We start from the raw sequence: 114081 nt of genomic DNA on the forward strand, positions 1-114081 counted from the left end.
GTGGGTTGACCCGCCAACCCACCATAAAATGGGGTGGATTTATTTTTCCAACCCATATTTTTTGACGCATCAACCCGCCCCACCCCATTTTTGACGGGTTGGTGGCGGAGCGGGTCAACCCAAATTGCCACCCCTAATCAATTGAACTACCAAGCTGGGTGGCGAATGAGAAGTATTATTTTAAAATATTGAAATTTAAGTGAAGCCTTTTTCAATCAATTTCAGTGCCATTTAAAAGTATAACGTAAGTTTTTTTTTTATGTAAGATTTTCTAAAATTAATATAGTTATTTTAAATAAATTTTTAAAACAATGAATAGCAACATATTTCACTATACCTAAAATCCTTAAAAGATTGAAATAACGCAAATACTAGACTACTTGAGTGAGTATCAAGTATCAACTGAGGAACAGTGACCGTACTGCCACATTTGGCAAATTTTTTTACCATAATGCCACGCCAACAGTACACTTTGCCAAAATGCCACGTGGACTATTTCGCTACACAGTGTAGCGAAATATGTGTGCAAATATTCCGCTACAGGGAGTAGCAAAATATACCACGTCAGAATGCCCTATCACCAAGAATGATACGTGTCAATCAGGGAGTATTTCGCTACTCTGTGTAGCAAAATATGTGGTCAAAGAGTCAGTCATGTCAAGTCCATGTCAGGACACGTGTCAAGCAGAGAGTATTTCACTACACAGTGTAGCGAAATACGTGGTCAAAGAGTCAGTCATGTCAAGTCTGTTAGGCCACGTGTCAATACCCCAATTAATTCGCTAGGGTACATAGCGAATTATTTCCGGATTTGGCAATGACACATAGCGAAATATGGACTTTTCTGACACGCCAAAGCCAAGTGTCATCTCTCCACTAATTCGCTGGGGGGCCTAGCGAATTATGTCATAATTTGCTAGTTCACCTAGTGAATTATGTACTATAAATCACACGGCCATTCCATTTTTGGTATGAACCACCAAGTGCGAAAAACAGCCATTATATACACCTTTTTACTACTTTTGTGTTATTTGCTTGAATGTTTGTTTTTCTTTCTTCTTTTGTACAATGAGTGAGAGTAGGAATAACTTAATCGCCACCGTTTATTATAATGGGAGAAAATATATGGGAGCAAACAGTCAAGTTTTTGAAGGTGATGCAAAAATATTTCGCATGACCCCCACGTGCAATCTTCATGAGTTGAAGAAAATAATATACAAGAAGTTGAGATTACAACGCGGTGAAACTTTAGCTCGATTGACTGCTAGATGTGTGTCGGGTAACCCCGTGCAGTGGGTTGGTGTGGAAATTGTTGAAGATGAAGATGTAGCGTTAGTGATAGATGCAAGCACTTTCGAATCTGGGCGGTCAAGGTTGATTGAACTATATGCAGAAGTCAACTACAGTGGACAATCAAGCAATCAAATTCTGCACCATCCACTGATTCCATCGGAACAAACATGGAGCCAGTGGTCAATCCGGAAGATGTGGATGCGTCACCCCTGCTTGCACCACCAACTCAGCAAATTTGTGATGAAATCGTGCCGGCCCACGACATGTGGGATCAATCGTGGCGTACGAATAGTTCCGAAGAAGAGGTTGACGAAGGTCTAGTTCCTGACAACGAATCATCAGATACGGATGTCGATGGTGATTTTGATCATTGTCCGTCTACTGCAGTTGGTCAACCAATTCCATCTCCAGGCATTGTCGAAACGCATGGCCCGCCAGTTGCTGGTACGTATGTATTAATGCTATATTATTGTTGTTGAAAATTATATTAAACTACACAAGAAGGGTGAATGTTATGTTATTATGCAGGATCTGAAAATGTACCCTTTGGGGCGGGAATACCCCATTTCACAAATGTTAATTGGGAATACCCAGATCAAGAGTTGGATGACATGCAGGGAGCACAAATACCGAACTGGGAGATGGGCCACGAGCTATATAAGGATCAAATGTTTGACACTAAGCAAGATGTACAGATGGCAATCAAACATTATTGTACGGCTAAGCATCGCACAACAGTTGTAGACAAAAGTGATACGAAAAGATTGATAATGGTTTGTGAAAATCATAACGCCAGTTGTCCATGGAGAATGAGGGCATACTAAAAAAAGGGTGGCAGTGAATATGTTATAGGCATCTGGAACAACGAACACACATGTGTTAGTCAGAGTCTTACCCAAGATCACAAACAGTTGAGCTCAAATCTCATATGTTCATTGATCTTAGGTGCGTATAATTGTATCAGCCTGTCGTTTTTAATATTTTTTTCCACTATGTACTAATACTAATATTGTTTGACCACATACAGAAATGATAAGAGAGGAGCCCAGTGTCAAAATTGGGCTAATCCAAGAAAGGATAGCAGCCACTTGTGGCTACCATATATCTTATAGGAAGGCTTGGAAGGCAAAGCAAAAGGCTATTGTACAAGTCTTTGGTGATTAGGATGAGTCATATGCGTTCCTACCTAGATGGTTGGATTACATGTTGCATTTTTCTCCAGGATCTGCCTATAAGTTGGATTTGCGTGACCATTTCATTGATGGATGCCTAGACCAAGGTCACAAGGTGTTCAAAAGGGTTTTTTGGACATTTAAACAATGTTGTGATGCTTTCAATTATTGCAAGCCAATCCTCCTAATCAAGGTACCCACTTATATGGCAAATATCGGGGTACCCTCATGATTGCTATAACAGTTGATGGAAACAATTACGTTCTTCCAATTGCTTTCACTATTTGTTCTGGGTAAAATACTGACAACTGGTCGTGGTTCTTATCACTTATTCAAACACATGTCACGCAGAAAAATGGAATTTGTCTAATTTCTGATCGTCATCCGGGCATTTTGTCTGCAGTGAACAATGTTGATGTTGGTTGGGCTCCACCACAGGCATACCACGTCCATGGCGTCCCGACACAACCTCGCCCTCTGTGGGTAATCCTAGTAGATGATGAACATCCTCTAGGGTGATGGTGACCTCACCCATAGTCATATGGAATGTCCGTGTCTCAGGGCGCCATCGCTCCACAAGCGCTGACACAAGGTGATGGTCGATCTGTAGTCATAAAATTAATATTCATGTAAGAAATAGAAAGACATTATTATCACAAAACTCATTTACAAGGTGATACAAAAAATGCGTACTAACCTCATGATTGCGCAAGCGCGCAACATGGTAGAACCCTGCCTGCATAAGCCATGGCCTAATGTCCTCCGGGATGTCATCGTGATTATGTGTCGCAGCATGTCGCACATTCAGCACACAATCCTTAGCATTTGGATTCTCACATGTATTCCACACATGTGTCGACACAAGCTTATCCTGTAAAGTCAAAAGACTCTTGTCTTCCGGCCCAGGGTCAATCACGCTACGTGGAGACCCCGGTCGATGTGCATCATCGTGGTCCATAGATCTATGTATCTGGATAAGTAATTAATATTAGCGAATGTTCTAAAAACTAAGATAGCATAAATAATTTAATAAATGCAAATTACATATCAATTAATAATTTACAAATTTTCGCATTACTTAATACTAATTAATTTCGTACCATAAAATATAAAATTATTAACCCTACACAATATTAGTAGCAAATGACATACAATGAGACTAACCAATTATGCATGAATTAAAATTAATACATTAACTAACCTAATGTTTCAAATATCAACATTAAATAAATTAACACATTTAAGCGTTAAATAATTTTATAACTAACCTAAGGTTTCAGTACTAAACGTTAAATAATTTTCAAATATAATTAAAGCATAAATAAAAATTAAGTTATAAATGAATTAGAACTAACCTTTTATGTAAGAAATAAATTTATATCACCCCTAACTTGATGTATCAATTACTAACATTAAATAATATTATAAAATTATTAAGGCATAATAAAATATTACATTAATAGACCTACTACACATTTAAGCGTCAAAAAATATAACAATTTTACTAACCTAAGGTTTCAATTATCAACATTAAATAATATTACAAATATTTTAAACTATAAGTCACAAATTACATACAATACAACCAACTAATTATGCATTAATTAAAATTAATACATTAACTAACCTAATGTTTCAAATATTAACATTAAATAACCTAATGTTAAAAATATTAACATTATTATTATCAAAAAAAATATTAACATTAAATAAAATAACACATTAACTAACCTAATGTTTCAAATATTACCATTAAATAAAATAACACATTAAATAAAGCATAAAATAACAAATTAACTAACTTAATAAAGCAACATAAATTAAATAAAAAAAAACGAACCTTGAAGAGAGAGAAGTCACTTAGAGAGAGAGGGAGTGAGGGAGAGTGGTGGGGGAGGGGAGAGGGAAGGAGAGTGGTGGGGGAGGGGATAGGGAACGAGGAGTTTTTATAGGCAGGGAAATGCACTAAATTCGCTACACAGTGCAGCGAATTTGTGCATGCATGACACGTGTCCATCATGCTCAGAGGAGCAGGTTCTCGTTACACGTATTTCGCTACAAAGTGTAACGAAATATTGTCTGCGCGGCACGTGTCCGTCATGGTTAGAGGAGCAGGTGACCGTTGACTTTTATTTCGCTACACAGTGTAGCGAAATACTCCCTGATTGACACGTGTGCAGTTCCTTCTGACGTGACGTATTTCGCTACACCTCTCAGTGAAATATTTGCACACGTATTTAGCTACGCTCTATAGCAAAATAGTACACGTGGCATTTTGCCAAAATATACTGTTGACGTGACATTGTGGTAATATTTTTTTTCCAGATGTGACAGTACGGTCACTTACCCATCAATTGAGGTACGTTGGGGGAAGGTAAATTTTTAGGAAAAAGTGTGTATCCATTTAAACGATATGTCATTTCACTTTCATAGAGGAGTGAAACTCACACTTTTATTTTATTTTTTGTCCACTCTCTTTCTTTCATAATTTATATTTTTCTTTCACTTAAAATGACATAATTTTATATCCTTTGAAATTATACACATTTTCCTCAAATTTTCATTAAGAATTGAAGTTTAGTGGAAACTATTTTTTTAATCAATTTCAATGCTAATTAAAAGAACATCGTAAGTTTTTTTTGTGTGGGTGTAAAAAAATATCAAAAGTTAATATAATGATTTCAAAGAAATTTTAGAAAAACTATTACTCTTTTTCACCGTTAGATCACAATAAAGCAGAGAAAAATGATGAAAGCATTGTGATCTAACTGGAGAAAAATAAATTATATAAATATGAAAAAGAAATTAAACATAATAATATATCCCGCGTCTATAAATAAATAAAAAATTATAAGGTTAATAGAGGGAGATAGGGTTTTTCTGACTGACTATATAAACTGTCTTCCTATCCCTTGTATCGTCGCAGCGAAAAGGGAGACATCTTTCTTACGGCGTCGTATGGTAGGTCTCAACCGTTGATGAGGAGCACAGTTTCTGCACCTTGTTCGACCTCAGGGTAAAATAACCCCCCATTTGTGCTTGATCTCATTCTTTTGTAAATTTCTCTTGCCTAAACTATTTCTTCGATTACATTTTGAAAAATGATAGTTATACCTTTCTTTCTTCTTCTTTGTTTTATATGAATATTGATTTACTGAAGCCAATGATGATTGATTCTTAGCAAGTGCCGTCTGAAAGCAAATTGTTTGTACGGCGTGTGATGTACATTTTTCGCATAACCTAACTGAGGCTTCATTCTTTCTTTTTTCGAAAATCTATTTCCAAAATTTTTATTTTCAAACCAAATCTTTGTTCAACCTCTTCAATTTGCTTTCTTAACTTCAATGTAGTTGTAATGCTGTTAGAATTAAATTCAATGAGTCTAATCTTTTTTTAAATATTCCATCGTTGGAATATATTGTGATTATTATCTCAAACTCAGTCAATAAGATTAAACCAATTTGCTAACTGTAGACCAGAAGTGAGGAGGAAAAAAAAACGAATACTCTGGGATGTTAATTTGGGTGATTGTGAACGAATAATCGTATTTGTTGATTATAAATTGCCCCTTTTACCCTTGTTTCTTTATCTTAGGACAAAATTACATACAGATTACTTCAATTGATTATGGTGCGTTAATCAAGGATTAACCTTCGTAACCATATCAATTGCCAAAAATATGTCTCCGTGAGCCTAGATCTCTAAACCAGAATGTGCAATTCTTTTTTTTTGTTTTTTTATTATAATTTTTTAACTATCATTGGCGAGAAGAAGGTTAAGATCTGCAAAATAAAGATTGCAGTCCCTGCAAAATACTTCACAAAGATGCGCTGAATCACTGTTAGGCTATTGTGATCGAACAATTTATATACAGTAGAGAGTGACCAGCTGTGATAGTAGTAATGTTTAGGTTTGTTTCTAATAAAGGGGAATTCTTAGAAGGTCCATGTTGGTAGATCGTAAAAATCACTGTAACTGAAAGCAATACCACTGCACTTCCTGTAGTTTTGAAAAATGATACTTGCAAGATGACAATATAAAAGCAACTAAATCACAACAAAACTAAATTAGGAGTTTAGGGTACAGAACATTGTACAATTGGTTATTGAAGGAGATGAAAGAAAAAGTAGAAAGAGGTAAAGGCAATGTAGGGCGTAATATTAATTAATATTATTTAGAAGGATCTTGCATGAGTTCCATACATGATTGATGTGCCTAATACAGTATGTAGCTCCAATGGAACAAAGTTCATTACTGCGACATTCCAATGGTAAAAAGCACATTATTATCATTATAGCATGATAACAACAAACACAAACACATAGTCAAATGGTTATCATAACATAACATTCCTCTGAGTAATTTCTGAAGTTACAGGACTACAATAGGACTGGTTACTCCGTGCTTCCCATCTGTCCAAGACAAGTTCCCAAATATTGGAAAACCATAACTAGGCACACCCGTTGCTTGCAGAATAACATGAAAGGTCTTCTTTTCTCCAATTGTCTTAAAAGTCAATGAACTAGGTTGAACCAGAACCTTAAATCCTTCAATTACGTGAGTTTTCACAACATATGTACTTGGAGGCCCAACGTTTGTAACTGTACGAGTTACATTGATAGGATTTATCCCGCGATTAGTTACTGTTATTGAAGGATAATTGAGATCTTCAATGTTGTAGGACTTAGGACAAGTGTAAGAGAATTTCAACTTGAGTAAAGCTTGAGTAGAACCAGAAGCACATAAAAAGTTCAAGTAATCAGTTGTGCTTAAATCATAAACAAGTCCAGGATCCATTGCAAGGTTAGGCTGAATATGTCCTGCGCCGTATTCGAATGGAGTTGCTATTCGATCAAATGCGTCCCGAATAGGCCGATTCGTGTTATCTAGTGTTGTAGCTGGAATTATGACCACAGTTTTTAATAAGTCACCAATGCTTTTCCTAAATATATGTGGCATATGAACATTTTATATATATAGGACAAAGCATCTTGTTAAACATGCATGTGAACATATTGCTTTGGTTTTTGAATTTCGGGTAGATGTTACTACTAAAATAAGACTGAAGATATATACTTGTAGTGACTACCTTCATTATCTTGTTTTTTCTTTTAATGTCTTTTAATACTATTACTGCATATTGTGCATATATATGTTGCTTTGTATTGTAATTTTGGCAACATACCAGTAGTCATAATGGCTGATTTGATAGCTGCTGGACTCCAATCAGGATGAAGTGTTTTGAGAAGACCAGCCACCCCAGCAACATGAGGGCAAGACATAGAAGTTCCCTGTTGCACATTGAAAGGAACCCTGCGTGTATCTGATGGCAGATTAGATGGACCTGTGGCTAGTGAATAAGCAGCTAGTATGTTCACACCAGGACCAGTTATGTCAGGCTGAAACAAAAAACAAAAGCACTGTAAACGAAAAATGGATGGAGGAGTACTCATTGAATGTAAGATTGAAAAAATCTCAATTTTCACATGATAATGAAACAAAGCATTGACCTTGAGTATCAATGGTTGCACGGCACTGGGACCCCTGGATGAGAATCCAGCCACAGTTGGAGCTGGCTTTATTCCTATATATGTTCTTGCTGCAGGCATGAAAGCTGCAAGTTTCCTGCAGTATATTTATGAATATTGAAGTTCTAAGTCTTTCTCTAATGTAACATTTGAAGGGACCAATGATCTATGATTACCTGCTATTGTTTTTGTCGGAACCTCCTTTTCTTAACCATTCACCTTCATCAGCATTTTCATCCTGATAGACATCCAAACTTGCACCGGGTATAATATGAGGCTCAGCTGGGAGTGTATTTCCACTTTGCTCATCATTGATCACAAATACTCCCACTGCGCCTGCACGAGCAGCTTCTTGGCCCTCAGCAACTGATGATGTTTTGTCACCTCGAATGCAGATTAATATTTGTCCCTTTACTTTGGTAGGATCAAGTGTTCCAGGCTTGCAAATACGACTGCAGTAACACATATAAATGTATATAAAAACAAAAACACAGTAAATATTTGAAGCAAGTTTGGTGAATTTGTGCTTACGCATCTTGAATTGTGGCATTAGGAAGTTTAGCATCGACAGAATGAATCAATGGATAAGATTTCCGTGATGGTAAGCCTCTATTAAGACTAGCTCCCTGGTATATATATATATATATACATACATGCAGTCCAATTAAATAAGTTGATATAAAAATTAATTTTCTAGTTATAAAAGAAACACGATATACATACCTTTAGGTAATGCTTGTTACCAAAAGAAATGTTGGTGAGAAAATCCCTGTCTATTGTACTAGCAGCAACAGTGAAGGACCAAGGTGCAACATTTAAGACAGTTCTAGGTGCTGGCCCATCATTCCCAGCTGAGCAAACAACCACTATATTTCTAGCAACTGCATGGAATGCCCCAATGGAAATGCCATCTGTGAACAAAGCTTCAGCATAGGGAGTAGAACCACCCACAGAGGCTGAGATGACATCAACACCATCATAAATGGCATAATCAAATGCTTGTAAAATGTCAGCTTCATGACAGCCACCAGCATCAAGTGTAGACCAGCAAACTTTGTAGGTTGCAACACGAGCTCTTGGGGATCCACCCTTTGCAGTGCCATTTCCATTACCGAAGATAGTAGCACCAGGAGCAAAATTACCAGCAGCAGTTGACAGGGTATGGGTACCATGGCCAACAAAGTCACGTGCAGTAAGGTTCAATGGATCAAGTTTGCCAAATTGTGCCTCGTAATTTTTGCTGAAGATTCTTGCTCCAATCAGCTTCCTAAAATTATTTGTTCATGTTGGTTCACGATTTTCAAAACTCAAATTTCCCAAAATTATGAACTATGCCTACAATTTTCATGATTATATATATATATATATATATATATATATATATATATATATATGGGTTTATCATCTATCATTTAACATGACCACAAAAAGTTTCCTACACACACAACATTTTGTGGGACCCACAGCAAAAAAAAAAAAAAACTTCGGCACGCAAAACGAATCTCTATAACATAACACAATCACTTTTCCTACAACATAATTCTTATAAAACCCTATATATATATATATATATATAAAAGGAAGATGTGAGTGAGACTCACATGCATAAAAAACACAAGTAGCTAGCTCATAGATCCTGTGAATTTTTAAACGAACTGCACCATGTGCTGTTTATCATTTTATAATTAATAATTTTATTGAACAAATTTAATTTTAATATTTTATCATAAAAATAATTATTATTTTCCAAGATTCCAATAGTTTGAAGTAACCATAAAGAATCATAAACCGTGTAAAGTGAAAACATCATCGGGGAGAAATTTCAATTCTTTTCATATTTTTTGAGTAATGATATGATCATAGAGATGTCTGAATTTATAAACTTTTACTAATTACACAAACTCATATTATTTTATTACGTGTTAAATAAACAATTGGAACTCCTTTTCTCTCTCTCTTTTTTTTTTCTTGCTAATGTACATACAAGCATCCCATTTTTATTTTTATTTTTATTTTTGCATTAACTTTTCTATTAATATTTAAAAATTGCATAAAAATAATTAAAAATTTATATATCTCTAAAATCTATTTCATTTAACGTTCCTTTAAAAAAAAAAAACCATTTGTTATAAATTGGAATAGGTTACAGAATTTACTAAGTGAAATTACACAGAAAAATGACCTGTTACAGAAATTTTTGTTTGAACCATTAAATTGGTCAATCTCACAGACCCCATTCCCATTCCACCTCGATGGAACGGGCCCGTATCCATAGTCGTTGAAACTCATGTGTTCGGGCCAAACGCCTGTTCAAGAAGTAACCAGTCAGTGGTTTATATATTCTATACAAAATGAAAATTATTGTACATAAGTATATGAAGAAATTGCATAAGATTTTGTAAAATTTTAGTTTAAAGTTCCGTTATCCAAATTCTTTGTATTAATAGCAAATAGAGGATTTTGTATGATAATATGAAGCATACCTGTATCTATATTAGCCACGATTGTATTTACGCCAAATGCTGCCTTCTGCCAAGCAGAGTTTGGAGGAATTCCACCATATTTTTCCAGTCCAAGAAAGTCCCATGACCTGGTAGTGTGCAATTTATGCTCTTTGCTCAAGAAAACTGAAACCACATTTGGGTTTTCTGCACCAATAGAAACATATAAATATGGTATCAATTTGTGGCTTCAAAATGACTAGAAAATCATGGACATGGCAAAAAAATTTGCTCACTTGCAATCTCTGATGCCTCTTCCTCTTCAAGCAGTGCAGCAAAGCCATTTATGTGTTTATTGTAGGAGTACATAACTGCTTCCTTGGCCTTCTCATGACTGCTAAAAAACCACACCTACTTAAGTCGTCAATTTCTAGTGTCCCATACTATGTTAACAGAAATTCATAGATTTTATACCTTCCCAAGACTGAAGCCAGTAAATCATAATGGGAATTTGTGGCTGACTCAAGATCACTAGGCAAAGGATTTGGACCATGAGTATGTCCTCCCAGGTACACAATGTAGGTCTGTAACAGAACAGAGAAATAAAAGCAAACAATTAGTGAAATATTGTATATCCAACAACAACAACAACAAAAAATGAATTTGGAAACTCTCAAAGTTGTGAAAGACAGTGGCAACTATATCAGATACTTGAATGCAAACTCGTAATGAGATGAGTAAGAAGGAATTGGAAACATGCTTGCCTTTCTAAGGGCATGAGTGTGTTCCTTCAAGAAAGTGCAAAGAATGATTGTTGATAGAAAAACTTTGAAGATGGATGATGCCATTATATTTCTTCAACTGGTGTTCTAGAGCTACTGATAACGAGCTCTACTTCTGCTTTTATATTTCTATTCATTGCTTTTTGGAGGCAAAGGGTGTGCATGACATATGCACGAAATTATTTTATTTTATTTTTTTGGAAAAGAGATATATTTAATAACATAATTTATTTTTATTTTCGTAAAATATGTATTTATAAATAATATGTATTTAATTATAATAATACATTCTATTATCTATGCATTTTGATAAATAGTGAGTCATGAAACAAAAATAAAATAAAAATTATTATTTATTTCTATCAAGTTGTGTTTCTGTGCTACCATTCATTTTCTGTAATTAAAAAAAATTAATTTTATCAAATATTATTTTTAATCATTTCTATTTCCCAAATTAAAAAAACCATATTTGGAAACATTGTCATGCATACCTAAGTATGATTCTTATGTCATTTCCCCCCATAAATTTTGTTTTAATGAGATATGCATGAATTATATTATAAATTTTAAAATTCAATAGGATGAATTTATAAGATAGTCACTTACAATTGGAAATCATCTTATAAAACAACATACACATAATTTACAAAATATATTTCAAATTTTCGAGTTAAAGCGTAAAAAGATTAAGTGGAGAATATTGGGAGTGTCTATTGCATTTTTACTGAACCATTAACATTCTTTTTCATCGATTTTTTTTATCATGTTCTTAAATTTTTCAAATAAATAATTGAATTAAACTAATGACCTTTTTATAACGTAAGAAACATTTTTAGTGTTCAGTACAAGGATCAAGGGTTTATTACTTCTCATAGGAGATAAATTTATCTCTTATACATACATAAAAAAGTGTGAAAGGATTTGGATAGCCATGATAAATTGTAGTAGGTTATGTATTCAATTTTCACTTATATTCACACAAAAAAAATATATAAAATTTATATTTGTTTTCTCTCTTTTCTTCTCATGTGGCTTCATACTTTTATGTAAATATCAGACATATTTATTTTCTTCAACATACTTTTAACGCTATATTTAAACAACGTAAGATAACCACTTTAAGACAAAAATATAATAATAATAATTCAAGAAAATAATAATCCACAGGCAACAAGCCAAGAGTTATAATGGTATATATGATGTATTTAAATTCTCTCATATGTAAAAATAATTATATGATCATGTTATTTTATCATAATTATTAATTTAAAAATCATGCATTTTTCTTTCTCTTATCCCATCACTAATAAGTAATTGTGATCAAATAACACGATCAACAACCCGTCCCAAAAGTTTTGCAAATTTTTAAAATGAAAAATATGTAATTATGTCATTAAAAACTTTATTAGATGTACATGTGCATATTTTTTAATAGTATCATCACTTTTAAAGGTTAACTTTTGTTTAATTATTTTCTATTATAATCACGCGCAGTAATTTTAGTATTTCTTTAGTTTTAAGGAAGGAAGAAATGAATTTTAAAAAATCCTTTTAAAATAACTATTTTTAAAGGGAAAAATGTCTATCATTTAAAAGGATGATTTTTTTTTTTTGGAAATATTCCATCAGTTCATCGCTTCGCGATTAGTTCTACTGGGAAGATTCGAACACATGCCCTCACCCCCACCTGCTCAGCTCCCATGCGCCAACTGAGCTACCACCATTGGGATGATTCTTTTAGATGAATGTAGTGCATTTTTTTAAATTTGAAATTATAAATTTTTTCCTCTACTCTGTCTTCCATAATTTATTTCTTTATCTCTCTTAAAAGGATATAAATAGGGGTGTTCATCAACCGATCCAAATCGATTCAAACTGCGGTGACCGAACCGAAAAAGCGATAACCGAATAAACCAAAAACCGAAAAATCGAAAATCGATTAAAAATCGTAAATTTTAATTGGATTGGATCGGTTTTTGGATGGGTTGATGAAAACCGATCCAATCCAAACCGATCAAATATATTAATTTCTCTCTACCTACTTGGGTATTTCCCTAATCATAGCCTAAAAATTTCTAAACCCAAGATTCATTAACCCATCAACTAAACCCAAGAAAAAATCTAGTCATATCTCATCAACAAAATTTTATCTTTGTAGAACTTCATATCTCATTGCCAAAATTAAAAATATTATATTATAGTTTACTAATGCTTTTGTATTTAAAAAAAATAAATTACAAAGCCAATATATACAAAATATGTTATTTGCATAATAATCATGAAATAAATTTTAGGATTTTCAAAAAACCGAAAACCGATCTAATCCAAACCGAAAAAAATTGGATTGGATCGGATCGGATTTGAAAAAAAATTAAAACCGAATGGATGATTATATGATCAAACCGAAGGGATTGGATCGGATAATTTTTGCTTCCAAAATCGATCCAATCCAGACCGCGAACAACCTTAGATATAAATGTGTGTCCTTTAAAAGGACACACACTTTTCCCATTTTTAAAATATATAAATAATGATGTTTTACTATTAATTTGAAACGAATTATAATTTCAAAAACGAAATATTTCATAAACTTAATCTATTTTAGTTTAAACGCCAATATACTTTTTCACCTTAAAAAAATAACTATGCAGAATTTATGATAGGATTTTCCGTGCCATTATTACATTCCTCTTTTTTTGCTGAAAAGGCTTTATTAGAATGCTGAATCCTGCGTCCTTTTTCCTGAATTCTTGCGTCGGATGTCACATGGAGCCAAAGTACTTGGTCAGCAGGCAACTTACGCATATTAAATTTGCAAAATGCTCCTTAGACAAAAGGTTATTATGTGAAATACTATTTGCAAATAAATCCCTCAAATCTTCAATGATAATTCTGAATTAAAACGGTGTTAAATTCATTCAAAAAAATATAAATCTTCTTTAATTTTTTATTTATTTTTTTAAATTTTGCATCAATGGCCATCATTCCCCATTCATGTACAATAAATCTTGTCTCGTTATAAAATGTTACCTCGTAACGTACCTATATGATTTTAAACATCACAGTTGAAACTCTTTTTCAAATAACTAACTTCTAGTTTGAAGTTCCGAAATACCTACCTAAGCTTATTTGAAAACTCAGTTGTAATCAACTCAAAATCAATATTAGCATCTTTTTCTGCTTTGTGAACTGAATTTAGTTCAAGACAATGTTTTCCCCCACCTAGAATCAAGGAAATAATTAAACCATTGACGTTCTTCGTACATGATAATTAAATATAACATAAATAAAGCATCAGAATTCATTAATTTCCATTTAGTTGGGAACCCAAGAGTGGGGTTCCTGTTTGGGACTTCTTTTCCAATTTGAGACTTGCCCACCTGCCACTGCCAATGACATTTCCTAAATTCTTGCATTATATGCCACATGGAGCCAAACTACCTGTTAAATTCCATGAATCTGCTTCGCCAAAATCAAAATTTCCATAAACCCATTGTATGTACTTGCGTCACGTGGCTCTGTATGAATATCAATAGATTTGCATTCTTTTTAAGTAGATCTTAAAAGTTGGTATTTTGTTATTTAAATAGATACAAATATTTGTTCATAAATAACATGTGTGGGTGGGGCCATTATGAAATGGATTAACTCTTCTCGCTGTAAAGTTGAGCCTGTATAACATTTGTCCAACTACCACAGAATAAATAACTCTTCTCCCTGAATTGTTAGATTTTAACCTTGGATGCAATGTCATTGCTATTTTAAGGAACGTTAGTGGTACTTATTTCTAATAGGGTTTTTTTTTCATTAGATATAATTTTATATTAATTTTATTAAATAACCTTAATTTACTTCTGTTGATAAAATGAATATAAAAGTTTATCTGATAATAAAAATGTGTTAAAAAATATAAAATAATGTTAGTACATTTTTCATTATATATGTGGTTCAGTTCCCTATTTGTCCATTAAACCTATGTTCAGGACTGAACCACAGATATAATACAAAATGCTACTAACATGTTTTTTTTTTATAATTGAAGTATTTGTATTTTCCATATAAATAGCTAAAGGCAGCCTGAATTTGTTAACGGAAAAGCAACCAAATGATTCTTCAACGTAAATCATGGTTTCTGTTTTAAAAAAAAAATATTTCAATACAAAATTTTAAGCAATTAGGCGAGGTTACACTAAAAATTTTATATTTCTTTAACACGTTTTTTCTTTGGGTGATGTTATACAAATAATTTTATATTTCTTTAACATGTCTCCTCATATAAGAGTTTACTGAACTTGAAGGATAAATAATATACAGATACAAAATAGGGAAAATGAGGATAACTCTTGACTACTTAATTACGTTAGCTCTGATGTCATATAAAATATCATTTCAATTCAAAATTTTAAGTTGTTAAATGAAATCACATTATTAATTTTATATTTTTCAATAGTTTTAAATAAAAAAATAACATTAACAATTTTCAAATGTGGATTTATTCATATTTCTCATATTAAATGACATAAATTATCTGGTGTAATTAAAAAAAAGGTGGAAAATACTAAAAAAAGAGAAAAAAAAGAAAAAGTGAATGTACTTATTCTTGTTTGTGTGTTATACGAAACAATTTAAGAAAATTTCCCTTGTTGAATATGGGTTTGAATATTGAAAAAAAAAGCACAAAGATGTTACACGTATGTCTTATTCAGTGAACAACAAAGTTTGGGGGGTTGTAAGGGTGGTGTTGAACATAACTCTCGTTCATTGATAGGAAAGTTAGGTGAGAACAAGCGAAGAAGACTTAATGAACGGAACTTCTCGTACCACTGAGGGAATTTGGGACCAATAATGACCATCAATGTCGTCGAAAGATTTAGCTGTCCTGATTCTTTATAAGGAAAATTGCTTGCAGGCGACTCGCCTTTTATGCCTTCCTCACTGAAGAAACCACATTTAACTCTGATGGGACTTAAGGTAGAATATCATTAGTAGTATTGTACAAAACGGGCTCGGCTGTTCAACTCGCCTAATCCGCAAAACGGAGCGGGGTGGACTGAGTTTTTCAACCCATCTCAAAAGCGGGATGGAGCGGAGCTGGTTCATTTTTTGGCGGGTTGATGATGGGCATAGGCGGGCCGAAGCGGGTCAGTGTAAAATAGGTTCAGGCTGACGGGCCAACCCGGCCAACCCGCCAAACAGAACGAGGCGGACTGACTCATTTTTTGACGGGTTGATGGCAGGGTGGGGCGGCGCCGCCTTCTTTGCCACCTCTCCCCATCATAGTACTACTTCCACTGAATAAATATAATGAAATTGCTTGCTGGCGACCCCATTTTTATGAGTGTATTTTCAGTACAATAATTGTAGGTACTTTTTTATTAAAAAAAGAAAAAAATATGAATATGAAAAAAAATAATTATTAAGATAAGAATAATATAATTTTTTTTTTTCATATTTAATAAAGGGTTATATAATTATTATGCAATGTTATAAAAATCGAACTGACCAAGTCGATCGACTCGAAAACTGATAAACCGATTATATAATTGGTACAATTTTCATATTATCGGCTATGCATTGAAACTAGTGTGAAACTGCAAACCGGTGAAACCCTGTTGGTTTTGATGAAAATCGATACTTGACCCAGTTCATAATTTTTTTTTTCCAAAAATAAAATCAAAATAGACATATTTGAATGATCTGTTGCTTATTAACTTATATAGGTTATGTACCTACAACGCTAAAATTATCTCAGTTATGCACTAGGTAGGAAATTATGATTTGATTTATAACTAGGGATGTCGTTTACTAAACTCGAAGCACCAGTATCACAAGCATTATATGTTTATTTGATCCTTTATTAGACAATAATGTGTTATTTATTATTTTTATATTAAAATATTTGGAATCTTTTTTAAGTATTTGAGTGTGTTTATAATTTTTTTAATAAAATTATAAGTTTGTGTATAATCATCGGATCATATGATTGAACTAATGACCTAATAACTCATTATTTCAATCGGGTCAATCACCCAGGCGAGTTTAATAACATTGTTATTATGTCAGATGAGGAAACCAAAATTTTCTGCATACATAGATTTTGAATGAGGTTCACTTATTTATTTAATTTTCTCTTTGTTGCTTTCACTTTCTCTTTCTCATATGCTTGTATTTGTTGGACATAAGTATAGAAAATGTACCAAATAATTGGTACATCTTTAATAAAGCTCTTTGACTAATTTAGAGTTTTTACCCCTCTGATATTTGAATCACGGTAATTATCAATGACAGTTATTTAATGTCGTAGGGGGACCCAGCGGCACTGAGTGCCACGATCCTTCTCTGCGTCCTCACATATTTTTTTTTTCAATTGAGTGCCTCACCCCCCTCCTCCGGCACTCACAGGATCGTGTCAAGTGGCACAATCTTGTTAGTCCCGTTATCATAAAATTTTAAAAGGCAATAACTTTTGACTCGGGTATCCAAATCAGATAATTTTTTTTTTCACATAATTTTTTTAGATCTACGCAATGAAATTTCATTTGACATATTTTATCTCTCATAAAAATAATTCAAATTTATAAAAACGTGAAACTATTATTGTCTTCACAAAAAAAATAATCGGTACATCCATACACTACAACAAAAAGCGCAATTTAAGGCGGTTAGTTTTAGGTACAAAGGCGGTTTAATCGGACGCCAAAATATACTATGGCAGTTGCAAAACATACGTTAAAAATGGCGCCACTAGATAATTCTCTGGCGATTTTGGTCAACCGACGGAATGACCGCCAGCGATCTCAAATTATAATAGGAGCGGTTTTAAACCGCCGCTAGATTTAGGAAAAATTTAAAAAAAAAATATAATAAACAATTACATCGGGAATAAGAGAATCATGTCGGTCCAATAACAGAATCAAAGATTGCACTAAATACAAAGAGAACAAAATCATTTAGTTCAAGGACATACATCGAATAGATCATACTCACCATGCAATCCAATTAATAAAGTACCTAAATAATTACCAAATGCCAATAAAACCACAAAATAATTGAAATTAAATTCACTATCTTGACAAACCTCAGCAAAACAAACATCACTATCTTTTCATACGATCCTGAAACCAAATATCAAAATGGAGAATAATTTTAAAAAAACTCATAATAAAATTTTAACTGTGAATAATTTCAAAGACAAAAATTATTCTAAACACAAATTTACCTTGATTCATAATAAAAAGAATTCAAATATGAGAAAAATCGGGTATTTTCTATAAACGGTAACAATCAGACAATTCACCTGAGATATATGCAATGTACATATACATTAGCTTAACCATAATGAGGAAGAAGGTGCCAAGAGCCTGTTGCCCCGTGCCATGGTGGAGCTTCTTCAAGTATAATAGAATAAAAAATCTCCAATTACAATGCAATAAAAAAAATTAAATAATTAAAGTAGGGTTGAATAGTTACAGTGCATGAGAAGGGGAATTGTCTTGTGTGTCCCAATATTGGGAAGAAATAAATGTCACACTAAATTCTATTTATTAGTATGTTATATGGGAAAAACTTTAACCACGCCTTTCTGGCAAGCCATAGGTCTATAATCCATCCGGTTGTTTTGATTGAAAAACTAAAAGACAATTAACACTAGTTTTCATCTGCAATAAATAATAATAATAATAATGGAGACATATCAATAACCTATAAGATAAATCATCATTTGTATCCTAAACCAAAAAGTTGAATCAGATACTATAATATGTAGGTTTATATCAAAATAACACAATTTGTTCGAATTTATAATTTATCGTCAATTTATCTTATAAGGACGCATACATACATTTATATTATATATCTTTTATTATTTATTTAGTAGCATTAAAAAATAATGTAATGCTTTTTAATTTTTACTTTTTAGAAAAAGTAGCAAAATAGATGGCACATACTTGCGCCCAAAGAATGAATGCATGTAAGAGACAAACTGCAAAATTAACAGCATACTCAACTTTTCTTGTTTTCTGTATTTCTTTGTGTCAACTTTAAAATTATAAGGTCCAAATTACAACTTTAAAATTAAGAATGATAAAAAAATAGGCTTACCGTTTTCCCTGGTTCAAGAACATTTGCAATGCGCCTCTTCATGATTCCAATATCTTTAGAAGAAAGGTCTTCGACCTCCTCCTCCTCATTTGTTGCTACAGAGCTTAATGCAGAATATCTTGGATCAACTTCAACATTATCAAGCCACGTATCCTGCAAGAGTAGTCCTTAATAATTTATTAATAGAATCAAGAAATAGTCACAAATCACAAATGAAATCCTTGGAGCAATTATCACAATTTTTTAATTATCAAAGTTTCCAAAATCATTGTAGGAGCAATAGACATAATAAATAAGGATTCTATCTTGGAAACACTCCAGAGTTCAATCTTTCTAATATCAAATTATAGTAGTAATATATTAAAAAATTCAAAATAAACACCTTACAGAAATAAAAACAATTGCAAATCCTTTCTTTGAGTTATTCACTAAAAGTATGAGTTTTACAAATATAATTTAATAAAAAGAAAAATAGACATCAACATCCAAGTTTAATGCACCAAGTCGAGTTGGGTAAACAGGGTCGATATGGTGTTTGAAAAAAATACAAAACAATATATATATATATATATATATATATATATATATATATATATATATATATATATAAAGTCTCGTTAATTGCCTGATATAAGCCATGGTTAATCAATTCTAAATTATTTGCCTTTTTTTTAGGGTTCCTGACACTAAAGAAGGACAACCCAACTCCATTCATTACCAAAATGATCTGCATGGCCAAACTCAAAGTCAGTAGATCCATTGCTTGCAACATTTTTATCATCCATGGGTCATCAACCATAAGGTCTCTTCTAAGACTTGAAAAGCCTTATCTCATGTTGAAATGACTGTGAACTATTAGGAGTTAGGACTATTAAAATTCTTTTGAATAAATAACCACAAAAAATGATACGAAAGCTCACCCTCATTTGATATTGCTTTTAGCAGTATGAGAATCAAGTTGTATGATCACATATGGATCAATTGTTCCTGGAAATCACATTAAAAAAAATTGGAAAGCAATAATAGAAATAGATTTGAAAACTATTCAGTACATCAGATTTATATAAGAGAACCAACCAATGGATCCATGGCAGGGAAATTGGATCCTTTTTCCTAATTTATAGAGTTGACCATCATAAGTTTCATGAACAAATTCCTACCCAAATGAGCCCTCCAGAGACTGAGAATAATGCACACTCGTCTCCAAAATCCTCCGCGAGTTTGACCATAGACCAAAAAAATTGCCACTCTAATAAGTTAGAGGTTAGAGATGTGCAGGAGACAGTTAGGCTACAATTATTTATGTATTTTTACATGAACTTCTATTTTGGCGCAAGTTTCAGAGAGAGGAAACCAAAATTATCATATAGTATAAACAGAGATATTAGGAACCTTTGCTAAATGACATCACAATGCTCTTCTCTTTGGCTTCCATCAACCAACTCTCCAACCTGAATATATATAAATATACAGGATACATACCTTTGGTACAAGGACATCCATAGCAGTCACTATTCTTGAGTCATCATTGAGCCGCACAAGGATATTATATGAATTTATTACCCAGTCAGGTGAAATACCAGTCAATGGCTAAAACTTTAATCTTAAAAGTAATGATGTGTCGCACAGAACTAACTTCAGAAAAAACTGCCAAAGAGGGGGGAAACCACAATTAAAACATGTCATTATTTGTAACTATAGTAAAAAGAACTTACGCAACTCATCCAAGGAGGTTTTATCAACACTCTCTCCACTCTTTATGAGGCGAATTTTCCCTGAAGTGGAGAGCAACTTTTTGAACATACATATAATGCCTATATGCATGGAGACTAGTGCATCTGATGTATGAGACAATAGAAATGTATGGTTTAGTATCTACTTCAACAAATAACTTTGAAATATACTACTGAACCAATCCATAATTGTTTCCAAACATTACAGGTAAAATACATGTCAAAACCTTTCATAGATATATAATGACCATACACGGAATGAAGCAGGGGATCAATGAACCTATAAAAGTGAGAATAAGACTATAAGATGAATATCTACTTTAGAATATTAACTAATGAAGCAATCTATAGTTGTTTTTGAAGTACATGTAAAGGCACTTGTCAAATTTCTTCCATAAAAATGTATCAGTGATTAATGTCTTCCTTCTAATGACACAAACAAAATATGAACATTGCAGAGAACTCAAGTCTTATGGGACACCGTAGCAAGTATCTTAAATTCTTAATAGCTCTCAGGTAGAGCATTTGTCAAAAATTTCTCAGCAAAAATGAAAACCTAATCTAAACAAGGGGAAAACATGAATCAATTTACCTTGGCGGTGGTAACGTTTATTTTAGGGGGGAAATGATGAGCATTGCATGCCTAAGTATGATGGATTGCTTGGAGGCAATGGCTCTAGAGAATGGAATGGTGGACAGAGATCTTCGTTGACGAACGATGAAAGAAGACAATGGCGGAAATGTGAGGAAAATAAAGAACTTTTTTTGTTTAAGGAAACCTTTGGGGCTGAGAAGATGGACGAGAAAGATGAGAGTGAGATGCATAGATGTAATCGGGATTAATTAAAACGTAGAACGAGAGGTGAAGCTGTAATCAGAGTTTAATTGATCAATCTGAGGCGGTTTAATTGAACCACCATTATTAAACCGACGTGAAAAACCGGTTTTTTTGTAGTGGTAATATTAAAAATTTGAGTAAACACCCTTTTTAGTCCCTGACAATAAAAAAGGACCAAATTGATCCCTAAAATTACAAAAAAAAGGGTCATGTTAGTCCTTATGTCAACTCCCAAATATGTAGAGTGGCCCTTTTCTTGTACTTTCAGGGACCAATTTGGTCATTTTTTATTGCCAGGAACTGAAAAGGACTTCGTAGATATTGCCAGGGACTAAAAAGGGTGTTTACTCTAAAAATATTTCCCACCTTTATGCCTTCCTTACTCAGGAATGCCTATTTAACTCTGATATGACTTGAGGTAAAATATCTTTAGTATTATTGTACTACCCATCACATAGTACTATTTCCACGTAGAATAATATCGGTGGATTATGCTCAAAAGTTATTGATTTAGTGAACATCTCGGTAAACCTCATAATTTGATTTGTCTGTTTAAAGGAAATTAAGTGGATTTATTTTTTTAAAGTTGTAATTTTTTAGATGGGTTGACTCAAACTTAAAATTAGATTAGACAAACCTTTAGGACTTCAAACATCGAATGATATTTTAAAAAAAATACATGAATTTTTTAATTTATGTTAATGGGCATTATAAATTTAATAAAAAATAAAATTTATAATATCAATTAGAATAAATGACATGAAATAATAATCCATGTGTTCTGTTGTGAATGGAAATAGTATTTTCTTTTTTTTTTGGTGGGGAATGGATATAGTATTTGACTGTACGTTACTATTAAAGATATTCTTGACTTAAGGATATTATTGACATAACCTACTCAGTGTAAGTTTGAATTATAAATTATAAAATATGTTTTGAGATCAATAAAAAAGGATTTTTTTTAACTCAAATTACAATTTAAAATTAAATTTTGCCAATTATGTAAGTTAGTATAAATATCGAGAATGGATCATTCAATATGTTATTTAATATGATTATGTTATGTGAGATAATTTTAGTTATTTATAAATAAATCAACAATTTTCTTTTTGTCATTCTCTATTTTAATATTTTCTTATCTCTCATCTTTTGTCATTGTTAATTTGTTTATAAATAATTAAAATTATCTCACATAACCTCACGTTGAATTACACGTGGGAAGATTCATTCTCATAAATATTACACTTCATTTGCATTGTTTATGACAATAAACAAAAATGGATCCTTTTATATGACATAAAATCCTGTGATATAATTCCAAATATAAATAAATTAACAGTGGTTTTAATAACATTGGTTTTTACCATGTGATAGCTAACTCATTCCAAATTTATTTAACATTGCGAGTTGTTATTTGTCGTTATTACGAAACTCAATATTCACATTCCACATTATGACAATTCTCCAATTCATTTTAATTGTAACCGTAACGGCCTAATCACACCTCCTGCGCTTTCTATGAAAAAATTGCTGCACTCTTTTTTTTTTGAGGTTACAAGAAATTAAACACAACACCCAACACTATACACATTCCTAACACACACCCCACACCACTAGACTAACCCTAGTGTTTGATTAGTGCACTCTCTAACTTATCCACATTCAATATAAATCCCTACATAGCGAATTAATAATAAATTGTTATGTTGTTATTGTTATTTATATGTTGAGATTCATTTTCATTAATAAGAAATTTTCTTTGAGCTCTAATTAGAGGACCTGAGTATTTATGGGCCGGATGAAATTCCTCTAAAGATGGTTTACAACTCTTTCGTAAGTCTTCATGTTCTTACAAAATACAATGGGTAATACTTTTCTTATGTTACATAAGAAAAGTACTATCTCCTACTCAAACAATAAATAGGAGAGAGAAAAGAGTTGGAAGTGAGAGAGAACAATTCTCGTGGGACCTATTTGAAAAATGTGAGTGTAGGAGATAATACTTTTCTTGTGTAACATATGAAAAGTATTACCCAAATACAATTTGTATAATCGGATTTAAGTATCTTACGATACTTAATCCATTGTACTTTTGACTGGTTTTGCATCTAACTGCGACACGACTTGGACCAATAACTCTGGATTTGGATAGTTATTTTTTCATTTCTTTTCTTCTCCCTTCCCGTTAGGCGCATTAATAAGCTAGGAGAGGAACCAAAGGCAGTGATTGTTGGCATGTCTCAGATGATGACTCTTGTTGGTGTGGTGCAGAGAAAGCCAATGGAGATCCAAGGGAGCTGTTCTGGTGGGGGTGTAGGGCAGCGCCTCCCGGATCGTGGAGGCTTAGTACTGCTTAGGATTTATAATCATATTTATATTCTCTTATGTAAGCTAATCATATTTATATTCTTTTTGTAAAGTTGAGTGACTGACTTATAATGAATGTAGCTGAATAAAATATAATGCATATTGTTGGACGGAACTCACATTGAGTGAATCAAGTAAATTGTTGTCTCACTTTTCTTCCCTTCTCAATTCGCGATCGCGGTCGTGTGTGTGGGATTGAGTCAATTCCAATATTAGAAGCGGATTGGATTCGAGTTAGTCTGATGTTTGGCTAGAGGGTACTTGAGCCCTTAGATACCATTGAAGGGGAGCATATCAACAGTAAATTTCATATTTGAGAATAAGATTGTTGAATAATTCAAATCTGATAAATCTTACATTGATTAATAACAGGTTTAAATGAAGTGTGGGAGGACCACATAGCCTCTTAAAATTTTGAATTGAGATATAATGTTGGATCCTCGTTGTTCTGTGAGTTTGTCGCTCAACCCCCTAATTGGGCTCTCTCTGCCGTTGCCCAACAGTGCTGTTTCGTTTTGGAATAGAGAGAGTCCAACACGAATCAACGACCTTTGAAATGTCATTGTCGTGAAACATGTGATTATGATTCGTTTCGTATGTGTCGGAAATTAGCAATTTGGAACATGACTTATCGAATAACCGACAATGTTTCTATTAGCATGCTCTTATTCCGGCAATAAGTATTCAAGTAATGGACCCTACTTAAGCTGAGTTCTATAACAATGGTTCTACAGGATGAAGCAAGCAGAGAAACATTGATCCTTTGTGAGTATTTTCTCATAACATTTCATTACACCCTTACCCTATAGCTCAGACAAACATGGTGTCCCTTCTTTTATTTCGGTGGATTCTCATAATGCTTTTCTGTTCACTTTTAAGGCTTTCTTACTTTCAAGCTTCTGGCATTTGCACGTTTACTTCTATTCCCTTTGCTGCAACTACAACTACAGCTACAATTGGTTATGAAGACCAAAACAGCGAAGCAAGTGCTCTATTAAAGTGGAAAGCCAGCCTTGAAAACCAAAGCCAAGCTTCCTTGTCCTCTTGGACCACCATAACTGCCACTCCTTGCAACTGGGAAGGAATTGTTTGTGACGAATCCAAGTTTGTCACCACTATAAATGTTACAAATTCTGGACTTAAAGGTACTCTTCTTGGTCTCAACTTCTCATCCTTTCCCAAGTTGATGTGTCTGGATATAAGTCACAACTCGTTTCATGGAACTATTCCCCACCAAATTGGTAATTTGTCTAGAATTTCTCAACTGAAAATGGATCATAATCTCTTCTGTGGTATCATCCCCCTAGAAATAGGAGCACTGAGATATCTAAGTCATCTTGATATTGGAAGGTGTAAGCTCAATGGGTCAATCCCTATTTCCATAGTGAAGTTGGCCAACTTGTCATATCTAGATTTAGCTGGCAATCAACTTTCTGGCTGTATTCCTCAGGAGATTGGGGAATCACGTAACTTGAAGTATCTGTCTTTACGAGCAAATGGACTTTCTGGTTCCATTCCTCCAACAATTGGAATGTTGACAAATCTCGTTAAACTTGATTTGTCAACTAACTCTCTCTCTGGTGCAATTCCTTCAATGAGAAACTTGAGAAATTTAGAACAACTTGTACTCTTTAACAACCGTCTCTCTGGTCATATTCCTAAGGAGTTAGGAAGACTCTATTCTCTCACAACAATCAAATTGTTGAACAATCATTTGTCTGGGCCAATCCCATCTTCCATTGGAGACTTGGCCAATTTGAGTAAGCTTCAGCTCACTGGTAATAAACTTGATGGATCAATTCCTTCCGCACTTGGAAACTTGACAAAACTTATCCAATTGTCCTTGTCAGAAAACAAGCTTTCTGGATCAATTCCTGCTTCCTTAGGAAACTTGGTCAATCTAGAGCGGCTTAGCCTTTCAGAAAACAATCTTTCTGGACCTATTCCTTCTACCTTTGGAAATTTGACAAAACTCACCCACCTATTACTTCATATGAACAACCTTAACGGTTGTCTCCCGCCAACAATGAATAAGGTCACTAATTTGAAAAGCTTACAACTAAGTGCCAATGATTTCACTGGCCCTTTGCCACAACAGATTTGCCTTGGTGGGTCGCTGACAAATTTTTCTGCTGATAAGAATCATTTCACCGGTCCAGTTCCAATAAGCTTGAAGAATTGCTCCAGCCTTTTTAGGCTCAACCTTGCGAGAAACATGTTGACTGGAAATATATCCGATGATTTTGGTGTATATCCAAAGTTGAACTACATTGATCTGAGTGATAATCATTTTTATGGCAAACTTTCACCAAATTGGGCAAAGTGCCCTAGTCTCACAAGCCTTAAGATTTCCAACAACAATTTATCCGGTGGAATACCACCAGAACTCGGCCAGGCTCCCAAGTTAGAATTACTTAATCTGTCTTCAAATCATCTAACAGGGAAAATTCCAAAAGAACTATGTAACTTGACCTCATTGTTTCAACTCTCGTTAAGTAATAATGAGCTTTCAGGCAACATTCCCATAGAAATAGGATCTATGGTGAAACTTGAACTTTTGGAGTTGGCAGCAAATAATTTAAGTTGCCCAATCCCAAAAGAGCTCGGACAGTTGCTCATTTTATTGAATTTGAATTTGAGCAAGAATAAATTCGTGGAAAGCATTCCATCTGAACTTGGGCAACTGCAATCTCTTAAAAGTCTCGATCTCAGTGTGAATTCGTTGAATGGACAAATACCAGCTACGTTTGGAAAGTTGCAAAGATTGGAAACGTTGAACCTCTCACACAATAATCTCTCTGGAACAATTCCATCTGATTTTAAGGATATGTTCAGCTTGACATATGTTGACATATCTAACAACCAATTGGAGGGTCCAATTCCTAACAATCCAGCATTTTCCAAAGCTCCAATTGAAGCATTGGAAAATAATAAAGGCTTGTGTGGTAATGCCTCCGGCTTGGTGCCTTGCCGAGAGTTGCGTCACAACCTATTGGTACTATTCCTTATTCTGGGTGCTCTATTGGTAGTAGTGTTGGTGGTTGGAGTTTCATTATGTATTCATTGTCTAAGAGCAAGAAAAATCAAAATGCAGGCTGGAGAAGAACAAATTCAAGATCTTTTTTCCATATGGAATTATGATGGAAAATTAGTACATGAAAATATCATTGAAGCCACAGAGGAGTTTGATGACAAATATCTCATTGGAGAAGGAGGATCTGGAGCTGTTTACAAGGCTATCTTATCCACAGGACAGGTTGTTGCTGTGAAAAAACTTCATGCTGCAGCAGTAGATGGGGAAATGCTTGATTTTAAAGCTTTTGCAACTGAAGTTCGAGTCTTAACAGAAATCAGACATCGTAACATTGTGAAGTTGTATGGATTTTGTTCACATCCACGCTACTCTTTTTTGGTTTATGAGTTCCTGGAAGGGGGCAGCTTGGATAAAGTACTAAAAAATGATACACATGCAACAATGTTTGATTGGAATAGGAGGGTGAATGTTGTTAAAGGGATGGCAAATGCTCTATACCATATGCATCACGGTTGCTCCCCTCCTATAGTTCATCGTGACATATCAAGCAAGAATGTTCTTTTAGATTTGGAATATGAAGCTCGCATCTCTGACTTTGGAACAGCTAAGATTCTGAATCCTGATTCACGCAATTTATCCTCGTTTGCAGGAACCTATGGGTATGCTGCACCAGGTTAGACCCTTCTTCTTTCGGTTCTTGCGAAATGCTACACTTGTTTCAATGGTAAACTCTTCTACTTCATGCATGGATATTATTTTCATATTTTATTCTATTGCAGAGCTTGCTTATATTACGGCAGTGAATGAGAAATGTGATGTCTTTAGTTTTGGAGTGCTTTCTTTGGAAATAATCATGGGGAAGCATCCAGGAGATCTCATATCTTCATTGTTTTCATCCTCTGAAATGTCAGTAGCCTCTCATTTGCTATTGAAAGATGTGCTGGATCAACGACTTCCACATCCAATGAAGCCAGTTGTTAAGGAGGTGATCTTGATTGCAAAAATAGCATTTGCTTGCTTGAGTGAAAGTCCACATTCTCGCCCAACCATGGAAGAAGTGCATAACATGTTTGTGATGTCAAAACTACCTTTAATGGAGACATTCCGCATCATCACACTTGGACAACTTCTAAATTATTGAACTTGGTTTTCTTTTATGTTGTAAGCTTTTTCTTCTGTTTGCTGCTACTTTTGTGTCGTAAGCCTGTTTGGTTTTGTTGTCTTTATCAGGTGATCTTGGCCTCTAAAATGACCGAATAAAATAAAGCTGAATGGCTTGAGTGTTTTAGGAAAACTTGGAATCCCTCCATTTTCTTTTCTCTTTCTTAATGTGTACATTGTAAAATTGTGATGTGACTGTACTGTTATGTTTATTCTCTCCCTCAATTTACATTTAACACAACCATAGAATTTTTCTGGTTGATTATATCCAAACAGTACTACAGTGTTATTTAAAATGCTTCCCTGATTCCAATATATGAATTGAATGCAACTGTAGTACTGTTTGGATGAAATTCATTGTCTTTCATCTCTTTTTTATTCTCAACGGATGGAAGATACTATCTCATGCTTACCCCAAAAAATTATTAGACCAGAATTTAGTAGTCATGTCAGAACTTAATAAAGGAAAGGAAAAGGACTACATTTCGAATTTATTTCACCATCTATTGAATATACCACTAGCAAATTGGGTACTCGGAGAGAGCTATGTAATAAATTCACTGAATTCAATTGTTGTGACATGTACAGCTAGAAACATAACTCATTACGCATTGGTAAGTAGCAATTATTGCTTCTACAGAGCATGGGTCCAAATGGCTTCACAATCCCCTGTTGGACCAAGGTTTACATGTGGTCCACAAAAAATATTGGTTGATGGTGAAGGAAGAAATAGCATTTGTTAGTCATGACTCATGAATTCTAGAATGTGCAACTCCAAGAAAATCTGATCTACCCTGCTTCTCATCTTCATCAAGATCAAGTAGGTGGGAAGAATCTGTTGAGATTGAATGGCAAAGTATAGAATTCTTCGTTTCTATTATCTCCTCTAAACGTTCTAAACTTCACCCACCATGGCATCCCTCGATCTTTCTTGGACCTTTCTACCTCAAGAGTGTTGTCAAGCAACACCGCTACTATCAAACCCACTGTTGCTGGTGATGAGAATATGGTATTTAAGAATGCATTGAACTGCAAATATGAAAAATTGGCATTAAGAGCAAACTACTAGAAAGCAAAATGATGGTGAACTCATAGCTATGATGTTGATAAGTTTAAGAAGAGGCTACATATTTAGGCTGAACCAAAGTAAAATACAAGTCTAGAAAAATGAAAATGATAGCAAGAGATTGTTGATAAAGCACAAGTATTGTAAGGTCCCCAAGGTTTTGAGTAAGATAATATAGCTGACTGAGGAAAACTCACCCATCCAGCATTAGTATGAACAAGGCCATGTCGTGAAGGAGTCCAATATTGATTGAAAAGTTGAGGAACGGATATCCCAAGGAACAAAGTAAGTCCGGTGATAATAAGATTTCTCATAGAGTTCATGTTTGTGAACTGGAGAAATGATATTCCAACTGAAGCTGACGAACAAGAAAAAGTAGTTGTGAATACAGGAACAAGACTCAAGTATGGCAATGAAATCTCTCTTGAGATGCTACTACATACCCACAAGGCCAAAGAGAATGCAGTAAAGCGCAGCAAATATTGGGAAGGGTATAGACGCAAACACAGCTCCAAACTTTCCTGCAGATGGTGGAATAAAAAGAAAACAGAAAACCTCAGGAAAGTGGAACTGTCTTTCCTTTTTTCATTACCAATTGTCATCATAAAAATTAAAACAACTTTAATTAATTAGGTGTTCAGGAACTGGATTGCTTTTAGCGTAGTCTAGGCTCATGTTTGAATTGTCAACACCAACCTAAAGTAGAGAAGAATATCATAAAACCAGCAGAGATCTGAACGACTCTGCGACTTCCAACTCGGGTTAGTCCAAGGAGTCCCACATTTTCCCTAGAATAAACAGCCATGATGCTCATCAAGCTACTATTGAAAGATATGTCATATACAAGAAGACACTAGCAGTTTTTATCCCTGAAAAAAAATAAAAATAAAATTTGAAGCAACTTGCAGTTAAAACTCAATGAAGAGTAGGACTTACACAGAAACAGTGGAACCCGTTCCTGTGCCAAAAAGACCATCAAGCAATACTCCAATCCCCTGTACAAAATAAACAAGATCAGCTCAAGCTCTCAGTTACATCAACTTTTCAATAATATTATTATTACTATGCATATTGGATGAACAGGTAAAAGCTCGTCTAGTGTCTAGTCATAAGATTGAAAACTTTCAATTTAATGCACATGCATAACCTAAGGCTATGTGTGGATCAATGGAAAAGGATGGACTGAAGCAAAATGAAAATGAAATGACATTACTTGCTGTTGTTTGGATTGTTTAAAATAAGATGGAATAAAAAAGAACCTGATGGAATGTATTTCATTCCATCCAATATCTTTATTTTTCTTCATCCAATATCTTTCTTTATCCATAATAAAATAGTCATAAATCTTACCATTTCGTCTACTTCCTAAACAATGAAATGGAAACTTTGATAAAATATCCAAGGAATGGTATAGTAATTTTATTCCATTTCATGCCACTCTATTTCATTCCATCCATTTCCACTATATTTTGATAGTAATAACTGACTTGTGCCAAGTAACTAACCTGCCAACCAATGCCTCGACTCAACACATAAGCAGGAGGTGGAGTGGCAATCGCTAACCGAGACGCTGCCTTGTATGCAGCAGTTGACTGCAACAAGAAGTGCATGGTCAGCACATTGTTGAAAATTCCCCAAAATACTAAGAGAGACTATTTTGGTTATTGTAAATACTCTTTGAAATTAATACTCTGTTTCTTTATCATCAGAATTCCATTTACCTTGCCAAAATAATGGGAGCAGCTAAAAAATAAAAAACAAAATCAGGGATGAAAATAGATACCTCCACCATCGAGACAACAACTGCTGACATCATAGCAAATGAATGGCCTGCAGAAAACGTAGGTGGACCCCATTGGAGAGGGTATGGGAACATGAACCTATTACAATGAAACAAAACCTTAGAACTCGGCAGAACTTCGGAACATATCAGAAGAAATTAAAATAGATTCTTTGATGTACCATGGAGCAGTAGATATCAGATTTGCTCTGTCTGTACGACAATTATTTTGTGTTCTGACAGGTTTATGTCGGTAAGCTCCACTGGCAGTCAAGATAATAGAATAGATCCAAACAATTGGGACACAAATCAACACAGGAAAACGTTCAAAGATAGGGATATCTCTAAATGGTCTCACATGCTTTAGATACTGCAATTTATACCAAAATTAGTTTCTCTTAGTGAAAGAAATAATACTATATTGATGCACAACACGATATTCTAGTTGTACTAAAGAACTTACTTGTGACAACCCGATTACCAACAACAGCATTGGTATACCAATTTCTACACAGTTTCCCAACTGAAAAAGAATATAATAAAGACAATTGTTTAAACTTATGAAGGTAGTGCGGGAAGTATGGTATCCATCAAGCTATATTGAGCATGGTAAATTAAAGGATTTGGCTAAAATAGAAAATGCCATCAATGTCTGCATGTAAATAGAGCATTCTGCCACTATCAAACAATTCGGAAATATAGTGAAATAAAGGATTTTGCTAAAGAAAATGCTACCAATGACTGCATGCAAGTTAAGTATTATGCCACTATAAAATAATTCAGAAAAATAGCTGAGCATGGTGAATTAAAGGATTTTGCTAAAGAAAATGCCATCGATGTCTGTGAAAATTAAGCATTATGCCACTATCAAATAATTCAGAAAGACAGAAACTAGACAAAGCCCTTTGATGCATAGAAATTAAAAGCAAGGATCAAAATTCAGCATTGAAAATTAAAGTCACTTAAATAGGTGACAACCTTAGATATTGGACTCAAAATATGTTCCTGAAATAGTGTTGTTTATCATCATCATTGAGAATAAGCTTTCTTTTAGATGATGATATGGTAGTCACATAAATTACTATCATTAGGAGACTACTTTGTAAATTTTTTTACTACAAAGTACATGATAGAGATTTGAGCCACACCTACCACAGGAAATCCGCGTTGAAATAATCCTAATCCAACCAATCCAACTACAGGAGCCATACCAAGAGGACTGAAAAATCTGGAGGGAAGATCCATAAAAAGCAATGCTAGAATTTTTTTTCTTTGAATCATTTTCAATTCACAAACATGTCACATGCAACTAGTATACCTTGAAAATAGTCCCCAGACTTGGCTGTAACCCAGGATTATCTGAATACTCGAGGCTACAATTAGAGCTCCTTGTATTGCTCGCATTGTTTGTATAAATCTCTGCAAACAATCACATGGCAATATCTCTTTCAATACCCTAACAAATAAGAAATTAATTTAAGCATATTCTTTTAAAAAAAATTGTATAACTATGCTGATCCACCAAATTACTTTAGTTTGCCAGTGTCATCTAATTCAAAATCAAGCCCAGTATTCAGTGGGAGTTTAATTTTAAATCATGAATGATAGTAAATACTCGGTTTAGTCCCTATCGTTTCATCAAGTTTTTAATCAAGTCCCTGCAGTTGAAAAGTTTTTAACCAAGTCCTTATAATTCTAAAATTTGCAACTAAGTCCCTAGAGGCTAACACGTTTAACTTCCGTTCAGTAATGTAGATGCGGCATCCCACTCAAGGGAAGGATGTCTAATGATGTGGCAATTACTTATGATTGTATGTTCATTTCATCAGCCATATCACACATAAAAAGCCAATGTGCAATGCATATTATTTTCTTTCTCAATTTTTCCCTAGCACATAAATTTGACCCCATTTGCCAATTTTCATCCATCAACCTTCCTTTCTATTATTCATCTCTCTCAATATCTATATTTTATAGAATTGAGGACTATTAGAGTAGCATTAATTTGTTAGGATCCTGATTGTAACTATCACGGTTTGTTACCTTGTATATTAAAATAGATTAGCTTGATTTATGCTTTCTGTTCCTTAGTTTTAGCTGATTTCCTGATGTAAATAGATTAGCTTGATTTATGCTTTCTGTTCCTTAAATTTAGCTGATTTCCTGATGTAAATAGATTAGCTTGATTTATGCTTTCTGTTCCTTAAGTTTAGCTGATTTCCTGATGTAACCAATTGTAAATCTTGGTCTATATAATAGACCCAATTTTATATATCATTTAGCTGCGAATGACAGCAACTTCTGTTATGGTATCAAGAGCTTGACGATCAACAAGCCTTCATTTTTTTTTTTCATCATGACTTCCGCACCTAAAACCTTCAAGGTTTCTGATTCTAAGTCACCCTTTTACCTGCACCCATCCGACAATCCTGAGGATTCTAAATCTGTTACTACTGAGGATGACAACAATCGTATTTATCAGTTCCTTATGGGTCTGGATCACACTACTTATGGTAGTCTTATTACCCAAATCCTCAATACCACTCCACTCCCAAGTATCAATCGGGTGTTCTCTATGGTAGCTCAAGAGGAAACGCACAAGGCATTGGTCCGATCTCAGGATTCTCCTTCTGATGCAATGGGATATGCAACGCCTGGTACTGTCTCCAAAGAACTAGGAGATTCTTCCAAACCTAAAGTCACATGCACTTACTGTGGCAAACCTTATCATGACATAACAAGATGTTATCAGCTGATTGGTTACCCAGATCGCCCCACTCCTGGACGCAGCCCTCCTCCTGGACGAAGCCGTGGTCGTGGTCGTTCATCCACTGCACGATCTCACCCACTATCTGCTCGGGCTGCTCATACTTCTCTGCCTTCGGTTCCTTCTGCGCCGTCATCAGCATCCATCTCCATGGCAGATTTTACACCAGAAGTTCTACAACATCTCATGTCCTTGGCTGTCTCTTCTGCCCCTCCAGTTGATAAACTTACGGGTAAGATTTTACACCCATCTTGGATCATCGACAGTGGTGCATCCCAACACATGACGGGCACACTCTCCTATCTATCCAATGTGCATTCTATTTCTCCTTGTTCTGTGGGACTGCCGAATGGAGTTCATGATATTGCTACGCAATGTGGCAGCATTACTTTGGGCTCTTCTCTTCATCTCTCCAATGTTCTTTATGTCCCTTCGTTGGCTTGTAATTTGATTTCTGTATCTCAGCTTCTGCGCCAGTCTTGCTTGGCATTGTTTGTTAATTCTGTTTGTTTGATACAGGACCTAAAGCAGAAGAGGACGATTGGAACGGGTGTTGAACGAGAAGGGGTGTATATATTGTGTGCATCATCAGCTTCTGCTCATGTTGCCAGTACGTCAGATTCTGCAGCACTATGGCATCGTCGTCTAGGACATCCATCTTCCCGTTATTTATCTTTGTTACCTTTTATTTCCAATGCAAATAATTTGGCTCCTTGTGACGTTTGTTGTAAAGCCAAACAACCACGAAGTCCTTTTCCTATTAATAATAAACGTTGTTTACATCCTTTTGATTTACTTCACTGTGATATATGGGGGCCATATCATATGGCATCTACAACTGGTGCCCGCTATTTTTTAACTGTAGTCGATGATTTTAGTAGACATGTTTGGATTTTTTTGATGCGCAATAAAACTGAAACTTCCACATGTTTACTTCGGTTTCTCCACTTGGTTCGCACCCAATATGATGCATCTGTTAAGCGAATTCAGAGTGATAATGGGACTGAATTTTTGTCATCTGTAGTCCAAGAGGCTCTCTCATCCTACGGTATTCATCATCAATTATCATGCACTTACACCCCACAGCAAAATGGACGCGTTGAACGTCGTCATCGTCACATCCTCAACGTGGCTCGTGCTTTGCGTTTTGATGGTCACTTACCTATATCTCTTTGGGGAGAATGCATCTTGACCGCTGCTCACCTCATCAACAGGACACCGACTCCACTCCTTGGTGGTCAGTGTCCCTATGAAGTTTTGCATGGCACTCCACCAAAGTATGATCACTTACGGGTCTTTGGGAGTTTATGTTACACTACTGTTTTACCCAAACCACATGACAAGTTCGCTCCTCGCTCCCGTAAGTGTGTGTTTGTTGGCTACCCTTTCAACAAAAAAGGATGGAAGGTCATGGATATCTCCACTCATGAAATATTTGTTTCTCGTGATGTTTTATTTCATGAAACTATTTTTCCATTGGCTGCAACTTCATCTGCACCTTCTGTCCATGTACCGTCACCACAAGCTGTCTTCACCGATTATGATGTGGCACCTGTTACTGCTATTGATACTCCCACAGCGGAGCTTGATGACAGGGGGAGTTCGTCCTCCCCAGTTCCGGGTTCTATTACTTCATCCACGGATGTCCCTGGTTCACCGGTTCCGTTGACAGAACCCAACACTGCATCTGTGGCAGATATTCGTGAACAGCGTGCCAGACGTCCCCCATCTCATTTAAAGGATTATGTATGCAACACAATGACTACACCCTTTCCTCGTCTCTCCACTTCTCCAATCGACTCAGGTATTCAATATTCCATTGATCATTATGTTTCTAATGCATTATTTTCTTCGCACCATCAGATTTTTCTTGCCGCCGTGGATAGTAACCTGGAACCCAAATCATTTAAAGAGGCTATGCAATATCCTCATTGGCAGAAAGCCATGCAAGCCGAAATTGATGCATTGGAAGCCAATCATACTTGGCAAATTCAACCTCTCCCTTCTGGTAAGAAAGCTATTCCATGTAAGTGGGTGTACCGCATCAAGTACAATTCTGATGGAACCATTGAACGCTATAAAGCGCGTCTGGTTATTGCTGGGAACAATCAGATCGAAGGAGAAGATTACACTGAGACTTTTGCACCGGTGGCTAAAATGACAAGTGTGCGTACATTTTTATCTGTAGCTGTAGCTCGAAAATGGAGCATTTTTCAGCTGGATGTTCAAAATGCCTTTCTCCATGGCGATTTGGATGAAGAAGTCTTTATGCGTTTTCCTCCCGGTTTCTCCCAAACCAAGTCTGGTCACGCCTGTAAGCTTCAACGTTCACTTTATGGTCTCAAGCAATCCCCACGAAATTGGTTTGCTAAGCTTCGTAGTTCTCTCCTCAGTTTCGGCTTTGTTCAGTCTCGTGCTGATTATACGTTGTTCACTTACTCGACTGGTTCCCATTATGTTGCTATACTTGTCTATGTAGATGATATTTTGTTGGCAGGTAGTGATCCTTCTCTCTGTGACCGTGTCAAAGCTCATTTACAAACCTGGTTTAAAATCAAAGATCTTGGTCCCCTCAAGTATTTTCTTGGTATTGAATTTGCTCGAAGCAAGACCGGTTTGTTTCTTACTCAACGCAAATTTGCTTTGGATATTCTTAAGGAATGTGGACTTCAAAGTTGTAAACCGGTTGCTTATCCTATGGATCCCAATCACAAGCTTGCTCTTGCTGAAGGACCTCCGTTTGATGATCCTAAACGTTATAGACGTATTGTTGGCCGTCTTGTATATCTCACGATTACACAACCAGAACTTAGTTATGCAGTTCACACACTTTCTCAGTTTTTGCAGCATCCTATGCAGATACATTACGATGCGGCTATTCGTGTTCTTCGGTACATTAAGTCCAATCCTGGCCAAGGACTCCTTCTTCGATCTGACAGTGATCTTCTTCTTCGTGCCTATTGTGATTCGGATTGGGCTAGTTGTCCCTTGACTCGAAAATCAGTCACTGGTTATTTTGTTACTCTTGGACATTCTCCTATTTCTTGGAAAACCAAGAAGCAAAACACAATATCCCGCTCCTCTGCTGAAGCTGAATACCGTGCCATGGCAGCTGCGACTTCTGAGCTTATTTGGTTAAAGTCTTTTCTCAGCTCTCTTGATATTCCTCATGCAGCCCCTATGCAACTGTTTTGTGACAGTCAGTCTGCTATTCATATTGCTTCTAATCCAGTGTTCCATGAGCGTACCAAGCATATCGAGTTAGATTGCCATTTTGTTCGGGACTATCTTCTCAGCAAGACTATTTCTACTCAACATATCCCCACTAGTTCTCAACCCGCAGACATTATGACCAAAGCACTTGGATCCAAACAATTCGATTTTTTGACTTCCAAGTTGGGCATCTCCTCCCTCCATGCTCCACCTTGAGGGGGAGTATTAGAGTAGCATTAATTTGTTAGGATCCTGATTGTAACTATCACGGTTTGTTACCTTGTATATTAAAATAGATTAGCTTGATTTATGCTTTCTGTTCCTTAGTTTTAGCTGATTTCCTGATGTAAATAGATTAGCTTGATTTATGCTTTCTGTTCCTTAAATTTAGCTGATTTCCTGATGTAAATAGATTAGCTTGATTTATGCTTTCTGTTCCTTAAGTTTAGCTGATTTCCTGATGTAACCAATTGTAAATCTTGGTCTATATAATAGACCCAATTTTATATATCATTTAGCTGCGAATGACAGCAACTTCTGTTAAGGACTCTCATTTTTGTCACTTTTTATAAAATTATCCCTTTCACAATAGATTTGGTATTTTTTTCATTTGACATTCTCCACTGCATACCACGAAGGGAATTAGTCTCATTCAAGTGAAAGAGAGAAAGAGAGAGATGGAAGAAAGAAACGTACTTCATGAGGGTCACTAATTCGTTGCAATGAGGAGTCAGTGATAATATAAGCAATTGGAAATACATACGCAAATGAACCTCCAACTACTGCAGGCAATCTGGTTCCAAAAAGCGCTTGTAGAAGTGTGTTAATTCCAGCTACAAACAGCAGAGTCTGTATAACACGTGCCTTGTCACCCTGCTTGTATGAGCAACCAAATCACTAACAAATAAATGTGTGTACAAAAAATAAAAATAAAAAACTGAAATTCAATTTACATCACTTCCTCCCATAGCTGGAACGATCAATGAAGGAATCATCACACTTGTTCCCAACATCAATATGTAATTTTGAAATGCTAGTAGGATAAGTTCAGCTGCAAGACAAGGCCTTCACAATGAGCCAACAAGAAAGAGAATGTAAAGGAAACTTCAGAATTGCACTCCTACTCTACGTATAGAAAATGAGAGCACAAAATCACACCATTGATTACACAATGCAAGAACCCCATACCAAATATGTGTTCTAAAATTAACAGGTCAAATAACTTTTAAAAATGATGGTTTATTCATAAATTAATATGTGGGACCACTTACTTTAACGTAATTAGCGGCTAATTTTTTTCATTCACCCACACGGGAAGTATCAGGATAAAAAGGTGACTACCATTAAATGTCATGATTGCAAGCCTTCTTTGCAATAGTTATCACTTATCACTGTTTCATAGTGAGCTAAAAGACAAGTTGAAATGATAACAAAATATAGAAAAGTTCAAGATGTCGATTTAAAAATCAGAATTTATAATACATATTATTATACTTCAAATTTAAAAATCAACCCAACGACCAAACAGAGCCGAAGATAAAGGAAAAAAGGCTGAAAAACAGTAACAGGAAAGTTACGAGTCCCCCACTCTATCTCAATAACATAAAAATCTCAACTTTAAATCCATATCACTGGAACCGAAGTAATATAGCCTAATCTCAAACTTCTGGGGCATTGCATTCAGAATTAACAAACCATAGAGAAAAGAAAAGAGCTTTCTATCATTTTTTCAATCCATTTGGGTTTATAATTATAAAATGAAGTCACTCGCGGTTGTAGAAGTTCCAAAACATTGTCACGGTCCTTCAAAACTGGCAAGCTTCTTCTTCCTCCGTTTTTAACCCCTAATGACTATAGGCTCAAAACCAAATATTTAACGAGCACCCCCTTTTTTTGTTGTCAGAAACCGATAGAAGATCACGAAAAGAAATAGGAAAACTGAAGAATGACAAGTGAGATAAGCAGATTGAAAAGTACAGAGAAACACAAACTCATTTGGTATATGTGTAGGTCATGATAGGCGAGAAACACAAATGAGAGAGAGAGAGAGAGAGAGAGAGAGAGAGAGAGCATACCCCAGGGAGGATTAGAGTCTAAACAGTACTCAAGGTCCTGAAGCTGTTCCATAGGTAGATGGGTAATGTCTGCCATGGTTGTAGCTTCTGACAATAGAGTTTTAGAAAGCAAACAAGAATAAAACAAAGAGGTATAGAAAGGGAGAAAAAAAAAAAGAGGAAAGAGGAGGAAGAAGAAGAATTCAGAACAAAGTAAAGTGCAGATATAAAGTGAACAAAAGCAGGAATATTTAAAAGAACACAAGAGAAAGAAATGTCTCTGTAAGTTCTTCCATCGATAAGCTTGTTATTTTTTGGTTTTTGAATCAGTACGTAGTTTACAAAACTACCCTTTTAATCTCAATGGGTAAGCATTATGGGCCCACAAATTCCCAAGTGTACGAGATATTCTTATGAAGTTGAAGTGTCCTTCTTGTGGGAAACCAGCAAAAGCACTGTGTGTCACTTTGGTCTCTCAAGGGACTAATGAGATTGTACGGCTTCCATGTAGATGAATAATGTTGGCCCAAATGGTACATTTTGCAAGTCTCTTGTCTCTTGTGATGTTATTGGGAGGGCATTGCACTGGGTAACTTCAGAAAATATTTTGTTAGTGTAAAAAGTATTTTTTGGAAAATAAATAAATAAGGTTTATGGCCCACTTATGGGGTTTTTCTCAATCATTTTCTGATTTGTAAACATGTCCTTTGTGCTGTCCTACTACTCCTAGTCAATGCAAAATTTGCTAGGGAAGGTGAACGATGCACTGCTGGACATGCATGCTTACCCTTTTATCTTATAACTGAGTACAGTTTACATGTATAATAACAGTTTTAAGTGTCTTACAGCTATGTTTATGATTATGTCTAATAGTATTTATTGATTGATTAGTTACTCTTGACGTAAGCAAGTAACAAAGAACTGTACCAAAACGGGTAACAAACGAAAAGTTCTCCTCGTGTTAAAATTTTAATGGTAACTTTAAATTAAATTAAATCTTTTATCTTTTTCTTTCTTTATAAATATTAATTATTAAAGAGATATAATATAAAAATTATCGATAAGTTTTCACTTATGAACTTAAGCTTTTCAATTGTTACAAAAATATAAATTTATTAATATAATTTCACCAAACAATTTAAGTTTGAAAGTTCATAAATAATTTTTATATTATATTTCTCTAACATAAATAAATTTTGATAAAAACTCACATTTCTTATTTATCAAGAAAGATATAGATTGGAGGTTAACCTAAAAAAAAAAAGATGCCAATGGTGATTCACATTTACAAATGAGTTGAAAATATCAACTAATTTTATGTAATGACTAGTTAGCAATTCAAATAATAAAAATAAAAAATAAATTTGAATATTAAATAAGAGTTCAAAAACCAAGAGTTACAATTTTCTTTATTAAATAAAGTCATCTAAACTGATATAGTCCAGAAAAAATAAAACCACTCAACACAAAAATAAAAATATTTGGATATTAACTGTGCACTTAACATAATGAAACAAGAAGATTGATCGGGTTCAAAATAGATCCGATTGATTGTCCAACTTATTAAATGAATGGATTCATTTCTGTACAAGGGAAAAAGGAATTACCATAAAGCAATAACAACAATTCATCGAATTCAAAGAGACGGAGAGGTAAGAAACTGCGTATTCATGGTTAATTTCTACCAACTCGAGGCATTACTCGACGAACTTGACTGCCTTAGTGCACTACTACAAGAACTGATCATTGAATCCTGGGATGCAGTTGAGTGTTTTCGTGGAGGTTGGGAGTTGAGGTCACTACCAAATAGCTCTCAGCACCTCACAAACTTGCATACATTACGTATTTGGTATTGCCCTAACCTCGAGAAGTGGTGCAAAAGGGGAACATCTTGTCCCACGGGCTTCTGCCCTCTTTTGAGGAATAAATCTTTGGTACTATTGCTGTACTAAGATTTAGTGCATCTCATCAATGAGAACATTACACATCATAAGAGAGAGAAAAAAAATTTGACAGAAAAAATAAAATTTTAACTGACATGTAATATTTTCATTGCTGTACTAAAATTAGTCTTTTTTCTCGCACTTATATATATACAAGTGATTTAATTTAGAGTTTTTTTTTTTTTTAGAATTGCTTTAATTTAGAGTTTAAATTGACTATGCTTCATCATGTAAATACTCAGTCTTAACTAAAATTATAATAGACTGTTATCAAAAAAAAAAAAATTATAATAGAGATGATTTTTTAAAATAAAAAATATTTAAATCTATTAAAATTTAAGATTGTGCTTGATAAAAAAAATTAAGGAAAAAACACTCTATACAATAAATGATGAGATCTATTGATCTCATGTTGCATGAGATAATTATCTCATGCAACAGAGACAAGGTAGTGGAGTCCACTGTTAGTAAAAAACAATAAAAAATAAAAAATAACGTGAATTCCACTACTTTATCTCTGTATGAGATAATTATTTCATTAGTAGAGTAAAATTTCTTGCCCTTTAAAGTTAAGATTAATGTTGCTACATAATCGCCAAACTTTTATTGTATTCACGGCTGACCAATCAAAGCCATCAATCACTGTGATCAAATCAGACGTGAGACGACAAGTACTAATGATAAATGGCAAAGATGAAGAAAAACAAGTACACGGTAAAAATACATGTGGGAAGCGAAGAAGGAGCCAGAGCCGATGGTATTCCCGTTAAAAAAGGGGAAATTCAGAGGTTCTTTAGAGATACATAAACTCTAAAATACAATCACTCAGAAACTCTTGTGGATTATTTGACTACTGTGTCATGTCTCCTTAATTCCTCTGAATATTTGGAATTTGGATCTCTGGAGTCATAGTGACCATTTGCAACCACCAGTAGCACTCATATCATATGCCTCTCTTACAACCAAAAGTGGCTGGAAAATTGGACCAAATCTGAATAACTCAGATAATAAAATATGGGCTGAGCTAGCCAAATAATGTAAGCCCGAATAAAATTTGGACCAGCAAAATGCATTCTGCAGTTCTTATATAGCAGTGCTTTGTTGCATTCATAACAAAGGACATGGGCAACTTTCTTAGATTGGGTCGGCTGGGCTAGCATTTTATTATTTTGTTCAGTAAGGGTGATGCATGCATGCATCCATGCTCCTGGCCTTCTTCCTACCTTCCTCAATCCTCACTAAATTAACAATATATTACTCACTGCCTCTTCAAAAAACTTCACACCAAGCCACCGCTAAAAGGTTTAGCATTAAATGAAAAGTTAAAATTTTAATTTTTTTCTTAAAGTACTTAAATATTTAATATTTTATTTTTTATTTCTGAATTAATGAAAGATATCCTCTGGCAAGTGAAGTGTTAAATATTTTTCATTAGTATATTTTAAAAATAATTAAATATATTTAATAATTAATAAATATTTGCCAAATAGTTTGAGTGTTCTACTCTTTAAGAAAGAACCCTTAACAGTGACACCACCGTGGAGGTGAAGTCAGATAGAAGCAGGCCCCAAACATCTTATTTTAAGTTGAGTTGGCTCATTTTTACTAGTCCATGAAATTAGGCCCGGTTCGTTTGCAACACACTATTTTGAATAAAAAATGTAGTCAGATCAAGCTTCTTTAGAATGGCGATGCAGGGGTTTCGTTTACACACCTATCATTAAGATATGAATTTAAAATGTATAAATTCAAATATCGAATTTCAAACATGATGTTTTCGTTTTGCCAAAGATCTCGTTTTGGACCACATGTACATGTGATGATCAGGTTTGTATTGGCCTACATACACATGTTGAGTTACACCTTCAAAATCTTGCTACTGTATGCACCGACTGCTATATATCTCACAAAACTGTTCATTAAGTTGTGTCTACCCACAATTATTTTTGAGATATACCAACTCATTTTAAGGCAGTGTCTTATACTTGTGGACCAATTCAGAATGAAGTTCCTCACCGTCACTTTATAAATACGAATTAACAATGAACCCTAATTTGATCAATTTGCATTCTATGGTTAATAACCAAAGAATCCCTACCTATATTTCGGATTTCTAAAAGCTAAACTACACTTGATTCTGAAATTACGTATATTAGGCTTTGAGTCTCTGCTCTACATAGGTGAGGAACTAAAACTTCATTCTGAATTGGTCCACACGTACGTGAGACAATGTATTTTTATTTTTTTTTGGAATATGTGAGACAATGTATTTAATTCTTAACGTGTTGGTGTGTGTATCTCAAAAAATAATTGCGGGACACACACACTTAAACATGAACTGTTTTGTGAGATATAAAACAGTCGGTGCGTGAGTACCATATCACTCTTCTAAGTTCTTGCTCAACATGAATGTTAGGCCAACACAATTCAAACCTAATCTTAACATGTATTTGTGGTCCAGAACGATCTGTTTTCCAAAATGGAAAAAACTTAACGTTTGAGATTCAAATTTTTAATTACAGATTTTAAGTTCACTTTTTAATATTTATATAAAAAAAGAAGGAGGTGAAATTTATAGAAGGTGTAGACTAATCATCCTTATAGGGTTGATGAGCATATTTCCCCATCCTTATAGGGTTAATGGGGAAAAAATATGAAAAGCAGAAATGTATATGCAAATGAATTATTATATGGTTGACGTACTTGTCAGTCAAGTATTTAGTACAAATGCTACAGATCAATTTATTAAAAACTTGTGTTCATTATGTGGTTAATTACATATATTTAGAATTATTCTATTTTGTGGTGAGTGACGTATATTAATTTGTTATTTAAAGTCTGGACTCATGCTAAACTAGTAAGTTAATTAATTCGTTCAGTGAAAATCTCCATATCAACACGTACGCCATTTTATAATAGTTGTTAACTTGTTATCAGAACAGCTGTTACTTACTAACTTTACTAGATCATAGGATAATTAGGTAAAGATTTCTGCCAAGGTGAAAGCTCCCTTACAAGATAGGGAGTTTGGTAGAGGAGAAAAAAAAATTTATCCGAAAATTTCGATTTTCAAAAATATGATTTTTACATTCAATTTATGATAATATCTAAAAATTTAAAAATTTAAAAAAAAATTAGTTTCCTAAATATCCGAGAAAAAACCATGTAATTTATGGTTACGTATTTTGTATGTTACTTGCGTTATTGAATACATCAGTCTATCATTCATGGAAGTGGTTTTATCGCTTAATGAAGATTTGAAGTCCTTTTCCATTACACTAGATGTTTAATTTTCTTTCTTTTTTCTCTGTTGCTTTTGGTCATAAGTATTGAATGTTTGTCATATGTAGAAAATATTTTTCGTACCCATAATTAGTCTAAGGGTATATTGTTATCCTAGAGAAAAGAGACTAATGGCCACTGTTGTTTAGTTTTTTTTTTTTTTTTAAATGTATTTTCATATTTTCGCATCCATCACTTCACTCTATTTTAAAACTTTTAATTTGAAAATAATCCCAAAATTTAATCACAAACAACAATAATTTTAAAGGTAATATATTTAATTTTAGATGAAAAAATATGCACTTGTAATTTTCAAATACACAATATTAGTACTTTTATTATCAAAGCCATCAATTATTATAGCTTATAAAATTTAAATGAAATTTAATCCCATGCTTTAACTAGAATTTTTAAAAATAATCTTATGTTAAAATTTAGTTACATAGAATTAAAATGTTGATGAGCTTTAGGCTTTTTCACCCTTTTGCCTCTCATTAATTATTTAATAACTATTTTGCCCCTTATTCAGAACTATCTACCAATCGGCCCCTCTTTAATCGATTAAGCCAAAAATTTAATCGATTAAATGGTCAAAATAGACAAAAATCGTTGACTTGAAGATTTAGGCGATTAAATCTCCCTATTTAATCGACTAAATCTCTCATGCACAAGGTTGTTCTTCTGATAAAGAGGAAGATTTAATCGATTAAGTTGAAGATTTAATCGATTAAATCTTCATTTAACCATTTAATCGATTAAATATTCAATTTAATCGATTAAAGAGGGGCAGATTGGTAGATAGTTTGCAATAAGGAAAAAAATGGTTATTAAATAATTAATGAGGGGTAAAAGGGTGAAAAAGCCCATATTTCCACCCAAAAGCAGATAAGCGCTTGCTCAAAAACAATTAATGAGTTGGGTAAAATTTTAATAACTTTTTATCAGTTTATGGGTATTATTTTTTTTTAGGAGATAAATTTATCTCCTATATATACATAAATATATGTGGGGTCTATGTGGATTCATATAAGGAAAAAAGAAAAAAAAATATGAATCCAACACACTATTATATATGAGGAGGGTTCTTTTGACTCCAGAGTAAGACTCTTACTCTCCATCTCAGCTGTTGATGAATGAAAATCAACGGTTTTCATTTATAGTGTAATTAATAATTAATTAATTAATATAACTTCCTAAACTATAACCGTTGGATGAACGAAAATCAACGATTAGGATGAAGAGTAAGACTTACAAGTCTTACTCTGAAGTCAAATGATCTCTCCCCATTATATATATATATATATATATATATATATATATATATGAAGTAATTTTATCTTTTATAATATAAGAAATAGAGAAAAATATTTGTTCTTTTAAATGACACAACTTATGTCATTTTACTCTCACAAAGAGGTGGGACCCACATCTTTATATTTTTTTGTCCACTCTCTCCTTCTTTATCTGTCTCTTTCTCTCACTTAGAATGACATAACTTTACATCCTTTAAAATGATATATATCTTTTTCTAAGAAATATTATACCCTTAAGTTATTTGTATTAATGTAACCTGTTTTCAGTAACTAGAGAGCGGGGATTAGGAATAAATATTAAAAAAAAAAAGTGATGATTAATGTCAACTGATCAACAGACTGGTATGGTATCTGGTGAAAAACATGTTTATGAGGAAACTGAATTTAATTTACGTTTTCTAAACCTTCTTGTGCTCGATTAAAAATGTATCGTTTTCTAAATTCCGGTATCTCCACGGGTTCGACTCTTTGAGCCGTCTATGAGACTAATCCAGAGTTCGGATGCGAGTCCAAAGATTACGGTACTTATGTAAGAATCTTCTTCTGACATTCAATTATTATTGTTTGCTGATCTATATAAGTTGTTAGGAGATTTCATTTTTTGAATTGCAATAATTAAAAAAAAAATTACGTTATTTTTTTGTTTTGTGGTTTAGGCTTTTGTTGATAAAAAAAAAAAAAACAAACTAATTTTTGGAGGTTACATCAATATATGTGATGTGAATGTGATGTTTAATGGACTGATGCTAACCAGTAACCAGACATTCGGAGGAACAAGGACAGCAACGTTAGTTTTAGAATTAGAAATTGCACCATGGAATATATATTTTGTCGGTGTGAATCAAGAAGCAAAACAAACTACTGTAAATAATATATGTAATTTTCACTTCATCATAAATTTCAAGTCGAAGATTTAGGAATAGAAAAAGGCCCATGTAACTCTCCTGTAATTGCAAAATTTTAGATTTCCCTATTGACACAAAAATATGATAGGGTCCACCATATTTTTTTTAAAAAAAAGAACAGAAAATGCTGATAAGTTTATGGCATGAAAAAATCATTTTTACAGTAACAGTAGAAATAATTTTCTTATAAAAAAAATGATCATGAGAAAGTCATGTTGAAACACTGCTTAAAATGAATTAATCAAACAATTAATGAATTTGTGAATATTTTCAAAAAAAATATATGTAATAATAATAGTAATAGTTTATTTTTGTTATTATTATTATTATTATTATGAGATAAGTAAGAATTAAGATAGCCATTATTAATCCATCTTTTAAGAGGTAATAGAATAATGGTGCCTCAGCACAGAAACATTCCTCCAGTAAAATTCCTACGAAAAGGTTGAAAAATTCAGTTAACTATCGATTTATTGAATATAGTTGATTAATTCGATTTAAGTTAGGTAGAATTATATAAACATTAAACAGTAAAATTCTTCCTACCAAATTTTAATATAACCGTATTTCGAAATACTGGAACTGAAAATTATTGGTTAAGTTGATCATCTTTTAAAGTAGCATTAAGTCAATACGGTTCAAAATTTGAGCAGTTTATGACTATTTAAATGATACTTTTGGGTTAAAATGTAGGCAAGGAGGGCTAATGCCGTTGACTTTTAGGGAGATGATCAATTAAGCTCTCGAAGTGCCATTATTATGTTGCCTTTTTATTAATTCGAGACTAATTATTATGTTTGTAGTGCATGTTACACCTAATCTTGAGTTGATTGGAGCAATTAAGAATCATCATGAGATTCTTGTTTGTTACCAGGTATTTCTTCTTTCCTTTTGGATTATGCGGGAAGATACACTTATGTTGTGAATTAAGTTAAATTCATAAAAATTTGAAATCAATTGATACCATCTCAAGAATTTGTTTTATAGAAATTTATTGACGAGTTCCTTTAAGCTATATATTTTTTTAAGAAAATAAAAAATAATTCTAAATACAAATATTAATTATGATATTATTAAAAAACATTTAATACTTTCTTTTAATAAGAAAGATTCTTTAGGGTTAGAAAAGAAATACTTGTGCGATAAGTGTTGGTGGGAGATTAGTTTCACATTACCTCCAATTTATTACATCATTTGTTTTAGTAAGGAGCTAGCTCTATGCTGGCATTCCAAAGAAAAGATGACCAGAGATGAATGAACGTAAAGAGGCACGTGAAGTATATATTATGACATATACCCATTATTATTTGTACTATTATAATTACCGTGGCACGTGTCTAGGTTTAAAAATCAACCGGTTGCGTCAAATCAAGTCTAATTTAGGCTTGACTTGATTTTAATTTTTTTTTTTTTCAAAGTTCAACTCAGTTCAAGATCTTTAATTGCTGAAAGCAGGGAAACAATATTATTGAGCATTTCTGACTGAATGAGTTATGTTCAAAATTATAACACAACACGATATTATTCTCAGTTAACAAATAATTAGTCAAACTCACTGAGATAATTATAGAGCTGTTTGGTTTATTTTTTTGCTTTTTGCTTTTAATAATATTTTCACTAATTATTACAAATTTATCACCTTTTTTGTTATTCATTTTTTCAATATTTTGTGAATATAGTAAAAATATTTTTGTTGAGCCTATTTGATTTTCATATTTACTATATTCATTTTTATAAAAAAAAAAACAGAAAATGATTTAGAAAACATGTTTTGTGGTTGTTTCTATTTTTCTTTTTTAAGAAATGGAGCTCATGTTTCCCGACATTCTGAAAATAAGAAAAACTTGTTCACAACATTTTCGTTGTTAAAAAAAAAAAAAAAAAAGTGGTGTCGCTTTTTAAAATCTCAAAGAAATTTCTGCTTTCATTTCACTCGTCTCCATCGTCCAACAATCCGACCTATTCCCAAGTCTCAATGGCCATTTTGCTCTTTGTTGTCTTTTATTTTTTCCTCATCAAACCTGGAAACAAGTGGATCATCACACCATGGTCCATCATGTGGTTGCATATGCATTTGGTGTCGCAAGAGATATATAGCTTAGTTTCTTTGGTGACGAAGGCCTATTTGTGAAGGAAAAAGAAAAAGAAAAAAATAGAAATACTATTTTTTGAAAATGAAAATAGTAAATAAGAAATGCTTATTGAAACAAAATACAACATTTTATTTTCAGAATTTTCTTCCCAAACTATACAAACAAAAAACATGGGGAGTCCAAATACACTATTTTCCTCATTTTGTAGAACGTCTTGTGAACATTCATATCAAGCAAATTATTTTTTTTTCTCTCTAATTAGTTATTGATTTAAAGGAATTTTTTTACTTTCTTTAATTTCTTTATCCAATGCTCAAATTTTTTCAATCATCATTAAGGATAGTGAGATATTTACAGATTTCAAAGCAATCATCTATGAATTAAAATAACTTATGGAATTTTACAAAACTAAAAGTTTCAAACGCTTGCATTTTTATATTTTAATTTTATTTTTAGTATCAATAAAATAACATCTTATCAATTAAACCAATGTTGTTTAAAATAATTTCTTTTATACTCCACTTGTATTAAATAATGTCCTTTTGACTTTACCCAAAAAAATGTCCATTTGATACTTGCTAATTATTAATTAAATAGAAATAAAGTAACTAATTTTTTTTAACGAGGCTTTTTTTTATTAAACTATAGTGGCGGGCTAGGGGTTTTGTTGATGATACGTTTCTAATCTATAGTTTTTGTAATAGGATTGGATGTAATTATAATCGTAATCAATATTTGATGAAATAATGGAACAGCCATCTGCGCCTATCTCCAGAGAAATAGACAATAGTCATTCACTCGCTTGGTAGGCACAAATTTCCTAAAAGAATACCATTCTTATTCTAAAGTTTATTTAACAAGTTTGTATGTAGTTCGTTTTCAAAAACTCAGTTCAACTGAATGAAAAAGGACCTTATTCTCACATTTGAAGGGTATATATCTCGATTGCAGCTTCCGTGGAAATGAAATAAACGCATCATTGAAAATGATCGAAGTTTATTGATTTGAACTATTTCATCCAAGAATCCTTCTTGAATCAGAAAAGTTTGAAATGTCGTCAAAATTGAGCTATATGTGATATGCATGAAGCAGAATATAATAAGATGTATATGAATAGATGGTTCGAAAAGAAAATCGTTAATGCGTTAGCGAGTACTCCTACACACACAAAAACAAAGGAGATTTCTAGTGACGGCAATAATTTCAACAATATCACTATATAGTCAAAGTTATACGATATTTTGTCCCTCTCCTTAGTTGTGGTATAGTATTATAATCTTGCCGACGAAATAAACGTACGGAAAAAGAATGGACAAGTTCTAGTAATCAAATTCATGTAAACATAACAAAAACGGGGGTTATCATTACAATATTATTAGCGATCCCTTGCTCTTTTTTGATCTATAAACACAAGGAAGAGCTAGAGACCAATAATGATGGAATAACACATGGTAGGGTAATAAACTTGCGTCATATGCCTACACTACACACAACTCAGACTCTGTTCCTTCAAATAATTTTCAAACTTCTAGTTTTTGCTTGGACCAAGGCCTGCCAAACACAATCTCTTAATAGCAGGCAAATCGCTTTTGATGCAAGAAAGTGACCAACTTTACCCCATAAAAGAGCAATTTTTTGCTCAGCCTAAAATTTGTTCATAATGACATATATTAACTATTTACAAAGACAAGAAATAGACACCCCCGCCTGTATGCACTATACAGCGTTTGTGGAAACTCCTAGACTCCAATTAGCTTACGATGTTTCTAATTTATGATTTCTACACTGTGCAAAATAAAGGTATGCATCACATACCATTTTAGATGTTTATATAATCCCCGTTATACGAGTACTTTTAATTTCTTAAAAAAGAAAATAAAGTACGCAAAAAAAATTCCATTATAAACTTGAAATAGTCACTTACTCGTAAATTAAGTATATGAAAAATAAACTGTTTTAAAATCTCTTCATTCTTCTTGTAGAACTTCACTTCTTTTATACGTTTTCCGGCTTTTATTTAAAGAATTATAATATAGTAAATATTAGACATAGTAATCCTTCTGATCAATAACAGATCCAATCCTCCGGGTCAAAAACAATTAATAAAACCCAGGGATTTGTTAACAAATAAAGGGGTTTGAACTTTTCATTCCACATAAGATGAATTTTTTTCTCGCAGACTAATGGGGAGAAGTGCTTTTCATTTTTCTTTTTTTAATTAAATAATGGGTCCCATTTCAAAAGTAAAGAATACCGAATAAAAAATATATTACATTAAAAATACAAGAAATACTTAATTTTTTCTTTTTAAGTAATTAAAAGTATTCAAGAAAGCATATTAAATATTATTTATTTTTAATATACTCTTTGACAAAAAAAAAAAATTTAAGATATTCCAATCGGTTCATCATTTTGTGACTAGTCCGATTTAGAATGAGTCCCAAAATTAAAATTTTAAATTCCTCCAAAACATAATACTGAACAAAATGATTATTGGAAATTGACTAATTACTTTCCTGATGATACTAATTAAGAAAATAAAGCTAGAAAGTATGAAATTAAAGGAAATATTTATTTCATTGAAAAAAAACATTTAATACATGTTTTTTTAAATAATTTAAAATATTTGATAAAATAATAAAGGATTTAATATTTTTGTTTTTGCTATAAAATTTTTTTCTACCACATTCATATAAAAGTGAATGAGTTACATTAATATTTTTTTTCTCTTTTTTGTAATGAGATTCACTTATTTTTATGTGTGTTTGTCAGACAAATATTTTCTACTGTACAAAATAGAAATATTTTTCCCAATAATAAGTACTCCTTAAAATAGTACTCTTTGATACTATAAAACAAAACACTTTAAAGTTATTATGCTTGTACACTTCCTTTTACATATTAATTTGATGAAATTAGTGTTCTATACGTTGAAATAATTTTATTTTTTATACACATAAAAATATATAGGGTCCATATTTTTTTTTTCCTCTCTTCTCTTCATATGACCTCTTATATTTTTATTTTTGATAAACTGACCTCTTATATTTTTATGTATGAAGCAGATAATTTTATGAGAAATACTTTTATTATGTTGTAGGAAAATAGTTATTTCATGTCGTAGAAATAAAATTACAAGTGGAACCCACAGGTAAGCTGAGAGAGAAAAAAGAGTGGGGGAACCCAACCCTTTTGGTGTGTGTAGAAAAATTATTTAATTCATGTAAAATGAGATAATCATCACCCTAATTTTATATCCTATATCATAAAAGATTAATCCCAAATTCGAAACCAAGGAAATAACTTCGAAGCTACAAATGCATGTATCTTGCAATTAACACACACACAAAAAAAAAAAAAAAAAAAAAAAACCGGATCTTGTAATAATAAATGGAGGGAAGGGAAATAGCTGCATTGAATTCACAGAGGAGTTTCAAAACAGAGCACAGGGTGTTTTACTTATTTGGGACATCATGTAGAGACATCAAAGTGCTGCAAAATTCACCCTTGTGTGCAAGAAATACATAAAGTAACGGAAAGAGAGAGAGTCTCACATGCTCATTTTTGTAGGGCTCTCTACCCAAAGGGATTCGAGCCTATTTTAGATAGATCGTAGGCACATTTCAAACTACGAAAGACAATTCAAAGTTCAAACCCCTAGTTGTGTGCTAGTCTCTGGTGTGGTGTTGTGAGGCTTCGCTTTTTTTCTATTCCCTTCGCTCCTAAAAAGTTGTTTAGGAGGGAAGGGAGGCAATGGAGGAGAACAAAATAATACCACAAAAGAAACACCATTTTGGAGCTTCCAAAATCCCCATACTTGTACAGCATTGTTGTCTTTTTCTCTTCATCTTCACCATCTTCACTACTTCCCAAGCTTTTGATTATGCTGATGCGCTTTCAAAGAGCCTCCTCTACTTTGAAGCACAACGCTCTGGGAGGTTACCTTACAATCAACGTGTCACTTGGCGCGACCATTCTGGCCTCACTGATGGCCTAGAACAAGGGGTTAGCCCCAAAATTCTCAATGCCCTCATGTTCGAACATATCAAAGTTCTTGTCTTTCACTTTCTTGGTATGGCAATTCATTAACATTCAAAACTAAAGCTTTTTTTTTTGGTCTCGTGCAGGTGGACTTGGTAGGAGGGTATTATGATGCAGGTGATCACGTGAAGTTTGGTCTACCAATGGCGTTCACCGTGACAATGCTCTCATGGGGTGCCATAGAGTATTGGGAAGAAATTGCAGATGCAGGTGAGCTAGAACACACTTTGGAGGCAATCAAATGGGGCACTGATTACTTCATCAAAGCTCACACTAGCCCAAATGTGTTATGGGCAGAGGTACTTTATTCCAATTCATTGTTTTTCTGATGCTTTAATTAATTGGGTACATTGGTTGAAGAGATTCTTGAGAGTTCTAAAATTAAGGTGTTTTTTTTTTCAGGTGGGTGATGGTGACACTGACCATTATTGCTGGCAACGCCCAGAGGACATGACAACCTCACGGCGAGCTTTCAAGATAGATGAGAACAATCCTGGTTCAGATCTGGCTGGAGAAACTGCAGCGGCTATGGCAGCTGCTTCCATTGTGTTCAGGAAAACAAACCCACATTACTCAACCTTACTTCTACACCATGCCCAGCAGGTATTAGTAATTGTGCTTGTTTGATTGGTTTTGACAAAAGTACTTTTAATTAATAATTGTTGGAGCAACTTTTGTATGAAAACCTCAATTTCAAAAGCTAATAATTAGGTTGAGAAATTTGTGGAGGATGTAAGAAAGTTGGAGAATTATTATTGAGATCTAATGTATGTTGTGTTGTGTGTGTAGTTGTTTGAGTTCGGGGACAAGTATAGAGGAAATTACGATGCTAGTGTTGGAGTGGTGAAGAGCTACTATGCGTCGGTGAGTGGATACATGGATGAGCTGTTGTGGGCAGCCACGTGGTTGTATAAGGCCACCGACAAGGAAGAGTATTTTGAGTACGTCATTTCCAATGCTGACACCTTTGGTGGCACTGGTTGGTCCATTTCAGAGTTCAGCTGGGACGTTAAGTATGCTGGTATCCAAGTCATAGCCTCTACGGTAATGCTTCCTTCAATCACTCTATGTTCCTCAAGGCCATTAAAGTGTTCAAATATAATAGAGCTTAGTGTGTTCTCATTTTATTTGTTTTTCAAACCCTTTTGTTTGTTTTTTTTGTGTGAGTGGCTTATTTCTCTCGGGCTTTGCCTAGATTAATTTGGCTTTTCTAACGTGAAAATAATGGGTTAAATCTGAGACTTGATAAAAAGTCATCCATGGAGTATGCACTAATTAAGGCATATTGATATATTATCTATGGACATTAAAAGGTTAAAATTAAAGTGTATCCAAGCACAAGGCCATGTGCAGCTAGTGCTTTAGCTTTGCGTCACAGTGTAATTAAAGTTGTCTGGCTTATGGTTGGGCCAAATGTTGGAGACCTTAAGTACTGAAAGCCTTACTTTGTGCACCAACACCAGAGTTTTCTTTACTATTATTTTTTTCTTTCCCCTTATTAAACAAATTCATGGGGACTAAGCCCGAGAAAAGAAAAAGAACTATAAAGCAAAAACTCGGCGAGTAGCATTACATCTGCTGCAGTTTTATGTTTACCTCGTAGGAAAAAAATATGGATAAGTTAGATAGTGCAGCTATTTTAGATGCGTGCCATAAGTCCATTATACATCTTTCTCCATATGGCCCACAGGAGAATAAAATAATCATTTTAGGATGGACCTTTATGGAGTTAGTTTGGAGATAATAAAAAATAAAAAATTCTGTGATGATACACTTCCAAGTCAAGTTTTAACAGACAACTAGCGGGTTGAATAATAGTAACTTAAGGGGATAAAGAGTAGAAAATAAGTTGACTTGAACCGTAGAAATCAAGAAGTACAAACAAAAACTGGTCAAATTCCTCACTTGTCTGCTAGTTAGAGTAGAGTTGCAAGTATTTGCAATCTTACGACAGTTTAATCTTTTGCAGTTTTTAAACGAAGCAAAGCACAAGAAGCATGGTGATATACTTGAACAATATAGATCAAAAGCAGAGTACTATATATGTTCATGTCTCAACAAAAACAATGGCAGCAATGTAGAAAGAACCCCAGCTGGATTACTGTATGTCAGACAGTGGAACAACATGCAATACGTTTCAACAGCAGCGTTTATGCTCACATTATATTCTGAATATCTCCAAAACACAAATCAAAAGCTCAGCTGCCATGGGGGCACTGTGGATCATGAAGAAGTTTTCAGCTTTGCTAAATCACAGGTTGATTACATCTTGGGCTCTAACCCAATGAACATGAGCTACTTAGTGGGGTATGGTCCTAGCTACCCTAAAAGGGTACATCATAGAGGGGCATCCATTGTGTCATACAAAGAGAATAAAGGGTTCATAGGGTGTACACAAGGGTATGATAACTGGTACGGTAGCCAGGCACCTAATCCTAATGTTCTGATTGGGGCTTTGGTTGGAGGGCCTAATTGGCAAGACAATTTTGAGGATCAAAGGAACAACTTTATGCAGACCGAGGCTTGCACATATAATACTGCCCCCTTAGTTGGTGTTTTTGCAAAGATATTGCATATAGAGAACCAAAAATTGGAAGATGATTGTGATTCACTTTTGGTTGCTTCCTTTAAATAATATAGTGATCAATACAATAATGTTTTTCATAAGTCAATTTAACCCTTTTTTTCTTTTTCAGTTTTTTTTTTTTCTCTTCCATGATTGATTTATGATTTTCTGGCCGCAAATGTACTTTTCATCATAAACCAATATATGTTGCTGATGCTGTGGTGCCTGAGCACCTTTTAAACCTACCAGTTGCCTAGTTTGTTGCGGGAAATGCTTGCTGGAGAGTGGAGATGGGATAACTTACTTCATCTTCTTGAAGATTGGGTGTGTGGAGAAATTGCAAGTACAATGTCACCTTCGATGCATTTGGGGGACGATCGAGTAGCATGTATTAGAAATATAAATTAATTAAAATTGCTTCAATTACTTGTATACACGTACCTACTCATCTATGAACTTTGTAGTTTCAAGGTATTTCTTATACATGTAAATTGTGTGGGTGAAGTATGTTTTGATGAATTTATTTTAGTAATCAACTTTTCATATTGCTGGAAAATCACTCTTTATTCCCATAAAGACATCGAAAATGGGGATTGCGTTTATTTATTTAATTTTTTAGTGAGTCTAATTATGGTCTTCTATTTGTATGAAATTTGATTCTCGTCCGGCAACATGAGAGATTGATTATCTTTTAGTTTAGAGTATAATAAATGTCAACTAACTTTAAAAAGATATTTTGATTATAAGTGTTTATTTTTTTATTTCTAATTCATATACGTATTCAATTGAAGTATTTGTTTTCGATGATGAGCCCAATATATAACTTTGTTATAAGAAAAAACTAGTTGGTTAAATAATAGTAATTTGAGTTAAGGGAAAAATGGAAAATAAATTGAGTAGAATAATAGAAATCAAGAAGTAGCTCATTAGGGTAGAGTTGCAAGTATATACAATCTTAATGCACTTTCATCCGCCTCAAAATAAATGGCAGTAATGTGGAACGAACCCCAATTGATTTACTGTAGCGGAACACAAACTAAAAGCTTTGTCATGCATCATGAAGAAATTCCAAGTTTTGGTAAATCACAGGTTGATTACATTTTGGGCTCGAACCCAATGAATATAAGTTAATAGCGCACACCCATGGGCATATAATTGGTACAGCATCTAGGTACTTAACCTTCGGATTGGGGCTTTGGTTGGTGGGTCAAGAGAATGAAAAACTTTCGTAAAAAATGAGTTGGTATCTAATCAAAGTATATTTATTTTTAATAATGTAAAAACCTTAATTTGAATCTTAACAACAGTGGCGGAACCAGGAAAAAAATTTAGGTAGTGCTAAAAAATTTGACATATCAAATTATCAAAATATTTATGGTAATTATAAAAATTTATCAGGAAAAAAATTTATTATGAATTCTAGCATATTTATCTAAATTATTTACTAAATAATGTCACATAACATTGAAAATTTTATTATTATATATAAAAACAAACATGTAAAAATGTAATAATCTTTCCGATAAACATTTCAAATATAAGAATTTATAACAGTAATAGGTCCATGCTGTAATCAGCCATATATCAAATGGATTCAAATTTCTTTAATGAAAGTAGAGACAAAATGAAGTTGCTATGCTCTTCCTCAATCAGCTAAACCATATAGCTAATAATCATTTGTTAAAAACTTGCGCTCCAAAACTAACAAATTTTTGCTATGCATTAGGGAGGTTGATTGAGTTTCTTGCTGGGCGGCAGTTGGTGTTGGTTTCGAGAAAAAGAACAAGACTTAGGGCAATATGGAGGGAGGATATTTTGGTATACTGGTTGGAAAAGAGAAAAAAGAAAAAAAAACGCGGGGGGGGGGGGGGGGGGGGGGGGGGCGGGAGAGAGAATTGTGTAAAAGAAGATGTGGGTATAAAAATAAAAAATAAAAATATGTTTAAAAAAGTAAAATGACAAATGAGTGGTTAAAAAAATGAGGGAAAATATAAAAATTAAAAGTTGAAGATAAAAATATTACAATTTTGTTATATTTATTTAGATAGTGCCAAATTATAATTTCAGACATGGCCAAATCATAATTAATCATATAATTATATATATTTATATATAATAAGTGTTAGAAGTAACAACCATACATTTGCCAGAGAGAAAATGAAGGAAACGAAAACTGTATATTCATCATTCTAAGATTCTTTTGTACAAAAGGAATGCAAATAAAAAGGGTCAGAGTCATGCACACTTGCCTTATGACCTCACATATACAATTCTGTTATAACCATCCTAATGACATGGCAACTAACTAAAAGAATAAAATAAGAAAGAATGAAAACAAATAAAACAAATGTGGTATATTGTAATACTCCCCCTTAAGATGGGGAGTGTATGTTAATGATCTCCATCTTGGATAGAAGCTCAGAAAAATGCGATGGATGCAATGCCTTGGTAAGCAGATCTGCAAGTTGATTAGAGGAAGAAATATGGAATGTCTTCAAAGTGCCTCGAGCAATACAGTCCCTAACAAGGTGACAATCGATCTCTATGTGTTTTGTCCGCTCATGAAAAACAGGATTGGAAGCTATGTGAAGGGCTAACTGATTATCACAAAACATGTGGGCAGCATGAGGATGAGAAATTCCAAGATCTTTGAGTAACTGAAGTAACCAGAGAACTTCACAAGTAGCATTTGCCATGGACCTGTACTCAGCCTCTGCAGAGCTACGACAAACCGTTTGCTACTTCTTGGATTTCCAAGAAATCATAAAACTTCCAAAAAACAAGCAATAACCAGAAATGGAGCGCCTGCTATCAGGGCAAGAAGCCCAATCTGAATCACAAAAAACCTTTAACTGAGGAGTAGAAGTTGTTGGAAAAAATAAGCCTTGGCCAATAGTTGCCTTCACATATACAAGAATATGATGAACATCATTAAGATGAGGAACCCGAGGATTTGCCATGAATTGGCTAAGATGATTCACTACAAATGATAAATCGGGGCAAGTAATAGTCAGGTAAATAAGTCTGCCAATCAGCCTTCGAAAAACAGTAGGATCAGGTAATGGATCCCCATCATGTAATGACAATTTTGAATTAACCTCCATGTGAGTTGTTTTAGGCTTGCAGCCAGAAAGACCAGAATCATTGAGAATGCTGAGAGCATATTGGTGTTGGCAGAGAGATATGCCCTTTGAAGAACGAGCAACTTTCAAGCCAAAGAAATATTTTGTAGGACCAAGGTTTTTCAGCCTGAACTTGTTGTCCAATAGGGAAGTAAGGTGCTGCACTTCATAAGAAGAATTAGAAACCAGAAGAATATCATCTACATATATGAGTAATGCTGTAAAAACAGAGGCAGAGGTCTTGACAAACAAAGAATAATCAGCCTGTGACTGCTGGAAACCAAGAGAGACCAGAGTGGATGAGCACTTTGCAAACCATTGTCGAGAAGATTGTTTCAGCCCATATAATGATTTGTGCAAGTGGCAGACAACATTAGGAAGAGACTCCCCCTGACCATGATACCCAAGTGGCAAGTTCAAATAGACCTCTTCAAGGAGTTCACCATGTAAAAATCATTATTGACATCTAATTGAATTAGATGCCAATTAGTAAGGGCAGCAAGAGCAAGGATAACCCGCACTGAAGTTAACTTAGCCACAGGGGAAAAAGTGTCTGAAAAATCCACACCCTCTTGTTGTGTGAACCCCTTAGCAACTAAGCGAGCTTTGTACCTTTCCAAAGAACCATCTGAGTTATATTTTACCTTATAGACCCATTTACAGCCAACTGAATGTGTTTGCCATGAGGAAGAGATACTATTGTCCATGTTTTGTTTTTCTCCAATGCCAGCAATTCTATAAAATGTAGGGAAGGAAGAGGAGAAGAAGAGTTGGCAAAAGGGAAAACAGATTCTATAAAATGTACATCTCTAGAAATAAAGGTGCGGTTGGAGGCAAGGTCAAGTAATTTGTAGCCTTTGTAACCAGGTGGGTAGCCAAAAAAAACAGCAGGGGTAGCACGAGATGAAAATTTGTGTCTGAATTTAGGTATGGTGGATCCATAACAAAGGCAGCCAAAAGTCCTCAAGTGATCATAGGTAGGAACTTTGTGAGGCAGAATTTCAAAAGGAGTTTTATGTGAAAGCAAAGGGGATGAGGTTCTGTTTATTAGATAAACAGCTGTTAACACACAATCTTGCCAATATTCAAGTGAAATATTGGATTGAAAATGAAATGCGCGAGCAACATTGAGAATGTGCTGATGTTTGCGCTCCACCACAGAATTTTGCTGCGGTCTATCAACACAAGAATGATAAATTTTATACCTTTAGATAAAAAGAAATCAGATAGAAGAAACTCAGGAGCATTGTCACAACGAATTGCTTTAATTGCAATATTGTATTAAGTTAAAATAAGAGTATAAAAACTAGGAAAAACAACTCGAAAATCAGACTTGCATCTCAAGAAATAAGTCCAGGTAAAACGAGATGCATCATCAACTATAGTTAAAAAATATTTCGAACCTTCAACAGATATGGGATTAAAGGGACCCCAAAAATCACAATAAATAAGGGTGAAGGGAGTGGAAGATAGTTTGGGATTTAAAATGAAGGGTAATCTATTCTGTTTAGCTAAAGGACATACAGGACAAAAATGAGAAGCATCCAATTTATCAGTAGTAAGCAAAACATGTTTCATAGATTGTAAAATGGGAAAAGAGAGGTGTCCTAGACGAGCATGCCAAAGCTCAGTAGAAGAGCTATTTACAGCAAAACATAGGGATGGGGAAACATGATTTTGTGGAAATAAAAAACGAACATCAAGAACATATAAACCTCCACATCGGTTAGCAATCCCAATCGTCTTGGGTGTGGCAATGTCCTGTATAACACAACGGGAATCAGAAAAATTAGCAACAATAGATGAATTGAGAGTAAGAGCACCAATGGACAAAAGGTTAAAAGTGAATGATGGAACAAATAAAACATTACGAAGTATCAATGAAGGAGAGAGGGAAACAAATGTGGAACCAGCGACAAATACAGTTGAACCATTGGGAAAAGAAACGATAGATGCAGAAGAGGAAGGTGAGATGGAAGATGCAGAAAATAATCGAGGAGAATAGCACACATGATGGGTCGCACCAGTGTCAAGAACCCAACAGTAATCAGGGAACATGGGTGAAGACTTACCACTAAAGCTTGCTATGGATGGAGAAGCTTCAGAAAACGAAGGAGGAGAAGGATTGACTGGAGCAGCATGTCCGTGGTGGAGAAGCGAAGCCAGATGCACATATTGAGATTGTGTGATTCCAGCATTTGGGATTGGGGCAAGATTAAGGGTAAATGGACGAGGGACCAAAGGATTATGTGGAGACATGGGAGACATTGAAAAATTAGCATGAGATGAAGGAGGTTGGGCCGAATGGTTGGTAAAATTGGGCCTAGTGGACCTGGGCTAATAGCCAGGAGGAAACCCATGTAGGCGAAAGCACTTTTCACGACCATGACCTTCTTTGTTGCAGTGGGTACAAAATGGACGAGAAAGGCGATTGAAGAAGGCAGCTGTAGTTGGAGGACCGGAGTTAGAATCAGCGGAGGGGATGGGTGTGGGTAAGTTGGAAATGGAATTAAGAAGAGGTGTATCAGGGGGTTGGGGAAGGGTAATATTGATTTGCCTTTGTCGTTCCTCTTGAAGAACCAAGGAGAAAACACAAGCGATTGAGGGAAGAGGATCCATTAAAAGGATCTGAGCTCGTACTGAAGAAAACGAATCATTGAGACCCATTAGGAATTGGAGGGCATCGTGTTGTTGCTGCGAAAGGAAAAGTTGACGGAGACCACGACAAGTGCACGATGGTGTGGGTATGTAAGCTTGGAGTTCATCACAGAGAATCTTGAGCTTCGTATAATAGAAGTTCACATCACGAGAACCCTGATGAAGACAAGAAATCTTTGTTTCAGCGGGAAAATGTGTGGGCCATTTGCATGCTGAAATCGTGTTCGTAAATCGTCCCAAACTTCTGAAGCATTAGGGATATACACCAAGTTATCAGCAATAGCTTTGGAAACAGAGTTGAGAATCCAGGATATGACCATGGAGTTGCAGCGGTTCCATGCCGAAAAAAGAAGATCAGTGTTGGGAGGACGAGGAGCTGAGCCATCGACGAAACACGATTTGTTCTTCGCAGTAAGAGCGAGGACCATAGCGCGACTCCAAGGACTGTAATTAGCACCATCCAGTATATGGGTAAAGAGAACAAGGCCAGGGTGATCCTACCCTGTAGAAAATACGAACTAGAAACATACTCAATAGAAGAGGAACCAGAACCGGAGGATTGATCCGGAGAAGGCGGTGGTCGGTTGTTACCGCGAGCCATTATTGCACATCTGATACCATATTAGAAGTAACAACCATACATTTGCTAGAGAGAAAATGAAGGAAACGAAAACTGTATATTCATCATTCTAAGATTCTTTTGTACAAAAGGAATGCTAATAAAAAGGGTCAGAGTCATGCACACTTGCCTCATGACCTCACAAATACAATTCTGTTATAATCATCCTAATGACGTGGCAGTTAACTAAAAGAATAAAATAAGAAAGAATGAAAACCAATAAAACAAATGTGGTATAAAATTTTGAAACAAAGGTAGTGCCAAGGCACTACCAAGCAACAAGGTGGCTACGCCACTGCTTAACAAACTACAAATCTTAAATATTGACTTTCTTCGATCAGACGGTTATAATTATTGAGAATTAATAATTAATTAATAAATATGACCTAATAAATTATAACTGTTAGATTCAATAAATTATTGATTAAGATTTAATTTGACACTAGTGTCATGCCATAATTATATTATTCTTTAACTACCGAACATATTAAATTTCTAAAAAAGATTAATGGGATCGACATGTATATATCTTTAAAAATCAAGCTAATATTTTAGCATTTTAAAAAACTATTGCGTCCTTTATTTATTTTCGCAAAAATAAATTTGAGAGTATATCGTATAATTGTATATGCTACCAATGGCGGAGCTGGGGGTGGAGGCCGCCCCCCTCCAAAATTTTGAATAAATTTTTTTTAGTACAATTAGGTTTTTCTACTTTAATAAAAGAGGAGCTCACATTGAAGAACCGAAGGCAGAGAATATTAAAAATCGACAAGAAAAAGAGAAAATTCAAAGAAAGATGATCTTTTACAGGGATACTCTTTTGCAGCTAACAAGGAAAAAACAACTAACAAGAAAAAGGAGTAGTTTTACCGGAATTTTCGCCCCCTAGTATACATTCTTGGCTCCGCCCTATATACTACTCTCAACACATTAAATATCAAATTTAAATTACTTGTCTCCTTTTTTTTTAATTTAAATGACACCTCAATAAAAAAAAACTAACAAAATAAAAAATGTTACTACTTAAAAGAAAGAAAAATTGTTCTATTAAAGTATGAATATTTAATTGAAAGACAAGAATGAAGAGGAATAAAGAGGATAAATGATTTGATTCCTAAAGTATCTATCCATTTCAAACTCATCGAATACCTTTTTTCCATTGACGACATCAACAAAATTGGACATCACTCTCCTCCTATTGGTCCAATAGATGATTCGTGTCATCAATGTTTTCAAACTCGAGTTTCTATGTAGAAACAGAAAGAAGTGGTAGAAACGTAAAATGTAGAAACGACACGAAACGTAAAGTTTATACTTTCTAATACTTATGGTCAAGATACAAAATTATATATATGCATGTAAAAAAAATCACTTATCTATCTAAAAAGAAAATTTATTTTTGATAACCAAGTATCAAAATTATAAACAGTGATAACTAACAAGTAATAGATAACCAATCTGCTCTAACTGCTTTATACACTTTGCAGATTTTGGATCATCGTTCATCAGGATATAATTTCATTTTTTTCAATGCACACAATGATCCAAAAACACAAAACGATTCTCATAGCATAACTTATAATAGAATTGCAGCTTTATAAGACATAATTATAAAAGACATATATCCAAACAAAAAGATATTAAGATAATGTGCATATGATTCGAGGAAAACGAAAATTGGATTTTTTAAATTTCTTTTGTTGTAAATTTTTTTTTTAAATTTTGTTTTAAGTAAAAACGATAAAAACGTAAGTTTTTATCGCTTTTACGCGGCATTTTTATCAGTTTTTATCAAGACCGTTTTTACTTGCGTTTTAACACGCACCACTCTAGTAAAAACGTAAGTTTTTACATTTTTATACTAGTTTTTGACAACAATGCATGTGATATCAGGTTATGTGGAAAGATTTCAATCCTTGGAATACAAATCAACGGTAAAAATTTTTTCTCACACTTCATTTTCATGTATATTTTTTTTATTACTATTGATTTATATTTGAACAGTATCCGCAAAAGAGATTCATTCCAGTACTAAAAGATAAAAATATCACTTTAGAATTCTTTTTTTTTTTTTTTGATAACACACTTTAGAATTCTTTTACCGGAATGAATTGTCACTCTTATTGACTTTTAGATAAATGAGAAGTTGATATTTTTACTACTTAAATTTATCCAACAATTATAGTAATTACCCGCATTGAAAAGGTTGCTTCAATAATGGGTACAGTTTCTGCTTATTACTTAAAGGGTGTATCTGATGAAGATTGCTAAGCAAAGGGCTTTTATCCGTGGGGAAGAATGTGAGCAAAAGCTTATGCCAATTGGAAAAAGAGATTGTCAAGAGATGCAAGGGAAAGGTTATATTATATGTGGAAGAGAGTGAACTATGGAATGTGCTGAAGGTAATAATGGAATACTCCCAGCCTTAATAAGTTTCATTGGAGGAGGCCCAGTTAATTGGTTTTCAGAATTCAAATATTTGCGCGTGCTAAATTTAAGTGGCAGTGGGATTAAAAGGCTGCATGATTCAATTTCCTCCTTGATATCTTTAGGAACGTTTGTTAGCAGATAATTATTTTATTTTATCATTGAATCACAATTATTGGGAATATAGTGAAAAAATAAATTTTTTGAGAAAGTTAAAAAAAAATTATTTGGTAGACTGAAATATTACCTGAAAATTTGATTTAAGTTTCCTGAATCTATATTTGGTTGAAGTTAAAATATTGCTGAAAAAATGAATTGAAATTATGAAAGTAACCCTTGAAGGATATTTTTGTTCACATTTTCACACCCAAATTTTACACACAAATTTTCGTTCCTTTATATACAAAAAAAAAAAAAAAAAAATTTACACACAAATCATATTCTTATGTAAATAAGTTTCTTCGGCAAATTTTTTTAAAATTCCTACCAAATATGGTCTCCTTTGAATCTCATTCCCACTTTCCTAAGTAATAAAATAAAATCTCCTTACCAAACACTCCATTGAGTATCTACATCTCTCAAGCACCTTCATCGAGACATTAATTGCCAGATACTCTTTGTTACCATGCTAGTAAACTTCAAGTTTTAGACATGTCTGACTGCCATGAACTCATTGAACTTCCGATGGGTTATATTAATTATTCAATTTATGGCATTAGTTAATACATGGTTGTGATAAACTGTCTCACATGCTAGAACATATTGGACGGTTGGTGTAGCTTCAAACACTGCCAGCAGAGACTTGTATTATAGTTCAGCATATTCCGTTTGATCAAGAGAATAATATATTATGTGGAAAGTATTAGAATCTTTTTATTGGAATATTCTAGTGTACGCAGTTAATAACTCTGAGAATATTTGTTCATGTTCTTTGGCCTAAGTTTCGGATTTCATTGGCTTAGGTACTCGATACATGGGAGAAAGAGAATCATAATTGGCAAGCATCGCCAATATTTTATCCCCCTTTAACAAATGCATGTATGAATTTTCAATTATTATTTATTAATAATGATAATAATGAAATATATATATATATATATATATATATATATAATATTCAAAGATATAAAATTATATTATTTTAAGTGAGAAAAAGGCACACGTAATAAAAGTTATAAGAGAAAAAGTAAGTGATTTTTTTTTTAAAATTTAAAATTTAAATAAAAAAATTCTAGGTTTTGTTTTTCTGTCACTTAAAATAATATCCAAAAATTTATTAAAAAAACAATAGTTTACTTTATTATTTCCAAACTAATAATATTTTTACATAAAAGGAAAAATCTTCACAAGGACGCTTAATCTTCTTAAGATGATCTCTTGCAGCGAATCAGAAGCATTTGCCTTCGATAAAACTTGAAAGTAATAATGTTGTATGAATAATAAACTTTAAAATTGTTACATAAATTCTCTCTAATTTATATTTGGAAGGGTTTCAAAAAAGGGGGGGGGGGGGGGGGGGGGGGGATAAAGTATTATATAACCACCAAAAGTTTACTTTTATGTCAGCCATTGGTCTCAAATTCTGAAAAAGCTCCCTTTTTTACTTTTCCCTGAGAAAGAATTGGATTCAAAGTTGTGGTGATTGGGCAAATGGGTATCGATCGGCGGCGGCGGAGGTGGTGGTGCGTCGTCGTATTGATCGGAATTGTAGGCGTTGTGATGACCGTAAGTGCTTCGGAAAGTCACAAGAAGCAGGAACAACTGGTGACTCGAATTGCCTTCGGATCATGCTCCAACCAGAGCGCTCCTCAGGTTCCAATTTTTGTTTTCTATTTTATTTTTTTCTCTATTTTTCATTCATTTTTTGTTTTGTCCTGTTTTTGTTTTATTTTTACTCGTGTTGCAGTGTCGTGTATTGGAGCTGATATGTTAATGATTCTCTTTCTTTGTTTCAACCATGATGTCCCAATTCTTGTAACAACATGCTTTTTGCAATCCCAACGTTACTTCACTTTTAAGCAAACTGTAGTTCTGTACTCAATTTAAAAAAAAAAAAAAAAACTAATAATAACGCTGTAAAAAAATCTGTTTTATGGATAAGTAGTCTAATTTTTTTAAATAAATTTGATTAATTTTATGTAACAACCCAACTACCAACCACTATTTCTGTATATACTTTTGCTTAAATTGTAGAACCTGTTGTTTGTTCTTTCCTAAATTTATAGGTTGTGATGAAGATCTATAATATGATATAATGACTTTTAATTAAGAAAGAGGGACATGCACGTTCAACTCAGTTTAACCGACTTAAAAAAAAAATCAAAATTAATTATGTAGTAGACAAATTCAATTTCTAGTGTGTTTCACTCTTTTACCCCTTAACATTATTCATGTTGAAGTGAAACCGGACAGCTATTTTACATTTAGGTACTAGGTAGATATCACTGTATGGTCTAAGACATTAGTTTGCAGTATCTCTATGCCCTTTATAGTTGTTCGGTCCTAGAGAACTGTATAGTAATATTGTAAGGTATGTGTTCAGAAATACCCTATAGATAAATATCTTGGTTGGTTTGTAGCCCATATCCCAATCACTGCGCACAAGCAATAAGCTTATAGCCAAGATGTAGGTGTGTGCACAGTATGAACAGAAGTAGTAAAAATGAGTTCAGAGTGTGTACGTGGAGTCTTTAGCCTCTTATTTATAAGGTTTACCTTCATAGGCTTGGGTCTTTGAGATCTCTCAGTTGATATAAAATCTGCCTTGATTGATGAGGATAAGGATCTTATCCCTTGATCCTTTCTAGATTATATGGTTATGATATCCTTATCCAATCTTGCTAGTAATAGGGATGTTAGGATATGGATCCAGTCCATAACAATAGTATTTCTTAATCAAGCTATCCAAATTGTATTACATCTACAATTAAATTCAAGAAATCACAGAGCTAGAGCTACAGGTTAAATAAGAGGAGCTAAGCTTGGATTTATGTTTGATTTCAGTTTGGGTTTGCAATCTTAAATGAGGGTTAATATATATGTGTATGCCTTTTCTTGTGTTACTTTGCCAGCCTATTTGGGATGCAATAGTAGACTTCCGTCCCCAAATTTTTATATGGATGGGTGATAACATTTATGGAGACATCAAACGCCCTTTTAAACTATTTGGACGGGAAAGGACTATTGGGCCATGGAAGAATGTTCCTCGATTTGTTCCTTCCTCTGAGCAGGAAATGGAGGCTAAGTACAGAAAGGCCAAGTCTAATCCTGGTTATGCTCGACTTAAAGAGAATGCTCAGGTGCTTCACTCTAAGCTTTTTATACTTATTTGCTAATTGAGATTCTCAATGAAAGCATAACATTGTTCAAATGTTTGTGGGTTGATTTACTAAAATGGTGATTGTGTTTGCTCAACTTCTTTAGCCTAACTTTTACATTTGGAATGTTATAGGTTATTGGTACATGGGATGATCATGATTATGGATTAAATGATGCAGGAAAAGAGTTTCATGGAAAAATCACCAACCAAAAGTTACTTCTTGATTTCTTGGATGAACCTCAAGATAGCCCACGGTGGGTGGATAATCTCCTTTGCTGCGTTATCATGTTGGGCTTATCCATATACTACATTTTGGGTTTATTTGATTTACGTTCTGTCCAAGGGAATTAATGTGTATTTATTGAATCCTTCTCTTGATCCTGGGAGGAGTCATCCAATATTATGGTCCATATGATTGTATTAACTGTGGCACCTCATTTTTCTTCAAGGAGAGTGAAACAAGTTTACATTTCTGTCTGATATATGTATTCACCCAATAACAGTTTTTGGTAGGCAGCAATTTAGATACTTACTTTTACTTCTTATTTCAGGCGGAAACAGGCCGGTGTGTATGCCTCGTATACATATGGTCCTGTCGGTAGAGATGTCAAGGTATTGACTGAAACCTTGTTTTTTCTTTTTTAAATAAATAAAAAATATCTACTTTGCTCTTTATTTAATTCATAAAACCCTTTCATGGTTATTGTGCTGTGGTAGCCACTACATGGTCATCTTAAATGTCTTGTGACTTTAAACTATAAAGAACTCACTCTGTTATTGTCAATAATAAAACTAGAGAGTTGCTTTTAAATGGTGTTTTAACTTTTTAAGCATACATCTTGTACTAATGCCTGCTTTTATTGTGGATTTGGGAAAACTATTCAGATTGTCCTCTTAGATACCAGATACCACAGAGACCCAGTAGGAAGTGATGGAACCATTTTGGGGAATTCACAATGGTTATGGTTGGAGAGAGAGCTAAAGGGTCCATCAACAGCCATTACCATAATTGGATCTTCTATTCAGGTACAGGAATTATTTATCAATTGTTATAATCTCTGATAATAATCAGTATTTAAATTTTATTCTAGAAACAAAACATAAAATATATACAATACATCTGCGTCATAAGTTTTTGCCACGGTATAAACTGTTATGCTTGTACTCTCTCTCTCTCTCTCTCTAAATATATACAAAACATAAGTTTTTGACTGAAAAAGGTAAAAAGAAAGAGGTAGTTTTAATGACTCAGGAAGCGATTTTTTACATTTTAATAGCTTTTGTGGTTTTGTGATAGAGCCCTGTTACGTAAGGCCCAACTTCAACAAATCTACAGCAGAGACAAATATAGAAGAAGAGGACTCAATGCAAAAGAGCCCAATACGAAAGAGCCCAATACTAAGCAGTTGGAGGTTGAGCCAGTGGCAATAGAGGCCAAGGCAACGTTGTTAGAAAATGCTGAGTCTGCTGGAGGTTAGAAGAGAACGTGGGGGCAACAATTCAGTTAGCAAGGGATGGGTATTAGTAGAGTGAGGAGCAGGAAAGAGAGGCACCAAGGGGTCATATTGTCATGAGTGTTTTTGAGAGTCAGCAAGGGTTGCTCTTGTTATTTTCTTTCTTCTGTAATTTCTTTTCCTTCAAGCATTGATCCATAGCAGACTATGGAGAACCAGATGCATTTTCATTGGAACTGTTGTTATTTTGAGTTGATTAATACAAGAGTAATATTCAGTACAATTTTCTGTTAATTTACATCAGTTTATCAAAGATATACAGTACCATGTCTGTTAAGTTTACGTAAATTCGTATAAAGTGGTATCAAAGCTCCGACTGGGAGCTGGGTTATGGTAAGAACGTGTAACATGGAAGGAATGGAGGAAAGACTGAGACGAGGAGAACGGAACCAAGAAGAGTTAATGAGATGCATGGATGCTAATGATACCAATCAAGCGGAAATTATTCGCCAACTACGAGAACTAGGCGCAAGTATGGAGCAACTCCGTTCGGATGAGTTCCGCAACGGGGGAAGAAACGGTTCTGAAGCCGCTCATGGTAATCACCGAGGAGGAGGAAACATGGATCATCGGGTGAGGAAACTGGATGTACCAATTTTTTTCAAGTGAAAATGCGTATGCGTGGCTTAGCAAAGTGGAGCGGTATTTCCAGGTGAATGGAGTGGAGGAAGAAGACAAGGTGCCCACTGTGATGTTAGTATTAGAAGGTGAAGCACTGAATTGGTATCGTTGGTGGGAGCTGGATAAACCAACGGCGGCGTGGGGGCAATTCCGGCGTGAGGTGTTGTGCCGATTTCAACCGGAGCTCCTGGATAATCCGTATGGACCTCTGTACGCGTTGAAACAGACGAACTCGGTGCAAGTATTCAGAAACGAATTTGAGACGGTGGTAGGGACGATGCGCTACAGGGATGAGGAGATGTTGAAGGGGGCTTGGCTGAGTGGGCTCAAGCCTAGTATCCGTCAAGAAATTCTGATGACGCCTGGGCTCAGTTTGGCTTCTATGTTAAAAATGGCCCAACGAATTGACCAAAGGAATGCGGCCTGGATGGATGAAGGGGTGGGGTATTTTGGGCCTAAGGGTTTGAATGGCCCAGTTCGCAATAATGGACAAGTCAGTTACTCTAAGGGAAGTTTTATTAGAAATTCAGGCCCTCAAACATCAGCTCAGACCAATACGGGGGGGAACCCTAAACCTAGTGCCCTAACCGGTGGAGAGGCAGGCGCCGCGTCTCAGGGCAGCTCTGCGTCGATCCAGGGTTGTTTCCGGCGGATTTCTAACGCGGAGGCCGCGGACCGGCGAAAACGCGGCCTGTGTTTTCATTGTGAGGACCGGTGGACACCAGAGCATCGTTGCTCCTCTCGTCAACTTAACCTGTTGATCATGGACGATGGTGACGAAGATGAGGCGCACAACGTTGGCAAGGACTCCGAAATGGTCTTGGAGCCCGTCAAAGAACCAGATGAGTCACCGTTACAGCTCACGTTGCATAGTATGATGGGCCTCACCTCCAATCAATCGATGAAAGTGTGGGGGGAAGTCGAAGGAGAAAGGCTGGAGGTGCTTATTGACTGTGGGGCCACCAGCAACTTCGTGAAGGCTGAGGTTGTCCAGCGTCTTGGGCTAACGGTGGATGAGACTCCGTCGTTCAATGTTGTAGTTGGAGACGGACACAAGGTGGAATGCCGTGGTGTGTGTAGAGGGGTGAAGGTCAGAGTTCAGGAACATGATATCGTGCAGGATCTCTTTCTCTTCGCGCTAGGGGGTGCTGACATCGTCCTGGGGTTGGATTGGCTGAGGGAATTAGGGGAAATCAGAGCTAATTTTCGGGAAATGACACTTAGATTTGGGGAACCAGGGAAGGAGACGACCATCATGGGGGATCCCACCCTGTCCAGAACCCTTTCTTCTCTTAAGGCCATGACTAAGGCCCTCAAGCAAACTGGACAAGGTTATTATGTGGCTAAGGAGGACCAGAATATGGAAGAGACTCTCGAAGACAGCATTTTCCCTCAGGGGTGGAAGGAGTTGGGGAAGTTGTTGGAAGATTTTGGGGATTTGTTGCTCGGCCAAATGGAATTCCCCCTCAGAGGACCAGAGACCATGCAATTATCTTGAAACCAGGGAGTCAAGTGACCAATAGTCGTCCTTACAGGTACCCGTATTATCAAAAGTCTGAAATTGAAAAATTGATTGCTGAACTTTTAAGTGATGGGTTCATCAGGCCTAGTGTGAGCCCTTATTCAAGCCCTGTCATCCTGGTAAAGAAAAAAGACGGTAGTTGGAGAGTGTGTGTGGACTATAGGGCGTTGAACAAAATGACGGTGCCAGACAGGTTCCCAATTCCAGTGGTTGAGGAATTGCTCGATGAACTAGGGGGTTCTAAGCTGTTCAGCAAGCTGGACTTGAAATGCAGATATCATCAGATCAAGATGAGGGAGGAAGACATTCCCAAGACCGCATTCCGAACCCATGAGGGGCACTACGAGTACTTAGTGATGCCATTTGGCCTCACTAATGCTCCCTCAACCTTTAATGCGCTTATGAATGAGGTATTAAAACCCTTTTTACGGAAGTTTGTGTTGGTTTTTTTTTATGATATCTTAATTTACAGTGAGAACGCCTTGGAACATCTTGAGCATCTCAACTTGGTCTTTCTGGTTTTAAGGAAACATCAGCTGTTTGTGAACAAAAAAAAATGCAAACTGGGGCAGAGTCAAATTGAATACCTGGGACACTTCATTACTGCAGAGGGTGTGAGTGCTGATCCCAGCAAAATCATGGCCATGACCAAGTGGCCAAGCCCGAAGAATGTGAAGGAGTTGAGAGGCTTTCTGGGGCTCACGGGATACTATAGGAAATTCGGGATTATGGGAAAATTGCTCATCCCCTGACTCAACTACTCAAGAAAGATGGGTTTAAGTGGGATGAAACGTCAGAGGCAGCTTTTCAGATTTTAAAGAAAGCTATGACTATGGCGCCTGTATTGTCTTTGCCCGATTTTTCTAAACAGTTCACAGTTGTCACCGATGCCTCAGGGAAGGGTATAGGGGCAGTCCTAATGCAAGAGGGCCGACCATTAGCCTATCTGAGTCAAGGATTTTCCAATGCTGCTCTGTCTAAATCAGTGTATGAAAAGGAGTTGATGGCCATTGTCTTTGCGATGAAGAAATGGCGTCATTATTTACTGGGGCACCATTTTGTAGTCAAAACTGACCAAAAAAGTCTCAAGTTTCTGTTGGATCAATCTGTGTTAGGAGAGGAACAACAGAGGTGGACTTCCAAGTTATTGGGGTACGATTTTGAAATCCAGTATCAACCGGGCAAAGAAAATGTGGTGGCAGATGCCCTTTCGCGGACAATTTGGTACTCCCCTATCTCTCAAGTTCAGCTGCCTGAATTAGAGGAGGTGGACAGTGAAGTTCAGCGTGATCCCAAGCTGCGTGCAATGGTACAGGCGCTAGTGCTGCAATCCGATGCTTATGAAGGGTTTAAACTGGAAGGAGGTAGACTTTTTTACAAGGACAGGTTAGTGCTCTCTTCTTCCTCTAGATTTATTCCCTTGATCATGCATGAGTTCCATGACTCGAATGTGGGTGGGCATTCGGGTTTCTCTCGCACTTACAACAAGGTATTGGGCCTTGTATATTGGGAAGGAATGCGCAAGTTTATTCAACAGTATGTTAAGGAGTGCTCGGTATGCCAACAAAACAAGGTTCTGAATTTGTCTCCGGCGGGTCTTCTTCAACCGTTACCTATCCCCACACAAGTGTGGTCTGAAATCTCCATGGATTTTATCGGGGGGCTCCCTCGAGCGTTTGGAGTGGATACTATTTTTGTGGTAGTTGACCGGTTAACGAAGTACGCTCATTTTATGACTTTATCTCATCCTTATTCAGCAAAGCAGGTGGCTGAACTGTTCATTAAGGAAGTGGTGCGTTTACATGGTTTTCCATTGACCATAGTCTCGGATAGAGACAAGATTTTTTTGAGCAGATTTTGGTCCGAGTTATTCAAGGCTGCAGGGACCAAATTGCATTATAGTACGGCATATCATCCTCAGTCGAATGGCCAAACGGAGGTGGTCAATCGGGGTTTGGAGACTTATCTCCGTTGTTTTTGTGGGCCTAAACCGAGAAGCTGGCCTAGGTGGTTACATTGGGCTGAGTTCTGGTACAATACTACATACAAGGAATCAACGGGGATGACACCGCTCAAGGCCCTCTATGGAGCTGAACCCCCTCATTTGTTAAGAGTGGGGAACAGTTTTTTACGAATGGATGCGGTCTCATCATTGCTGGCTGAGAGAGAAGTCATACTTGAGGAGCTAAAGACATCTTTAGAAAAGGCCCAAAATCGTATGAAGGTTCAGGCGGATAAACACCGCAGGGATGTGCAGTTTGAAGTTGGAGATAGAGTGTATCTCAAGCTGCAACAATACCGGCTTAAGACTTTAGCAACCAGAATTAATGAAAAATTGAGCCCAAGGTTCTATGGGCCTTTCTTGGTAGAGGAAAAAATTGGGTCAGCTGCGTACAAATTATCTTTACCTACCGGGTGTAAAATTCACCCGGTTTTTCATGTTTCATTACTTAAGAAGGCTGACCCATTAGTGCAAAATCATCAGCCTTTACCTTCAGTTTTTTCTGCTGATTGGGAACTACAGGTTAAGCCTGTTGAGATTTTAGATTGGCGTCGGGATGCTCAGGGCCATGTTCAGGTTCTTGTCAAGTGGTTGGGGTTGCCTGACTTCGAAAACTCCTGGGAAAATTTTGTCACTTTGGATGCCCAGTTTCCAGAACTGCACCTTGAGGACAAGGTGCTCTTGTTGGGGGGGAGTATTGATAGAGCCCTGTTACGTAAGGCCCAACTTCAACAAGTCTACAGCAGAGACAAATATAGAAGAAGAGGACTCAATGCAAAAGAGCCCAATACGAAAGAGCCCAATACTAAGCAGTTGGAGGTTGAGCCAGTGGCAATAGAGGCCAAGGCAACGTTGTTAGAAAATGCTGAGTCTGCTGGAGGTTAGAAGAGAACGTGGGGGCAACAATTCAGTTAGCAAGGGATGGGTATTAGTAGAGTGAGGAGCAGGAAAGAGAGGCACCAAGGGGTCATATTGTCATGAGTGTTTTTGAGAGTCAGCAAGGGTTGCTCTTGTTATTTTCTTTCTTCTGTAATTTCTTTTCCTTCAAGCATTGATCCATAGCAGACTATGGAGAACCAGATGCATTGTCATTGGAACTGTTGTTATTTTGAGTTGATTAATACAAGAGTAATATTCAGTACAATTTTCTGTTAATTTACATCAGTTTATCAAAGATATACAGTACCATGTCTGTTAAGTTTACGTAAATTTGTATCATTTTGCTTCTGAAAATCATGATAGAATTCAGTTTTCTGCTTGAATTGTTGCATCTCAGAAAATTAAGATGTTTCTCTTCTTTACGTAGATAACATGAATTTTTTCTATATTCTATATTTTAATGTTATTCATCATGTTAGTGGTTCTGGTTATCTTAGCCGTCAGGCATATGCATGACTCAAACCTGAGAGTTTCCAATTATTCAATGTTTGATACAGTGAGAGGCAATCGGCAATATCTATATACTAAAAAAATTCGTAAGACTAAGTGGACAAATCAACAAAATAACGGGATAATAGTACAAATTATTTGTGTTATTACCACAAATTCTTGAAAGCTTGTGAGCTAAAACTGTCTTATGCATAGGTCCGTCTCTGGTTTGACTGTATTGTTTTTCTTTTTATACACATATTATGTTTAATTAATCTATGTATCAGGTTATATCAAATCTTTCAGCAACCACTCACCCATTATTCACTATGGAATCTTGGGGCCGTTTTCCAAAGGAAAGAGATCGTCTTTTCAAATTAATAGCAGATAATAAGGTAATAATTTTCAGTGCATTCATTTTCTATTTTGGTTTTCTGTGTTTTACATCTTTGTTGTTATAGGGAACTTCATCAATAATATTTACATAATGTTTGTGAGCCGATATTTATTTCGCATCTTATTAGTCCTTCCTGTGCAGAGGGGTGGAGTATTCTTCATAAGTGGAGATGTTCACTTCGGGGAAATCACAAGATATGATTGTGATTTGGACTACCCACTATATGATGTAACCTCAAGTGGGGTTACTCAATCAGTTGAGGGGGTTGTCCCGCCTTTCTTGCATTTTCTAGTGAGATTTGTGGCATGGTTGACCCCATCTACAATGAGAGTTAATGGCCAAAACTGCAGATACAGTACTTGTACATTTGGTAAAATTTTCCTCCTTTTTTTGGGTTAAGAATCTTGGTTTTCATGTTTTAATGATTCAAATTTGGGCTTGTTTTAGGCCAGCAAAACTTTGGAACTGTTGAAATAGATTGGGACTCTCATCCAGTGACTATGAAATTAGAAGTCAGGGACAAGAATGGTGTCGCTGTTACAGGTGTCAATATTTCAATAATGGATTTACAGCCATCAAATTCAGAGACTTGGGACAGAGTAAAAGCGGGACATAATCAGAAGCATTGTACTCTTGAAGTTAGTCTGCCATGGATTATAAGATATCGTCTGACTATCTTATTTTGTTTCACCTTAGTTGGTAAGTGCCTTCTAAGTTCTAATTGCTAGATATTTTTTCCAGAAAGAAGTTTCCATGGTAGCTTAGAAAGATAGTAGTAAATCCGAATTGAGGTCTAACTATATGTCGATTCACTAATCTTGGTTACTATCATTTGGTTTCAAGTTATGATATTTTCATTTTTTTTGCTGCAGTGTTGCTTCTTGCGTTCTTAGGGCTTGTTTATACCTCCATCTCAGTTTTTCGACTAGGAGGCTGCAAAAGAAAGCACGATTGATACACGTAGAGATACATACAGAGTCAGCAAAAGGGAGCATGTATTATCTCTTCTCCTTTGTAGATTTAACCTCAGTGATTATAGGTCAATAAGATGTATAGAGTATTCTTGCACTGTTTCCACTAATCAATCCTTTATCTCTAAGTACACTTAGAAGTTGATTTTTGGTATTGCTTGGGAAGTTTATTTAACGCTTGAGCCTTTTGATATGATGCATAGAATGTCATTGACATGTTACCATTATGTTATGGAATCCTTGTATTACTTTTGGTGCTGCTTCATTTGATTAATTTGTGAGTTAAGAGTCACAAATTTGTTGTGTTCGATTATCTTAAAGGCATTGATTTTCAAAATTGGTGTGATCTTTTAACACATCAAAAGATAGAAAAGAAAAGAGAATTTATAGATGGGTTTAATGACCTTTTTAAAGAGCAAAGAAAAACAAATTTTTCTTTTTTAAGAACTAAATTATATATTTAGTCTGTTTAAGTTGTGCAAGCCTCAAAACTCCTAATGTGAAGTCAACCTAAAGTCAACAAGAACTATAATATACAACTTCATCCTTCCATGCTCAAGGTCCGTTACCGGTTGCGTAATGCATTTTGTCGTCTACAGCAGGGAGTCTTTTCCCATTTGAGAGATTTTTGTGGTCAATGAATAGTTGACAGACCATTATTCGAAATATAAATTAGTTGTGATATAAAATTTTAAACATATAATGTAAGTTTTTATTAGCCTTTAGCTTCTGTCCTGTTGTTGAAGTCCAGATATCTTTTTACTGTCCAAAACAAATACATCAGTCCAAAACATGCATTTGTAAAAAATGGACAGTAGAAGAATACTTTATACATCGTCTACCAAAAAAAAAGAAAAGAAGAAAAAAATACTTTATACATCAGTCCAAAACAAAGAATACTTCAACATTTAATATTTTTATGATGAAGGATAATATTTTAAAGAGTACACTAAACTTAATCTAAATTAAAATTAAATGTCACTCTTTTTTTTTGGTAAGAAATGTCACTCTTTTTAGGTATTTATATTTAGGGTTTTACTTTTCTCATGTAGTATGAGAGTGAGATAAATAAAATGGGATCCACCAATTTAAAAAAAATGAAAAAGAAAAAAAAAAGACACATCTTCTTATGTGAGTGTAACAGAAGAGATAAATCTCATGTAACATAATACTATAATTTTCGTTGTATTTATCATTGAGATGGAAAAATCCCAAAGCGAAGCTTGTTTGACTCGCTTGCCAGTTGCCAGTTGCCACCCCATCCCATCCCCAGTCAATACGTTCAACGATGTTGGGTTCGGACCAGAGCATAAAAACACAGAAAGACGCGTTGAATTTTACACACACCTTCTCATCCATTCCTCAGTTGCACAAACCAAAAAGATAATAAAAAAGAAGAATTCACGTGATCCCATTAAAAGCTCTGTTGTTGCAGCTAAACACCCTTCACCCAGCAACCATCATCTTCATCTCTCATGATGGCCACAATCATGTGCTCCACTACCATTGTTCTCTTGTTGTTGAGTCTCGCCATCACAGAAACACAAGGTCAACAAGAGTACGTCAACAACAAGCAGCTAGATTGTGAAAACCAATACAACACAACCTACGGCAATGTCTGCAACAGCGTGAGTTCATGCCAATCATATCTCACATTCAAATCATCCTCTCCAAACTACAACACACCCTCTTCCATATCTTACCTCCTCAACGCCACACCCTCACTCATCGCTGAATCCAACAACATCACAGACGTTGACCTCATCCCCACCGACAACATGGTCGTCGTTCCGGTCAACTGCTCCTGTTCCGGTAATCTCTACCAACACAACGCGACCTACACCTTGAAGGTTCTGGGAGAAACCTACTTCACCATCGCCAACAACACCTACGAGGCTCTCACAACTTGTCAGGCCCTTCAGGCTCAGAATCCCGCCGGTGAACGGAACCTCACTGTTGGTCTCCAACTGCACGTGCCACTCAGGTGCGCTTGTCCAACGAAGAAACAGCTTGATGCTGGCTTCAAGTACTTGCTCACTTACCTTGTCTCTGAAGGCGAATCAATTTCTTCCATTGCTGACATCTTTGGTGTCGACGAACAAAGCATTTTGGATGCAAACGAGATTTCTTCTACTTCCGTTATTTTCTTCTTCACACCCATTTTGGTTCCTCTCAAACACGAGCCACCGACCAAGATACAAACAGCGGTGTCTCCAACGGAATCTCCGCCGCCGCCGCCAACAACAACAACTCCGGCAGGGAATGGAGGTTCAGGCTCTTCCACGAAATGGGTTGTTGTTGGAGTCACGGTTGGAGTTGCTTTGTCGCTTCTTGTGATTCTCCTTGTGTTTTTCCTCTGTTTCTATCGCCGCCGCCGAACACCGGCGGCGGCGGCGGAGGCCAAGCCTTTCTCGGCTTCTGCCACCAGCGAAGAAACCAAGAAGCTTTCGCATGCAACCCCAACAACTGAATCCTTCTCTCTTTCTTATGAAGGGATTCGCTATGCAATCGAGTCGTTGACCGTGTACAAGTTTGAGGACTTGCAGAAAGCCACCGGGTTCTTCGGTGAAGATAACAGGATAAAGGGTTCTGTTTATAGAGCTTCTTTCAAGGGTGATGCTGCTGCTGTCAAGGTTCTCAAAGGGGATGTCTCTGCTGAGATCAACATTCTAAAGAGGATCAACCACACCAACATTATAAGGTTGTCTGGTTTTTGTGTGCACAAAGGTGACACCTATCTTGTCTATGAGTTTGCTGAGAATGATTCTCTTGATGATTGGCTTCACGCTGAGAAGAAGTACCAGAATTCCAGGACTCTGAGTTGGATGCACAGAGTTCAGATTGCTCATGATGTGGCTGATGCACTCAATTACCTTCATAATTATACCAATCCTCCTCATGTTCATAAGAATTTGAAAAGTGGTAATATTCTTTTGGATGGCAATTTTAGAGCTAAAGTTTCAGATTTTGGATTAGCAAGAGCAGTGGAGGATCAAGGGTTCCAATTAACAAGGCATGTGGTGGGGACTCAAGGTTACATGCCACCTGAGTATATTGAGAATGGTGTGATTACTCCAAAGATGGATGTTTTTGCATTTGGGGTTGTGATTTTGGAGCTTCTTTCAGGAAGAGAAGCCACTGGTGGAGACAAGAATGGATCAGGGGAACAGATGCTGTCAGCATATGTGAGTCAGGTGCTGGAAGGAGACAATGTCAGAGACAAGCTTCGTGGTTTCATGGATCCAACTTTGAGGGATGAATACCCTTTGGATCTGGCTTACTCCATGGCAGAGATTGCCAAACACTGTGTTGCTCGTGACCTTAATTCACGACCAAACATTTCTGAGGTTTTCACAACTCTGTCCAAGATTCAATCCTCTACACTGGATTGGGATCCATCTGATGAGCTTGAACGGTCCAGATCTTATAGCCAAGTCTCTGATAGCAGATAGTTGATAAGATATAATTCGCCACAATAGCTTGGCATTATGGTGTTGGCCAATTGCTTCAGCTCCATGCCTCCATCGAATAAGAGTTTGTTTAATCTTTTATTATGTGGAATTTTCGTTCGCCTCTTTTGTATCACACGGATTGATGGTTACTATTACATATTGAAGTCCACACTTTACACTTACAAATTCTCGTATTCCTGAAAATGGCTACTTCAATTTTGTATTCTGTAACATAATTAGTGAGTTAATAAATGATATTGTTACATTTGTTACTGATATCAAAGTAGAACTTCCAGTGATATTGCCAACAGAAAATAATTCAAATAGGCCTATGCGTGAGGACTTCAACTTGGATGGCTTCACGCATGCCTTTTATATTTCTATTTCTTTTCGTGTAAAATCCCTTTAAAGGTAAAAACATGTGAAACTCTGGAACATGAGCTTGGGCAATTTAAAGGTTGCCAGTAAAAGGATCTGCATGCCTTCCACTTCATATTAATTCTTGTAGGATTGGGGTCGAACATGCTGTTTTCTGACTTGTGAAGCCTATTTGTTTACTGAGTAAAGAATTGACTTTCTTTTTTGTTTAATTATTAGTGAGCCTTTTGGTTCCAAATACATCCAATCTATGATGCCAGGCTTCTTGATATTATTACGTGTATGATAAGGTGACATTTGTTTTGTATTTAGTTTTTATTTGATAGGGTTTGACCTGAGCTACGTTTACAATTTTTTTAAATGTATAAATAAAAAAGACTATAAAAAAAAGTATAAATAAAAAAATAAAGCCGTCCATTTGAAGTTGTTTCTGTTTCATTTTCGCCGTTTCAATTCGTTCTTGTTTGGCGTCTGAGAGGAGAGTTCAAAGTTCAAACCCTTTGGTTTTGGCCGTCAATTGAGACTCAAGCAAATTAGCTTCTTGCTTTCTTTCATTACAAGGCATGGTGTACTTTGGTCTATGCAAAATTAAGTGAAAGTAACCCCTTTTTTTTTGTCATTTTTATATGACCAACAAACTTGATATGAACAAAGCTTAACGAATTTGATTTGTGCAAAGCTTATGATAGAGTTGAATCAACTTTATCTCCAAGTACGTGGATCAATTGATGGAGGTTGTTGCAGTTTAATTAGTGGTTTAAGAAGAATTTCTCTTGTTTGAAAGGGTATCTCTACAGTAATAAACGCTGTTTGAGCTATTGAATTTTAACCGCAGTCTTCTCTGAGCATATTATACATAAGTATGAGAAATCAAGTGGTCAACAAATTAAGGTGGAGAAGAAGTCCATTGTTTGCTTTGGTAAAAGTTTTAGATTTGGGTATCCCTTACTTAGTATTGGTTAATACTTAAGTCTTGGTCCTTCCCTTAAAGTTTAAACTGTTGACGGACCCAAGAATAATAGGTTCCAAATGCAAATGGTCAGGGCCAAGATGGAACAACGTTTAGTTGGATGGAGAAAATTTGCTTTATGCAACATGAAGACCGAATTCCCAAGGTGGAGAGTGTCACTGTCACGTGGTCAAAGTCACTCAATGGTTAACTTGACCAAGAAATCAAATAAATTATAAATTGTAGGGATTTATTATTCTTAAGTTACATAAGAAAAAATCTATCTCTGACACGTATAAATCTAATCTTTGGTTCTACTGTTGCACCAAAGATTTAGTGCATCTCACCAATAAAAATGTTACACGTCTGCTAAAGTTTTCTTTTCTCTGCCAAATTTTTTTTCTCTTCTATAATGTGTAATGCTCTCATTAGTGGGATGCACTGAATCTTGGTACAACAGTAGCACCAAAGATTTATTTCTCCTACACACACAAATTCAAGATGAGTCTCACTCTACTTTTTCTCTCTCTTCCTTTGAAAGTGAACTCCACTTATACAAATGAGTCAGTAGTAGGTAATTATTATCTACTACTACATCATCATAAAACTATTACCCTAAAATGTAACCAATCTCAAATTGATTAGTATGGCTCATGACTATCCTATTGATTTGCATGTTTTGAACCATCCACTTGCTATCCGCAACAAGATTATCTTTTGAGAACTCCGCTCATGTCTTCTTTCCCAGACTGATCGTGTGTTAGTTTTGGGCTTTTGCACCATATTTAATTGTGCCCAAAAAAGAAAAATAGCGATACAGTAAGTAATTCTTTCTGCTTGTGGGTTGGCACAAACACCATTGGAACAAGAGAAGCCCAACATAGTACTTTTATCTGTTTTAAAAGAAAATATTTTTTGTAGCAAGTGATCCAATAGGTGCTAACTTCAAGCAACGAAATGGACTGATAGCGTACAATTTTACAACAAACTAGGTCATTGAAGCAAAGTTTAACAAGACCGACACATGTAAGGGACAGACTCCTCTGAGGTTGATAAAGTCATGAGTGTTCAATTTCTATGATAAACATTTTGAGATCAGTGGTAAAAACAGTTACACTCCAAGCCACGAAGGGATTAGTCTCATCCGGGACGAGAATACTTAAATTTACTCAAAAAAAAAAAAAAATTGGTATAAGGTGGTGAAAGTATAAGTTAAAGTGGAAATAAAATGGCCTAGCTGAAATATACACATCTTGGCAAGCCATTATAACGCAAATTATGACAACAAAATTTTGACTATCTAATTTTTATTAGTAATAAAAGCAGTGCTACATATTTTAAAAAAAATGACAAAATTGAGTAGGTTAAAATTTTACGAAGATAAGTTAGTTGCATACGTAACCCCAAAATATTTTCCATTGCACATTTGTACACGTGGGTCGATTCATATAAACTGTATTAATGAATGTGAAAAGACAGTTTCTTATCATCTTTGTCTGATGTAGGAGCGAATTTGAAGTTGAATTGGGTCACGAAGTTAACTGAATGGGACTACAATTTCTGGCCATTTAGAGCAATATTGAAAATGACAAATGTAAGAGTAATTCTTAGGTACATGGTTAGTAGGAGTTAAATTCATGCAACAGCTTGGATTTAGGATGCGTTTAAATAATTTTTACAAAAATATATTTTTATGATATAATTTTTTTTTTGTCAGAAGCTATTTTTTTATTTTTTAAGAAAAGTAATATAATATTTTTTTTAAGGTTTACGTTTTTTTTTGGGTAAAACTTATCTAATTATTATAATTTTTAAACATGTTTTTTCTTAAAAATTATACAGATATAAGGTGATATATGACTATATGTGTAAGAGTGTGTGTTTAGCATTAGTCATAAATGTTTTGAGTAAAATATTTTTATGTGGAGAACATCTACTCACATGCATATTACGTTTTATCTGCATAGTTTTCACCTGCACTTTTGTTGATATGTTAGTTATAGAAAGTGACTGACGCGAATGGAAGTTTACAGTTATACAAATGCACTTTCCCAAAACGCATCAATTTCTTTCTTCTTCTTCTTTTTTTTCACGTAATTTCTTGCTTCCTTTAAAACCTCAACGGGTTGATATGACTGGAATTCAAAGGGATGACTGCCTGCAAAACACTTCAACGCTCAAGTAGATATTTATGATTAAGTATTGGATATATGTGCATCTAACAATCTTAAAATCTTAGGAAGCTTTTCAAGTTAAATCTCGTGATGGCCGAGAACATTTGTAGTAGTCCTGGCACACCTACTCCTTCCACTGAGGAGCTGCCACTTGTAGGGAAAAAAAACAAAATTTCTCTTTCTTTCACACAAGCAAGTCAAAATATACTTAATTTTCATTGGTTTGGACCACTGAATCATAGATGGGCACAGGGCATATTAAATATTTGCGTGATGGCCTATGTGCATCTAACAATCTTTGATTCTTTGGGCTGCATTGTAAGTCTAATCAGTACAACAAACCAAAGCTTTTCAATTAGAACTACAAAATTTAAAATTGCTCCTGCAATAAACAAAACCTGCCTAAATCTACCATATATATAGTGGTATATTGTCAGCCGTAGATTCTATGCACCTTCATTCAATTGTTCATCATGACCATTACTTCATCAAGGATAAGGGATAGAAAAACATGGATTTTGGAGATGCTTTTCTTTTTCCAATTGATCAGTATGACTGTGACTTCATGATGGTAAGTTAGGAGATAAATTAGGAATGCAAGTCCTATCACTTTCCAAGTCTTGTTATCGTTAGGCCCGTACGGCCTAAGCCACACAACTATAGCCTATATAACTCCAAAAAACATGCAACACAAAATTGCAGATTCAGCACTTGAGACCACTCATCACGACAACAAGTGGACCTATTGCAAGCTGCTTATGTGCATCTTCTTATCAAACTCTTTGCCAAGACATAGCTGTCTCTCTGCATTTCCACACACCACTTTGTATTTGGAGCTGAAACACATAGACATTATCAAACTCTCCGGAGTTATCCTTCCTACCAAAGATACAACATGGTATATTAACTCCATCTTCAAGATATCATGTGTAATTGTTCAAAGCTTAAACTATGTAAATGTCTAAATGGTTTGGCCTTTTTTGAAACCCCAATTTTATAGGTTCTGGCTGCAAGTAATGGCGAAACAGAAGGTGTAGAAGAAGTTGCTGGTGTGGATTTTAGAGGTCACCCTGCTGACAAGTCGAAAACAGGAGGATGGCTAGCAGCAGGACTCATCTTAGGTACTTCTCAATCCATTGAAATTTTGAGTCATATTTTCAAGGTTGAACTTAGAGGCTCTTATTTGGCTCCTACATATGAATACCTTTTTTTATGCAGGTACTGAACTAGCAGAAAGAATTGTTGTTATGGGAATATCCATGAACTTAGTGACCTACTTGGTTGGAAATTTGAATCTCCCTTCAGCTAAATCTGCCACCATAGTTACCAATGTTTTGGGAACTCTGAACCTGCTTGGCCTCCTTGGTGGCTTCTTAGCTGATGCCAAACTTGGCAGATACCTGACTGTTGCTATATTTGCAACCATAGCTGCTCTTGTAAGTTTAAAGCTTTGAATATATTGATACACAATTCTCTCATTTTTGGTTTACTAGCACATAGCAGCGACCAACTAGTTAGTTCTCTTGTCATTTCTTTTGCAACAGGGAGTGTGTTTGTTAACTGTGGCTACAACCGTATCTACCATGAGGCCCCCTCCATGCAATGATGTCAAAAGACAACACCATGAGTGCATTGAGGCCAGTGGAAAACAGTTGATTCTGCTATATGTAGCACTGTATACCATAGCTGTGGGTGGTGGAGGAATAAAATCTAATGTCTCAGGTTTTGGATCTGATCAGTTTGATATAACAGACCCCAAGGAGGAAAAGAAGATGATATTTTTCTTCAATAGGTTCTACTTCTTTATCAGTATTGGCTCCTTATTTTCTGTGGTGGTGCTGGTGTATGTGCAAGACAATATAGGAAGAGGGTGGGGATATGGAATTTCAGCAGGTACAATGTTGATTGCAGTTGCTGTGTTGCTTTGTGGTACGCCATTCTATAGATTCAAGAGGCCTCAAGGGAGCCCTTTAACAGTTATATGGGGAGTATTAGTTTTGGCTTGGAAGAAGAGGAGGCTTCCTTTCCCTTCACAACCCACCTTTCTCAATGGTTACCTTGAAGCCAAGGTCCCACATACTGAGAGGTTCAGGTAAACTATATTTCTCTTTAAGCATTGAATATGATTAATTTAACCATGATTTTATTTCTCTTCAATTATTGAACATCAATTACAAAGATTTTCTCTTCTTGTGGTCCTGATAGTGATGATTACTTTCACGGAATTTTTTGGTGACAAAAAGTGTTTTTATTGTTTTTTAATTTTTATTTTGTCTTTGTAGAAAAGGACAAATTTTACTTTTGATTGGTAAGCACACTATCAAAAAGCCATCAAAAGGGAATCTAAGAAAAAAAGAAGACAAACTTATTTGCACACCTGTATATATACACCAATTCTTCACACCTGCTTATAAGATAACAACTGAATCCAATTAGAATAATCTAAACTTCAACTAGATTCAGTCTGCACCCACTTCAATCTTCCAAGTTCGAATGGACCACCAATGGCTATATACAATTGTATATGCCTATGTACATATTCAAGAGCTAGCGATACAGGAAGCCCAACATTCCTGTGATGTATTTTGGCCAGAATGTTACTGTGAAATGGAAGTTAATTATTATCTGCGCATCATAACATTTTCTATTACGTTCCCCGCTATAACATAGTTTCGTCATTTCCTATAACATCATCTTGGTTCAACAAATGTCCATAGGCATGAATTGATTATTGGATGAAAACTCTAGCAACGATTTATAGTTTATAAGGTGTCATTCATATTCTACGAAAACAGTACACGAAAAAGAAATATTGTAGGAAATTAGGAGATTTAGTCTATTTTCATTCAAACCTAGCCGGCTAGACTTGAAATTAAATACCAAAGATTTCACATAAGCTAACAGGTATTTTCACTGCATGGCAATTTTTCTGGTAGGTTCCTTGACAAAGCTGCAATTCTAGATGAGAACTGCTCAAAGGATAGAGCATGGATGGTTTCCACAGTGACTGAGGTTGAGGAGGTTAAAATGGTAATCAAGCTCATTCCCATTTGGTCTACATGTATCCTCTTTTGGACAATCTATTCTCAAATGAATACCTTCACCATTGAGCAAGCTACATTCATGAACCGAAAAATTGGATCTATAGTTGTCCCATCAGGATCTCTATCAGCTTTTCTCTTCATTACCATTCTCCTCTTTACTTCCCTAAATGAGAAACTCACTGTGCCCTTAGCACGGAAACTCACCCACAATGTCCAAGGGCTCACAAGTCTTCAGAGAGTTGGAATTGGACTCATTTTTTCCATTGCTGCCATGGTGGTTTCTGCAATTGTTGAGAAAGAAAGGAGGCAGAATGCAGTCAAAAATCATACTACAATAAGTGCTTTTTGGCTGGTCCCTCAGTTTTTTCTAGTGGGAGCAGGGGAAGCATTTGCCTACGTTGGACAACTGGAATTTTTCATCAGGGAGTCACCAGAGAGGATGAAATCTATGAGCACTGGACTTTTCCTAACTACCCTTTCAATGGGTTACTTTATCAGTAGCTTATTGGTGTCAATCGTGGACAAAGTAAGTAAGAAAAGATGGCTCAGGAGCAATCTGAACAGCGGCAGGTTAGATTACTTCTATTGGCTGCTTGCAGTGCTGGGAGTACTGAATTTTGTACTTTTTCTTGTCTTAGCAATGAGGCATCAGTACAAAGTTCAGCACAACATAAAGCCTAATGACACTGCCGAAAAAGAGCTCGTGAGTGCAAAAGATGTGATAATTGGAGTTGATGGAAAGGAAGAAGCATAAGATATAATCTTCCAAAAGTTCTCATTTTATTTGGCACTATGTATAGTGTGGTGTGTAAGAACTAAATACTACGCCCCTGTTTGTTAATTTTGGGTGATTTGCAAAACATTCAATTTTAATGAAGTCAATTGTTACGTACTATAAGCATTGACAGATATATAAAACCCTAACTAAATTGCAAGTTTCGTTTCCAAAAGAAATAAGCATTAATAGGACAAATGATTCCCAGATTGAAGATATAAATAAAAGAAACCCTTGATAGCCTGGTTTCATAAGCAGATGCCTAAATTTGACTAATGTCATTAGGTGAAAAAACTACAACATTATGGATTCGAACTAAAACATGATCTTCAAAGCAAGAATTGATCCATTTGAGGCCAAAGCTTTTAACTTTGGCATTTGATAGTTTTAGTAGTAAGGATAATATCTTAAAGAACACCGCAGACTATTATAAAGAACCAGTAGCCGAAGGAGGTTGGTGATTTATGATCAATGGAGGACGTAGAGCTCGGTGTTCTTCCACCTTCTGTTTACGGGCCTTGTACATCTCCTCTGTCTCAACAACGACTAACCTCTTGACCTGTATGGATTACAAAGTTTACCAATGTTAGCATACAGAAAAATAAGTCATTTCAAGCAGAAAATGCACTTGTTTAGAGCTTGTGTTAAAACCTGTTGAAGCATTCCCCTAACTGTAGGTGTGTTCCATCGCATGACAGTTCGATTGCACTTGCGCAGGCGTAGTGCTTCCAGAGTGCGCCTATGGAGCCTCCTGGTCCCAGGAATGCCCCTCACCAGAGTTATATAGAGGTTGGGACTCCAATCAATTGGGACACAGGCCTTGTATGCCTTGAATGCATTCATGTCTTCAACTTGAAGTCAGAACAGCATTAAGATTAGTCCAGTTAATATTATTTTTCATTATATAACTAGATAGCCTAATTTTATAATTATGAATAAAAACAAATAGAGATAAATTCAAATAAAATTGAGAGGCAATCAGTTGAGATGGGAAAAGAATCAAAATGTATATACTTCATTCAACTGCATGCTCTAAATTACTTGATGCAAGCAGAACAGAAAATTTTAGGAACACAATTGGGTAAAACACTAGCTTCCATACTAGAACACATTGAAGAGACTGATTAAACAGTTACAAAGATATAATGAAATAAAAATGTGAAGGGCAGATTAGCAGCCATTTAGAAAACCTCCTTGCCTATAATAACAAAGAAACATGAACAGATAATAACATGAACAGATTAGCAGGCATTTAGAATACCTCATTGGTTATAATATAATAACATAGAAACCTGAACAGATAAATAATTTGGTAATCAAGGATTTTAGGTAAACTAACTTCACAACTCATAAACATAATATATCAGATAACTTATAAATAAATACCATAACATGGAAGAAAGGTCGCTACAACTCTTAAAAAGTAGAAAAATATCACCTAGTCAAATCAAAGAGCAAAACCAAAGCCCCAAGTTCTTATAGAGAGTCTATTTTTTTCTGTGTATCCTTTTTCGTTGCATTTCTATTACATACATTTAAAGAGACTAATGCATATCTAGTAGATAAGCTGTATGTCATAACACTGCAATATAAGACACATTTTAGCAAGGGCTTTATACCTCTAAGAAAAATAGTGACCTAGTACAAATGTCATTATAGAAATTGGGTGATATTAGTTTAAACTGTCAAGAAATATAAAACATTAGTTTATTTCCCAAAAGTTCAGACAGTCCATTCATCAAATAGGTTGTAGGCAAGTATGCATATGGATTAAATTCCTCAAAGTCCTTAAAACCCGCCCAACACAAGGCATCAACTATCGTTCAACATGATTAAGGGAGACTCAATCATCGATACAAACTAGAACATGATTACAGATTCAACCCAAATTCAAGATTGGAAGCAAAAACAAATATAAGAGGAAAAAGCAAAAATATACCCGCAAATAGCCATTGAAAGCAGAGTAAGAATAGCCGAGAAGAGAATGATTCAGATTCTTCCTTCACACGTGTAATGTGAGATTAATTATAATTAATTAGGTGGGGATCCTATGGTTTTGAATGTTAATAGCATCATATCAATAATAAAAAATGAGAAAAGGGGTTGTCGTGAGCTAAAACCTTGAGAAGCACAAAAGCACAAGCTTTGAAGTGTGAAGAACAACTGCCAATCGCTGATTAGAAGTAATCGGCGGGAAGAGAATGAGGACGCCGACGATAGGGTTGCAACTTGCAATTGGGTAAACACAGACTTGTCTTCAAAACTTGAAGCCCCCCCATCAAAACGCACAGTTTTGGGGCCGTAAAGAGTATTTTGTAAATTCTCTGATTTTGAATAAAGAATAATTTTTTTTTTATAGCCAGAATAAAAAATAAATTAAATCACATAAGTTTATGTTATTTTAAGTGAAATAAAAAATAAATTAAATGAAAAATAAGAACTGTTGAATTATATGTTGACTTTAGCATTCATTTTTTTTCCCTATACTTAAATTGGAAAAAACAATTTTACATATGCTGTATACACACAAGAGTATAAATATGAACATGTTTCACTATCTGATTCTATAACTAGTTTCATTTGGTGTTTTGTAACTTTGATAACTGTGATTTTAAAATATGTGGAACAGATATTTTCTAATTAAAGCACGGTGAGAACAGATGATTTCCATACTTTTATTAAATTATTTTTTTACTTTTTTTTCTCCAATGACACTTTTCTAATCACTCTTTCTTTATAAGTCCCATTTTTTTTATACTAACTTAAAGGGATACCTTCCATTCTATGTTCGTTGTCTCTTTGTGTGAGTCATATTAACGAGCATATCTTACAATGTTACATATACGAATGGGTGCTTCTTTATTAAAAATACGATTTTTTTAAAAAAATAATACAAAAGTGGACGGATACAATTTTTTTTTTGTCATGTAATTGGTTTCTACAAACGTTATAAAATTTGACCAAGAAATTAAAATTTTAAAAAAAACTCATTTGTTCTATCTTAATTATTCTAAAATTACTTTAAATAATTAATAAATAAAAATTACTTTAAATATGCACTACCTTCCTATACCTATAAACATTAGCTGGATAGATATTTTCACAAAGGATTTAATATATCTCATCTCGTGAGAAATAAATTTATTTCTTACATATATATATAAAAATATGTGAGACTCACGTGAGTTTATGTGAAGAGAAAATAAAATAAAAAATTAATTTTTTTATAATATGAAAAATATTAAACCCTTTCACAAAATAACGTAAATAGTATATGAGATTTATTATTTTTATGTTACATAAGAAAAAAACTTATCTCTTGCACACACAAATTCAAAATGGGTCCCACTTTACTTTTTTGCTCTCTTCCTTTGAAAGTGGATTCCACTTATACAAATGAGTCAGCATGAGATAATTATTATCTCCTACTACATAAGAAAATTATTACCCATATTATATTGACATTTTCTAAAAAATGTTAACTGAAATTGTAGATTTAAATGTTCGAGCACAATAATAATATAATATGGAAAGCACTCCTGTGATTATTAATTAGTACGAATATTAATAATTTTTTGAGACATGTCACATCGAAAATAGTGACACGTTTGAAAACTTAGAGATCATGTTCCAAAGCTAAACCAAAAAGTTAGGGAACTTCAGTGTTTTACAACTAATTAGTGCTCGATGCCCGTAATTTATATATCCTAGCTAAAATGTTAAAAAAAATTGTAGGAAATGGATCCTCTCATGTAAAAAAAAATGATCATGTGATCATGTTATTTAATCACAATCACTTATTTAAAAATTATACATTTTTCTTTATCTTATCTTACCATCAATGAATGATTGTGATCAAATAACATGATCACATGACCACCTTTTCACACGAGATGATCCTTTCCCAAAAATCTATGATGCACGAACACTAACACGGGACACGAAATATGCTAACACGTTAATTTTAAAAAATAACATATTTTGACATATTGGGACACATTTTGATATTAAATAATATTTTTAATATATATAATATAATTTGTATTTAATAGATATAACAGTTCATAATAAATCATATAACCAATCAAATATTCAAATTTCATAACATAAATATAAACAAAAATAATTTTTCGTACCATGTTAATTTTTTATGTCAAATTTCATAACAAAAAAAAATTAATTTATAAATAATTTTTTTTATTGTTAATTAATAAAATAAAAATAAGACTAAAAAAAAACCGTACCCAAATATTTACCACGTGTTAGAAAAACATGTCAAAAAATTAACCACGTGTCCCAAAATATTGACCGCATATTGAAGCGTGTCCGACCCGACCCGACCCGACACGCACAATTAACCAAAAAAAAAAAACAAGTCCGTGTTTCAGAGAAAAAAACTGACGGAGATATCCGGAAGTGTAATAAATAAGAGTAGTATGATTGTAGAATAATTAGTTAAGAGCTTTTGAATTACAAAAAAGAAAATAAGATATAAGATTCAATGCCAGAAATGATATTTTAGATTTGGGTAAAGTGTGTGTCATTTTAAAGGATGTAAAGTTATGTCATTTTAAGAGAGAGAAAGAGATAGATAAAAGAGAAGAGAGAGTTGACAAAAAAAAATAAAGGTGTGGGTCTCACTTCTCTGTGAGAATGAAAGAATATAAGTTGTGTCATTTAAAAGGATAAACACTTTTTCCTTTAGATTTTTATAATACTATAACTAGTTAATGCTTCCACTTAGAAAAGGGAAGTATATAGCACATTCATAACTTTCCGTAATGCTTCATATAAATGGTACAGATAATAGCATGATTACATTCAAGCTCACTCAAACAGATGCATTTCAGAGATATATAGCGTAGAATTTTCATCCTGCTTTCTACAACTTAAAGCAAAGCATGCATCAAGGAAATATAGCAGCCTCATGCATGACCTATGTTTACTTAAGAAATAGATAGGGTTTGGGATACAAGCTTTAGAATATTTTAGTAGAGGATTTGATTGGGTTAAAGAAGCATAGGCATGCCATCCATGGGAAATGGCTTGCACATAACATTTTCCATGTAATAGTTAGTTGCATCCATCACAGCAAATTGCATATCCTCAGAAGGCTTCCAATGGCGTTTTCTCTGATTGATGAACCAGTTGTTTATCTGCTTCAGATCTAGGCCTGTGGATTCAGCAAGTGCTTGCTTTTGGGATTCCTACATGTTCACCCCATCACATAAACCATAATTATCATAAGATTAGCCATATGATACAATAAACTAACCTTCTATAATTCACAATTACACATTTGGTATTCATCACATCTAGGTTGAAATTGCAAAAGCAATGTATATATATCTCAAAATTAAAATAAAAAATTATTAATAGAAGCAATAAACCATGCTCAAATGTTCTACATTAAGGAAAATATATAGGAATCAAGGTATTGGAAATGTGTACATTTATCAAGATATATCATGAGAAACATTGCAAAGTCATGATATATATATATGATTTATAAAGGATGTACAACTTAGTTACCGATGGGTAAGGCCATTTGTAATGCCTGTTCCACCAATCTAGTAGATGTTGTCTAGCTTCCTTTGGCAACTTTCCATTCTTTTTCTTCTTCAAAAACTCCTTCTTGAGGCTTCCAAGATAGCCACTATACTTGCGCAAAAGCTGGAGTTTTAGTTCCCGGTCTTCAGCTTGAGTATCTAGGTTGTTTTCATCCACATCAGCCTCATTCTGTGAAGATGATTCACTTTGGCCTTTCAAATTCCCACAACAAAATATAAGAACTATCAGTAAAAGCATTTCATACAAATAAATATCAGGGCAGAATATGTCAGCTCTGGTAATCATGTAGAATATTATTATTAGAATAATATGAAACTCAATAAGTAGCTACTATGAATAATGTATGAACCCAATGAAGCAATATTTATTTTCTTGAAGGGTCCAGCCAAGTAGAATCTAAAGACACTTGTTAAGGAACTAGAGAATAAAAAGTAATTAATAAAAAGTATAGCATTTAATACATTAGAAACTTTACAAACTTCACTTTTAATTTAATACTTAATTTTTAAAACTTTAACCAGTGCCCTATGTATTTGCCCTTCTTGAATTATCAAATGAATTACATTACCTAAGGAGTAAGGAATGACAAATACAAGTCCCAAGTAATTACATTAACAATTTCTTTATAACACACTAATTAAATATATCATTAAATTGGAGAAACTAGCAAAGAGACTTGCAACTTCCTTATAAGCATATAATTACTGAACCTTTGATATATCAATGCTTTTACATAATGCATCTAATCACTTATTAGATAATTTCATATCATAAACTGTTGTAACAAAAGGACTATGACAAAAAAAGGGAACAGATTGACAAGGAAACAGATGACAAAAGAAAATAAGACAAGCAGTTTCCTTTTTCTACCAAGTTCTTAAAGGACTGTGAAAAGAGAGTCTCTTGCATCTAAATGAAGCGAAGGAATTAAACAAATGAAAGAATGACTAATGCCTCGGAAGAGATGACAACACACTGGGTATATGCAAAAGAGTAGAGCAAAACTAAGGTCACATGAACAAAAAGAGAAATCCCTACAAATATTCAGAAAGCCATCAAGATTATCAATCGGTCACTTAATTAGGAAGCATTGAGGATCCGAATAAACTTGTCATCATTAGAATGATAAAGCAAAATCTCATTTTCTTGATTTCTTCTGAAGCAGAAATTTGGACTCATAATCATTTTCAAACTTTTTGACCTAGTTCAAACACCTTGGACCCATCTTCTTATTCACAATCTTACAAATGACTTTAAAGTTTTTTATAATCTAGTTCCTTTAAAACTCTAATCACACTATTTATGATGAGGAGGGTCATCTGACTGACTCTTTTAACTTATTCAAATAAATAAATAAATAAACAATCAGGGGTATCAAATCATTTTCATCATAGAAAACACACTTATCCAGTAGACGCAGGTGCCCTTTTCATTGGTATGAATTGAGTCATCAGTGGTGTGGTTATCATTTCTCTACCAATTTAATATTTAATTAATACCAATATTAAGCTTTGAAGAACATTGTTTCTGAAGATCTCTGAGCAGTAACGAGCAAGGTGATCCCTTCGATCAAGGCTATTGTTAGAGCTCTTATCATTAGAGATGTGTAGGAACAAATAATGATTTAATTGAGGGTAATCACCAAAGTCTGTTGAAACTGATAGAGCTTTAAGCTGACAGTCAATTCTTGAAAAGAAAAGCATGGCTTCTTTGAAGGGTTTTGTGATCTCTTGTTCATACTTGACTAGCATCTCACAATAGGCCTCCATGAACTGATCCAGTGCTGGATCTTCACCTAATGAACCTGTTCCTGTCCTACCTGATGCATTTAAGGCTTCACATTTTGCACATGATTCTTCTAAGCTAGCCACAACTTCAGGAGGTGCTCCAACCTGTGCAAGTACTCACTCCAGTCACACCATCAGAACAAGCAAAGCATGAAAATAAACTAAAATATAAAAGATTCTAGCTTTCCATTTCATTGATCTAACTCAAAAAAAAAAAAACCCATGAAAGAGAAATAAGCATGGTTTGAAGAATAGCTGAGTGTTATAGCTTACAACTTACAAGAGTGCATGATCGATCATACGGGAAGTTTCTCTTAAGAAGAAAGGTAAAGAGAAAGATATTACAGTTAGTCACCTTCAAGCAATTGATGTAAGAGGACAAGAGACGAGGAAAGAGAGGATGTGCCATGATTTTATCCCTCGCAGTGCAAGTGTTGGTGTGGTCATGGTGGCTATAGTTACGATCTTGAGCCATGTTCAAGGAAGAAACCCTTCGATCATTGTTGCTGAGAGGAAGAGAAAGAAACTTGCTATTAGTTTCAATGTTCATCATGTCCATGGAAGAAAGGCCACTGCAACTGTTCCCTCCAAACCCTATCATAGTTTCAAAGTTATGTTAACCCCAAAGGAAGCCCTATCATATAATGAATGCATTTTAGAGATATAATACTTAATAGGTGTTTGGGTTCACACAACTTCCGAGTCCCCACCTCACTGTTTCTCAAAAAGAGGAGTGCATATAATTGTGTAGAGAGTACTCCCGGAAATGAAGCTAAAAAATTTGAGTCTTTTTGTAGAAAATTCCAAAGAGCCTAAATGGATAGTCAGTCAGAACAATAGGGATTTTTGGGGTTCTTGGCCGGTAGTCTCTATAGACTGTAAAAGGTGGAATCAGATTCAGATTCAGATTCAGTCCTTCCTTGGAAATGTGTAGTCTACCTTCTTACTTCTGTACATCAACAGTTCCTTCTTAATCTCATTCTCAGTCTCTCACAACACATAAACACAAACACTCTCAGTGCTGTATGTTAATTGCAGGTGAAGACAGAGAGACTACACACAGGGTTAACGTGTGTCTCTGCAACTTAACTGAGAGTTTTCCTTCCCAATGAAAAGATGAATGAAACTCTCAATAACTCACCTCCTAGGTCTTTGCCCTACCACTGATCATGTGTACTGTTCATGCGTACTATATTGTTGCCTATCTCACCCTCTCAGATGGAAGAGTGAGAAAAAGCACTTCACCGATTGAAAATTTGAAACACAAAATCAATATTTATAATATTAATATTTAATTTGTTGATGCAGGAGGATTTTATAAAATATTATTATTTACATTAAATTTCAATTGTTAAATTTTATTTTTGCATTCCGAATGCCCAATATCAATGAAAAATGCTTTCATTTGGTCCCAAAAATCAATGATTAAAATTATTATAAGATTTTTTATTTTTATATCGATGTAAATGATCATATCCCATTTCATTATCTACTTATATATTTATTATCATATACTTATAGGTATAAATTTTTCTGGGATTATTTTGTTTTCATGACTTTTTATCTTGTAAGGTGAAATTAGTGGGTGTTTGATAGGGAAAATTGTAACATGCTCCAAGATCACGATAGTTCTCTCATTAAGGGAATGACACATATTTTTTCTTTATTTCCTTTCTCTCTTCTCTCTCCTCAATTTCTCTTTCACTCTCTCTCCTCCACTCCACCCAATAGAATTCCAAGAAAACTGAGGTTGGTAATCTTATTTATCTACATTTGATACGAAATTTCTAAAATTTAAATTTTCTAAAAAGATCATCTTAGAATACTGTTAGAGAATAATATAAATCATTAAAAAGTCTCTTACCCAATACCTTAAGGTTTTGGGTTGAAGTGGTTCTTAACATGGTATCATAGTTTGAGTGATTACAAGGTCACAAGTTCGATCCTCACTGCTTCCATTTTAAAGTGGAATTAAAATAAAAAGCACAAAAGGTAAACTAAAAATTGGGCATGTACAATATCCACACTTCAAGCCCATAGGGCTCTTGTGTGAAGGGATGTGTTAGAGAATAATATAAATTATTAAAGAGGCCCTCACCCAAGCGCTTGGGGCCTCTTTAATGATTTATATTATTCTCTAACACGCCCCCTCACACGAGAGCCAACTGGGCTTGAAGGGTGGATAATGCACAGGCTCACCTACCTGTGTTAAGAAAATTCCACGAGAGAAAGTGGGGGGCAGTGAGGATCAAACCCGGGACACGAGGCTCTGATACATGTAAAGAACCACTTCAACCCAAAACACCTTAAGGTGTTAGGTGAGAGTCTTTTTAATGATTTATATTATTCTCTAACACACCCCCTCACGCAAGAGCCCTTTTGTGCTTTTTATTTAATTTCACTTGAAAGTGGGGGGCAGTGAGGATCGAACTCGTGACCTTGTGGTCACTGAAGCTCTGGTACCATGTAAAGAACCAATTCAACACAAAAGCTTAAGCTCTTGGGTGATGGATGATTTATATTATTCTCTAACAAATACCATCCAGTGTTTTCATGGCAAGAAAAATTTAACACAATCAAACATAACATCAAGAAAATTAACTCGACATTTGCGGGATATTTTAGTCTACCAAACAATTTCTTGGTAATATTCTAGAAAAACTCATTTTGGCCAACTTAAAATTTTGGGTTGAAATAGTTCTTTTACATGATTTCAGAATCTCAGTGTCACGAATTCGATACTCATCACCGCCTTACTTTCTTATGTGTGCAAGTAAAATGTATATATATAACGTGTGTGTTTAAATAGCACATTAATTTAAACGTACACACTCTTAATGTGTATTATATTTATATTAAATTGATAAATAATTTATTAAAAAAATTAAACTTTTTTTTTCATTATATGGATCACGTATAAAGATTATACCATGTATTTATATAACTACGTACTGTTTACACATAAAATAAATAGTTCTATAAATTACTCGATAATTGAACTATTTAATATTTAACATTACATCAAAATATATACATTTATGACGAATTTGATGGCAAGCATTGGAAAACTGAGTGGCTTAGAATAGCGGAAGCAAAGTGCAAAACCAATGTTGGTGATGGGTAATCAATACTCTTTGCTTTGGTTTTGCAGAGGGCGTGATTGAAAGGAATCGAGCATCAACCGTCCATCCACACCCATCAACCATGTGATATTCGCTTGGTGTGATTTTGGGTCTTTATCTCTGTCTGTGTCTCTCACACACATACACACCACTTTTGCTTTATTTTACATGATGGTATTGGTATATATTAGCTAGCCACTAGGATGGTGGGTTAAACTTTAAAGAGAGCAACACGACACCGTTTTTTGTAAATTGGAATCCATGCAGAGACATAGATATGTCAGAGGGGTCATATCAATCTAATCAAATAGTGGGTTGGAAGAGGGAAAGAGAGCCAAACCCACATTATATAGATGTTGTCCTCTTTGTGGGACACTCCCAGCGTCGCTTCCTTTCACTCTCTTACCATTGCCTTTCTATTAACGTTACCCTACACGAATCATTGACTATTTGACGCATCGTGTTGGGGCATTTTTATTTTTATTTTTATTTTTCAAGAAAACAGTGTCATGTAATGATAGATATTTTTAAATACTTTCGAAAAGAAATTACTTGCACGAGATATTGTTACAAATTACAATCGAACACTTTAGGGTGAAAATATAAATTAAAGAAAAAAAAAAGGTGAAAGAGAACAGATTGTTTTCCCAGCTAATGTTTGATTAGAGAGATAAAAAAAAGAAAATAATTGAGAGGATCTAAACTTTTTAATTTTAGTTTTTATGATAAAATAATAAAGAAGCACTTAATTTAGGAATGTCAGTTGAATTTAGAGCTGCACCAATGCAGTTATTTTTCCAACTTTTAGAGGATCCGTATCAGAAAAGAATATGCGTTTTAAATAAAGTTGTAATTACATATATTAGTCATTCTTTATTTTATTTTATGTTATTTCGCTATGAATATGTCAATTAATAATTTAATTTGGTTGATTTCGGTATTTTTATTTTTATTTTCTTTTTCACTCCAAATGAGACAATATATTTATTAAAGCATATGCAAATAAAGTATGTACAAGTATTATTATTTAATTTTTATTCCCAATAATTCATCATTATTTATTGAAAAAGTCTATTGATTTTGCAAAAATAATTTGTTTTCTTGCCCTTCAAAAGGTGGGTGATTTGCTAGTTGATTTTGCCGGAATGCTTGCTCCACCAGTTTTGGCTACCATGGTGGAGGGTACACGTAAAGTCACGAGAATGCTTAAGTTAGTATACGAAATAAGGAAAAATATACTTTTACGGTGTAAGAGAAAAAAAAATTCTCCTGCGTATATATTAATTTTCGTGTTACTTTTTTATTTTAATTTTTTATAATAAATGAGTCCCACATATAATTATCTCTATTGCACGAGAGAGTTCTTTCCTATTGTATCAGATCAATAAAGCAAATAATAACAGTTTATACTGTAACAGCGGTGACGTTTTTGGCTTGGTGGGTGAACCAAGAAACACAGATACTATATGGGACATAAATGTTACAAAATGTAGTAAAAAATATTTAAGTATTCCTACAATGTTTAACACGAGTACGTAAACATCACAGATACTGCACGGTACCATAACTTATTTTCCCTTGTTATTGATATGGTGACAGTTGGAATTCTCTTATTTTCTCAGCCAAGCACTCAATGTCATGTGGTCCACAGAATCTCCTGAATCAACGGTGAATCCTTTCCTCAGGAATGTCATGATGTCAAAGTATAGGAAAAAATTGAATTCTATTCCAAGACATGCATGGATATTAAATTCTTTAGAACTTATTATTACTAATGTATGTAGGATTTACTGGTCGTATACATAAAGTAATTTGCACCTTTTCTCACTTATAATTAACATAATACTGTCATATTTTTAAGAAAAATAAAAAGATTCAAGATGCTGAGAATGTCAATGTGGAGAAGTTTTTTTATTGTATCAGTATTGGAGATAGTGTCAAGATGATGGCTATACGACCATATTGAATCATTTGTTAGATTAGTATTGTCTTGAATTATTTCCTTAACTAATTCAACAAGTCGCACACACAAGAGGTTTGGGATTGAATCCTCATATAAAAATAAAAAACTAAGTCAGTCTAGCACCTGAAAGATGCAAGACTAAATCCCTCGAACCGTTGACGGCCACCTCGGATCCTTCTTACACATTCTTATGCGCCACTTCCTTTTCTATGCGTGGTTGTCACGCGTCACCTTCCTCCGGTGTGTGCGGCAATTTTCGGCAGCCGTTCGTCGTCGACCAAGGACAGACAAGGTTGCCTAGCCATCCTCTATCCAGTCTTGCCTTCACCTCGTTCAACCGACATCGTCTGGGTTGCGGGTGTGTGATCTCATTTCGTTCTCCTCTTTTGAAATCAGAAGGGAGTTGTTGTTGTTCATTCCAGATCGGGTCAAATCGCGTCCACCATGGTTGTTATCGTTTTAGACCTGCTTATGTTCCTCTTCAAACGAATCACCACTTTCGGCAAGTTTTATGACAGACCCACCACTACTCACGCGGAGTCTGTTCTATTTTGACTTGACCTATGGCTAATTCTAGCTCATTTATCCTTGCTCAAGATGTTCTCGGCTCACGATCCCTCGTTCCACTGCTACTGTTGTGCATACGGGTAATACCTTTGTTGGTTTCACTCACAATTTCTCCGTTGGTCATTGGATTCTTGATTCTGGTGCCTCTGATCATGTTTATGGTAATAAGTCTTTGTTCTCATCTCTTTCTACCTCTAGTTATTTGTCTGCTATTACTATGGCTAATGGTTCCCATGTTCAGTCTCGTGGGATTGAAATAGTACATCTTTTTCTCTCTTATACTATTGATAATGTGCTTTGTGTCCCTGGTTCACCCTCTAATCTCATTTTCATTAGTCGTTTAACACATTGTCTTGATTGTCTCATCTCTTTTACCAAAAATTCTATTGTTTTGCAGGACCGGAGTTCGGGGAGGACAATTGGCTGCGGATTTGAGTCCAGTGGCCTTTAAACGCTCTCCAGCTACTCTCATGCTCATTCTGTATTAGATTCTCCACTCACTATTCAAGCTCATCTCGATCATCCTAGTTTTACAAAGCTCCAGGAGATGGTGCCACGTCTGTCCAAACTATCTATTTTGCAATGTGAATCGTGTCTATTCGGAAGATATATTCGCAGTTCTTTTCCTGATAAAGTCAATCGTCGCGCCTCATCTCCATTTAGTTTGGTTCACTCTGATCATAGGTGTTAAACGAACCAGAGGCCTTTGGCCCAGCTTATGAAGGCCTGAGCTTACATGCCTAAAATTGGTTGTCGGAACCAGACTTGTACTTGTATAAAAGCTCGTTTAATAAAAAGGCCTCGAGCTCCAATTGAAAAGCCTGACCTTAGAGCCTCTCATGCTGGCCTGGTATATTAATTTTTATTTTTATTTTATACATTTTATACTACTCATAATAGTCTTCTCTCTCTCTCCTCAACCCATTTCACTCTAAATTATTGTTTAAACAGACTTTTTGAATGATTTTGTTCTATATTATATTGTTTTGATATACATTGAATTTACGAATTTTTTGTGGAATTATTAGTGCTGTTAATCGTAAATTTTGTTTGGATAAATTTTTGTTGTCTTATTTTTTTTAACAGACCAACAGGCTAAACCAGACTTTTAATTTTTGTATATAAGTCAAGGCCACAGGCAGATAATTATATTTATAACAGATAACAGACTATGCCAGGTTGACATATTTAAACATAGATTTAGCCTTTTTGAATCAAAGCCCGGCCCGGTTTGGCTCGTTAATACCCCTAACTCTGATGTTTGGGGGCCTAGTCATACTAAGTCAACTCGGGAATATAGATATTTTATCACATTTATTGACGATTATTCTCGGAATACTTGGTTATTTTTACTGAAAAATCGCTATGAGTTATTTTTCGTGTTTCAACAGTTATAAGACTAAGATGACCCAACTGAGCGTGAATAGTGAGTAGATAATCTAGTACAGAATGAGCATAAGAGGAGCTGGAGAGCATGTAAAGGCCATTGGACTCAAATCCCCCGCTAATTGTCCTCCCTGAACTCCGGTCCTGTTTTGGTTCTTCTTATTCTGTTCATGAACTCGGCCCTAATCGTGACAAGTTGTCTGCTAAATCTCATAAATGTGTTTTCCTCGGTTACACTCGGACACAAAAAGGTTATCGGTGTCACTCACCCAGTCTTCATCGCTTTTTTGTCTCAGCGGACATTACTTTCTTTGAACTGTGCCATTTTTTGGCTCCACCTCCGCTCCTGGTAACTCTGTTGATACTCTATTTCCTTTATACTCTATTCTAGTTCAATATATCCCGGCACTAGATCCCACAACACCACCACCTACAGTCACTTATCTAGATGTCCTGGCACCAGATTCCCTTCTCCAGGTTTATCACCATCGGCCACATCAACCCATACCCTAAGACACTGACTCTGTTGTTAATGAGGCTCCTGTGGACTCAATTCTGTTGTCATCAACTCCTGCGACTTCGGTCCCGCCTTCCGACATTGATCTACTCATTGCTCCTCGGAAAGGTGCTCGTGAATCTCATACTCCACCCAGGTATTTGATAAATATGAGTTATCATCGCCTTTCTCCATCACATTTTGCTTGCCTCTCTTCCTTGTCTTCCATGTCTGTTCCTAAGACTATAGGTGAGGCATTTTCCCATTCCGGATGGCCACAGGCTATTATTGACGAAATGTGTGCACTTCACAACAGTGGCACTTGGGATCTGGTTCCTCTTCCCTCTGAAAAATTTGTTATTGGATGCAAATGGATATATACTATCAAGGTGGGTCCTAATGGACATGTGGATTGTCTCAAAGCACGTCCGGTGGCCAAGGGATACACACAAGTGTTTGGTGAGGAATATAGCGATATCTTTTTCCTTATGGCAAATATGACATCTGTGCACCTCTTTCTTACTATGGCTGCTATCCGTCGTTGGCCCCTCGATCAATTCGATATCAAAATTGCTTTTCTCCATGGTGATCTCGCAGAAGAAGTTTATATGGAGCAACCTCCTGGGTTTGTTGTTCCAGGGGAGTCCAATCTAGTTTGTTGACTCCGCAAATCTTTGTGTAGTCTCAAACAGTCTCAACGAGTTTGGTTTGGGAGGTTTAGCACCATTGTTCAACATTTTAGTATGACTTGGAGTGAGCTAATCACTTAGCTTTTTATCGCCACTCAGACTCCGGATCCATTTAATTGGTGGTATATATTGATGACGTTGTCATTACAAGTAATGACCATCAAGGCATTGCTCAGGTAAAACAACATCTCTGTCATCATTTTCAGGCAAAAGATCTCAGAAGACTTAAATATTTCTTGGGAATTGAAGTGTCCTAATCCAAGGATGGTATTGTGATATCCCAGATAAATATGTTGTGGACATTTTTGAGGAGACAACTCTATTAACAGCTAAGCTCGTCAATACTCCTATGGATCTTATGCCAAATCAGGAGAAACCATTTTCAGATCCAAAAAGGTATGAAAGATTAGTTGGGAAGCTGAACTATCTCACAGTTACTCAACCAGACATCTTGTTTGCAGTTAGTGTAGTAAGTCAATTCTTGAATTCTTCTTGTAGATCTCTGGATGCAGTGATTGTATTCTCAAGTACATCAAGTTTGCTCCAGTAAAGGTCTCCTCTATAAAAACAAAAGTCATACCAAAGTTATGGGTTACTCAGATACTAATTAGGCAGGTTCCATATTAATAGAAGATCCACCTCTAGGTAATGTATATTCGTTGGAGGTAATTTGGTTTCTTGAAAAAGCAAGAAACCAAAGTGTAGTTGCCAGATCAAGTGCTGAAGCAAAATATCGCTCTATGGCCATAGCCACCTATAAACTCATCTGGTTAAAACAACTACTGAAGGAACTCAAGTTTGAAGACATTGGCTCAACATCGCTCATTTGCGATAATCAAGCTGCTTTGCATATCGCTTCCAATCTAATGTTTCATGAAAGGACCAAGCACATTGAGATAGACTGTCATTTTGTTAGGGAAAAAGTCCTCTTAGGATATATAGTCACTAATTTTGTTAATTCAAATGATCAGTTTGCTGATGTAACAAGTAGATTACATATGTAACCAGCTTGGTGCATATGATCTACATGCTCCAGCTCGAGGGAGCGTGTTGTAAATAGTAGTTTAGAAGTCCCACATCATGTAAGTTTCTTTGTAATTCTTTTTCTTTCAGTTATATAATAGAATCTCTGTTGTGTAGTTGAGACACACGGATTACTCACAAGCCTCTCGGGTCCTGATATTCAATCAGGATCATAAAATTTTTTGAAAAGCAAGTTAGTATTTGTGTTAACTTTGTCATTAAATCTTGTTGACTATTTAAAAATTCAACATCGAAGAGTTTAGGAAAAGAATATAAGCAAAGTTTAAGCCGAACTTTAGGGTCAATTTATTAGGGGTGTTCGCGGTCTGGATTGTATCGATTTTGAAGCAAAAATCATCTGATCCAATATCTTTGGTTTGATCATTTAATCATCCATTCGGTTTGGATATTTTTAAAATCTGATTCAATCCAATCCAATTTTATTCGGTTTAGATTGGATCGGTTTTTGATTTTTGATTTTTCGAAAAGCCTAAAATTTCAGTCACACAAATCACTAGCTATATCAAAATAAAGCCATTTAAAATTATAAACTGCTGAAAATTTCAAATCTTCAAACTAAAACAAGTCTAAAAACTCATGAAGAGTTAAAATAAATTTATAAACAATGAAAGATTAAAACAAGATAGTTTGCGATCAATAACATCCAAGATTCTAAGTCTACAAAACAACAAGATTTTAAGTCACCATCTTTCGAAAATAATAAATACATAATACATTGGATCGATTTTCACCAACCAAATCGGAAACCGATCCAATCCAATTAAAATATGCTTTTTTTCACACGGATTACTCACAAGCCTATCGATTTTTCGGTTCAGTCACTGCAGTTTAGGTCGATTGATGAACACTCCTATAATTTACACACCCACCACCAATCAACAACGTCAATTATAGTGTTTCATCCTTAGTTTTCTTAGAACTTGGATTGCATAATAACTTATAATAACTTTCTAATAAGATTATGCTACAAGGACAGACCAAAAATACATTTGCACACAAAAGTAAAATTCAATCGGAGATAACAATAATAGTGTAATAAAAACATGCAGGGGGCGTTTAGTAGAGGAGGAACTTTTTTTTGTCCGAGAATCACGATTTCTAAAAATATGGTGGAAAATTGACTTTTCCGGGAATATTACCAAAAAACTATTTGGTAGGTCAATATATTTTCAGAAAGTTGGGTTAATTTTTCTGATGCTATGTTTGGTTGATTATAAAATAGTGATGGGAATATTAGTTAATTTTACAAAAATAACCTCACCTCTATCGATTTATCCAAAGACCCAACCAGAGGAAACAGTAACACAATGCAAGCCAAATTTTTCAGCCACTTAATTTACATGTCTTCAATTCAAATAATGTGTTGCTGCATAATATTAATTAATGTATATCCTTAAATAAATATTCATAAATTATTAGTAGGTAGAACGGAGGGGGAGCCTTGAGTGCACCACATAGTTCACCGGCGATGGAAGAGGAGAACAAATAGCTATTTCTGCTCATGTTCCTTTCTCCTAATGGTGTATTGAAGAAAGAAATAATGCTTCCTCTAACTCACTTGGTATTGAAGAAGAACTGCAGGGTGAAGACCAATATGGTTAGTGCCATAGGTAATTGGGTCTTGACCAGGGGCAAAGACAAAGCGGTGGCAGCGGTTACGTGGTTGAGGAGCTGTGCTTTGCTTAATGCGCCACCAGAACCATTTTGCATAGAAATGGAGTAGGAGAACAAATGCAACCACCGTAAAGAGGAATATTACAGCTACCACCATGATCTTGTCGGTTATCTAAACTTTTTCAGACTCACCAAATGTGTCACTTGACCCTGACTTTGCACCCCCGCCCAACAAATAAATCAACAACCCCCCTCGTCCTCCAGCTCACTCGGTATTGAAGAAGAATGAAGAAGAACCCAACTAAAGAAGAAGAACAAAGAAGATAAGGCAGGGTTAATTTTGCCCCAGAAACATAGCTCAAGTTTCCCATCGGATGGGATTCTCAAAATACCACCCATTATGTGATATTTTTAGTTGTCATTTTTTCTTCATAATAAAAAATCCTGGGAATTTTTTTGCAATATTTATACGAAATGTGGATAAATTTGATTCCCAAGCTCACTTTCCAAGGATTCTAAAAATTTTCCTTCTACTAAACACCACCCTAATGAAGTGCAAACAGTGATTTCCTCAATAACAGTAGAGTTGTTCACATTATACGAAAGCACACTCTTAATTATTTATTATAAAGATCAGCCACTAAATTATAGTGGTAACATTCCTCTAGCTCACACAAACTGCTCAAGGTTGACTTCATTATTTCAGAATGCTAAAATTACATAATAATGAAATTGTAGGGAACAATGCTAGAATTACGACATCAGTAGGCTACCAATGACAAAAGACTCATTTTAATGGATGTCACAAAAGCCAGAAATTTTTTTCTCCAATGTTGCTATACGGTGCTCTGAATGGTGTATTGAAAAAAGAGTACAAAATCTTTGAATTCAATGCAGAAAAGGGACTTATGCTCAGTAAAGACAACCATCTTACATTGAATCATGATTTAAAATTAAAAATAAACACCCACGAGGAAACTTCAATAATGCAATGCAGTAATGACATTGCTATAAGCTTTTAGCTAGATGAAAATATAATAGTTTATTTGTATGTTATTTCTGGTGTAAGATGGAGATAACTTTTTATATTCTGCATTCAGATAAAAATGGGTGGGTGACCTTTGAGGAGAAAAGAGAGAAAGATAAAAAGTGAATTTCATCAACTTTCATGTGAATGCATGATGAAGTTATCTTCACCTTACACCAGAAATATTAATTCTTATATCTTAAGACCATTTTAGGTAACATGTTTAGGAAAGTTTTCAGCTAGAGATATTTTTCCAACTATCTCAAGTACTAATAAGTCAGGGATAAAGCTATACAAAAAAAAAAAAGTCAGGGATAAAAGTAAATCATATCATATGATCGGTAATAAGGCAAGAGAAAAAACGACTTCGGTCTATATTACCCCTAACAAAAAGATTCAAAAGGGTCCCATAAAGCGGAACTAAACCATATGATCGGTAACAAGGCTACGATTGAAATAAAACCAAGAGACCTTCTTGAAATAAATAATCAACAAGGGAGCAAGTTTCTCTTATATGAATAATTGAGAAACTCACCCTCAATCTCGAGTGGCTTCTAATTCTTTCCACACTCTCCCCCCCCTTAGCAGATCCGTCGAAGCTTGGATCGTTGCTTTGGATTTTCCGCCCAACACCACAGCTGATGATCCCGTGCTTGTTTAAGAAGATAGAGAGAAAAAAAGTACCAATAGAGTGAGAGAAAAAAGGGAGAATTTGGGAGGGATAGGGTTCGCGAGAGAATTTGTTGAGGATAGGATTTGGGAATCCAACATTCGAGACTTGCCTACCTTGTTCGAGAGTTGCTTTGGGATTGCTGTAACTATGTACCGAAAGCGGATATATTTTCAACAAATTTACAATATGTGAATTTTGTTATTATTGTCCCAAAAGGGATTTAAGTGATACTATTATTAACCAAAAAAAAAAATTCAAATTAATTTTAAAGTAATTATTCATATAAATGAATAAATATTTTTAAAAATAATTTTTCTAATTTGGCTTCAATATATTTTTAAGATAATACGATTTTGATTTGTTTCAAGCAACATTTCTCTTCATGAAAGCAATTTGGAACGGAGTATGCTAACGACGAATAATTTTGAAATTCAATAAAAGTAAAAGTAGATCAATTGATGTTAAGCATGAACATAGTAATTTCAAGCTGACTGGAAATAAAATGGGGTAAACAACCTACAATTTCTGGATAACAACTGAATTGGCTATTCCAGCTTGCTCTATAGTCTGGTCCCAATCAGTGAGTTGTTTGGGAGGAAAACCCATTGTCTGCAGTTGGTAACTTCTTACTCCACCAGGTCTAGATGCATCAATGAACGCTCGAACATCTCTGATTGTATGGTGGTGATTGAAGCGAGCAACCATGCGTGTACCATCAGCTAACCTTAGCTGGATTGATGTCACTGGCTGTGACTCATCTACAACTAAACCCATTGCTGGCAATGGAGCAGTGTTTAGTGAAGCAACAATTGTTTGAATAGGTTCACTGCTCGCACCAGCGACTTCACTGCTGGAGCTGGAGCTGCTGCTACCTAAAGTCCTTCCAACCCCCTGGAAAGGAAGATTGTTTGGCTTCACTGGTTCCTGTATATATATTGTCACAAAGAAAAAGGAAAGGTAAAAACCATACACGAAAGAGAAGCAAATACAAAGCTGATGAGCAAATATAAGAAAAGGGCATACAGGGTAGTTTTCATCCTTCCTTGTGAGGTTGACCTGGACAGAAGTCCTTCGATCTGTCGGTTCAAGCTCTTTGGGACACTCAGACTTCTTTATGCTCTGTGTCAAGTTAAACTAATGATAAGCATATAATACTTCTACTAGAAAAAGACATTAATAACTGGGTAATAGTTTTCTTATGTTGTAGAAGATATGTATTATCTCCTACACACTCATTGGTGCAAGTGGGGTCCATTTTTAGGGGAAGAGAGAGAAAAAGTAAAGTGGGACCCATTTTGAGTTTGTGTGTGTAGGAGATAGATTATATTTTATGCAACATAAGAGTAATAAATCCCTTAATAACTTTCACAAGTTCCAAGTGGTGAAAGTGATAACTTTCAGTAAATTTAGAAGGTAAACATTAAACATACAGAAATATGAATAAATACCTATCACAAAATTTTGAAAACAAACTTCATAGCAAATTACCTCCAGAAATGGGTCATTTTGTGGATCACCCAACCTCCTTAAAGGACCGTCATTGACAGAGAACCCATTCCTCCAAAAAGTAATATTGTGTGTAATTACATCGGTAGGCTGAGGAGCAGTTGGCGGCACTGTCTCTCCAGAAAGCAATCTTGCGGTTCCAGTAAAACTTTTTGGCCTTGAAGAGTTTTGAGGACTTTCAGTAGGTACATCAACAGCTGACTGTCTCGCTTGATCAAAAATATCATCCACACTGTTTCCTTTGGTAGGATCTTGGACAAGCATGCCACTATAACAATTGAAACAACAGGTCAATTTCAGCTACGCATGCAAAAGCCACACATAGATGTGAGAAGAATTTTTCAAGAAAAAAAGCACACATGTCAAAAACAACAATCTCATCTAAACTATATGGAATGAAACTAGCAATATAGCCACTAAGAATGATTGATAAACTTCCATTTTTCCATCACATTATAGTACCATGCAGGAAAGGAGAAGTCTTGGCACAAAAACTCAATTCATATGATCAGCTGCGCCTCTTGCAAATGTGGTAAGGCTGCCTACTATAGACCCACAAAATGAATCTCAACCATCCCTGGACCCTGTGAATAGGGGACCTTTATAACAGTGGACTGTCCTTTATATAGTATCAAGCAATTCTTAGGTGCCATAACTAGTGGTAAGCAAACCCATAATTGACAAAGAAAGCACGTGATGCAACACATTGGATAAAGTAAGTCAAAAGAGTTGATATTAGTCGTAGAGACTAGCCAGCCAAATTTGTCATCTTAGTGAGTTAAGCCAGAATGAGCATCTTTTGTTCTGTTCTGGACTGGGTCCCTACCTGGACCGATCACTTGACAAGGATTTTGAACTCCAAGTCAAACTCTGAAGTATACTCTATATACATAGATGCAGCCCGAGTACACACTTCTAAAACCCTAATTTCCCATTCAGTGCATACACACCACCACACCTTGGCTTCAAGCCCCAGCATTCTCACTCGAACACCTTAACCCTAGCTGATCACTAACCTGCGGATCTTCAACATCAAAATACGATCGAACTTGTTCCAATACATGGATGGGCATAAACTCTCTTCTCCGAACAAGACCATGCATTGGATCCCATGCTCTCACAATTAAATGAATAAAATCAAGCACCATTCATCTCTCACACTGATATTAAATAATTTAACCACAGGCGACTAAAATGCAACAAAATCATTAGCGAACCAAAAAAGAGGGGGAAAAAAAATCAATTTTCATTATCTATGTCCACCGAATCGGGAAAATATGAGAAAGCGTAGAAGGAGTTCGTGAATCAGGAGATACCTTTTCTCACCGCCAGTGTAGTACTCCTGGGGTTCGTCAGAATCAGAATCAGAATCATCATCATCGCGAGAGGACCGTTTCAGATCACCGAGGGTGCGGATTCTACCTTGGCGGCTCCCGGAGGGTTTCTTACCGAGAGCCCTGCGGGATCGGAGCTCGTAGGGGGCGCGGGAGGGTGAGGGTGACGGCGACGGAGACGCTGATGGCGAGGGATAAAATTCCGGGGAGTGGGTTTCGGAGGGAGAGGAGTTGGAGACGGCGTTGATGGGGGCTACGACGTCGTCGTTTTGAGGGATGATGGTGTTGTTGTCTAGGAAGGTTGAAACGGCGGCGTCAAGGTCGAAGTTGTGGCTCTCCAAGAAGAACAAGGCTTCTTGCTTCGAAGACGACGTGATCTCACAGAATGAGTCGATGAGGGCGGCGTTGGCGTTGGCGTTGCCATTGGGATTGGGATCCTCTGTTTCCATTGCTTCACACTATCATTCCCCTCCATCATCTCCCACCTTATATTCCACTCACTAGGCCTGGGCGGGCCGAACCGAACCGTCTAAAAAGATTACGGAGATGTATTGGATTAAGATTTTAAAAGATTTTTGTAAAATAAAAAGCTTATAGATTTTAAAAAATTATTCAGAATTGGAAAATGTTTAAAGATTTTTTAAATTTTTTTACATTCAAGATCTCATACGATTGAATTTTAAAGATAGAATTTATAAGATTAGAAAGAACAATATGAATTTTTAACAAATATTAAAAATTACAAAAGTCAATAAAAAGAGTTAACAAAGAAATGCAATGATATTAATAAAATAAGTAAAACGTAATATAATTTTCTCAATTAGTAAAATTCATGATAAATTTTCGTTTGAAATTTTTTGCAATTGATCATGTAAACCCTAGAGTTTTTGTTTTATGTGAAGAGAGTTTTCTAACAACATATCATATGCATGTTTTCATTGAGTATTCGAAGAGAATTTCTAAAATTGTTTTCAATCAATACATTGAAATCTTAAATTGTTTGGGGTTTTAAAAAATAAGTTTTTGGTGATTTATGACACAAAATGTAACATCCTGAGCGCTGACGAGGGCGGAGAGGGATCGCCAGTGCAAAGAGGCACGGACAAGGAGCGGCTCCTGACAGGCTTCCAACGGGGAGTTACATGCATGAATGAATCGAATCGACACCCGAAAGAGAGGGATTCCAAAGGCTGTGCAGGTATAAGACTGCATAGTTTGAGATATCTTATAAGAATTAATTACTATGCTAACAAGATGCATCTTCTTTTCGGTAGCCCGAAACGGAAGAACTCCATAGTTAAGCGTGCTTGACTTGGAGCAATTCTGGGATGGGTGACCTCCTGTGAAGTCTTCCCGAGAAGTGTGCGAGTGAGGAAAAAGCACACTGAAAAGTCTCGTGTTAGTATGTGGGGATAGTCATTGATTCTTGAAGCGGTCGGACGTTACAAGTGGTATCAGAGCAGGTCTCTCTTCCAGTACGGTGTGGTTTGAGGACGAACTAGGTGGAAGCTGGTGGGCATGTAACATCCCGAGCGTTGACGAGGGCGGGGAGTGATCGCCGGTGCAAAGAGGCACAGACAAGGAGCGGCTCCTGACAGGCTTCCAGCGGGGGGTTACATGCATGAATGAATCGAATCGACACCCGAAAGAGATGGATTCCAAAGGCTGTGTAGGTATAAGACTGCACAGTTTGAGATATCTTATAAGAATTAATTGGTACTACCTATGCTAACAAGATGCATCTTCTTTTCGGTAGCCCGGAACGGAAGAACTCCATAGTTAAGCGTGCTTGACTTGGAGCAATTCTGGGATGAGTGACCTCCTGGGAAGTTTTCTCGGGAAGTGTGCGAGTGAGAAAAAAGCACATTGAAAAGTCTCGTGTTAGTATGTGGGGATAGTCATTGATTCTTGAAGCGGTCGGGCATTACACAAAAATTGTTTGAAATTGTTTCCTACAACGAAGGAATTTCGTTCATGAATATATTATTACGAAACATAGGGTTCATGTTATGAAAGTTTCAATCTTTCTTTAAATCGATCTTGTTTCATTGACGTAAAATGAAAATTGGTTTGAGAAATCTTTGTTCCCTTGTTGTTTTCCTACTATTTTATGTTGTTTTTAACACAAAAATCACATTTTTGTACCAAGAAAAATCATGACCAATAGCTTGAAAAATTGTTTTTAAACTTTAAAAAATTCTCAAAAATTGCTTAAAAATTGCTGTTTTTGAGATAAAATTGAATAAAATCTTGTTGGGTTGTTGTTTTGTGATGAAAATAGCTCAAAAATCTGTTGTTTTGGAGCTTTGACGAAGCTCCCATGGCGAAAATCGATGTAGAGCATGTCGACCCATCAAAAGAAGAAGACACTGCAATAGAGAAATCTAGAGAAATCCTAGGAGTTAGGGTGAAATTGTGAGAGAGACCTCATGTTTATATTTCTCACTAAAAAGTCTCGCGAAATCCACACCAATAGAAAATTCATTAAAATCGTAAGATTTTTGAATACCACAAGATTGTTTTTTCTTTGTTTAAAATCCTGGTTGAATACCATAAAATAATCTTTTAAAATCTTATTCGAATACCACATGACTTTTTTTCAATCCTTTAAAATCCTAATTGAATACCAATGAATTTTTTTATCCAAAAATAATTCATTAAAATCCTTTAAAATTTCAATCCAGTACATCCCCTTAAGTATGTGTTTAAACGTCTCAATTTACCTGTTATAAATATAATTATCGGCTTGTGGCCTAACTTGTTTACAAAAAATAAAAGCCTAATTTAGCCTGTTTAAAAAAAATAAGACAACAAAAATTTATCCAAATATAACATATGATCAACAACACTGATAATTCCACAAAGATTCATAAATTCAATTATATCCAAATAATATAATATATATAATTATCGGCTTATGGTCTGACTTATTTACAAAAAATAAAAGTCAAATTTAGCCTGGTAAAAAAAATAAGACAACAAAAATTTATCCAAACATATTATACGACCAATAACACTGACAATTCCACAAAGATTCATAAATTCAATGGATATCCAAATAGTATGATATAGAACAAAATCATTTAAAATGTTTGTTTACCAATAAAATATGATTAAATGGATTGAGGAGAGAGAAGGCTATTATGAGTAGTATAAAAAATATAAAATAAAAATAAAAATAAAAATAAAAGGAGTAAAGCCCCTTTTTGATCCCTAACAAAAAAATACAGTCCTCACTTTCGTCCTTTACAAAAAATGTCAACTTTTGGTCCATCTACAATTTCAGTTCTTTGAAAATGTGATCCCTCAGAAATTCAATGAAGACCCAATTTAATCTTTAAAAAAATAACTAGTATGAGTATTTTTTTTGGTAAGGGACGAAAGTGAAGACCATATTTTTTTGTTTGGACCCAAAAAGAGCTTTACTCAAATAAAAGTTAGTATAGTAGGCCAGCCTGAGAGGCTCTAAGGTCGGATTTTTGGCTTTTTCCTCACTCGCGCATTTCTCTGGAAAACTTCTCAAGATGTCACCCATCTCATAATTGCCCCAAGTCAAACACACTTAACTATGGAATTCTTCCGTTCCAGGCTATCAAAAAGTAGATGCATCTTGTTAGTATAGGTAGTACCAATTAATTCTTATAAGCTATCCCAAACTGTGCAGTCTCATACTTGCACAGTCTTTAGAATCTCTCTTTCGGGTACCGATTCGATTCATTCATGCATGTAACCCCCTGCTGGAAGCCTGTCAGGAGTCGCTCCTTGTCCATATCCTTTCGCACCAACGATCACTCCCCGTCCTCGTCAGTGCTCAGGATATTATAGAAAGTCCTCCGGTTCGTTTAGTACCCCATCCACTCACTCACTTGTGTCATCAGTCATCACGCCTTCAATACGACACCGTACTCTACATGCTTTGCTTTATTGACGGAAAAAAAACCCTTAAATAAAGCCTATGACGTTGTCCTTTAATACAATATAATATTTTATAAAAATTTCATTACAAAATAAAATAACTAAACAATAATAACATAACACTGTAGTTTTTTTTTTTTATATATAATGATGGCACTGAGGTTCAAACCTATAACTTCATGCAAATTATTTAAACCCTTCACTATTAGATCAATTATAATGATTTATAACACTAATTTTATAGTATATAGTTTTTTTTTATCATAACTTCCTAAGCCATGTAGATAAAATTTTCTCTTTTAAATTTTAACAAAAGTAAATTATGAGGGAATGAAACTCAAGATTGCTAGAATAGCCCCTTATATATTAATTAATCCATGATTTTGGTGATATAATTTCACAAGTTATAATTGATTATTCCCCTATACCAGACTAGCAGTAACATCTCGGCATCCCCATCAATAGTAAAAATGCATTTTCTATAGCAAACAAAACATTCTCCAATTTTATTTCTTGAATGTAGTTGGACATTCTTCACTACATCACGCTAAAAGATTGTATCTTTTACATAAATCTTTGTATTTTTTATTTATTTTTAGA

General features: G+C 35.0%; 12 protein-coding genes across 16 annotated transcripts; 5 read left to right on the forward strand and 7 right to left on the reverse strand.

Annotated features, from left to right (window-relative positions):
- Positions 1–2808: 2808 nt before the first annotated feature.
- On the reverse strand, positions 2809–3423 carry LOC133285048 (serine/threonine-protein phosphatase 7 long form homolog). The gene is made up of 2 exons (XM_061482205.1): positions 3163–3423; positions 2809–3069 (listed from the first exon to the last, which is right to left on the reverse strand). Exons 1-2 carry the CDS (start codon positions 3421–3423, stop codon positions 2809–2811), a joined length of 522 nt encoding a protein of 173 aa, XP_061338189.1.
- A 3183-nt stretch (positions 3424–6606) lies between these two features.
- On the reverse strand, positions 6607–11282 carry LOC133285071 (subtilisin-like protease Glyma18g48580). The gene is made up of 11 exons (XM_061482225.1): positions 11199–11282; positions 10909–11018; positions 10731–10828; positions 10477–10641; positions 10176–10299; positions 8717–9260; positions 8525–8619; positions 8170–8445; positions 7976–8090; positions 7651–7864; positions 6607–7363 (listed from the first exon to the last, which is right to left on the reverse strand). The coding sequence occupies exons 1-11, from the start codon at positions 11280–11282 to the stop codon at positions 6837–6839; spliced, it is 2352 nt and encodes a 783-aa protein (XP_061338209.1). The 3' UTR covers positions 6607–6836.
- Positions 11283–25074: 13792 nt separating this feature from the next.
- On the forward strand, positions 25075–28429 carry LOC133285050 (MDIS1-interacting receptor like kinase 2-like). Its single transcript, XM_061482206.1, has 3 exons — positions 25075–25907; positions 25980–27961; positions 28068–28429. Exons 1-3 carry the CDS (start codon positions 25075–25077, stop codon positions 28427–28429), a joined length of 3177 nt encoding a protein of 1058 aa, XP_061338190.1.
- A 718-nt stretch (positions 28430–29147) lies between these two features.
- LOC133285034 (nucleobase-ascorbate transporter 1-like) lies at positions 29148–39475 on the reverse strand. The gene is made up of 14 exons (XM_061482182.1): positions 39351–39475; positions 38229–38326; positions 37972–38148; positions 32614–32714; positions 32448–32523; positions 31759–31818; positions 31478–31665; positions 31299–31395; positions 31021–31107; positions 30452–30510; positions 30212–30303; positions 29959–30036; positions 29713–29873; positions 29148–29478 (listed from the first exon to the last, which is right to left on the reverse strand). The coding sequence occupies exons 1-14, from the start codon at positions 39424–39426 to the stop codon at positions 29266–29268; spliced, it is 1563 nt and encodes a 520-aa protein (XP_061338166.1). The 5' UTR covers positions 39427–39475; the 3' UTR covers positions 29148–29265.
- Positions 39476–52618: 13143 nt separating this feature from the next.
- LOC133285051 (endoglucanase 11-like) lies at positions 52619–55541 on the forward strand. The gene is made up of 5 exons (XM_061482207.1): positions 52619–52870; positions 52993–53205; positions 53309–53509; positions 53696–53950; positions 54876–55541. Exons 1-5 carry the CDS (start codon positions 52619–52621, stop codon positions 55539–55541), a joined length of 1587 nt encoding a protein of 528 aa, XP_061338191.1.
- A 5390-nt stretch (positions 55542–60931) lies between these two features.
- On the reverse strand, positions 60932–61853 carry LOC133285052 (uncharacterized). The gene is made up of 3 exons (XM_061482209.1): positions 61783–61853; positions 61495–61696; positions 60932–61408 (listed from the first exon to the last, which is right to left on the reverse strand). The coding sequence occupies exons 1-3, from the start codon at positions 61851–61853 to the stop codon at positions 60932–60934; spliced, it is 750 nt and encodes a 249-aa protein (XP_061338193.1).
- Positions 61854–65854: 4001 nt separating this feature from the next.
- Positions 65855–76265, forward strand: LOC133285070 (uncharacterized). 2 transcript variants are annotated; one of them, XM_061482223.1, is made up of 9 exons: positions 65855–66113; positions 67373–67600; positions 67753–67874; positions 68172–68232; positions 68506–68646; positions 74935–75042; positions 75186–75414; positions 75492–75743; positions 75917–76265. In XM_061482223.1, the coding sequence occupies exons 1-9, from the start codon at positions 65952–65954 to the stop codon at positions 75997–75999; spliced, it is 1386 nt and encodes a 461-aa protein (XP_061338207.1). In that variant the 5' UTR covers positions 65855–65951; the 3' UTR covers positions 76000–76265. The 2 variants fall into 2 exon arrangements, with proteins under 2 accessions (XP_061338207.1, XP_061338208.1); XM_061482224.1 differs by lacking the exon at positions 67373–67600.
- A 1169-nt stretch (positions 76266–77434) lies between these two features.
- Positions 77435–79757, forward strand: LOC133285067 (protein LYK5). The gene has a single exon (XM_061482221.1). It carries the CDS (start codon positions 77491–77493, stop codon positions 79465–79467), a length of 1977 nt encoding a protein of 658 aa, XP_061338205.1. The 5' UTR covers positions 77435–77490; the 3' UTR covers positions 79468–79757.
- Positions 79758–83812: 4055 nt separating this feature from the next.
- LOC133285046 (protein NRT1/ PTR FAMILY 6.4) lies at positions 83813–86898 on the forward strand. Its single transcript, XM_061482203.1, has 5 exons — positions 83813–83866; positions 83969–84089; positions 84187–84404; positions 84513–85060; positions 85905–86898. The coding sequence occupies exons 1-5, from the start codon at positions 83864–83866 to the stop codon at positions 86764–86766; spliced, it is 1752 nt and encodes a 583-aa protein (XP_061338187.1). The 5' UTR covers positions 83813–83863; the 3' UTR covers positions 86767–86898.
- An 86-nt stretch (positions 86899–86984) lies between these two features.
- LOC133285076 (uncharacterized) lies at positions 86985–89055 on the reverse strand. Of its 4 annotated transcripts, none has more exons than XM_061482234.1 (4): positions 88908–89039; positions 88727–88783; positions 87439–87638; positions 86985–87346 (listed from the first exon to the last, which is right to left on the reverse strand). In XM_061482234.1, exons 3-4 carry the CDS (start codon positions 87628–87630, stop codon positions 87215–87217), a joined length of 324 nt encoding a protein of 107 aa, XP_061338218.1. In that variant the 5' UTR covers positions 87631–87638; positions 88727–88783; positions 88908–89039; the 3' UTR covers positions 86985–87214. The 4 variants fall into 4 exon arrangements, with proteins under 4 accessions (XP_061338218.1, XP_061338217.1, XP_061338216.1 ...); XM_061482233.1 differs by having other exon boundaries at positions 88727–88787; positions 88908–89030; XM_061482232.1 differs by lacking the exon at positions 88727–88783 and having other exon boundaries at positions 88908–89055.
- A 2741-nt stretch (positions 89056–91796) lies between these two features.
- LOC133285045 (homeobox protein SBH1-like) lies at positions 91797–94746 on the reverse strand. The gene is made up of 4 exons (XM_061482202.1): positions 94501–94746; positions 94001–94250; positions 92320–92549; positions 91797–91994 (listed from the first exon to the last, which is right to left on the reverse strand). Exons 1-4 carry the CDS (start codon positions 94744–94746, stop codon positions 91797–91799), a joined length of 924 nt encoding a protein of 307 aa, XP_061338186.1.
- A 12391-nt stretch (positions 94747–107137) lies between these two features.
- LOC133285068 (plant UBX domain-containing protein 4) lies at positions 107138–110015 on the reverse strand. The gene is made up of 4 exons (XM_061482222.1): positions 109549–110015; positions 108215–108500; positions 107750–107845; positions 107138–107650 (listed from the first exon to the last, which is right to left on the reverse strand). The coding sequence occupies exons 1-4, from the start codon at positions 110013–110015 to the stop codon at positions 107243–107245; spliced, it is 1257 nt and encodes a 418-aa protein (XP_061338206.1). The 3' UTR covers positions 107138–107242.
- Positions 110016–114081: the final 4066 nt, after the last annotated feature.

Source organism: Gastrolobium bilobum, unplaced genomic scaffold (genome assembly GCF_033153095.1).
Source record: "Gastrolobium bilobum isolate Gb01-03AN ecotype WA unplaced genomic scaffold, APGP_CSIRO_Gbil_v1 utg32371, whole genome shotgun sequence".
Classification (NCBI taxonomy): Eukaryota; Viridiplantae; Streptophyta; class Magnoliopsida; order Fabales; family Fabaceae; genus Gastrolobium; species Gastrolobium bilobum.

What these genes read in the sequence shown, in the direction of transcription:
- LOC133285034 (XM_061482182.1), bottom strand. Translation starts at nt 39,426, where the DNA reads ATGGCAGACATTACCCATCTACCTATGGAACAGCTTCAGGACCTTGAG. An exon ending in GTCTGGGGACTATTTTCAAG is followed by an intron (nt 32,524 to 32,613) that starts GTATACTAGTTG and finishes TCTTCCCTCCAG; the next exon opens with ATTTTTCAGTCCTCTTGGTA. An exon ending in CATTCTCTTTGGCCTTGTGG is followed by an intron (nt 29,874 to 29,958) that starts GTATGTAGTAGC and finishes CTTGTTCGTCAG; the next exon opens with CTTCAGTTGGAATATCATTT.
- LOC133285067 (XM_061482221.1), top strand. Translation starts at nt 77,491, where the DNA reads ATGATGGCCACAATCATGTGCTCCACTACCATTGTTCTCTTGTTGTTG.
- LOC133285045 (XM_061482202.1), bottom strand. Translation starts at nt 94,746, where the DNA reads ATGATAGGGTTTGGAGGGAACAGTTGCAGTGGCCTTTCTTCCATGGAC. An exon ending in CTTACATCAATTGCTTGAAG is followed by an intron (nt 94,251 to 94,500) that starts GTGACTAACTGT and finishes GTACTTGCACAG; the next exon opens with GTTGGAGCACCTCCTGAAGT. An exon ending in ATCAGTTTCAACAGACTTTG is followed by an intron (nt 92,550 to 94,000) that starts GTGATTACCCTC and finishes GGAATTTGAAAG; the next exon opens with GCCAAAGTGAATCATCTTCA.
- LOC133285046 (XM_061482203.1), top strand. An exon ending in AGCAGCAGGACTCATCTTAG is followed by an intron (nt 84,090 to 84,186) that starts GTACTTCTCAAT and finishes TTTTTTATGCAG; the next exon opens with GTACTGAACTAGCAGAAAGA. An exon ending in TTGCAACCATAGCTGCTCTT is followed by an intron (nt 84,405 to 84,512) that starts GTAAGTTTAAAG and finishes CTTTTGCAACAG; the next exon opens with GGAGTGTGTTTGTTAACTGT.
- LOC133285076 (XM_061482232.1), bottom strand. Translation starts at nt 87,630, where the DNA reads ATGAATGCATTCAAGGCATACAAGGCCTGTGTCCCAATTGATTGGAGT. An exon ending in TTAGGGGAATGCTTCAACAG is followed by an intron (nt 87,347 to 87,438) that starts GTTTTAACACAA and finishes TAATCCATACAG; the next exon opens with GTCAAGAGGTTAGTCGTTGT.
- LOC133285071 (XM_061482225.1), bottom strand. Translation starts at nt 11,282, where the DNA reads ATGGCATCATCCATCTTCAAAGTTTTTCTATCAACAATCATTCTTTGC. An exon ending in AGAGGCATCAGAGATTGCAA is followed by an intron (nt 10,642 to 10,730) that starts GTGAGCAAATTT and finishes CTATTGGTGCAG; the next exon opens with AAAACCCAAATGTGGTTTCA. An exon ending in AATGCCACAATTCAAGATGC is followed by an intron (nt 8,446 to 8,524) that starts GTAAGCACAAAT and finishes GTGTTACTGCAG; the next exon opens with TCGTATTTGCAAGCCTGGAA.
- LOC133285051 (XM_061482207.1), top strand. Translation starts at nt 52,619, where the DNA reads ATGGAGGAGAACAAAATAATACCACAAAAGAAACACCATTTTGGAGCT. An exon ending in CTGATGGCCTAGAACAAGGG is followed by an intron (nt 52,871 to 52,992) that starts GTTAGCCCCAAA and finishes GGTCTCGTGCAG; the next exon opens with GTGGACTTGGTAGGAGGGTA. An exon ending in TTCTACACCATGCCCAGCAG is followed by an intron (nt 53,510 to 53,695) that starts GTATTAGTAATT and finishes TTGTGTGTGTAG; the next exon opens with TTGTTTGAGTTCGGGGACAA.
- LOC133285050 (XM_061482206.1), top strand. Translation starts at nt 25,075, where the DNA reads ATGGTGTCCCTTCTTTTATTTCGGTGGATTCTCATAATGCTTTTCTGT. An exon ending in AACAACCGTCTCTCTGGTCA is followed by an intron (nt 25,908 to 25,979) that starts TATTCCTAAGGA and finishes TTTGTCTGGGCC; the next exon opens with AATCCCATCTTCCATTGGAG. An exon ending in CTATGGGTATGCTGCACCAG is followed by an intron (nt 27,962 to 28,067) that starts GTTAGACCCTTC and finishes ATTCTATTGCAG; the next exon opens with AGCTTGCTTATATTACGGCA.
- LOC133285068 (XM_061482222.1), bottom strand. Translation starts at nt 110,015, where the DNA reads ATGGAAACAGAGGATCCCAATCCCAATGGCAACGCCAACGCCAACGCC. An exon ending in AAAATGACCCATTTCTGGAG is followed by an intron (nt 107,846 to 108,214) that starts GTAATTTGCTAT and finishes AACTTGACACAG; the next exon opens with AGCATAAAGAAGTCTGAGTG. An exon ending in GGAAGGATGAAAACTACCCT is followed by an intron (nt 107,651 to 107,749) that starts GTATGCCCTTTT and finishes ATATATATACAG; the next exon opens with GAACCAGTGAAGCCAAACAA.
- LOC133285070 (XM_061482223.1), top strand. Translation starts at nt 65,952, where the DNA reads ATGGGTATCGATCGGCGGCGGCGGAGGTGGTGGTGCGTCGTCGTATTG. An exon ending in GACTTAAAGAGAATGCTCAG is followed by an intron (nt 67,601 to 67,752) that starts GTGCTTCACTCT and finishes GGAATGTTATAG; the next exon opens with GTTATTGGTACATGGGATGA. An exon ending in CTGTCGGTAGAGATGTCAAG is followed by an intron (nt 68,233 to 68,505) that starts GTATTGACTGAA and finishes AAAACTATTCAG; the next exon opens with ATTGTCCTCTTAGATACCAG.
- LOC133285052 (XM_061482209.1), bottom strand. Translation starts at nt 61,853, where the DNA reads ATGGCTCGCGGTAACAACCGACCACCGCCTTCTCCGGATCAATCCTCC. An exon ending in TCTGGTTCCTCTTCTATTGA is followed by an intron (nt 61,697 to 61,782) that starts GTATGTTTCTAG and finishes TGCTAATTACAG; the next exon opens with TCCTTGGAGTCGCGCTATGG. An exon ending in ATATCCCTAATGCTTCAGAA is followed by an intron (nt 61,409 to 61,494) that starts GTTTGGGACGAT and finishes TGTCTTCATCAG; the next exon opens with GGTTCTCGTGATGTGAACTT.
- LOC133285048 (XM_061482205.1), bottom strand. Translation starts at nt 3,423, where the DNA reads ATGGACCACGATGATGCACATCGACCGGGGTCTCCACGTAGCGTGATT. An exon ending in CGCGCTTGCGCAATCATGAG is followed by an intron (nt 3,070 to 3,162) that starts GTTAGTACGCAT and finishes TTATGACTACAG; the next exon opens with ATCGACCATCACCTTGTGTC.